At 42.1% G+C, this 144179-nt stretch overlaps 1 protein-coding gene across 1 annotated transcript; it reads right to left on the bottom strand.

Moving 5' to 3' along the window:
* Positions 1 to 40114: 40114 nt before the first annotated feature.
* CORO1C (coronin 1C) lies at positions 40115 to 115201 on the bottom strand. The gene is made up of 11 exons (XM_037816655.1): positions 115103 to 115201; positions 89503 to 89702; positions 62023 to 62145; positions 50663 to 50792; positions 47846 to 48027; positions 46681 to 46800; positions 45680 to 45784; positions 43694 to 43839; positions 41358 to 41415; positions 41008 to 41253; positions 40115 to 40234 (listed from the first exon to the last, which is right to left on the bottom strand). The coding sequence occupies exons 2-11, from the start codon at positions 89695 to 89697 to the stop codon at positions 40115 to 40117; spliced, it is 1425 nt and encodes a 474-aa protein (XP_037672583.1). The 5' UTR covers positions 89698 to 89702; positions 115103 to 115201.
* Between the last annotated feature and the right edge of the window lie 28978 nt (positions 115202 to 144179).

Below are 144179 nucleotides of genomic sequence, written 5' to 3'. Positions count from 1 at the left end.
GAAGCTACAGCTGGAACAGGCCCAACATCCCACTCCTATAAAAGCAGAGCAAAAGTCTGTTAGAGAGAGAAGCCATGGGAGCAGCAGAAGCTGGAAGTCAAAGGAACTTGGAAGAGAAAGGGGGAGCAGCTGCTGTGTGCATTGCCATGTGACAGAAAAGCCAAGGAGTGCCACAGATTGCCGGCCAGCCAGAAGATCCTGGTCCCGGAGGAAGCAAGCCGTCCAGCCTCTGAAACTTTGATCCAATAAATAACTGTTGTTAAGTCAATCCATCTATGGTCTTTGTCTTAGCAGCCGGGAAACTAAAAGTTTTTGTTATCACAAGTAAGGTGCTGCTATGACAAATATCTAAAAATGTGGAGACAACTTTGGATAATGGGTAGAGACTGGAAGAATTGTGACGCTTGTGATAAAAAAAAAAGTCTAGATTGCTTCCGGGAGACTATTGATAGAAATATGGTTGTTAAGGTTACTTCTGATGAAGGCTTGGAAGGAAAGGATGAATGTGTTTCTGGGAATTGGAAGAAAGGCAATCCCTGTTAATAAACAGAGAACTTGGGAAAACTGTGTTCTGATGTAAGATTCAAAGTAGAACTTGTAAGCGATGAACTTAGATATCAAGCTGAGCTGATTTCTAAATTAAGTTTGGGAGGTGCAGCCTGGCTTCTCCTTGTCACCGACAGTAAAATCCGAGAGGAAAAGGATAAGTTGAGAACTGTAGCCTTAAGCACAAAGAAATCAGAAATTGATGGTTTGGAAAATTCTGAACCAATCCAGATAGTGAGTTCTGTGAGTAGAGCCAGAAGCAGCTCTATGAAAATGTCAGAAAATGACTCCCCAGAGGACAGGGCTCCTTGTGAGTGTTTAGCTGAACAATGCTTTGCTAAAGAGGGTATGGCTGAACATAGATTCAATCAGCCATTTCAGTGGAAGTCAGGCTTGGAAATGCAGCTGTCCAGGAAGGGCCTGGGGAAAGTTCTATTGTCTGATGATTTGGACCTGCCTGAATTGCATGCAAAGCCAACACAGTTTTTGCAAAATTTGTATGAGCAGAACCACTGCCTGTCTGGACTGAAAGGAACAGAGAAGGGACACACTGAAGGAAGAATGACTTCAAGGGCAGAACTATGGAAGCAGAGGTCTGGGCTGAAAAGATCTCCTTGGACCCAGAGAGTGAGCCCACCCTCATGTATAGAAAGGGCAGGTCTGCTCCTGAGCTTGGAGGAGGCAGGCCTTGCACCCCGTTGTTCAGAAAGAGTGCTGCCAACCCCGATGCTCACAGATGGTGAGGCCTGGGTCCGGGCATTCATGGAGATATTCGGAAAGAGTGGGGCTCTGCTGGTTTGGGTGTATTATGTCCCCCCAAATACCATGTTCTTTAATGTAATCTTGTGAGGGCAGGTGTATTAGTGTTGATTAGGTTGGAACCTTTTGATTGTTTCCATGGAGATATGACCCACCCAATTGTGAGTGACACTTTTGATTAGGGTGTGACCTCTTGATTGAATATTTCCATAGAAATGTGGCCCCACACATTCAGCATTGGCCTTCGATTTAATCACTGGAGTCTTACATAAGAGCTCAGACAGACGGAGCTCGCTGTTACAGCCTAGAGAGACATTTTGAAGATGGCCATTGAAAGTAGACTTTTGCTACTCCAGAATTTGCCTGGGAGAAACTAAGAGAACACCCCCAGATGCCTAGAGAGAAATGTCCTGGGAGAAAGCCATTTTGAAACACAACTTGGGAGCAAGCAGATGCCAGCCATGTGCCTTCCCAGCTAACAGATGTTCCAGATGCCATTGGCCATTCTTCAGTGAAGGTACCCTATTGCTGATGCCTTAGTGTGGACACTTCTGTGGCTTTAGGACTGTAACTTTGTAACCAAATAAAACCCCCCTTTATAAAAGGCAATCCATTTCTGGTATCTTGCATAACGGCAGCATTAGCAAACCAGATCAGGGGGTCTTTGTCCGAATGTTCAGGGAGAGCAGGGCCACATCACAAGCACTTGGAGGGGGTGGGGCTGCCTCTCCATCAGGCCACAGGACCAAGCATTGATCCATGGATGACTCTCAGACCTTGAAATCTAATGGAGTTTGCCCTGCTTGGTTTTGGACTTGTTTGGGACCAGTGACCCCTGTTTCCCTTCCAATATCTCCCTTCTGGAATGGGAATGTTTATCCTTTGCCTGTCCCTCGACTGAATATTGGAAGCAGGTAACTTATTTTCTAAGTTTCACAGGTCCATTAGACAGATGAATTTTGCCCTAGGACAGACCAAACCCATAACTGATTTTAATGAGACTTTTGATGTTGTGATAGAATGAATGTACTTTGCATGTGGGAAGAATGTATCTTTTTGGGGTCCAGGGGGTGGACTGTGGTGGATTGAATTGGGTACTCCAGTATGGCCATGTTCTTGGTCTAAGTCTCCATTCTGGAGGGCGTAGACCTCATTTTAAATAAGATCTCTTCGAGATGTTACTTCAGTTAAGGTGTGGCCCACCTGAATCAGGTTGAGCTTTAATCCTATTACTGGAGTCCTTTATAAGCAGAGGGAAAGTCAGAGAGAGAAACCGCCCAGAGCAGCCAGAAGCTGGAAGTCAGCAGAACCCAGAAGAGAAAGAAAATGCCACCATATGCATTGCCATGTGACGCAAAAGCCAAGGAACTCGGCTATTGCTGCCCAGTCAGAAGATACTGACTCCGGGAGGAAGCAAGCCTTCTAGCCGGGGAAACCAGGAGCCAATACATTACTGTTGTTAAGCCAACCCACTGTATGGTAATGACAGGAAACTAAAAGACAGGTTTTCCAGATAGTTCTTTTTATAGCCTGAGCTCACAAGCTCAGTGGAGGCAGGATGGTCTGTCCTCTGCACCAGCCTGTCGGGAGAGTGGGGCAGCAAGCAGCACAGCTTCCCCTTTCATCCCTGAGTTACTCACCCTGAAACCATCCCATCCTGACCAAGAGTCCAACACCAGACCTATAGGTCTCAGCTCTGAAGCTACTCCAGGGGCAGAAGGTCCTCCCCCCAGGAGGATCACAGAGATGCAGCAGGGCAAGGGCAAGGCGGGGGCAGGAGTCAGGGGGCCTGTGCGACCCTAGGCTGCCCTTCCTTCCCCAGGCCTCAGTTCTCTGTCTGTAAAATGGGAAACATCCTCGGATGGAATGTTCTCCAAGAACTGCAGAGGATGGTGACAGTCAAGTTGGAAGGAAAGGATGGAGGCTTGGAGAGGAACTTCCACCACAGCAAATGGCTCGCCTTCCAGGCTGGGAAGGTGGACCAGGCCCAACTTTGCAACAGCTGGTATGATCTGGCTCTGTGCTCACAAGGGATTCTCTGCACCCCAGTGTGCACGAAGGGTAACCAACCATCCCGGGCTGCCTGGGACGGACACAGGCCTCTCAATGCCAACGCCAGGTAAGTCCCAGGTAAACTGGGATGCATTGGTCACCCCAGAGGGGTGAAGGGCCCCTCACAGCCCAGGGCCCAGGGGAGCTGGTCATCGGTTAAATTCCAAATCGCATGTTGCAGGCCTTTGGGGCAGGCGCCGCTTAGGGGGGTCTGGAGTGAGCGGATGCAGAGCCCCCACATCCTCCAGATGCTTCCTCCCACCCCCAACGCAGCCACAAGCAAAACTTGGAGGCAGGTTCCTCCTCCAAACCGCACCTCCCCTGTGCCCACAGGAGGGTGGGCAGACGGGGGAAAGGAAACTCTGCCCCAGACCCACCACTGGTCCCCTACACCCATGTAAGCTTTGCAAACCACCCAGGGGCAGTGCTCCAGAGGGGACAACTCGCCAGACCTGGGGCCCAATAACTGTCCTCTGACGAGCTGTGGGACCTTGGGCAAGTCACTGCACCATTTTTAGAGCCTCAGCCCTGCAAAACCTTAGTCATGCAAACGCTTCACACTTCTCCCCTTCTAGGACGTGCCCGACACTGGGCTAAGTGCTTTGCATTTCTTAGCTCATATAATGAGGAAACAGAGTCAGAGGGAGACAGTGTCACAGCCGAGGTCACATAGAGTAAGTGGCAGACGGACTCTGAGCCCTTGGTCTTGACCCTAATCCTGTGATGGTGCAGCTGAATGATGAGCGCTGGTGGGTATCTATGAACACCAGTAAGCACTCCGTGGAAGGTGATGGTAATACCTTAGCTATTGGTAAGCTATTTCAACGTAAAAGTTGAGCAGCAACTTTTTTAGAGAAGCAAATATCGCTAAGAGGATTCTGGTCCACATCGTCTACGTGAAGACCATAAAACCACACCTCATAGCCCCTACTTCTTGGGAGGTCAAAGGGAGCAGCTTTCCACTTCTACGAGCGGAGAGCAGGAAGACTCCAAAATGCCTTTGAAGACTGAAGCAATGATCTATAATCTTTAATTTATTGTGGTAACGTATGTGCAACCTAAAATTTCCCGTTGAACTCAACGTCAAGTCAACAATTCAGTGCCATTGATCACATTCACGGTGTCGTGCCACCATCCCCACCATTCACTACTGAAGCTTTTCTATCACCCCAAATAGAAATTCTGTCCCCACTAAGCAGGCACCAATGCCCCATTCCCCCTACCCAGCTCCTGGTAACTCGAATCCACTTTCTGTCGCTATGAATTAGCATATTCTATTTATTTCATATCAGTGAAATCATACAATATCTGACCTTTTGTATCTGGCTCATTTTACCCCACATGATGTCTTCAAGGTTCGTCCATGTTGTCGCATGTATCAGAACGTCATTCCTTTTCACAGCCAAATTCTATTCACTTGCTTTTTCTTATCCATTCATCTGTTGACGGACACGCAGGTGGTTTCTACCTTTTGGCGATTGTGCATAACGCTGCTGTGAACATCAGTGTACAAAGCAATGATATGAACATAAGAGAAATATTGGGAAAAATCAAAGTCCCACATTAGGGGAACTTGTCCCTTGGCAGAATGTGATGCAGGCGTTAAAGTTACGTTTCTATGTTGATGCTTATAGTTAGAGCACTCACGCCCTATTAGGTGGACAAGTATGTAACATATGTAAATGAGGGGGGTGACTGTGTGTTCCAATAAAACTTTATTAACATAAACAGGTGGAGGGCTGGATTTGGTTTGTGGCTGTAGTTTGACCTGGAAAAATAGAGGCCACTTGTTCTTAGGGGAATCAGATTGTAGTGAAAGTGGGCTTGACCTGACCCTCCCGCTGGGCAGAGAGGAACATGCCATTTGAGACCTACCTGGCCAGCCCTGGACAAGTGCCAGGAGCCAGGATGAACCACAAGCAAAACGGAGACCGTCCCTGCACTCGTGCTGCCTACAGATCAGTGGTCAGGTCAAAAGCCACTGGCTGGGGACCTGGAACACGGCCAGGTGGAAAACACAGGCCTGAAAATAAGAATTGGGTTCTTGCTTCGAATGAGCTGGGCAGCCTTAGGAATTGACTGGACCTCTGAGGTTGTCTCATCTGGAAAATGGAGCTTTGAATTTCATGCAAGACAACACAAGGACTCAATGACAGAAGGGCGTCAGGCCTGACGGTAGACCTCACCTCTGGTTCCTGGAGTCCATCTACCTTAAAATTTAAGAGCAAACTTGCTACAGCCTTCGGGGTGCCAGCCCTCAATATATAAGGAGCCAAGGCCACTTCCCTGCACCAAGCGCAGGAACTCCCTCCCTATGCAGCATTCAATGGCTCCTCATTGCTCTTAAGATAAAGCCCAAATCTCTAAAATGGCTGGGAATGGACTAACCCCTCACTTCCCCTCCAGTCTCATCTCATCCTCATCTCTTATTCTCTGTGTTGGCTCCTTCTTTTAGCAGCTCTTATGTTTCCTCCCAATACAAGACCTTTACATGCACTGTTCCTTCTGCCTGGAGCACTCTTTACTGCATACTGCCTGGGAAACCCCTACTCACTCTTCAGACCCCAATTCATGTCTCTCCAACTCGGGAAAAGCCTTCCCTGACCTGCCCACCCTCACTCTCTCTAACATGCGTGTGTAAACTTGATAAACATTTACTTCTCACACAAGCCAGGAGGCTCCAGGGAAACTACATCTGTTTTGCTCACTGTGCATGTCCTGGGCCAAGCCCAGTGCCTGGTACATATAGGAACAACAGCTGCTAACTTTCATTGCATGCCAGGCACTGTCCTCGGCTCTTGAGATATACTAATTTGTTTCATCATCACAGGTGCTATTTTAGTGCCCCCCCATTTTACAGATGAGAAAACCAAGGTCCGGAGAGGTTACAGAACTTGCCTAAGGTCACATAGGAAGTGGCAGAGCCAGGGTTGGAACTCAGGATGATTGCAAAGCCTGCATTCAATCACAGTACTTGTTGAAGAAATTTATTAATTACCCCAGCTTCTGCTTGTTGATTTCGCCTGCTGTTTTGGATCCAAGAGTGTGCAACTTCCAAACCTCCACCTCTACCAGCACCCTGTGAGCTCCTGGAGAGCAGAACAGGAATTGAAACAAGCAGAGCCAGTGAGTATGAGGACCCTGTCTACACTGGAGCCCAGTAGTGGGCTAGCCTGGGAACCAAGGACCATTTATGGGCATCCTGGGGAAAAAAATGTGTCCCTGGGTATTAACTAACAGCCTCTTACTGTGGGAACACCCCACCTTAAAGTGGAAGTTGTGGCTCATTGGGCACCCACTTGGAGCTCAATTACAGGTGGATGCTGGACGATTGAAGATTTGATTTTCCAACGGCCTAAAACTGCCTTATACTTGGACACTTCCAAATGAGTCATCTCTGCACTGAATGCAGTCTTCCTTCCATTAGTGGATGGACCAATGTTTGCAGCTGCTGGGATGGTCACTCCAGCTTCACAGGGGGCACTGAGGGTCAGAGGGCACCGTGGGTCAGAGGGCATCCCTGTTGCCTGCAGGGCTGTTTGTGCAGTGGCCTATTTGGTTGCATTTTGCACTTTTGTTATTTCTGGGAGGGGTGTGAGGGTAGGTGGGGAACTGTGAGCACAACTGATAAGCATGGCACTGATAAAACCTAATGCCAGAGAAACAAAGAGAGGAAGCATTAGGTGCCAAAGCAAGGGCAGCTTAGCTTCTATCTGATGTTTACTGGGCTTAGGTTGATCAACAGTGCATTCAGTTATTAAGGAAAATGGGAAAAAAAATTGTGGAATCCTGGAACTGTGTGGATGGACAAGGACCAAGGAATGGTCTGAGAGTTTGTAATCCATTTGTAATTTTCTGGGAACTGACTGTGGTCCACCCCACAATACATGGCCACTTCCTGTTTGACTCTGCCCGTTTCCCTGAAAATGGGGCAACTTGCATGAAAGCAGGGGGTGACCTGCCTCCTGAAGTGGTCATTATACCCTAGAGGAAGCCAAGGCTTGGGCCCCTGCCCAGGGGATCATTCTAGAAAGGCCCAGGTGGATTTGAGCCCCAATCAGCCAGGCTGCAAAGCCCATGGCTTCCCCCGGCTGGCAGTGCCTGCTTCTCCAGAGCAGCGGTTTTTTGAATTCACGTCATGGAACACTTTGTTCAAATGAAAGCAAGAGTCTCATAAAATAGATTAAGAACAGAGATGCTCTGATGAAAGGCGAGCCTGGGAGGGGAGGGGAGGGGAGGTCACTCCCACACCTTCCCTTCCCTTCATCCCCTTTTGATTCGAGGCGAGACTATGGTTTGCCAATTTGAATCATCTAAAGGGGAAACGGCTGCTTTGGGGTCACTATGGCTGGGACTCAATTCCCCTTCTCAAATGGGAACAGAACTTTGGGGATGTTCACCTTCAGCCCTGGTTTCTGGCTGTTACGCTGGGCAGCACCAGGAGGTTGTTAGGTGAAGCCATTCCTCCAGTCGAAGAGAAGCGGGGCCCCCAGAGCTCACTGGGTCAGTGCAGGTGCCAGACGGCGGCCAGTCCAGGGGCTGAGCCTAGATCTGGAAGGCTGCAGGGCCATCAAACCTAGAACCGGGTTCCGGATTCAGTGGTTTTCTGCAGAGGCTAGGAGCTGAGTGAATCAATGCTTCTAGCAGCCGTCCCCGAGCTCCTGGCCTGTGCCTGCCACTGACCTGGGAACTAGGGCCCCAGAGATGAAGAACTTGAAATCTCAGACCTCAAGGAGCTTGCAGGTCTGGTGACGGAGACAGAGGAAGGAGTCTCGGTTGCACACAAACTCAACTCAAACCAACTTAAGCAGAAATAGGATTCCTGGGGTATCTTGTGGAATTTAAGGTCAGAAAGGCAGCTGGGCCTCAGGTGTGGACTTAGGGAGCTAAAGGGAGCCATAATCCCTCCCCCCATCACTTCATTGGACACCTGCTCTGCTGGCTGACGTCCCCAGGGCCCAGGCCCATGGAAAGCCAGTCAGATCGATGCTGGAAGTGTTCCAAGGCAACTAGTCCAGGCTGGGTCTGGTGATCATCCTTGAACCAAATGAGGTCAGGGGAGGGCCGTACTCGAGAAGCAAGGTACTTTCGAGCAGATGATTCAATAGGTGACCTCATCCCAGATGCTGTTTGCATTTTCCAATTATTCATTCATTCATTCAACAAACACTTATGGACACTGAATGCTGGATTCTGGGACTACGACAGTGAAGAAAACAAGCTTCTGTCCTCAATGGAATTTACATTTGAGTGGGGGGAGATGGACAAAAACTCAGTCCCGTTGACAGATCAGGTAGTGGTAAGTGTTATGAAGAGAAGGCAGGTAAGGTAAGGCATCTGGGGAGCGGTGAGGGGGGCTGCTACTTACAGACGGGGTCAGATGAAGGGGTGGGACGTACAGACACAGGAGTTGGGGGCAGGATGACTAAGGCCACACAGAACAGCAAATGCAAAGCTCAGAAGCCTCAGAAGAGGTCAGAGAAGTGTCAGGTCAGGTCACGCAGGGCCCAGCAGGCCTAAGTGTTAGGATTTTGGCTTTTATTCTGAGTGGGATGAGATGCCTCAGAGGGTTTTAAGCCTAATCAGAGGTCAGCAAGTCTTTTCTTAAAAGGCCTGATATTACCACATATTATATCATATATATATATTATATATACTAAATATATTACATTTTATTTTTTACAGGCCATTAGGTCTCTAGCGCAACTTCTTGATTCTGCCACGGGTAGCGAAGGAAGCTATAAACATGTCAACACGTGGATGTGGCTATGTTTCCCGTCAAACTATACGGATAAGGAAATCTGAATTTCATATAATACTCACCTGTCGGGAAATACTCTTTTGTCCCCCACCACTACCACCACCACCACCAGAAGCCTTATGTGAAAATGTAAAAAACCATTAGCTTGTGGGCTGTGCTCAAACACCCAGTGGGCTGGGTTTGGCCTGTGGCCTGGAGTTCTCCCCCATCCCCACCTTAGTGCCTTAAAAGGTCACTGGCTGCTGCAGTGAGAATGGAGGGCAGTTGGGTGGGTGGAGGCAGGGGTAGAGCGAGAGGCTTGGTTAGGAGACATTTGGTCTGCATCGGAGCTGGTGGGAGTGTGGAGAACGAGAGGAAGGCGGGAGTCAAGGTGGGCTGGAAGGCAGGGATCGGTCAAGGAGGCTGAAGAGTGCAGACTGCATCCTGTAGACAACGGGGAGAACCAGATGGATCTCTCTCAGAGACCTGGAGGCAAGAATGGGGAAACCAGTGACAAGCCTAGTCTTGGCATCTGTCAGTCTGGATACCCACAAGCGAGTCTTCACATTGTTGTCTTCTGTCACATTTTGGGCCACTGCCTTTGGTTAAAATATATATATATATAAATATGGCCAGGTGACAACTTCGTTGTCTTTTGGGGAACTGTAGTTAAGGATGGCAGCAAGCAGCCCAAGAGTTTGCTAACCATGAGATACTTTGTCTACCTTTAAAAGCTCAAACAATTTCAGCACAAACTTGCAACAACTTCCTACATTTACAGGGTAACTTCTCCGTTTTCAGACCTCCTCCACCCCAGCCAGAACGCTTAGATTTCATTACTGAGATCCTGATGATTGACTTCTTGAACTCACCACTTCCCTGAAAGTACTAAGTTTCAGCCTGAAAATCTGCTCTGCTACCATTTTCTCCAAGACCTTTACACTCTTGCTGTTAAAATCAATCTTGACCCAGATGGGTGAGTGTGCCTGGTGGGGAAGATGAGACTAGGAAATGAGCAATGCGGGGCCACCAAGGCTATGATAAAGGTGGGTGTTCTGGTGTGCTAATGCTGCTGGGATGCAAAACACCAGAAATGGATTGGCTTTTATAAAGGGGGTTTATTTGGTTATACAGTTACAGTCTTAAGGCCATAAAGTGTCCAAGGTAACACATCAGCAATCGGGTACCTTCAGAACTGGAGGATGGCCAATGGTGTCCAGAAAACCTCTGTTAGCTCAGAAAGCACGTGGCTGGAGTCTGTTCCAGAGTTCTGGTTTCAAAATGGCTTTCTCCCAGAACGTTCCTCTCTCAGCTCCTGTGCATTCTTCAAAGTGTCCCTCTTGGCTGTAGCAAGCTTGCTCCTTCTGTCTGAGCTTATATAGTGCTCCAGTAAACTAATCAAGGCCCATGCTGAATGGGCGGGGCCACATCTCCATGGAAATTATCCAATGAAAGACCTTGCCCACAGTTGAGTGATCACATCTCCATGGAAACATCCAATCAAAAGTCTCCAACCCAATCAACAACAATATGTTTCCTGCCCACACAAGACTGCATCAAAGACAATGGCGTTTTGGGGGACCTAATACATCCAAACCAGCACAGTGGGACAACCATCTCTTTGTGTCCACCTGTGCCTCCCTGGACTGGATGGCTGGGAAGGTAGGGAAGGAGCTGTAGCTGTACCTGAAGCCCCTGCACACACAGCACCTGGGCCCAGCTGAGCTCCTGCCTCTTCCCCTTTGGAAACACTGACGCCTGCTGTCTCTCGAAACCCAAAGCTTTCTCCACACCTGCAGCTGAATTATATCTCCCCAGCACTGCTCCAAACCCTCTGTGTCATCCTCTCCTTTATAGCAGTGTGAGAAAGCCCCCATTAAAAACAAGAAACACACACACACACACACACAAAACAAAGCTGCAAGTGCTCAGTGCCCAAACTGAAGTGCACGTGGAATTCTTTTAGTTACAAAAGAGAACTGTTTACTTGCTTTTCGATGACTGGCTTACTTTCTAAGTTGAATACGGAAGTGGAAGAACTTATTCTTTCATCTGTTGACACCAGGCTCTGGTCAACGGGGTCAACGTTGCTTTCTAAAGTCCTTTACCATGAAGCCTATTGCCGGAGCTGTGTTCCTCATCCAAACACTCCTGCCACATTCACTAACTCAGAATCTTCAAGCCAGTTTTCTCACCCAGTTTCAAAGTCATGTCCTCAAAATCTTGTTTCCATGCAATGAAGTCAAATGACACTGAATTTCAAGGCTCTCACCAGCTTATCCAAACTCACTTTCCTCCACATTTCAACCAATCCACGAACTTCAGAGAAGTGAATCCCTTTTAACTCCCCATCTCTCCATTCTGTCTCTCCAGAAACTTGCAGTTGGGTAGCTTTCACAAAACATATCATTACTAGTGTCTCCTAGCAAACTCCTTCTATCTCCAGATTATGATGGGTGAAAGTCAACCAGGATGGGGGTGTAAGACACTCCACGGTGCCATTCTCCTGCAGAAGCTTTGAATAACTAGCAAAAACTGACAAAGCCATCGTCCTCAAAACTCTGGAAAACAGTTAAAGGGTTGCAGTAACTGAACAAGGACTGAATCAAGAAAATCCACCTTTAAAAACAGTAGAAATGAGGGATTTCTGGGAAGATGGCAGATTAGGAGAGACAGCAAAATTCTCCTCCGTGAAAAACACTAGATAGAGGACAGAATGTGCTCCAGAACAGCAGTTCTGGGGTTCCACCGGCTGGGCAGGGACTTCTACACCCATAGTGAGTGTGTACTTGGAGAAGCCAAGAGACCGTTTGGCCCAGAATGCCACCAGGGACTGGGTGGTTGGATTTGGCTGACAAGTGTGGAGGGGAGCAGCCTCCCATCCCCCGGGCACCCTCCTCAGCACTTGGCTCAGGTGATAACCTTTTGCAAACCCATAGCCAAGAGCCCCTGTGCCAGGGACTGGCAGTTGGAGCAGGCAGACGAGTGCATAAGGGGGCAGCTTTCCACGCCCCATGCAGCCATCTTTGCAGTTGGCTGGGGAGATGATCGTTCCCAGCCCTGCGGCTGAGAGCTTCCTTGAGGGAATTTAGAATACTGCAGACTTGTGGCAGGTGTCTACTCTTCCTCCATGGAAGCCCTTGGTTTACAAAGCCTAGAGGCAAGGGAAGTCCCAGGAGCTCTCCCCCAATCCCAGGGACTTGCAGGTATACAGCAGACGGACTGTGGGGCATTTGAGCTGAAAGGTGAGACACACAGCTCTGTGACCCTAGAGCACTGCACCCACAGCCCTGAGAATGACCAGGACCACTGTGTCGTAGAGCAGACTCCTTGCCAAACTACACAGGGCATGACCCCACCCACAGGGCTGGAGTCACCAGTGCACACAGAAAATTGGTGCACTGATTGGACTCCCACATGGTATGGATCCTGCTAAGTGCATAGACAAATTTGGGGGAGAACTGGCTTGAGGGTAAGAGGTGGCTCAAGAGCGCCGTCTTCTGGTAAGTTAGTGAAAGTGCACTCCACCAAACTGTGGCTCTGCCAAATTATAGATAAATGTTCAAATATTCCTGCATATCCTAAAAGAACCCTATAAAGATAAGCAAATAAGCAAATGCCAAGAGGCCAAAAGCAACAGAAAATTATAAAGCATAAGAAGAAACCAGAAGAAATGGATGACCCAAATGTCCAAATTAAAAAGCCAGAGGAGACACAGACTTGGAGCAATTAATCAAAGAAGTACATAAAAAATCAATGTCATGGCTCAGGGTATAAAGGACAGGGAGAAGACCCTAGAAGAGCATAAAGAAGAATTTGCAAGAGTAAATTAAAAAATAGTGGATCTTATGGCAATAAAAGATACTGTTGATCAAATTAAAAATATTCTTGAGACATATAACAGCATATTTGAAGAGGTAAAGGAACAAATTCATGAACTTGAGGACAGAGCAATGGATTGCAAAAGCATAAAAGAATAAATGGTGAAAAAAATTGCAAAATTTGAAATGGATCTCAGGGAAATGATGGACAACATGAAGCACACAAATGTAAAAATCATTGGTGTTTCAGAAGGCAAGGAGAATAGTAAAGGGCTAGGAAGAATATTCGAACATATGGTTTGGGAAAACATCCCAACCCTTCTAAACAACATAAATATGCAAATTAAAAATGCACAATGAACTCCAAGTAGAATAAACCCACTCTGAGACATATTCTGATCAGATTGTCAAACGCTGAAGAGAAGGAGAAGGTTGTGAAAGCAGCAAGAGAGAAGCAATTCACCACATACAAGGGAAACAACATAAAACTAAGTACTGACTATTCAGCAGGCGCCATAGAGGTGAGAAGGCAGTGGTATGACATATTTAAAATTCTGAGAGAGAAAAATTGCCAGCCAAGAATTCTTTATCCAGCAAAGCTCTCCTTCAAAACTGAGAGAGACGTTAACATTTTCATAAACAACTGCTGACAGAATTTTTTTTAATTCAATTTTATTGAAATATATTCACATACTATGCAGTCATACCAGAATTTTTTAACAGGAGATCTGCCCTACAAGAAATACTAAAGGGAGCCCCACTGGCTGAGAGAAAAGGAACAGAGAGAGGTCTGGAGAAGGGCACAGAACTGACAAGTATTAGTAAGGGTAACTTAAAGGAAATAAAGAGAGGGAAAAAATAGATCTGACAAATAAAAACCAAAGGACAAGATGGCTGATTCAAGAACTGCCTTCACAGTAATAAACTGAAGGTGAATGGATTAAACTCAACAATTAAAAGATATAGATATACAGAATGGATTAAAAAATATGAATTATCAATATGCTATTTATAAGAGACTCATCTTAGACCCAATGGCAAAGAGATTGAAAGTGAAACGATGGAAAAAAATATTCCACACTAGCTACAGCCAAAAGAAATCAGGAATAGCAATACTAATTTCACATAAAACAGACTTGAAATGCAATGATGTCATAAGGGACAAAAAAAAAAAGGACACTATATACTAATAAAAGGGACAAAACATAAAGAAGAAATAACAATCATAAATGTTTATGCACCCAGTCAAGGTGCTCCAAAGTACATGAGACAAATATTGGCAAAATTGAAGGGAAAAACAGATGTATCCACAACAATCATGGGAGACTTCACTACACACCACTCTCCCCTACAGATAGATCACCCAGACAGAGGACCAATAAGGAAATTGAGAACCTAAACAACATGATAAATGAATTAGACTTAATAGACATATACAGAGCATTACATCCCAAATTACCAGGATATACATTCTTCTCTACTGCTCATGGAACTTTCTCCAGGATAGATCATATGCTGGGGCACAAAACAAGCCTCAATAAATTTAAAAAGACTGAAATTATTCAAAGCAAATTCTCTGACCACAGTGGAATGCAACTAGAAGTCAATAACCATCAAAGATCTAGAACACTCACAAATATCTGGAGGTTAAAAAACACACTCCTAAACAATCACTGGTCAAAGAAGAAATTGCAAGAGAAATTTCTAAATATCTAGAGATAAATGGAAATGAGAGAACAACATATCAAAACTTGTGGGATGCAGCGAAGACAGTACTGAGGGGGAAATTTTTAGCTCTAAATGCATATCAAAAGGGAAGAAAGAGCTAAAATCAAAGAAATAATGGAACAATTGAAGAAGCTAGAAAATGATCAGCAAACTAATCTTAAAGCAACTAGAAGAAAAGAAACAAGGATTAAGGCAGAAATACATAATATGGAGAACAAAAAAAACAATAGAATAAATAAAACCAAAAGTCGGTTCTTTGAGAAGATCAACAATATTGTAAATCCCTTAACAAGACTGACAAAGAAAAAAAAAAGAGAAGACCCAAATAAACAAAATAAATAAGGGGGGACATTGCTGTGGATCCCAAAGAAATTTTAAAAATCATAAGAGGATACTATGAACAACTGTACAGCAACAAACTAGACAATTTAAAGGAAATGGATAATTTCCTGGAAACATATTAACAACCTAGACTGACCAGAGAAGAAATAGAAGACTCAACAAACCAAACACAAGTAAAGAGATCCAATCAGTCATCAAAAAGCTTTCTACAAATAAAAGCCCAGGGCCATATGCCTTCACAGGGGAATTTTACAGAACGTTTCAAAAATACCTGACACCATTCCTACTGAAACTTTTTTAAAAAACTGAAGAAAATGGAACACTACCTAACCCATTTTTTGAAGCTAACATCATTCTTAATTCCAAAACCAGCTAAAGATGCTATAAGAAAGGAAACCTACACGCCAATCTCTCTAATGAACATAGATGCAAAAATTCTCAACAAAATACTTGCAAATTGAATCCAAAGACACATTTAAAAACTCATACACTATGACCAAGTGAAGTTCATCCCAGGCATGCAAGGGTGGTTCAACATAAGAAAATCAATCAATGTAATACAACACATTAACAAATCAAAATGGAAAAATCAAAAGATTATCTCAATAGATGCTGAAAAAGCATTTAACAAAGTTTGGCATCCTTTTTTGATAAAAACACTTCAAAATGTAGGAATTGAAGGAAACTTCCTCAACATGATAAAGAGCATATATGAAAAACCCACAGCCAGCATAGTACTCAATGGTGAGAGACTGAAAGCCTTCCCTCTAAGATCAGGAACAAGACAAGGATGCCCGCTATTACCACTGTTATTCAACATTGTGCTGGAAGTGCTAGCCAGGGCAATCCGGCAAGACAAAGAAATAAAAGGCATCCAAATTGGAAAAGAAGAAGTAAAACTGTCATTGTTTGCAGATTATATGCTCTTATATCTGGAAAACCCTGAGAAATCGACGATACAGCTACTAGAGCTAATAAACAAATTTAGCAAAGTAGCAGGGATACAAGATTAATGCACATAAGTCAGTAATGTTTCTATATGCTAGAAATGAACAAACTGAAGAGACACTCAAGAAAAAGATACCATTTTCAATAGCAACTAAAAAAATCAAGTACCAAGGAATAAACTTAACCGAACATGTAAAAGACCTATACAAAGAAAAGTACATAACTCTACTAAAAGAAATAGAAGGGGACCTTAAAAGATGGAAAAATATTCCATGTTCACAGATAGGAAGGCTAAATGTCATTAAGACGACAGTTCTACCCAAACTCATCTACAGATTCAATGCAATCCCAATCAAAATTCCAACAACCTACTTTGCAGACTTGGAAAAGCTAGTTATCAAATTTATTTGGAAAGGGAAGATGCCTCGAATTGCTAAAGACACTCTAAAAAAGAAAAACGAAGTGGGAGGACTTACACTCCTTGATTTTGAAGCTTATTATAAAGCCACAGTTGTCAAAACAGCATGGTACTGGCACAAAGGTAGACATACAGATCAATGGAATCGAATTAAGAATTTGGAGATAGACCCCCAGATCTATGGCCGACTGATCTTTGATAAGGCCCCCAAAGTCACTGAACTGAGTCATAATGATCTTTTCAACAAATGGGGCTGGGAGAGTTGGATATCCATATCCAAAAGAATGAAAGAGGACCCCTACCTCACCCCCTACACAAAAATTAACTCAAAATGGACGAAAGATCTCAATATAAAAGAAAGTACCATAAAACTCCTAGAAGATAATGTAGGAAAACATCTTAAAGACCTGGTATTAGGCGGACACTTCCTAGACTTTACACCCAAAGCACAAGCAACAAAAGAAAAAATAGATAAATGGGAACTCCTCAAGCTCAGAAGTTTCTGCACCTCAAAGGTATTTCTCAAAAAGGTAAAGAGACAGCCAACTCAATGGGAAAAAAATTTTGGAAACCATGTATCTGACAAAAGACTGATATCTTGTATATATAAAGAAATCCTGCAACTCAATGACAATAGTACAAACAGCCCAATTATAAAATGGGCAAAAGATATGAAAAGACAGTTCTCTGAAGAGGAAATACAAATGGCCAAGAAACACATGAAAAAATGTTCAGCTTCACTAGCTATTAGAGAGATGCAAATTAAGACCACAATGAGATACCATCTAACACCGATTAGAGTGGCTGCCATTAAACAAACAGGAAACTACAAATGCTGGAGGGGATGTGGAGAAATTGGAACTCTTATTCATTGTTGGTGGGACTGTATAATGGTTCAGCCACTCTGGAAGTCAGTCTGGCATTTCCTCAGAAAACTAGAAATAGAGTTACCATTCGATCCAGCGATTGCACTTCTTGGTATATACCCAGAAGATCGGAAAGCAGTGACATGAACAGATATCTGCACGCCAATGTTCATAGCAGCATTATTCACAATTGCCAAGAGATGGAAACAACCCAAATGTCCTTCAACAGATGAGTGGATAAATAAAATGTGGTATATACACACGATGGAATACTACGCGGCAGTAAGAAGAACGATCTCGTGAAACATATGACAACATGGATGAACCTTGAAGACATAATGCTGAGTGAAATAAGCCAGACACAAAAAGAGAGATATTGTATGTTACCACTAATGTGAACTTGGTGAAAAATGTAAAATAACTGTCTTATAATGTAGACTGTAGAGGATCTAGAATAGCCAGAAGCTATTGAAGGGGGAATGATAATCTAATATGTACAGATCTGATACTGAGGGTGAATTTAATTCTATGGGAATGGTCATGCATGACTATGGTTCGTTAATGGGATTGTAAGTATCAGTGATGCACTGAAGGCAAACATGTTTGTAAATGGTTGTTTAAATGCATGTAACCCACAGAGTAGCACCACAAACCTAAATAAGTGTTAGCACAATATACTTATAAGGTATGACACTGTTGCAGAGGGTTAACAACAGAGCAGTATACGGAATAACTATCCATTACATAGTAAAGACTATATTCAATAGGAATATCTTACCAACACTATACTAATAGTAGGGATGAATAATTAGCAGCTGATAAGAGCTCTGGGATGTATTATGTTATGACTGTTTAAAGTTGAAGGTGATTATCATTGTATAACTAAGTGAAGAAGTGTAAGAAACTGTTTACCTTGGGATAGAATATATATTAAGTGAAATTAGGAACTCACTACTTAATAATATCAAGCCCTCTACTTGAGGTGTGCTCTTGTGAAACTTAGGATTGTAAATGGGAGGCTGAGCTTTCCTATAATTATGCCTAAGAGGCACCTCCAGGGAACTTCTTTTGTTGCTCAGATGTGGTCTTTCTCTGTCTAAGCCCAACTCGGCAAACAACTTCATTACCCCTCCCCCCCATAATTCTTATGCACTATGTAGATGACACTTTTTAGGTTTTAATATATTGGAATAGCTAGAAGTAAATATGTGAAACTAACAAACTCCAACCTAGTAGCCTTGACTCTTGAAGATGATTGTATAACTATGTAGCTTACAAGGGGTGACAGTGTGATTGTGAAAACCCTGTGGATCGTACTCTCTTTATCCAGTGTATGGATGGATGAGTAGAAAAATGGGGACAAAACCTAAATGAAAAATAGGGTGGGATGTGGGGGTGATTTGGGTGTTCTTTTTTTATTTTTATTTTTTATTCTGATTCTGATTCTTTCTGGTGTAAGGACAATGTTCAAAAAATGGATTGGGGTGATGAATGCACAATTATATGATGGTACTGTGAACAGCTGATTGTACACCATGAATGACGGTATGGTATGTGAATGTATCTCAATAAAACTGAATTTAGGTGAAGAACCTAAGATGGCGGCTAGATAAGACAGGCAAAAAAACACCTCCATGAAAAATACTAGATAAAAACCAGAAAGTGACCCACAACACCAGTTCCAGCGATGCACCAGCCAGACAAGGTCTGCTAAATCCACAGGGACCGTGCATTTGGCGAAACGGGAGTCTGCATTCTGAAATGAGTGAGTAAGCTGGCTGAAAGTCCAGAGGCCATGCTGCAGTGTGGGGAAACGGTGGGTTGCCGTTTGGAGATGGACTAGTTCTTTAAAAAAAAAAAACCAGGAGCAGCTGCAGATACGACAGAGAGAACCGCACAGTGAAGCATGACACTAGTAGGCTGGGCCAACATCTTGGTGTCTGGCGTGGAGGATAGCCCACTGCTGATTGTCTCGGGGCCAGGAGGGCAGAGGGGAGCCAAAAGGAGAAAGAAACCGTGCCCCTTGCAGCCATCTTCCCGGCAGGCTGGGGACACTCCTGCCCGGGGCCGGACCCACAGCCCAGAGCCACGCCAAGAAACCCAGTGTGATGGGGAGTCTTTCTCGCAGCACCATGCACATGCCACAATATCGGCTGTGGACAGTGGCCTTTAGTGCACCCACAGCTAATTGTCCCAGAGCTGGGAAGGCAGAGCTGTGCGAAAAGGGGGAAGTTAACACATCCCATTCAGCCATCTTTATAGCAGGCTGGGAACACCCCTGCATGGCCCAGTGGCCCAGGGCTTCCCCTGGAGGGTTGGCACGCACTTGTGACATGGCACAACCTTCCCTCAGCAGAGGTCCTGGAAGAGCATGGCTGAGAAGGGGGACCCACTTGGAAATCCCAGGGACCCAATGCCAATACCAAGGACTTGTGGGTCAGTGGCAGAGACAATCTGTGGCAAGACTGAAATAAAGGCTTAGGCTCTTGCAACAGCCTTAAATCTCTGGGAACACTTGGGAGGTCTGATTATTAAAGCTGCCCTGCATCCCTAACCACCCAGATACATGACCCACATTCAGGGTGGATAGCACCAACAACACACCCAAACTTAGTGCACCAATTGAACCCCACAAGAATAAGATCCCCACACACCACAAAGACAAAGTTGGGGAGAACTGACTTAGGGGAATGGGTGACTCGTGGATGCCATCTGCTGGTGAGTTAGATAAAGTGTACACCACCAAGCTGTAGTTCTGACAAATTAGAGATCAAGTAAAGCAAATGCCAAGAGGCCAAAAACAACAGAAAATCTTAAAGCATATGATAAAACCAGACAATATGGAGAACCCAAACTCAAACACCCAAATCAAAAGTTCAGAAGAGACACAGTACCAGGTGCAATTAATGAAATAACTAAAGACAGACAATGAGAGCATGGCACAGGATATAACAGACATGAACAAGAGCATGGCACAGGATATAAAGGACATAAAGAAGACCCTAGAAGAGCATAAAGAAGAAATTGCAAGAGTAAATAAAAAAATAGAAGATCTTATGGAAATAAAAGAAACTGTTGGCGAAATTAAAAAGACTCTGAATACTCATAATACAAGGTTAGAGGAAGCTGAACAATGATTCAGCCTTCTCGAGGACCAGAGAATGGAAAATGAACAAACAAAAGAAAGAACGGGGAAAAGAATCGAAAAAATCGAAATGGATCTCAGGGATATGATAGATAAAATAAAATGTCCAAACTTAAGAAACATTGGTGTCCCAGAAGGGGAAGAGAAGGGTAAAGGTCTAGGAAGAGTATTCAAAGAAATTGTAGGGAAAACTTCCCAAACCTTCCACACAATATAAATACACAAAGCATAAATGCCCAGCAAACTCCAAATAGAATAAATCCAAATAAACCCACCCCAAGACATATTCTGATCAGACTCTCAAATACTGAAGAGAAGGAGCAAGTTCTGAAAGCAGCAAGAGAAAAGCAATTCACCACATACAAAGGAAACAAAATAAGACTAAGTAGTGACTACTCAGCAGCCACCATGGAGGCGAGAAGGCAGTGGCATGACATATTTAAAATTCTGAGAAAGAAAAATTTCCAACCAAGAATACTTTATCCAGCAAAACTCTCCTTCAAATTTGAGGGAGAGCTTAAAATTTTTCACAAACAAATGCTGAGATTTTGCTAATAAAAGACCTGCCCTACTTCAGATACTAAGGGGAGCCCTACCAACAGAGAAACAAAGAAAGGAGAGAGAGATATAGAGAAATTTAACAGACATATATAGAACATTACATCCCAGGTCACTGGGACACACATTCTTCTCTAGTGATCATGGATCTTTCTCCATAATGGACCATATGCTGGAACATAAAACAAGCCTCAATAAATTAAAAAAAAAATTGAATTTGTTCAAAGCACATTCTCTGACCACAATGGAATACAAATAGAAGTCAATAACCATCAGAGACTTGGAGAATTCACAAACACCTGGAGGGTAAAAATGAGGGGGAGATGAAAAATTCCTGGATAATCAAAAGCTGAGGGACTTTATCACCAGTAGATCAGTCCTATAAGAAATGCTAAAGGGAATTGTGCAGGCTGAAAGGAAGGGACACTAAACAATTGACAGAAACTATATGAAGAAATAAAGATTTCCAGGAAAGATCACATGGTAAATATAAATACCAATACTACTGTATTTTTAATTTGTAACTCCACTATTTACTTCCTACAGGATCTAAAATACATAAACTGTAATGACAAATCAGTGGTTTTGGATTCAATGTAAAATATGTAATTTTTGACAAGAACTACATAAAGGTGGGGGAATGGAGGAGTATAGGAACATAGTTTATGTGCCCTATTGAAGTTAAGTTGGTATCAAAGAAAAACAAGATTGTTACAGATTTAAGAGGTTAAATTTAAGCCCCACGGTAAACACAAAGAAAGTATCAGAGAATATGACCATAGAGATGAAAATAGTAAAGTAGGGATTACGAGAAGTGGGGGAAGGGGCAATGGGGAGTTAAGAAATGAGAGTAGGGTTTCTGTTTGGGGTGAAGGGAAACTTCTAGAAATGGGTGGTGGGAAGGTGATAGCATTGCAATATTCTAAATGTAATTAATCCCCCTAATGGAATGCTAGGGAGGGGGTGGAATAGGAAGATTTTGGCTGTATATATGTTTCCACAATTGAAAAAAAAAAAAAGACAGTCTAAATAGATGACAATTGAACGCCAAAGATGATCCTAGATGGGATCTGAGGATGGAAGAGAAGAGGCTCAAAGGGACACAGATGGGACATAAGAAAAAAAAAAAGGAAATATAGAATGTAAGCTTTGTATCAATGTTGAATTTCTTGAACTTTTTAGCTGCGCTTAATGGGATTGCATAAAAGAACGTTCTTGTTCATGGGAAATGTATATGTGAATTATATTGTTTGTTCAAAGATGTGTGCAGCTTGCTCTCATATGTTCAGAGGACAGAGCAATAGATGATGTATGATAGATAGAGAGGGAGGGAGGGAGGGAAAGAAAATGGTGGTGTGACAGGATGTTAAAGTTGGTGGATCTGGGGTATCAGGGGAGGGGGGTCGGGGTGAGCTGGAGTTCTGTGTATGGGGTTTGTATTGTTTTTGCAGCTGTTCCTGTAAGTTTGAATTTATTTCAAAATAAAATTTAAAAAAAACTGAATTTAATAAAAACTGTTATGAGGGGCAAAGAAGGTCATTATATACTGATAAAGGGGTGAACTCACAAGAAGACATAACAATTATATGCATGCACCTAACATCAGAACCCCAAGATATATGAAGCAGATATTGACATATTTGAAGGGAGAAACTGATGGTTTTACATTAATAGTAGGAGATTTCAATAGACCTGAAGAAAACATCTAGGCAAAAGATCAATAAGGAGGGAGAATCTAAGATGGTGGCATAGAGAGGCATGGAAGCTAAGTAGTCCCCCTGGAACAACTAAAAAAAAAAACCAGAAACAACTAGTAAATAATCCGGAATAACTGAAGGGGGACAAATGTGACCGTCCACTCATCATACACTAACCTGAATTGGGAGGAATGCCTGAGATCTCAGCATAAAATCTGTAAGTAAAAACTGCGGATCCAAATTGGGAGACCCCTCCCCGACAGCCCGAGCTACAAAGCCTTGTGGTGTGAGAGAGAAGCTTTCTCCCAGCAAGCGAATGTAGCTCAGCTGAGCTCCAACTGGGGTTTTAATTAGCGAGTGTGAACTGCTCACTATGAGGTGCGAATCCCCAACAAGTAGACAGAGACTTTGGGTGACTACTGACCTTCGAGAGCCTGAGGGTCGCCTCGGACTAGCTCTGTTCCTTTTTTGACTCAGTGGAGAAAGCCTCAGCCATTTTCAGTTCCCAGTTCTGTGACCCAGACAAGGGTATAGCACAGGCAGAGAGACACCATTGAAATGCTAATGAGCTCCCCCTAAGGCATCTATCTTTTCCAAGAGGAAAGGGGTGGGGCCCAGCTCTGCTACCTGCCTTTCATTCAGAACTTACACCAGTCAAGAGTTATTGCATCAGGCAGAGAGCGCCCCTGCACGGCACGGTGGCCCGGGGCTTCCCTTGAGGGATGATGTGCACTAGTGATGTAGAACAGCCTTCCCTCAGCAGAGGTCCTGGAATATCACAGCTGAGAAGAGGGGCCCACTCGGAAAACCCAGGGATGCTACATCAATGCCAGTGGTTTGTGGGTCAGCGACAGAGAAAATCTGGGGCAAAACTGAAATGAAGGCTTAGACTCTTGCAGCAGCCTTGAATCTCCAGGAACACCTGGGAGGTTTGAATATTAAAGCTGCCCTGCCTCCCTAGCCACCAAGACACATGCCCCACATTCAGGGCGGACAGCTCCAGCAACACACCCAAACTGAGTTCACCAACAGAATCCCACAAAAATCATTTCCCCACACACCACAGAGACAGAGTTGGGGAGAACTGACTTGAGGGGTATAGGTGACTCACAGATGCCATCTGCTGGTTAGTTGGAGAAAGTGTACGCTACCAACTTGTATTTCTGAAAAATTAGATTGGTATTTTTTTTACAACTTGAAAGAACCCTATCAAGCAAAGCAAATACCAAGAGGCCAAAAACAACAGAAAATCTTAATGCATATGATAAAGCCAGATGATATGGACAACCCAATCACAAACACCCAAATCAAAATATCAGAAGAGACACAGTACTTGGCACAATTAATCAAACAATTACAATCGAGGAATGAAAACATGGCATAGGATATAAAAGACATGAAGAAGACCATGGAACAGAATAAAAGGGACATAAAGAAGACCTTAGAAGAGCATAAAGAAGAAATTGCAAGAGTAATTAAAAAAAATAGAAGATCTTATGGAAATAAAAGAAATTGTTGGCCAAATTAAAAAGACTCTGGATACTCATAAGACAAGATTAGAGGTCCACGGAACAGAAAATGAAAGAAAAACAGAAGGAATGGAGAAAAAAATCGAAAAAATCAAAAAGGATCTCAGGGATACGATAGATAAAATAAAACACCCAAATGTAAGACTCATTGGTGTCCCAGAAAGGGAAGAGAAGGGTAAAGGTCTAGGAAGAGTATTCAAAGAAATTGTTGGGAAAACTTCCCAAACCTTCTACACAATATAAATACACAAAGCACAAATGCCCAGCGAACTCCAAATAGAATAAATCCAAATAAACCCACCCCAAGACATATTCTGATCAGACTCTCAAATACTGAAGAAAAGGAGCAAGTTCTGAAAGCAGCAAGAGAAAAGCAATTCACCACATACAAAGCAAACAACATAAGACTAAGTTGTGACTATTCAGCGGCCACCATGGAGGTGAGGAGGCAGTGGCAATGACATATTTAAAATTCTGAGAGAGAAAAATTTCCAACCAAGAATACTTTATCCAGCAAAGCTCTCCTTCAAATTTGAGGGAGAGCTTAAATTTTTCACAAACAAATGCTGAGAGCGTTTGCCAATAAAAGACCTGCCCTACTTCAGATACTAAAGGGAGCCCTCCTGACAGAGAAACAAAGAAAGGAGAAAGAGATATAGAGAATTTTAACAGACATGTATAGAACCGTACATCCCAAATCACCAGGACACTCATTTTTCTCTAGTGATCACGGATCTTTCTCCAGAATGGACCATATGCTGGGACATAAAACAAGCCTCAATAAATTGAAACAAAACAAAACAAAACAAACAAACAAAAAAAAACAAACAAACAAAAAAACAATTGAACATATTCAAAGCACAATCTCTGACCACAATGGAATACAAATAGAAGTCAATAATTTTTGAATTGTGGCTCCACTGTTTACTTCCTACATGATATAAAATACACAAACTCTAATGACAAATCAGTGGTTTTGAACTCAATGTAAAATATGTAATTTTTGACAAGAACTATATAAAGGTAGGGGAATGGAGGAGTATAGGTACATAGTTTATGTGTCCTATTGAAATTAAGTTGGTATCAAAGAGAAACAAGATTGTTATGGATTTAAAAGTTTAATTTTAAGCCCCACAGTAAACACAAAGAATGTATCAGAGAATATGACCATAGAGATGAAAAGTAGAGTATGGTTAAGAGAAATGGGGGAAGGGGCAATGGGGAGTTGAGAAATGAGTGTAGGGTTGCTGTTTGAGGTGAAGAGAAATTTCTAGTAATGGAGATGGGAAGATGATAGCATTACAACATTATAAATGTGATTAATACCACTAATGGAAGGCTAGGGAGGGGGTGGAATGGGAAGATTTAGGCTGTATATATGTTTCCACAATTGAGGAAAAAAAAATTGTCTAAATAGATGACAACTGAATGCCAAGGATGACCCTGGATGGGATCTGAGGATGGAGAACAGGAGGTTCAAAGGGACATAAGGAAAAGGAAATATAGAATGTAAGCTTTGTATCACTGTTGAATCTCCCGTACTTCTTAGTTGTGCTTAATGGGATTGCATAAAAGAATGTTCTTGTTCATGGGAATTGTATATGTGAATTATAGTGTTTGTTCAAGGATGTGTGCAGCTAGCTCTCATATGTTCAGAAGACAGAGCAATAGATGATGGATGACAGATAGGGAGAGAGGGAGGTAGGGAAAGAAATAGCGGTGTGACATGTTAAAATTAGTGGATAGGGGTATCTGGGAGGGGGGTCAGGGAATGCTGGAGTTCTGTGTATGGGGTTTGTATTGTTTTTGCAACTGTTACTATAACTTTGAATTTATTTCAAAATAAAATTTTAAAAAAAAGATCAATAAGGAAATAGAAGACTTGAATGATACTATAAACCAACTGGACCTAACAAACACATATAGAAGAGTTCACCCAACAGCAGTAGAATACACATTCTTCTCTAAGTACACAAGGATCATTCTCCAGGATGGACCATGTTAGGTCAGAAAACAAGCTAAAAAACATACAAAATTATTGAAACCATATGATGCATCTTCTCCCACCACAATGGAATAAAACTGGAAATCAATAATAGAGGGAAAACTGAAAAATTCACAAATATGTAGAAATTAACAATGCACTCAAACAACTAGTGGGTCAAAGAAGAAATCATAAGACAAATTAGGAAATATGTTGAGGTGAATGAAAATGAAAACACAGTATACCAAAATGTATGGGATGCAGCAAAGCAGTGCTGAGAGTGAAATTAATAGCTCTGATTGCATACATTACAAAAGAAGAAATATCTGAAATCAGAGACATAACCTAACATCTGGAGGATCTAGAAAAAGAAGAGCAAACTAAACACAAAGTGAGCAGAAGGAAGGAAATAACAAAGATTAAAGCAAAGATAAATGAAATAGAAAATTTTAAAAAATAATAGGGAGCAGCAACAAAACTAGAAGTTGGCTCTTTGAAAACATCAATAAAATCAACAAACCCCTAGCAAGACAAAAAAAGAGAGAGAGGATGCAAATAACTAAAATCAGAAATGAAAGGGAGGACATTACTACCAGCTTCACAGAAATAAAAAGTGTTATTAGAGGATACTAAGAACAACTATAACATATCAAATTATGTAACTAGATGAAATGGCAAAATTCCTTAGAAACACAAATTATATACACGGACTCAAGAAGACATAGAGTATCTCAATAAACCAATAACTAGTAAAGAGACTGAATCAGTAACCAAAATCCTCCAAACAAAGAAAAGCCACAGATGAGATGGTTTCACAGGGGAATTTATAAAAATTTCCAAGAAAAATTCATACCAATCCTGATCAAATTCTTCCAAAATATTGAACAGGAGGGAACACTCCCTAACTCATTCTATGAGGCCAACATCACCCCAATACTAAAGCCAGATAAAGACCCCACAAGAATATCTTATAAATATAGATACAAAAATCCTCAACAAAATAAGAGCAAGCCAAATCCAACAGCACATTAAAAAAATTATATGCCATGATCAAGTGGATTTATCCCAGGCATGCAAAGAGTGGTTCAACATAAGAAAATCAATTAAAGTAATATATAACATTTACATAATTACTGTGTATATCAATTCACGCAGAAAAGGCATTTGACAAAATCCAACACCCTTTCTTGGTAAAAACTCTCAAAAACTAGGAATAGATGGAAACTTCCTCAACTTGATAAAGGGTATATATGAAAATGCCACAGCTAAATTCTAGTTAATGGTGAAAGACTGAAAGCCTTCCCTCTAAGATCAGGAATAAGACAAGGATGCCCACTGTAACCACTATTATTCAACATTGTACTGAAATTTCTAGCCAGGGCACTTAGGCAAGAAAAAGAAATAGAAGGCATCCAAATTGGAAAAGCAGCAGTAAAACCATTTACAGATGACATGATCTTACGTACAGAAAATCCTGAAAAATCCACAACAAAGCTACTAGAGTAATAAAGGAATTCAGCAAAGTGGTAGGATACAAGATCAACCAATGAAAACTGGCAGTGTTCCCATACACTAGCAATGAACAACCTGAGGAGGAAATCAAGGAAAAGAATTCATTTGCAATAGCAACTTAAAGAATCAATATCTGGGAATTAATTTAATCAAAGATGTAAAGGACATTCCAGAAAACTATAAAACACTGCTAAAAGAAATCAAGGAAGACCTAAATAAATGGAAGAACATTCAGTGTTCATGGATTGAATGACTAAGTATTGTCAGTTCTACCCAAAGCAACTTACAGATTCAACACAATCCCAATAAAAATTCCAACAGCCTTCTTTGCAGCAATGGTAAAGTAAACAGCATATTTATATGGAAGGAATCCCAAATAGCCAAAGCCATCTCAAAAAAGAACAAAGTTGGAGAACTCATACGTTTTGATTTTAAAATGTCTTGCAAAGGTACAGTAATCAAAACAGCATGGTATTGGCACAGCACATACATATACACCAATGGAATCAAATTGAGAGTTCAGAAATAAACCCTCATGTCTACTATCAACTTTTTGACAAGGGTGCCGAATCTACTCAAAAAAGAAAGAATAATTTCTTCAACAAATAGTGCTGGAGAAACTGGATCCCTATATCCAAAAGAATGAAGATGGACCCTTACTTCACACCATATACAGAAACTAACTCAAGATGGATAGAAGACCTATATATAAGAAACAAAACTCTTAGAAGAAAACAAGGAAGCATCTTTAGGATCTCATGTTAGGCAATGGCTTCTTAAAACCTTACACAAAAGCACAAGCAACAAATGAAAAAAATGGGTAAACAAGATTTCATCAAAATTAGAAACTTTTGTGCATCAAAGGGCACCATCATGAAAAGAAAAAGACAACCTACAGAATGGGAGAAAATATTTGGAAACAACATATCCAATAATGGTTTAATATCCAGAATACATAAAGAACCCCTACAACTCAACAACAAAAAAACAAACAACTCAATTATAAAATGGGCAAAAGACTAGAATAAACATTTCTCCAAAGAAGTTATACAATTGGCAAAAAAAAAGCATATGAAAAGATGTGCAACATTATTAGCTATTGAGGAAATGCAAATCAAAACCACAAAATACTATTTCACATCCCTTATAAAGCCTACTATTAAAAATATGAGAGACAGGACAAGATGGCAGCATAGAGAAGAGTGAAATTTAGTTAGTCCTCTAGAGCAATTAGTAAGTAGCCAGGAACAACTAGTAAATAGTCTGGAACAACGGTTGGGGGACAACCGTGACTGAACACACATCATACATCAGCCTGGAATGGGTGGAATGGCTGAGATCAAAACATGGAACTTTAAGTAAAGTTCCCCAAACACAGAGCTGGTGCACCTCCCCCACCAGCATGGCAGGCTGAGCGAAACAGTCCCTGTGGAAAAAAGAAGCAGGTTACCTGAAGAGAGGGAAAGTAATTCAACCAAGCTCCAATTGCAGTTTTAATTAACAAATTTGGACTATTTAATACAAACTACAAGCACAGATAAACTTGGAGCAAGCAGAAAGGGAACCTAAGGTTCCCCCCAGCAGAGAGGAGGCAGGGCTGAGGGAAAAAAAATAAAACAGAAGCTTCTGGAGATGGCTGAGCTCAGAATGCTGGAAAATGGTTGTGTCCCAAGAAAAAGGGCACAGAGAACTGGATACCAACACGAGCTGACTGGTAAAACTGGGGGCTGGGGAGTGGCTCTGAACAGGGGCTTTCTTTTTCCTTTTTTTTTCCTCCCTCTCATCCTAAATATCATTAGAGAAAGCCTCAGGCATTTTCAACTTCAGGGTTGACCCAGGCAATGGTGGAGTTAACAGTCAGAGAGACAAAGGAGGAATTCAAGTGTAGAAGACAACTCCCTAAAGGATGTATCTTTCCTAAGAAAACGGGGTGGGGCCCAGCTGAAGTAGCTGCCCTCCCTAAGAATTCAGACCCCAGAAACAACTTAAGCTTGTCTTCTGACACCTTTGGCCCCTCGCCAGGACAGGGTCTGCTGAGAATTAAAAGGACCACAACTCTTAAACCAGTGGGGAGCTGTGGGCTGACAAGCATCACATGCTGGGCAGGATAGGAAAAGCAGAGTCTAGATGCCTCACAGGAAAGTCTGACAATCTGCTAGGACTCACTGTCAGGGAAACCTGATAATGAATACAGCCTCCTCCTGAGACCTGGGCCCATCTAGTCTGGGAAAATCTGATTGGGGTAATCAAGGAAACCAGATGCTTAGACAACAAAAAAATTATGAATCACATTAGGAAAAATAAAGATATGGCCCAAAGGAACAAACTTACACTTCAACAGAGATACAGGAATTGAAAAAATTAATTATTAATCAAACAAATCTCCTAAATCAATTCAAAAATCAAACCAGTGAGTTGAGGGAAGATATGGCAAAAGAGAAGAAGGATATAAAGATATTGGACAAACATAAGGAAGAACTCGTAAGTCTGAAAAAACAATTTGCAGAACTTATGGAAAGGAAAGGCACAAGACAAGAGATGAAAAACACAATGGAGACATACAACAGCAGTTTTTGAAGAGGCAAAAGAAAAGATTCATGAACTGGAGGACAGGACATCTGAAATCCTACACACGAAAGAATAGATAGGGAAAAGAATGGAAAAATATGAGCACCATCTCAGGGAATTGAATGACAACATGAAGCTCCAGAATGTACATGTCATGAGTGTCCCAGGAGGAGAAGAGAAGGGAAAAGGGGCAGAAGAATAATAGAGGAAATAAACACTGAAAATTTCCCATTTCTTATGAAAGACATAAAATTACAGATCCAAGAAGTGCAGTGTACCCCAAACAGAATAGATCTGAATAGACCTATGCCAAGACACTTAATAATCAATTATCAAATGCCAAAGATAGAGAATCCTGAAAGCAGGAAGAGAAAAGTGATCCATCACATACAAGGGAAGCTCAGTAAGACTATGCATGGATTTCTCAGTAGAAACCATGGGGGTGAGAAGGCAGTGGTATGATATATTTAAGATACTGAAAGAGGAAAACTGACAACCAAGAAACCTATATGTGCAAAACTGTCCTTCAAAAATGAGGGAAAGCTTAAAATATTCTCTCACAAATAGACACTGAGAGAGTTTGTGAACAAGGTACCTGCTCTACAGGAAATACTAAAGGGAGCACTACAGATAGGAAAAGACAAGAGTGAGAGGTTTGGAGCACAATATGGGGTGATGGTAGCACAATAATGTAAGTACACTGAACGAAGATGACTGTGAGTACAGTTGAAAGAGGAAGGTTAGGGGCACATAGGACACCAGAAGGAAAAAATAGACTATAAAGACTGGGACTGTATAACTTAATGAAACCTATGGTTGTCAATGATTGTAATTAAATGTAGAAATAATGTTTTTACATGAGGGAAACCAAATGAATGTCAGCTTTGCAAGGTGTTAAAAATGCGGTGGTATTGGGGAAAAATACAATCAATGCAAACTAGGGTCTATAGTTAGCAGTAACATTGTAATAAGCTTCCATTAATTGTAACAAAGGCAATATACCAAAGCTAAATGTCTATAAGAGAGGTATATAAGGGAGGGTATGGCATTCTTGGCATTGGTGATGGTGTCTGACTTTTTTATTGTTTTTTTTTTTTTTTTGGCTGGGTGTACTTTATTGATCATACATGACATGACAAAGTAGGGCTCTTGGCCCCTCCCCTTCCTTAGGGGGTCTGGGATGGATGCTGTGGAGGATGGGTGATGCTCAGTGTTGGGGGATCAATTTGGGGCCAGGACTCCCCAGCAACTGTTGGCCTCTCTTCCTCTCATGCTTCACTGGGGCTGGTGGTCCAGGGACTCTTACTCCTTGTAGGCCATGTAGACCATAAGGTCCACCACCCTGTTGCTGTAGCCAAATTCATTGTCGTCCAGGAAATGAGCTTGACGAAGTGGTCACTGAGGGCAATGCCAGACCCAGCATCAAAAGTGGAAGAGTGAGTGTCACTGTTAAAGTCACAGGAGACAACCTGGTCCTCAGTGTAGCCCAGGATGCCCTTCAGGGGGCCCTCTGATGCCTGCATCACACCTTGATGTCATCATAATTGGCCACTTTCTCCAGTCAGCAGGTCAGATCCATGTGGACACACTGGGAGTGGGAACATGGAAGGCCATGCTAGTGAGCTTCCTATTCACCTCCAGGATGACCTTGCCCACCACCGTGGCAGTGCCAGTAGATGCAGGGATGATGTTCTCGGCCGCCCCATGACTGTCACACCACGTTTTCCCAGAGGGGCCATCCAGTCTTCTGGGTGGCAGTGATGGCATGTACAGTGGTCATAAGTCCCTCCACAATGCCAAAGTTGTCATAGATGACCTTGGCAGGGGGGCCAGGCAGTTGGTGGTGCAGAAAGCACTGCTGATGATCTTGAGGGAGTTGTCATACTTCTCATGGTTCACGCCCATCAAACATAAGGGCATCGGCCAAAGGTGCAGAGATGACTCTTTTGGTGCCACCCTTCAAGGGAGCCCCAGCCTTCTCCATAGTTGTGAAGATACCAGTGGACTCCACAACATATTTGGCACCAGCATCACTCCATTTGATGTTGGCGGGATCTTGCTCCTGGAAGATAGTAGATAGATCCCCATTGATGACACGCTTCCTGTTCTCAACCTTGATAGTGCCTTTGAATTTGCCATGGGTGGAATCATACTGGAACATGTAGAACATGTAGTTGAGGTTAATGAAGGGGTCACTGATGGCCACTCCTGCACTTTGCCAGAGTTTACAGCAGCCCTGGTGACCAGGTGCCCAAAACAGCCAAATCCATTTATTCTGACCTTCACCATCATGTCTTAGAGATGCAGCTGGCACTGCACAAAAAGGTGCGGTTGTCTGGCAAGCAGGCAGGAGCAGAGCTGTACTGTATCTTAATTTTATATTTTCTTTTATTCTTTTATAATTGTCATTTTTTTTTCTTTTTACTTTTTTTGCCTCCTCTTTATTTGTGGAAGAAACAGAAATGTCTTTATACAGTGGTGGTGAATCCATAACTATGTGATTATACAGGGAACCACTGATTGTTTACTTAGGATGGAATTATGGTGTCTGAATAAAATCATCTTAAAAAAAAAAGGGATACAAGTGCTGGAGAACATGTGGAGAAAGGGATGTACCTAATCACCATTGGGGGGGAAGCAGAATGACGCAGCCCATCTGGAGGGCAGTGTGGTGGTTCCACAGGAAGCTAGGCATGGGGTTGCCATATGGTCCTGCAACTCAGTTACTGGGTATATACTTGGATGAACTGAAGAAAGGGACACAAATGGACATTTGCATGGTGGGGCTTGTGGTGTCAGTATTCGTGACTTGCAGTGGATGGAGGTGGCCTGAGGGTACATCGACTGATGAACAGAATGAACTGTGGTATATACATACAATGGTATACTGAGCTGCTACAAGGAGTGAAGTTGTGAGATGAATGGACATTGAAGACACTGTTGAGTGAAATAATCCAGAAATGGAAAGAAAAACAATATAATGCCTAACTAATATGGACTAACTATAATGTGTAAACTCTGAGAATTAAGTCTGAGGGCACAGGTTATCAGGGGAAAGCTTATTGTAAAGGTTCCTACATTGTAAGCTCTTACAGCAATTACATCTATTCCTCAGTTGTAATAGGTATTTCTAAATTCTGAGATGCTGAGCTCTTTGTGTATAACCTGATCGGTCCCTGGAACTTTGGTTATCTGTATGACACCTGAGACTCAGAGCTAGAGTCTGGCAGCTATGAATGGCAGCATTACCCCATACAGCACACATTTAGGAGTCTGAAAAGTGATCAGACTTCAATTAGAGCTATGAACAAAATGGACTTGGTTAGGACTAAGGTAAATCAGACTAAAGGGTAAGGGACAATAGTGACAGTGTTTTTAAAACTTCAACTTTTGGATGTGGTTAAAAGGGGAAATTTTAGGTTGTATACATGTCACTAGAATAAAAATTTTTTAAATACAACTGTACAACACAGTGAACCCTAATGTAAACTATGGACTAAAGGAAGAGATGTTTATTAAGTGCAAACTCTATATATTTTGGTAACACACTATATAATTTAACTTGTATGATCAGTTTATTCAAACATAATTACATGGAACATTGAATAAGGAGTGAAATCTGGATGGTTTGTACAGGTTAGTGTGAAGCCCCAATTCATCCCTGAGTAATTTGGGCAGAGAATAAAAATGTATTTGCAAAGCCCTCTTGTGGGACTGGGGGAAAATGTGGAAATATTAAATTTCCCCACCTGGGGAATTAATGATAGTCTCACAAGCATTGGGGACTACCAATTCAGAAGGCAGAGCCCTTGACCTTGGGGCTTGCCTTATTAAGTTTGTTACTACAAAGGAGAGGCTAAGCCTACTTAAAATTGTGCCTAAGAGTCACCCCCAGAAAACCTCTTTTGTTGCTCAATGTGGCTGTTCCCTCTAAGCCAACTCTGCAGGTAAACTCACTGCCTTCCCCCCTACGTGGGACATGACTCCCAGGGGTGTCTCTCTGGCAACATGGGACATGACTCATGGGGATGAGGTTGGCCCTAGCATTATGGGTTGAGATAGCCTTCTTGACCAAAAGGGGAAAGAGAAATGAAGCAAAATAAAGTTTAGTGGCTGAGAGATCTCAAATAGAGTCAAGAGGTCATTCTAGAGGTTATTCGTACGCATTACATAGATATCCCTTTTTAGTTCTTATTGGAATAGGTAAAAGGAAATACCTGAAACTGTGAACTGCAAACCAGTAACCTTTATTCTTAAAGATGATCGTGTAACTATATGGCTCATACTGTGTGACCATGTGATTGTGAAAACTTTGTTGCTCCCACTCAGAATATAGTGTATGGACAGATGAAGAGAAAAACGAGGACAAAAAGCAAATGAATAATGGGGGCGTGGGGTATGGGATGTTTTGGTGTTTTTACTTTAACTTTTATTCTTATTTTGTGTGGTAATGAAAATGTTCAAAAATTGGTGATGAATGCACAACTATATAATGGTACTGTGAAAACCTAATTGTACACCATGGATGATTGCATGGTATGTGAATACATCTCAATAAAATTGAATTTTTAAAAAAATGTGGAAAATTACAAATGTTGGATAAGTAGGATCACTTGTTCATTGTTGGTGAGAATGTAAAATGGTATAGCCACTGTGGAAAACAGTTTGGCAGGCAGGTCCTCAGAAAATTATAGAATTATCATATGATCCAGCAATCCACTTCTAATAACATACCAAAAGAACTGAAAGCAGGGACTCAGATATTTGCATACTGATGATTATTCACAATTACCAAAGGATGGAAGCAACCCAACTGTACATGAACCATGAACAGATAAAAATGTGGCATATACATACAATGGACTATTAATTAGCCATAAAAAGGAGTGAAGTTCTGATACATGTGACAACATGGACGAAGCTTGAAGACACTGAGTCAGATCAGCCAGACACAAAAGGATATTGTATGATTATCACTGATACAAACTGTGAATGTGATTGACATCACTGAGTTTTATATTTGGATGTGGCTAAAAGGGGAAATTTTAGGTTGTATACATGTTGCTAGAATAAAAATTTTAAAAATATGACTGTACAACACAGTGAACCCTACTGTAAACTATGGATTATTGTTAATAGCATAATTATGATACTGTATTTTCATCAATTGTAAGGAAGACAAGGTACATTAGGGGAGGTATATTGCAACACTGTCAACCTAGCACTTCTCTAATTAAGAAAGAAAAAACTAAAAACAAAGATTTTGATAAATTATTTACTAGTGGACTAAATTCCTAGGGGACAGGGCACATTAGCCCTCTTGGACTTAAAATTTTTCACAAACCTGCCAGGTAGGTGATACGGAGGAGGTGACCAAGACTGAGAGCAAACATCTGAAAACACATTTATCCTTTAACTTACTGGTTGAAAATACATTTCCTAGTCTCTTTGGCCTTTAGTTTATATATATATATATAAAATTTATAAATTAACTTATAAATTAATTTATAAATAAATCTGATAGCCAATCTATCTTTTCCTTTGTGATTTGTTCCATTACTTTGGGTTTAAAAATCCACCCTCCCCATCTACCCCGTTTGAAGTCTAGATAAAAAGACCTATTTTCTTCTAAGTAAAAATTTTTAAAGGGTTCATTTTCATGTAACTATTGAAGCCATGCAGAGTTTATATGTGTCCATTCTAAGAATTTAGAAATGCTACCTCTACACAGCAATAATGACATTTCAATATTTATCCTGCACATGAATATACACTGTACAAACACATACGCATATAATTCTTAAAAAGCAGAATCAACTGGAGCCTGTTTCTGAGGTGGTTATTTTGTTTCATTTAGATTTATTCGTGGTTATGAAGCTAAGAAGCCTGGACTCTTGACTAGAACTTCCTTACGAGGTCCACTGTACGTCATATCCCCACTCCATCGTAATTTTAAATGTATCAACCAGCTGATGTCATTTACCTGAAAGTGACTTCATGGGAAGTAACCAGCTGGTGAGCACTACTTTCCTTTTTTTTTTTTTTTTAACAGTTTTTACTTCTTCTGATTACATGGTTCATTGTGGAATACTGGGAAAATCCAGAAGAGCAGGACATTCTCCCAACCAGAAATCATATACTTTCATGCTTTAACCTTGGTATATGTATTTAAAATAAACTTTGGAATCCACTGTATTTTACAACCTATTTTTAAATGTCTTTTCTTCAACATTCTTATTAAATGACTTTAAATTACTACATAGTATCATAACACATGAATGAACGTTACAAGTTAATCAGCTCCTGTCTGCTGGGCTGAATGTTCCTAATTTTTAGTCTTCAAATTATACTAGCTCCTTGGGAAAAAATTCCCAGAGGGTGAAAATCATGACCATTGGAAGGTAAGAACATTTAAGACTTGTGATATACTTTTGCCAAACTGCCCTTGGGAAGGTTTTACCAACTTGTATATAGTCCCTCTAGCAGAGGAACAAAGAATCCACCAGTGCCTGCCTTCCTTGGCAGGGAGGGACTTCTTTGTAATGAAATAAAGGAACAAGGGCACTTCTTGAAGATGTGTGTCCTTGAAGATGAGAGTCACACTCGTGACCTGCTGGTGGGCTCAGGATGTTTTAATGTGACAGCAGAAAGAGAACGGGGCTGCTTAGTTAACAGATCCTTAAGCGCCAACAAAAGTTTTTTTTCTGGACACAAAATTAAGTACAGCAAGGGAAGTAACCTTTTAAAAAAAAATGGAAGTTCTCTCCAGACATGGTCTGGCTAGCTGTCTGGAGCTAGCATGATGACCTTTATATCTTCTGGCAAAAAATCAAGGCAGCCAAAGCCAGAAAACAAGTCAGTTATAAACACCCCACACCACGCGTCTAGCCCCTGATGAGGGGAATTCAGGGCTGCGGCGGGCATCTGCCAACTTCCATGTCCTGCAACTGTGGGCTGCACCAAGACCTGGCTGCCCTTATTCTCTGAGACTAAAGCAATTTCAGGATAATTCGGGGATGGGGAGCTTTGTGCCAAGTATTCACCATATTTATAAACATTTCCAAGAGCCAAACAGTGGGGAATTCTTTGCTACAATCACGGACTTGTCACGTGGCGACGTCTTAGTGCAAGAAGGGAGTTGAAAAGGGGCCATGCCATTCTACGGACCCTGAAAACCTTCTGCTGGAATACAATCACAGCCAAACCAGCTGAAGAAAATAATGATTTCAGAGGCACTGCCAGGGAATCCGCTTACCATGGTAACGATGACGCGTGCAGAGAGGGAGCTGGCTGCGTGGCCAGGCACAGGCGTTCCTCTCAGCCGGTCTACGTGGAATTATCACCCAAGGCTGGAGGAGGACGTGACCACCCAGGCGGCTAGAGCCTGGAACACTAGCACAAGGTTCTGCGAGAGCCAGCTTGACTGCTCCAGCCGAGGCGTCTGTGCACGATTCCCTTGTACTTACCCCCAGAAAGGAAAAAGCATCACCCGCTAGTTCTGCTGCACCAGGCAGGGAAGCGTGGGCTGCCACAGAAGAGAGCTGAAGCGTGAAATAAACACGGACACCATTTTGTAATCAATGATTTTTATCTCTGAAAATGGAAGCAACTGTTTTGACAGAACACTATGGCTGCTCTATAAGAGCCGAACTAGGGGTAATTCACTGGTTCTCCTCTGGGATATCACGGATTTAGAAAAAAAAAAAAAAAAAAAAGACAAAACAGGAGGAAAAAAAATCCACAATACTTCAGGCACCAGCTCAGTTTGAGCCTGGCTGGGCATCTGTTCATTAAATAAGTCATAACCTACAAACTAAGATCGGGGTGACTTTTCCGTGTCTTCCCTCTTCTGTTTGAACCACATTCCCTATGGTGTTTCACCATCAACAATTTTGTTTACTTAATTTCATATCAGAACCTTAGAACATTTCTGAATCTTAAAAGTGAAGGTTCTCAGCAGATTATGTTAATAAACACATACAGGCTTGAATATAAGCCACTGTAATTACTGTTTTCATTACATGTCATTATCCACCTCAAAATTAAACACACACACATACAAGACACACACAAAACCACATCAGACATTCAGATGCCCTGAAATTGCGGAGACGGCCATCCCAATATTGGTTCAGAACACGGTACCTTTTCTGTGTGGGCGTTAACCCCAGCTCAGCTGCCCTCCGCTCTAACCACTGCTGCACACTCAGCCTCCACCCAGGCTCCCAGTTTGCACACACTGGCAGCCAAGCCCTCCCCACGCCAGGCACAAGCACATGCAAGAGCTCCTTGCATGGTCCCAATGGCACTACAGGTCTCGTGTTCAAGCACAACCACTCAGCCCTTCCAAAACAGAGGGTCCTTACATCTCGTTTCTCGAGCATACACTACGAGAAGCGGGAACCAGGAGAAGCCCTAGCTAACGTGGGAATGGAACAGGCGACCAGTGCCCACCGCTGGCCCACCTTGAGTCTGGAGACCCGTGCACGGGGTAGGGCACAAAAGGGCATGGCTTTATGTGTTAAAAGCTAAAACAAACTACTGCACTCTTGGTCTTGCTTCATGCTAGACCAAATCATCCTCCGTCTCAATGTTCAGCAGCACCCTCTGGTTCCGGCTGGATGTGAATTAGGGCTGGAAGGCAGGGAGGAGAGAAGGAATGAAGGGGGTTGGGTGTGGGGAGCCCTGAGAAAGGTCACTGTATCCGCCAGGAGGAGGTGAGGCCGAGAGCTTTGCTTCTTCCCCCAGGACCTCACTGGGACCGATAGCAAAGGACATGCGGGAAACCAGAGGCTCGCCCTGGGCAAAAGCTCCCCCTCCCAGGAAAGTTCCCTAGTACTGGGTCCCCGCCACTGTACTCAAGAGCTGGGCAAGCCACTAGAACAGGCAAGAATGAACATTCAATAATGGGCATGTCTTCTTGTCCCGGGAACCCTTGTCAAGTATTGACCAAAACCTGAAACATGATGTTTAAAGCAATGAATGCCAAAGATTCTATGGGTGTAACAAAACTGCAGAAACACATGCTAGTTTGGGTTAGAGTATAATCATGTGAAACACAGGATAACAAGAAGCAAAATTCCATTCTGATACAACCACCCAATTTCTAGAAAGAGAAAGGGAAGAAAGGAAGAGCTACAGACGTGAGTTTTGTTTTGTTTTGTTTTGTTTTTTTTTGATCAGAAGACTCATTGGAATGAAAGGGTCAGTAATATGAATCCACGTGATTTTTTTCAAGTCTTCCTTTTGTGGGGTTGTCAGGATGACCGGGCATGAGCTGTGAGCGAGCCAGCTCCGTGTGGCTGTTGTTCTGATTGTTCTAAGATGAATGTGTATACAAAATAAGATCTTATCTCCATTCAGTTTATAAACATACACAGTGCTGTCCCTTTTGAATTAAGGAAAAAAAAAACAAAACAGAAAAAACCACACATACAAATACTGCAAAGTAGCAAAACACAAAGAAAAAGCTACTTTTGGTTTTGGCAACATTAAAAAAAGAAAGAGAAATATAAAAAGCAATGTGGCGTTGGTCCCTATTCGTTTAAAAAAAAAAAAACGGTACTTGGGCATGACACTAAACCAGAATTGGTTTGTTTTCTAAAATTCAGAATATCTGGGGTTTTAAAAGTAGCACTTTTGTCTTTTAAAAGTTCAACGAGTCACATAACACTTAAAACATCAAAAAAAGCTCTTTGAAAAAAGCTCTTAAATCCGTTTTGTTTCTGTAAATTTGGGAGACGAGTGGTGTTCTTACTGAACGTGGCCTATCGCTCGTTGACAGACCTGAAATGGAAAGTCTCCACCAGCACTGCCTCCCTTTTCGCCCTCCCGAGGACCACAACCAGCTACCAAGCACAAGTTCTTGCTCCCATTTTTTGGAGGGGTGGGGGTGGGACCTTCAGGCTGTTATCTTCTCCATCTGCTGCTCTAACTTCGAAATACGCTCATCTTGATTGCAGATTGTGTCTTTTATGGATTTGATCTCTTTTAAAATCTCATCCAACTTGGCTTCATTTTGCTAAGAAAACAAACATAGAAAAAGGGTGGTGGTGGTTAAGGGTGACTTAAAAGCAGTAAACAAGTTCAACACATTTGTAAGTTGATAACACATCAAACGTGATTTTCTATTTTGGAAATGGCAAGCCAGAGCCACTGACTTGAAAACGACCCCACCCTGGGTCCCAGGAGAACTCAGCGAATGCTGACCGATTTGCCTGAAAGCTCAGGGCAAAATGACGGATTATCACAGTGCCACTTGCGGTCCCCCTGCCCGAGCACTTACCAAAGACTCCCTCAGACACAATTAAACGGCAGGAGGAGACCAGTTTCTTCGAGGCTGTCCTCTATCCCTGTCCACTTGACTCCACCAGGAGCACCTTCTATTTGAGCAGGGTGAGGGGGACAACCCCCAGAGGCCAGAGAGCTCCTACCATCCCCTTGGGAGCGTCCTTCTGGGGGGCTGAACCCCTTGCCCTGCCTGCCCCAACCCACAGCTAACTCTCCCACCGTGGAGCTAATTTTTTTGGAAATTTGGCAGTAATCAAAGTCCACGGCGCCTCACGTGTCCTCGGTTGTGGCTCCACCAGGCACTTTGCCTCTTCCCTCCTCTTACCTTCTGATGATCCCCCACCGCTCAGAGTTCCGCTCCACAGCCCTCGGCCTCCCTTCCCTTCCTCCCGCCCTTGGAGACCCGTTTCCCAGCAGCCACACTCCCCAATGGCCACGGGGGTCTTCAACGGTGGGGGACGCTCAGCCACACCCCCAACCCCACCCAACTCCCGATGCCCGTACCACACTGGCTGTATCTGCGGATTTCTTGGGAACGTTGATCAGGTCGCACTTCTTGTTTGCGGTGGGCTTGCTATCCAGAATGTTCTTCCTGACCACCTTGAGATCCCGGTTTTTGCCCGGAATGTACCCGTGCTTCAGGGAGATGAGGATCGGATCTGCGTTCTTCCCCTCAAACCACTCTTCCGCTTCCAGCGCTGCTTCGGGCCCCGCTGTGTCAGGGTACAGGTCGTCCTGGAAAAGGTCAGACTGGAAGAGACATTGTAGGGAAGCCCCTAAGTAAGGAAGGAGAGAGGTCTGGAATTTTTTTTTTTTTTCTGAAAACATGAACCACCTAGAAACTGGGCACTCACCTTCCTGGGAACCGTCATGATAATAGGTTCACACTTTCTTTCATGAAGTTTGAAGAATCTTCAAAGAGGAAATAAAGGCAAAGTTGCATTAAGTGAGTTAGGAGGCTACTAACTACTTTTCTACATTGCTACATGGGATAAGAAATGCTTCTTTCTCCATCAACCCATCAGATCTTCACAACCACCCAGGGGAGTAGGCAGAGCTTCAGATCAGAGACCATCTGTGACTCGGATGCTAGGTCTCCTGCCAACCTCAGGTGGCTCAACATTTGAAAACATAACTGTGATCTTTTAAAAGAAAAACAAAACAATCCTAGGAATTAAAATTTTGGCATCCAAGCAAACCACACTGCGCATAACACTTGAGAACTATTTGAAATAGGACAAGATGTGGAAAGAATGGTAATGTAAAACAAATAGGCATTATAAAATGGAGAACCGAGAGGAACAAACAGCTTCTGATTTGGAAAAAAAAAAGGATAACATTTCCTTTGCATCCTATAAGGCGAAACAAACAAACAAGTCTACTTTTTCAACAATGACCCTGGTAAGGCCAAGCTGATTGTTTTTGTTTTTGTTTCTAGTCAGAATGGAGAATAATCAAGAGCTCTCTCTAGATTTCCTGGCCAGAGAGGTAGTCTTAATAAGCATTCTGACCAGACCACAGTCCAAATGGCCAGCATTCAGGGTGGCGTGGGGAGGAAGCAGAGATGTCAGCACTGCTGGTGGAACATGCTGTAAATTCCAAGAATTTAAGTCAGAGTAGAGTCACCACCATCTCAAATATCCGAAGCCAGTGAAATTTGCTCCTACTGGAAATGGGCAGCCTTTGGCATCTGAAAACGGACAAGACGATCTGGGCACGAGCCTAGTCGAGATGACCTGTCGGGTGTGTGTTGCTCCAATGTATCAGGGAAACAGAAGGTGAATTCAGTTCTGGTTGGAGCAAAGGTGCCGAAAAACCACAGTCATGTTTTAAAGAACTGATGTCTCAGGCCTGCCTAGTCACTACTTCAACCTGAAAGAGCCACCAATAAACCAAAACATTTTTTGACTTGGTATAATGAAAACTCTGTGGTCAGAACAGTGGTGAAAAAAACTGACCTGGGTTGATTTCTACTACTAGAAGCCCTTGAGCTTGTGGCTACTTCACCAAGCTCCGAATTTCTCATCTATAAAATGGGGATAAAAACAACACCTACCTCACGGGGTTGTCATGAGGTGTAAAAAGAGGTAACCACACAGCACATTTAGTATGGTGCCCAGCATATAAAAAGGGCTCGATAACACAATAAATGGGAGCTGCTAGTCTTTTAAACTTTTAGACAAAATGCAAAATAAATGTGTCTCCAAATATTGGATCTAACCTTAATTAATTAAGTTCAGATTCAATCTACTTTGAACTACATTTGGATTAGTTCGGTTTAAACCACAATTTTGGATTATCTGTTGCAGTTTTCCTTCATTACTCCAGCTGAGAGTTGAATGTATTTTCAAAATAACCATAGTGGTTCATATCTTACAAGGGGGTTTATAAAAACTCTTTCACTTTTATTTTTTTAAGTATCAATTATTTACTCACGTGACCAGAACAGCAAACCCGAAAAAACAACCATAAGAATGTACTGTCACACAAATGTGTGGTGTGATCTCGTGTCTGATAATGCGATGTTAGTTGTTCTGTTGCTTTAAGAAAGCCAGTGGTCACTGAGTCTCATTCTGCTGACTAGTATGAGGAAAAACACCTGACCCTTATGAAACATACATTTTTTTTTTTTAATCAAGAGAGGCAGAAATTACAGACCATAACTGAACTTCCTCAATCAAACTGAACTAACCCTGCTGTAGCTCTCTTGCTTGTTTAGCTCAGGATTGATGGGGCTGTAGTTCAGTTTGGATCCTGGCTCTCTCCCCCTTAATGTAGGAAAACCACTCCTTATTTCCACAGGGACAGTCTGTCCCCTGCTTGCACTTCATTGCAAGGGATGAAGGCCTCACTATTTAAGTAAGTGTGCAGCATGCCTGGGCTAGGCCACGTAACGGCCATACTTCAGTTGTATAATCTGAATAAAGGAGAGAGGTATAGTCGGATTAAATGACTTTGAAAGATTCTTTCCTGCTCTTAGACTTTATGTTTCTAAGTGTCGGCAAGAGACGTGATATAAATACCATACCACACAAATGGGTAGAAAGACAAGATTAAAAATACTACACCACACAATGGGTACAAAGACTTGGACACTATAGAATCACCTGTGCGTGTGTTCCCCCTGTATTATTCTTGTATTACATGGAGGCGGAAACAATTTGAGTTCTTTGATATACTCATTCTTTACCTGGCAATCTCACATTTGTTAACATCAAGGCCCCTCTTGGGCATGTAGCCCATCCCCCTCTGAGGCTCTTTGCTGCTGAAGGTGTTGAGGTAGTGGACATACGGGGATTCATCTGTGATCTCGAAATAGCGGATACTGCTGTCGCCCTATAAGAAATCAGAGACAAGTCTGTGCTTCATGTTCACAGAAACATCTGGTGTAGCTGAGTGTCTCTCTCCTCTACAAACCTAGCATTATTTGGGACCCTGCTACAGTGGCTGAGCTTTTCTTCCTTACAAAGTATACTGCAGTTACTTTTCCTTGCAGCATAAACCCTCACTTAATGGATGACAGCACGCCCTTTAAACCATCTCCCCTGGCCTCCTGCTGAAGGCGCCAAGTTTACTCCACTAAGCCAAGATACCAGGTCATAGTTAAAGCAAAAATTTTACCACCTCTGCCAAACAACTGCATTACAATTCAACTTCAAAGGGACAAAGGTAAGAAATGAAAAGATAAAAGAACTATGATCACTGAGAGAGCAAGTATGGAAACGAACAGTCACTGGCACAGTGCAAGGCTATACAATGACCCGAGGGGCACTGGCACCAAATGATTCGGTGAAAATAAAAGGGAAATCTTTCCAATTAAAAAATATATATATATTTTTAGTGAGCATCCCATAACTTCAAAAATCAGCACCATGTCACTGTGGTGTGTAAAATCCTAGGATTACTTGCTCAGAGACGTCAGATGCTTTTTAAATCTGAAGCATATGCCAGTCTGTTTAAACATAAGGAACTGTTACACAGCCACACCTACCTGGACAATACAGGTACTGCTGCCAGGTAGAGGGGATGCATGTGTAAGAAAGAAGACCTCTGGCAAGGCAGCAGTACACTCTAACAATCCCCTCAGTTCTGAACATCCAAAGCCACATTAAAGCAGCTAAGTGTATCATTCATTTTCTGCAAACCAAAAATAATTTTCCACCTAATGTTAATAACATCTGGATTAGAGGCTCATTTTGTTTGTTTGGATGCAGTTATGGTAGAAATATTCGGCATGCACTCAACAGCTGTTAATGCCAACAGGAAGACGACTTTCAAGGAAACAGACAAAATCTCAGTTTCCAGGTACTGACCTATAAAATGTAAAGCAGGTCTACAGCATACTTGTTCAACTATGAAAAGAAGTTTAAAAAAAAAAAAAAAAAAATCACACAAGCTGCCATTTCACATTAATATCCAAGTTTGTTCCAGCAAGGGACTATCTAACAGATTTAGTGAAATACATCAACAGCTCCATTTTTATTAATTCCTTGCAACTACAACAAATTCTAAGGAAAACTGAACCTACAAAGTAACATGAATTTTGAAATTACACCTACTATAATGAAATAAAAACAACTAGGCTACCACCAGTTTAGCTATGCTGAAAGCATAAGGTGGTGAGGAAGGTTTTTTTGAATTCGGTGCAGAATCTCCCTGGGACAGCTGACATCCCCTAAAATTCTAGTTAGGTCCCACATTTTCAAGCCCAGGGCCCTAATTCTGAACTCCAAGAACGAGAAGCTCCTAGAGAGTCACTGAGGCCTTCAGAAGCTCACACCCACAAAGCACTATTCTTTTTATGAGTCCTTACAGGGAAATCTGAAATCACCAATCATGCAGCACCGGTAGGTGAAGACAAATAAATCATCAGCATCTCTCTTTGCCCCACCCAAGCGCACCGAGTGGCGAGGCCCCTGTCGGCACTTGCCCAGCCCCATAGCACGTCATTACCACACAACTGGGAAATCACAAAGGTTAGGGTCTTAAGACCTAAACATGCCAAAAGTATCTGTCCTTATCTTAGCTTAAATCACACACACACATACATGTACAAGTAAGACAAATGACAACATTTACAAGACATATTATATTGCCTGTCTTTCCAGATCTCTGAAGGATGACGTTTTCCTCTTACAGGATTAAGTTAAATATCAAACATCAAGAAAGTGCTTACCTTTCCACACAAGTAGATGATACTGGTGTCCGGGTCATAGAAAGGCAGCAACACCCCATTGCTAGTGTCCATTTCATGAAGAGCAATTGGCTCCTCCATATTTTTCTGAAGAAAAAAAAAAAAAGATATGTATATATACAATTTTAAATATGAATTTTAAACCTTATTACACAATATTTCCCCCTAATGAGATTAGCCATTTCCCTAGAACTCCCATTTAAACAATGCACAGTTTGAACAATGCACATCATAGTATTCACACATGTAAATACTAATAGGGACTCTAAAAGGAATCCAACCCACTGAAGTTTTGTTGACCTGACAACATAATTAACAGACACATCGATGTGACTCTGTTGAAAAGATGAGACAGCCCTTCTCCTTTGTGACTATTTTCTTTTTTAAAGTACCTTTTTTCTTATTATAAAACAAATATATGCTCATGGTAGAGATATAAGAGATCTATAGAGACAGAAATGTTAAAGATGTAAAGAAGAAAATAAAGAATCATCCCATATCCCATAATCCCACAATCCAGCTAGAAAAACCATTGCCATTTTGGTCTACTTCCTTTCAACACATATACACATACAGATTTGAACCACACCAAATATACAGTTCAGTATTTGTTTCCATTTATGCTATTATGAATATTTCCCAAAGCATGACCATTTTGATTTAGACATTCGATCTTAATCTTTATAAAACATTACTAAGTTTAGAACTGATTTCCCAAGTCTAAACCATTGGATTCTCTGTGCATTCTTTTTTGGAAAATATGGTTGATACAGACTCCTTGAGAGCACCAAGAGTGCACTTTTGAAATACATTTACCAATAAAACTCCCGTGAGGATGAAAACTTCACATCCAATTTAAAATAAGCAACAGTTCAGAAAACTATATTCAGAATCTTATAACCCACTCACCAACCCAAAGAACCATTCAGAAAAGAAAGAAAGCTCAGTGGGAAGCAAGCAGGAAAGACTGGGAAGGGGCATACCGGATTCCAGAGAGCCAGTTGCCGCTCACTCATGCGGCTGAAGCCAGTGGTGAAGACGTTCCCATCAGCCAGAAAGATGGCTCTCATGGGCCTTGCCCCTTCATGTGCTTTCTCCTTCTCCTAGGAGAGACGAGGTGGGGGGAAAGGTGCATTACATTCACACTGCAAGAAGGAAAGGCAAGGGGGAGAGAACTCATACACTGAGCCCCACCACATCCCAGGCACTGTTCACGTGAACCTGGGGGCCAGTGCCAGCCCCTCCCCGCCTCAGGAGACACTAAGCGATCTGCTCAAGGTCCCTGAGCTAGTCAGCAAGCACGAGCACCAGGACTCGACTCAAAAGCCTCACTCCTTCCACCACATCCTGCTGCCGACCCAAGTCCATGCACAGCAACAACAAAATACAGGAAAAGACTCTGCCAGATATTTGTTTCTCAAGCAAATGATAACCTGAAGGCTGAATATACCTTACAATTTCTAGCAATTTCATAGGTCAGAAAGAAGCCCAGCTTCGGCAACCCCTTCCTTAACCTCGTTTGTTCAATGAGAATGCCCCGGTGGCTGGTGGAGCAAATGAGGCAGTGCGTGGAAAGCACTGTGCACGGGGCTGGCAAGTCCTAGGTGCTAGACAAGCATGAACCACTACTGTTCCCCGGCCATTTAGAGGTAAATGCTCAAGAACAACCACTTTTCAGAGAACAGTATCACAGGTACTCAGAGCACAGCCGAAGTGAGACATCCGAGACTTGCAGTTTGACAACAGACCCAAATGTCCATCTTTTGTCACAGTATATGATTTTGTTGAGGCCCGGTTTGGTTGGCAGAAACTAAGACATCAAGCTGATGAGTGAACCTGTTGCATTTTTATAAAGTGTTAAAACCACTGTTTTTGGAACAGGGTGGTGAATCAATTCATCAATATTCAGAACTAAGTCAAGAGCCCAGGATTGCAGCCACCCGGTTCAGCTGATTCAGACTCTTGAGTGAAAGCTGGAAATGCGTGCAGCCCTGAATGGAAGTGTGACTGAGGAGAAGGCTTTCCTTATTCACAGTTGGGTGCTTACACACAGCCCCAGCAGCTCCTGCAGTCTGCCCTAAAAAGTGGAAGGTTCACACTCACTGAAGTGCCATCAACTCCGGGGGATTTTGTCCTAAGAATACTCACAGCAACGATCTCCTGTTTCCTAGGATCAATCACTCTCACTTTCTTGTCTTTGGAAGCCGTGCAGATCAGACTGCCATTCCGGTTCCAGCTTACGTTGTAGATCATGTCTGAGTGCATATCATCCAAGTTTATAAGGGCTTCCCCTGTCCCCACATTCCAGATGATGACTGCATTATCACAGCCTAAAAACAAGCAAAACCACACCTCTGAAAGATTGGAAACACCTGTAAAACAACACATTCGAGAAAACTACAAATACAGTGAGGAGATATGTATAAGAATCATGCCAAGAGAGAATCCTAAAGAGTTAACCGGGCTGGTTAAGTGATTGCAAGTTTCATTTTCTGGTAAAACAGGCATCAGAATTGAGTACTACTTATTTCTTTTTCAGAGGAACTAAAAATAAAGGGTTTAAATAACTGTTCAGGACACTCAACAAAAAGCAGGTTATTCACATCAGTGATACTTTAAAACATGACTCTGGATTAAAATGTGGTAAATTACACTAAGGACTGGCCTAACCAGTCACTCACAACAGGGGAAGGGAACTAGGCTGGGAACTAGGGAAGGGAACTAAGCTGGGACTGGGCAGACAGTGGTGAGAAGCCCCCGCTGTAATCAAGTAAGATCAGGGTCCCCAGGAGGCCCCAACGTAGACTCAGCTACCACCACTCGGGCCATCAACTCCATCCTCTCCCTCCTTCGAGGGTCTGCCCAGAGTCCCCAGGATCCCTTTAAAAAGGAGACATCTTTTGCTGCTTCCAGGGCATTAGTTTAAGGATGAAGCAAAATAAGGGAAAGACATTCTAAAGGTGAATTACTGCCAATAAACCAATCTTGTAAGCTCTTGAGAAAAATTAGCCACCAATAACCAGAACACCTAACTTACTCAATGGTTGGGAGTAGGAAACTGGGGAAGAAAATGCCCAACAGGCAGGATAAGTTGGATCTAAGCTCTAGGACGGAGAATTGACTTTTCCTCTGCCTTGGTCATCATGAGCAAACACGTAACTTCAGCCATGGTGGCTGGATCATGTAGTCTTAAAATATGCAGAATGCTGCACTCAACCATTCTCCTTTGCATCTAAGGACGGGAATCAGTCTGCTGATGATTCCCTACGTTTGACCTACATGAAATGAATAGCAGGAAATCTTCCATGATGGAATTTCACCTTTTTTTCCTCCCCTGATCAGAATGAAGTTCTGGGTAGAAAGTCGGAAGAATTCCTAGGTATAGCTGATGGTGATTTAAAAATCAGAATCATGTGTAGTGTCTTTTTTGAAAAGTAGTTCTGGCTTTCAATAGGTATCTGGCATTCATTTCTTTATTTAATTCACTATAAATTATAAACGTCTTCTATTCCCAATTAAAAATTACAGAGCTGACCCCCCCCACCCTTTTATTAGAGAAAGGACAGAACTTTAAAATTCCACCACTAACATTAACATTGCATTTTTTTATACAACTTTGAGGTATAATTTGCATACAACACAGTGTACCCACTTTAAATATATGTTCGATAAAGTTTGATAAATGTATATATATTCATGTAACCACCACCACAATCAAGATGTAGAACACTTCCATCACCACACATAGCTCCATTGTGTCCTTTGTATTGCTATTATAGAAGAAAATAAAATCTCAAATTTTAGACAAAGGAAAGCAAGGAAAAGATTGCTATGGGACAAAAGTAGGAAACTACTCAAATGGGAAACCAATAGGAATAGTAGGACTTAGCCACAAGAGTTCACTGCAGTACTGTATATAACAGCAAAAAGTAAGAAACAACCTCAATGTCCAAACACAGGTGACTGATTAAATAAATTACAGTATATCCAGACAATTGATATAAATTACAGTCATTAAAAATATCTTAGGAAGACTATTTAATTGCACATGAAATGAATCACAGTGCACGCTAGGTGCAGAAAGCAGGTCATGTGTGAACTATATGAATCCATCTCTATGTATGAAATGATTTAAGTATTTGCATGGAAATCAAGTTTAGAAAGAACTCCAATGCTAATAGTGATGATGTTCCTTCCGGGTGGGGGGATTACACGTGATTTTCATTTTTTTTTTTCTTTTGTTTATTATCTTTTCTATAATATGCATGAAGTACTTGAAGAAAGAGGAAAATGAAACTATTTTTTTAAAAGGAAAGAAGATATTTGCCTAACAGGGATCACCCCAAAGTTAGCAACATCACCAGGGCTGGAACACAGGGCTCCTGGCTCCCAACCAAGTGTCCTTCTACTACATCAGGGTCTATCAAAACTGTGGTTCACAGAGGGCTTCAACAGCACCACAAACCTGCTGAAAGTACAGGCCAAAAGCACTCAGCTGTGCATTTTTCTATGCAGTAAGACCACAGCTTTTATCAGATTGACAAAATGGCCTGTGAAACACACATGTGAGGGCACGCTCGTGTGCAAGTCGGGAACCACTGCACCTCACTAATGATCTGTTTCAAGCATTGTATAGCAGACAAAGCTAAAAAAGATCGCAATCAAAATTCATCTGCTCATAAAGACTGAACCCTAATATAACCCATGGACTATAGTTAACAGTATATTATAATAACACTGTTTTATCAATTGTAACAAAGACACATTATGAAAAATGTTAATAAAAGGAAAAACTGCGGGGGGGGTGCGCGATATATGGGAACTCTGTACTTTCTACATGATTTTTCTGTAACACTACAACAGCTCTATTTTTAAAAATGGGGGTGGGGGGAAGTATTTGTCACTCCCCGCCACACAAAGCAGGGCGAGCAGCGATGGCAGGAGAAGGGAGGCCTTAGCTCCTACCTGCGCTGAGGAGCACGTTGCGGGCCGTCGGATGCCAGGCCACGATGCCAACTCTCTTTGAGTGGCCTTCTAGAATCACCACCGGTTCCGTCAGGGAGAGGGTGAGTCCGTTTTCTGGAATCTGCCATACCTGTTGGAGGAGGAAGACAGAGACCCATATGAAAGCTACCACCTTTCGTTATCACTCTTAAAGCGACCATCCAATTTGAAGATCTGCTCTGCATTAAAAGAACCTACAATGATCTCTGGATGACAAGCAAACTGTGAAGCGACTGTGTAAGTTTTTTTTTTTTTTCTCCCTCCTTTAAATTTACTATAATATTGAAGATCAGAACATCAGTAAGACCTATACAACGTTACTTCTCAGGTTTTATTTAAAATTGGTTGGGATTTTATTTTAAATTCCCTTTTAAGTTCAGAACTTTCCAATTAGAAGCACACAGAGAATCAAAAAGAACAATACAAAGATTAAAGCACCTATGAATAGAAGCGTTGGGGTGAGAGGCAATGTGTTCTGGAGGGGGGAACACACACTCTACCCCACTAGGGGTTCTTGGGAGCTGGTACAGTTTTCAAAGCATCATATTTCCAATATTATAACTTTAGACTTGGAAAATGAAAATATACCTAATATTTTTGTAACATGTCATGTCCTATAGAAAACAAATCTTAGAAAGAAAAAAATAGATAAAACTTTTCTGCTTCAAAGATACCATCAGGAAAGTGAAGAGGCCACATAATGGGAGAAAATATTTCCATCTTACAAGGTACTTGTACTTAGAATATATGAAGAACTCCTATAACTCAACAACAAAAGGACAAATAATCCAATAAAAGGAGCAAAGGAATACACAGATTTCTTCAAGGAAGACACGCAAATGGCCAATAAGCACATAAAGAAATGCTTCATATCGTTAGTCGTCAGAGAAATGCAAATCAACACCACAATGAGATGCCACTTTGTATCTACGATGGCTCTAATTAAAAAGATAATAACAGGAGTTGGAAAAGATATGTAGACACTGAAATCCTCATACATGGCTAGCGAGAATGTAAAATGGTACAGCTGCTTTGGATGAAAAGTCTGGCAGTTCTTCAAATGATTAAACATAGAGTTAACCAGTGATCCAGCAATTCAGCTCCTGTGTATATACCTGAGAAATGAAAAAAATGTATGTCCCTACAAAAACCCATACCCGAGTATTTATGGCAGAATTATTCATGAGGGAAAAGGTGGAAACAACCCAAATGTCCATCAGCTGATGAAGGGAAAACAAATGTGGCACACCCATGCAGTAGAATGCTATCCGGCCATAAAGAGAAAAGAAATACTGATACATGCTACAACGCAGACGAACCTTGAGAACATTATGCCAAGTGAAAGAAGCCACCACATACCGTATGATTCCATGTATATGATATGTTCAAAGTAGGCAAATCTATAGAGACAGAGAGCCCATTAGTGGTTGTCTAGGACAGGAGGGCACGGGGGAAGGCATCGGAAGTGACAGCAGAAGGGTATGGGGTTTCTTTTTGAGATGATAAAAATGTTCTAAAAATATCTGTGTTGATGGTTACGCAGATTAAACTGTATATTTTAAATAGGTGAAGTGTATCTCAGTAAAGCTGTAAAACAAACAAACGTCTTCCAGACTGGTGAGGAAACAAAGAATATTCACCAACTGTTAACTGGGGACGTGCCTGGGAAGTAGGGGAGAAAGGGATAGGAAAAGCATCAGGATGGGAGGACTAAGAGGCTTCATTTTGTTTGGCAATGGATGACTTCAATTTTAAAAGGTCAAGAAACACCCTCTCAGAAGAAAGGGACTGCGTCACAGGTAAGCTATGCAGCACCCAGAACCCTGTGGAACACCAGATAGTAAATAATACTTTAAGTCTGTAAAAAACTGAACTTTAGAATAATTATCTTCTTGCAGATGAAGATTAAAATAAGTACACTCAGCATCAAAACATATTTTTAAGGAACTAGTCCATGAAAAAATTAAGTCAGTGCAAAGTCAAGTTCGACAGAGGAACAAGTGAAAAAGAATTTTCCTTGTGGGGATTTTTTAGAAGGAGATAAACAGCTGTCTGTTTTCAAATGCTGAATAGAAGTTAGAGATCTGGATTAAATGGATGTTAAGGTTCAGCTCAGTTCTGCTGAGCTGCAAAAAACTGGATTCAAAAGTTTGCCATCTTCGGTAGATACCTGGAACTATCAAACTACAACTCAGAACCCATGAATCTTGAAGACGATTGTATAAAAATGGAGCTTTGAGAGGTGGCAATGGGATTGGGAAAGCCATAAGGACCACACTCCCCTTTGTCTAGTTTATGGATGGATGAGTAGAAAAATGGGGGAAGGAAACAAAAAGCAAACAGACAAAGGCACCCAGTGTTCTTTTTACTTTAATTGTTCTTTTTCACTTTGATTATTATTCTTGTTATTTTTGTGTGTGTGGTAATGAAGGTGTCAGGGATTGATTTTGGTGATGAATGTACAACTATGTAATGGTACTGTGAACAATCGAGTGTACGATTTGTTTTGTATGACTGTGCGGTATGTGAATATATCTCAATAAAATGAATATATAAAAAAATCAATTGGCCACATATATATGTAGGTTCAGTTCTGAAATGTCTCTCCTGGATTCCATTGATCTATGTCTATCTTTAAGGTAATACGAAATTGTTTGATTATTTTATCTAGGTAGAGAGTCTCAAAATTAGGTAGCATTAAGTCCTGACTTTGTGCCTCATTTTCTAAATTGCTTTAATTATTCTAGGTCCTTTGAATTTCCATATAAATTTTAGAATCAACTTGTCAACATTTACAAAAATCCTGCTGGCGTTGTGATTGAGATTTATAAATAAATCTGTGGTAGAATTGAAAAAAAAAAAAAAAAGTTTGCCATTCTGAAGAGTGGGAAACTCATGAGTTAGAGTGATCATTAATTTTTACACCTAAATTCTGCCTTGGCTAAATTTAGCTCCTTATGCAAATCATGGCAAAATAAACCTGCCTTTTGAGGGCCCAAGCTTAGGATGCCACCTAATTTCCCCTGAACTCCCTATGACTCAGCAAATTTTAAATGAGGCCGATATGAGCAAGCATGGAAGGCGAAAGGCAAACCGATGCTGCCCCTCCCGGGCCCTCTGCAGACCTCTGCCCACTGAACAGACTTTGAACCGGCCTCCCTTTCCCCTGGGAGAGCATGGGCATCTGCTTCCCACACAGCACTCTATGTCTGCTTGTGTCCCAGCGGGTGCTATTTTTATTCAAGAGTTTTTGATTAGTAAAACAACTCACAGTTGAACCTGGCTATGTGAATATAAAGAAGGATTGAGATTTTGAACAGAACGAACAGAAAACAGCGCCTACTGGTTTGAACAAAGCATGAAGTTGGTAAAGAAACAATTATGAGATTTTCATGACTCACCAGGAAGGAAATGGGTTTTGCAAGATGCATTCTGATCTGCCCTTAGTTGCAATATCACCTAACGTCTCCAGGTGGCACCATAACCATGGACTACTGATTTCGATTTTCTCAGCCACTGACTGACAAGGACCCAAAACCTTTTATGCCAACTCTGACCACGATTAAACGGCTCATTTTCTAAATCCTAATGAGGCGTGGAGTGATAGCCAGGGTGGCTTTCGTATAATCAACATTTCCAACTTTAAACAGGAGGGTGGAGTCAGGGTTCATAACAGGGACTTCACTTTTTCCTTCCTCTACATCTTTTCCTTGGATTGCAAGGAAACTGTAAATGAGGGAGAATATTTATCATATACTTACTTTTTAAATCGAGGAGACTGTTCCTTCTTCACCTCACTTTTGGCAGATTCAAGGCTGCCTCCACTAGACTCACACATTTAAACGCAGGCACCCAACACGTCACCACCTCGGTCACGCACGCAGGTAACAAACACAGGCCCCGCACGAAGCAACGGATGAACAGAACACAGGCTCTGCTCTCCAGCAGCATAGGGTCTAACACGGGGAAGGGACTTCTACTGCAATTACAAGTGGCGTCACGTGGACGGTAGATAGAGCATGGGCTCTGGAGCCAGGTGAACCTTGGTTCAAATCCTTCCTGGGCCACTTACTGTGATCCTGCACAAGTAACTCAACAACACTGGGTGCAGAGGAAAGCCTCAGCACCTACACTTCACAGGGTTGTTCTGAGGATTCAACGTGTTTAATAAAGCCCTTAGGACAGTGCCTGGCACCAAAAGAGTGACAAAAAACAGAGGGACAGCACAGTGCAGTGAGGCTGAACATGGGCTCTAGCCAGGCCACGGAACAGCTGTGTGACCCTGAGGACTTTACATAACCTTTCTGGGCTGTAAGTTTCCTCATCTATAAAATGGGGATAACAATGAACCTGTCCTCGGTGGGGTTGTTTCGAGGATCAGTGTGCTAACAGGCCTCCTAATGTATTTAGGGTATTTCCTAGCACGCGGCAGGCACTTAGTCATGTTAGCTCGTCATTGGTCTTATTACTCACTAGGAAGCCACACCGTGTCACCATCACCAAACCGATGCCAGCCAAGTGCCGGATGAAAACCAGCCTTGGTAGGTCCAGAAAGGCTCCCTGAGGGGATGACCTTTAAGGATGGATGGGAGTTGGGTGGCAGGGGTGGAAGAAGGAGGGGAGGGAGGAAACGAAGTATTCACTTTCAAAACAAAAAAACACAGAAGCGTATCGCAATTTTTTTAAAAGTTCATGTGGCATCCAAACAATGCCCCTAAGAGACTGGCTGAGGGGCCAAGGAGGTTGACAAAGAATAAGCATCAATGTCAGAATAAAAGGAATAAACAGGCACAATGATCTGCAGGGGGAGGAGAAAGTGACTGGAAAAATCTGTGGAACTGAGATGAAAAGCCGACGGAACTTTTGCCTCTGCTGGTAACTGAGGCGGGGTTGTTCTCCACCGTGGACTGTGGAAAAGGGCCGTGAGGTCCGTCAGTCTTTCCGCACTGAGTGTACACGTCCTCTGGCTGTGGCCCAGGCCTGCCGTCATGTGGCTCTGTGCCCTTTTTTGGGTTGTCTGTTGCTTCTGGGTGACGGCCTCATGGTTTGGACTGGGGAAGTCTTGTGTCCTGCAGAACAGAGGCAACAAAGAGCAGAAGTGCCCTCTGGCGCATGTTCAAGCTTCCAGGCTGAGATGCAGCCTGGTGGGGCCGAAAGGACGCCGGCCAGGATGGCAACAGACCTGGGATCCCGTCAGAGCTGGGACGCCAACCGGATGTGCGAGCACTGAAAGGGGATTTCACTTCTGGGAGCCTTATCTCCTCATTTGAAACTGAGAGCAGCAACAGCTTGGCCGACTTCAAGGGTTATTTTACCCAGACTGATCTGTTGAATATTTGCTAAAGACTAACTCTTTAAGCAATGACATCCAGTAACTTCAAATGGCCATACCTTATTGTTTTCTTAGCTTTTGTACTTTTATTTTTTAGAGGAAAAAATACCGTAAATTGTAAACAGCTAATACAAAACTGTATTGTAGGCAAACCTGCGACTGTTAGCATTGTCATCTTAGAAGAAAAGATAAATAAAGTTTATTTACTATATGAAAAAAGATAGGGGGTGTCAAATGAGCGCAAACATTTTGCAAACCCCAGACCATGACGGTAATGTGAAATGTTGCTAACAGGGAGGTGAGCACGGGCTCTGGAGCTGGACAGATCTGGCCCTGGCCCTGCTGCTCACCAACCGGGTGACTTTTGACAAAGCTGCCTAACTTCTCTAGGTGGATCTTTGTTTCCCAGGTTGAAAAATGCGACCTACTCCTGCCTTACAGTACTGTTACAATGGTTAAATATGATCATGCACATAAAGGCTTAGAATGGCATCTGGCAAAAAAAAAAAAAAAAAAGTGCTATACATTCATGACTATTATTCTGCTGCTACCCTTTGACCGTTGTGACCCCACATAAATGTCCAGGTCTGAACATCAGGATTTCTCGGAACGCATCTTATCTTCAAATTAATTCAGCCATGAACCCAACTATTTTATATCCAAGATATATTTGTGTGAAATCCCTAGTTTATGCTTAGGTCAACTTGCATGGGTGAGAACAGTTCTCATCTCTACACAGGTTCGTCAGCTCGGCTCTGTCTCTTGGCTGCTCAATGGCACGCTGACCCCAATCAGCTTTTTCAAAAATACATGACGTAAGCAGAGAGGAAAAAAGGCACAAACATCCCCTGCCGTGCCCAGAGAGGGCATCTCAGCACAGGAGGGACTGACTACATGTTACCAGCACCATGTTTTTTTTTTTTAAATAATGCTGTGTGTTCCTGCAATTTTCTATTTGGACATTTTACTATAGCAATGTTTTGTTCTGTTTTGAAAGAAAGAAAAACAGAACATACAGGTCCCAAGGGCTCCCAGATGAAAAAGTGAATCAATCAGTGGAAATCCATTATGGTTCTGTAAAAAAACAACTTTCAGCATATGTTCAGAGCTATTGTTATCACTGGCATTCTGTGATATTCTGGATATGGAAAAAGGACAGCTCAAGAGAACAGTTCTAACAAGAAAAAGAGAGGAAAATTAAGAAATGTAGGTTTCTTTCAAGCAGTAATTTTTAAGTGCAATTAGTTTTGTGGTTTTATTCTTTCAAACACGGAACAAATTTAAAGCATGCAAAAAATGTTTCAGACACCACTTCCCTATTTTAATCATCATGAACTTGCTACAGGGCCGAGAACTTCAGTCATAGCCATAAAAAGGGCTGGTCCCCCAAAAGGCCACTTAAAAAATAAAAAAAAGCCAAGGAAACAATTCCAAAGGAAAAATGGAGAGAGACAATCTTAAGAGACAGAAAGAGGCTTCCAGGTTCTGTAGCAGCTGCAGGGCAGCCCAATCCCCTACAGAAACCGCTGACCTACTAACCCCAAAGGGTAGCATGCAGAGAGTCAGGACATTCCTAAATGAACCATGACACTGACAGCAACATTAGGCTTGGGAAAATCAAAGAGCCGAGAGCTGGATTCTGACTTGCCGAGGCTATAACATTCCACTGGCAAACGAACCGCCCAGCTGCAACCTGCATAAAATGGAAATAGCAAGAAGCCTGGATGACTGAGAGAAGCAGGGAAAGAATTGAGGAACACACTTTTATCACCAACTGCAATCTCACTTCCATTTTTATTTCAAGGCAAACACTGTATTAGGAAAATTTACAATGAAAGCAAAAATGTGTAAAATGGGGAGTTTATTTTTGTTAATTTCTTCAGACTGATTCAAGATAAGAGTGTCCATTTGAATGTAATATTTAGACAAATAAGATTACAATGCCTGCAAGATTTTCCAGTCTCCCAGACTCTGGAAGAAATGATTTAGCAAGCCTAGTGTCTGAATTAGTCTCTTTTTCCATTTGGTCTTGACTACCAACCTGCGGATAAGGGACAATGTAAAATCAACACGTTTCACCAAACTTAACTTGGCTGCTTTTTGCATTATTTAAAGCACTAGTATTCTCTTAGAATACTACTTTTACCCAAATAAAATACTTAGTAGCCACCATCTTAAAAGCTCTTTATGAGAATATACTGCCGGAGAAAAGAACAGTGCCAAAAATTTGGAAAACTTAGGAGGCAAAGTACAGTTTCTGGGCAAGAGGATTTACGTAGCTGCTATTTGCTGGTACAAAACAATGTAGTACCTCAGGGGTAAACTCTGCCAACATAATTTCCTTTTAGGCTGCTTAAAGAATCCTTCTCTGAAAGGTGAAGGGATGTACAAGGCTGGCATTCTTTCCCCTAAATCTGCAAAGCAGCATCAACGTCACTTAATCAATGCTCATAAAATGTCACTTAATCAATGCTCACACAATCAACAAATCAGTGCTTAAATGCATAAGACAACAGAATTATGCCATAAGTAAGACTAAAAAGCAGTTATAAAAATTATTTCATCCTTTTACATTTCATTTGATAAACTGGCTCTACTGTATTTTTCTAATTAATGTCTGCTAAAGGTATTCTTATTGCTATGAATTCAAAGCTCATTATAAAAAATAACTCATACATTGGTAGCTTCCTTTTGATCCTCTCAATAGATATCACAATCATTGTCATCATTTTACCTCCATTTTATATGTGAGGCAAGTGAGGCTGAAAGTCTAAACGGCCTGCGTGTGCTCAGAGCTCCTAGTTCTGGGTTTTTCCCACAGTCTTTTCTCTACTAGGACTAGGCCTTCTTACTACCTATTACCTGCAGCAATGGGCTACTACCATTAGCCTAGGCTTGGGAAACTATACGGAGCTTTTTCTATTAAAAAAAGAAAATATGCTGTTGTTTGAAGCCATTCAATCTATCCTATGGTTTTCTTTTCCCTTCAGGAGAGCAAAGTGGAAAATGAAGTTTTAAGTAACAGATGGGACAGGAGAAAATCAAACGTTTCTTTAAATTTTCATTTTACCGTTAAGCTATAAAAGCTTTGGGTAATTACCCCCAAAATAATAATATATGATTTGGGGGGCATTAAGTGATTAAAGAGTGATTTAAATATCAGTGCCATACAGAAAGGTTTAAAAAAACAAATCTCCCAAAGCATTAATTTGCAAAACGTTCACTCTGCCAATAAGGGGCAACACTAGGGGATTCTGGGAAGGTGATGGTGTCAGTGGCAGCATAGTTTTGGGATCTTCCCAAATCTCCCCATAAAATCAGTAGCCATGCGACCTGCATGTTACTGCCCCTGGCGGGTAACAGGATAATGAGACCAGCGGTGGAAACTAGGGGTGGGGTGGGGGTGGGGGGCACTGTCTCCAAGAGCAGGTGAAGGCAGGGGTCCTGAAATAAGGTCTGAAGGGGCTGCTACAATCCAGACCCCACCACTATGGAAAACAACCAAAGAGGACTCCCTTCTGGGGATTCCTGGCATCAGGTCTTAAAAAAACGTTCCTTTTCCTTAGCAAACTGTGTCTGCAGCCACTGAAATAATCAATTCAGCAAGGCACATTAAGCCGCACAGCGCCTTTTCACAGCAGCATATTTCTCTAACATGCTTTGGCTGCCAAAATTGTATCTCAGGAGTCATTCTTAGCCAAAAGTCCATGAAGAAAACTGGAGAAATGGATGCAGTTCAGGAATTAGTTTGTGTTTATGTAAAACGATTTTAATATTAATAAAGCCTTCCAAACTATGCTTTTAGGTCTGGCTCAGCACAAGGAAAGTTAGAAGAATTAAAAATATTGTGGCTCTCCAAGTTCTCCACCTGACTTACACTGAGACCATCTACAACTTAACGAGGGCCTCTCTCCACTTATTTTGGGGGCAGCAGTACTTCCCATCTGTGTGTATCCCTAACCTTTTCAACATATTTCGGGCTAGGATTAAAAATTGATACAAATCAAAAATTAAATTTTAGGGTTAAAGACAAGAAGCTTTACTGTAAAAAGCTGGGTTTCTCACATAACCTGGTTTTGGAATCTAAAAGGGGAAATGTAAAGAATTCATTTCATCTCTCAAGTTTTTTGTAGTGTATCCCCATATAAAAGGACTTTCTTTAAAAAAAGTTCCACTGGCCAGAACACACCTTCTGACATGAGTTTGGAAATAAGGATCTGCAAAAACCCTTACTATCTCTCAAGACCTGTTACATTTCCCATTTCACTTGTGTACTTTTTGGCACCTTACTTTACTGTACTGTATAGTTCGCGCTAGTTTTTCTCTCCTTGTGTTGGCAGGGAGGGGGAGTCATGTGGTCAAGCGGCATTCACAGAATAACTGGAAAGCTATTTTATTTCTCCTAAAATCTTCCCGCAGAGCAGAGGTCACCTGTCAATAAGCAGGTACATACACGCACACAAACACAAAAGAAAAATCAACCACCTCTTGATTTAAGGGCTTGGTAAAAGGCGTATCTGTTATGTCTGTATTTAAGACATAGCCAGATTTGAGTTTTTTATGGTTGCGCATTATAATGTGCCGGCCTGACTTGAAGCCTCAGAGCCTCCAAAGCTCCAGAGCCTCAAAGCCCTTCTTTGCCTCTTTGTGGGCAGAGGATCCGAGGGGCTCCAGGTCCTGGATAGAAATTCCCGTTTTTTCTGTTCTTGGATATCACTCTTAGAGCTGCAGTTACAGGCTGCAGTTACAGTTCAAGAAGGAGGCTTGAAGCCAGGGGCTCTCCAGGCCATGGGTCTCTGTGTTAACTTAAGGGTGAGGGGCAGACAAGCTCGGAACATGGGATCAGAGATCGAGAGCACTGCTCCAGAGCTCCCAAATCACCGAGCCGCTCACACCCAGCCGGGGGCTGTTTCTCAAGGACATGGCAGCGTTTGCCCGCTCCTGTGAAGTCCATGCCACAAGGTGTGCTTGAACTGGCTGCTCCAGCTAAGTTTTTTCAAATACAAAAAAAGTAACAGCCTCCTCAGAATGTATGCCTGTGTGAAGACACTAACAGCCCTTTTGGTTCCTGACTCGCAGCGTACAATGCTCAGTGACTCCTCATTCATGCAGAGGTTGGCGGCCTTCCCCCCTTCCCTCTAGGGCAGCAAGACCGTCTGTTGGCTATCCAGCCAGGCTTCTGCTCTGACTTCTTTTTTATTAATAACCAATATATGTCTCATATTGGACTAAGTGGATTCCTTATCCCCTTATTATATATATATTTGCAACCTGGATTTCCAGCTTGTTTACAGAATAGTTTTAGGTAGCAGCAAAAGAGCCAAAGAAGGGATTTGTATTGCTGGGCACAAAGCTGAGCAGCGGGAACTCCCCGGGCTTCCCGGCCCGTGAACACCCCAGGTGCCAGCCCATCCCTCTCCTTTCTCCCCAGTGCTCCCTCTTCCTACACACCACTGAGGGTACAGCTGGAGCAGATACCCTCATTTTTAAGCATCTAGTGATGCCTCTTGCCTCAAGGAAATGTTTCTTTGATGGAGAGTTTGAGATTTCTTTCTCTTGTTTATGTTTCATTTGTACTCACGAGAGAGTGAATGATTAAACACCCATGGCAAGGCAGGAACTATAGGCCGGGGCTGCAGCAGAGGGTGGGGTAGTAGCTGCAGGGGTGTCCTTGGTGCGGCAAAGCCTCCGAGCACTTACTGGGCATCTCCGTTTCTTAGGTGTGAAAGGGGCTGTGGCTTTTGTGCAGTGACTGTGTTGGTGTTGGGAGGTGGTGTGGAAGCTGGTAAGTCTTGTGCAAAGCAACACAGTAAATTGTTTTGAGGTTTCAAAAAAAAAAGTGGTTAGATTTTAATGTAGCTAAATCCTTCTATAAGCCAACAGTCAAAAATGCTACGATTTTCTGCTTTTCAGACCTACACGCATACACACCCTCCCTTCTTCTCCCTCTCTCCGAAAGCAGTATGCAGCAACACCTGGGGGAGCTCACCATAACCGTGCAGTCCTCAGACCCGCTGGCGATGACTTGATCGTTGTGCGGGCACCAGTCTATGTCGAGCACGGGTCCCGTGTGGCCGCATACCGTAGGGTAGGACTTGTCAATTCGACCGGTCTGAGAAAAGAGAAAGATAAACCCATTATATAACACTGCTGCTGTGCAGTTTACATGCTTTCTCCGGCCCATTTCTCCTCTATTACCTCCACCCAAAATGCTCGACTGTGTACATATGATGACACTCACACTAGTCAATATCAACTAGGAGGAACTGCCAGCTTGCATTTCCAGAAAATAGCTACTATCCAAGAGGCTCAACCAAATCCCAAGGATCCAAATTTCTAGAACCACAAAGATTTTAGTTAATAATTGCATCAATAGACACAGCAAAGAGAATACAAAAGGCTTTTTACCAAAATAACAATTTCAAAAAGACAAATTGTATGTCATATATGTTTTTACAGTAAAAACATAAAATATAACTTTTAGTATAATAAGCTAATACCCTTGAATATACAAATTAACAGTTCTGGAAATGAATGGCACTCCAAGCAAGCAAAGTTAAAGTAATAAAAAGAAGAGCTCTGGCTATTGCCCAAGGACCCAAGGGCACACTTGATTTTAATGTCTCTCTCTCTCCAGAAATGCCAACCAGGCGGTCTCAGCAATAGCAACTTAGACCTCACCCATTTTCCGGTTCCACATTTCAGTTAGAATAAAAGTTTCATCTTGGCCATAAGCAGGCACCAAAGTTTATTTATGCCACAGGTTTGAATCCAACAAAGCCAACCTTGCTCATTAGACCAATTTTCTTATTTAAAACCCAACTTCGAAATTAGGAATGGTGTTGACCAAGACAATTACTGTTGCAACAGCTGTACAAAAGCGATTTCCCTTTTTAAACAGGGTAGTGCTGGTCCCTGCTAAGGTCTGTTATATGTTCTAAAAGTGGCTGTGTAACCAGCATCACTGAGACATCTACCTGAACCCATTTTCTGTCGCTCTTGCTCTCTTCTACGGCAAATTGTCACAACCCTGGGGCAGGCTTCTTGGCAAGTTTTTCAAGTTCGGCAAATTCTATGATTTCTCCATTTTGACTCGACTATGGGAATCTCCAGAGAAGCAGTATGCTAAAGCACAAAACCCCAGGCTCTGGAGTCAGACAGACATGGGTTCAAATCCAGGCTCTGCTGCTTCAAGCGTGAGTGGTCATAGACAAGTCACTAATCTCTCCAAACTTCAGCTCCTCGCTTATAAAACCAGCAAGAGTCACACTTACCTCCCAGGATTACTGCTAGGGTGAAATGAGAGAACGTCTGCAGTTCTGAGGACAGGATCTATTTAGTACATGGTAAGTGCTGGATAGATCATAACCTCTATAATGATTATCTGTGTAAGGTGATGTAAAGAATCTAATTATAGTACCTGGAACATAACAAATCCTCAAGAACAAACAAACCATTGTCAAAAATTAGCTCTTCTAGCATTTTAATTTACCTCCTCATTAAGGATTAACAAATACGTGGCTATTTGTGAACTTTTATGGGTCAGGCACAGTGCTGAGTGCTGGGGTACAGAAGTGTCCTGGCCGAGTATGGAGTCCAGAGAGAGGAGAAAATCACTGAAACAGCCAATTTCATTGCATCACGAGACATGCTCCACCAGGATAGCCATGGGGGACTGCGGGGACAGGAGAAGGGATTCAACCAGCATGCGGGGGGCCTCTGTTTCTGCCAAGAAAGGTCAGCTCTTAGCTGAGACCTAAGTAGAAGGCAGCCCTGCCTAGAGACCTCAGGCCTGTTTTTTTCACACGTTTCCTCAATTCACTTGCAAAACCAATTAAACCCAGTTTGGATCTCCTGAAATGAATCATCAAAAAAGGAATAAAAAATAAAAAAAAAAAATGCCTGTTGTATGCTATGTAGGTTACCACAATAAAAATTTTTTTTTCTTTATTTTAAATGCCATAGAGTCTGGGAGTTATAAGAAGGAGCCACATGGATCATTACAAGCAGCGAAGCACTGGTGATTGAGAAACAAACTTCCTGGGCTGGAGTCGTGGCTCTGCAGTTTTCTAGCTGTGAGGTCCTGGCCAAACCGCTTCACCTCTCAACTGTTGTTCCTCAAATTTAAAATGAAAACGATAATAGTACCTCATTCTTCAGAGTTGTTATGAGCATTAAATGAGACCATCAAAGTAAAGTACTTGGTACTGTTACAGCACTTGAAGTGCCCAATAAATGTTACCCAAAATTAAAAAAAAAAAAAAAAAAAAAAAAGGCTGTAATCCTGTCTACCACATCCCTGATGGCTTCTCTGCTTTAAGAAGGAACAGACAGGAAGCACCTAAGCCAGGTGTTTTTACCCAATTCTCTTACTGCATCCTCACACAGGCCACGAGAGATGGTTACTTCACTTCCACCCCTGGGCTACCACCTCAGGCCATGTTCTACTGCTGCAGCTGGTGGTAGTGGGTGGGCTCAAAGGTCTTCATTTTATAATAATAATAACAATAACAATAATAAATTACCATTATTATTATTATTTACACTGTAGATATATTTACTTTTTTTTTTAAAGTTGTGATATTTCATAACTTAAAACATTCTGAGACATGGAGGCCGGAATGAGGTCTGATGTACATTTAAATCGGCATTCCTGAAGGAGAAAACAAAGAGAATGAAACAGAGGCAAAAATTGAAGAGATAAAGGCTGAGAATTTTTCAGTTCAATTAAAGGCATAAGACTTCAGATTCAAGAAGCCAAGTCCTAAGAAGTATAAGTAAAAATAAATCTACATCTATTCACATCCTAATGAAATTCAGGACACCTAAAGAAAAGAGAAAATCTTGCAAGCGACCACAGAAAAAAAGACAGATTACTTACAGAGTGAGTAATTTCTCTGTGGGCAGACTTCTCAAAAGCAATTACAGAAACAACTGGGAAAATATCTTGGAAATGTTAAGGAAAACAATCATCCTTCTATACCCAGATAAACTATCATTCAAGAGTGATGACCAAAAACAAAAACAAACAAAAGACATTTTAGACAAAAAAGAGACAAGAGAATTTACCATTCATAGACTCTCATTCAGAGTTAAATTCTCAGACTTATTTCAGGAAAAGAAAGTAGGCTAGAACAGTTAAAAACATTGGTAAACTCAGTAAATATAAACAGGCATTGAGTATATAAAAAAGTAGTAGTAATTGACTAACTTTAGGCTTTGTCATTTAAACATGTTAATATTAAGGGTAAACACTAAAAGGAGAGAGAATGTATACCTTCCAAAGTGTGTGGAGAGCAGGGGAGGTGGCTAGAATAAAAACAAACATACAAACAAAAAACTCATTCAATCCAACAGAAATAGGAAATAAAAAGAAAAAAAAAAAAAAAAGGCAAGAAAAAGCATGAACACTAGAAAGCACAAAGTAAGATGGTAGAAATAAAAACAAAGAAAGTCACGAGTTGTGATAAATGCAAATGGCTTAACCTCACCAGCTAAAAGACAGGTTCTTTCATACTCAATTAAATCCAGCTACAAAAGATAGATTTAAAGCATAACACCAAAAGGTAACTAAGGTAAAGGGGGGATATTAAAACATTGTATGAATATAGAAAAGTTTAACAAAATTAACAAGCATAATCTATTTTAAAACTTTTTTCAATCTTAAACTTTTTATTTTGAACTACTTCCAAATTTACAGGAGTTACAAAAATATAAACCCCATAAAGAGAACTCCAACATATCCTATTCCCCCAGATACCCAGATCCACCAATTTTAACATTTTGCCACATATGCCATTTCATTCTGTCTACCCATCAATCTATCTACCTGTCTATAAATCCATTTGGTGATCCCTTGTATACATCATGCTTCTTGAACACTTAATCCTGCCATGTACATTTCCTAAGAACAAGGATATTCACCTATATATCCACTTTAAGTGCAGTTATCAAGTTCAAGAAATTTAACATTGGATACAAAGCAAACAGCATATATTCTGATTTTTTCATATGTCCTAATAATGTCCTTTTGAGCTTTCTCTCCTCCTCCTGCCCAGGACCATGCACTTATAATTTGTCTCTTTAGTTGCTCTTCCTTTTTTTTTTTAATTGTGGGAACATAAATACAACACAAGCTTTCCCATCTCAACCACTCCCAAGTATACCATTCAGTGGGATGAATCACACTCACTATGTTGCAGATCCCTCGCAGCCTTCCATGACTAAAACTTTCCCACCTCCCCAAACAGAAACCCTGCACCCATTTTACATTAACTCCCCATTCCCCCTGCTCCTGCCCTGGCAACCTGTATTCTAGTTTTTGTCTTTATTAGCTTTCATATTCTCCAATATTTTCTTTGTTGTTACCATGGGGCTTAAATTCAACATCCTCAATCTGTAACAATCTCATTGTTTGTGCATACTATTAACTTCAATAGCATGCACAAACTATGTTCCCATTCCCCTTTGTCCCCCCACCCTTATGTAGTTCTTGTCACAAATTACAAATTGGGGTTGGCTCTCTTGATTACTTGTTGGATCATACTTTGAAAGCTGTCACTGTTCTGTGTATATGCTGTTTCACAATGGAAAATGTATTTTTAAAAAAAAACAAATTATATGTTTATATGAGTCCGAAACTACTGATTACTCATTACATTTTATGCATTTGTCTTTTAGATCCTTTAGGAAGTAAAAAGTGGAGTTACAAACCAAAAATACAATGGTACTGGCATTTACGTATGTTTTATGTGTTACTGGAGATCTTTTATTTCTTCATGCGGCTTCAAGCTATTCTCTACTGCCCTTTCCTTTCAACCTGAAGAACTCTCTTTGGCATCTCTTGTAGGGCTGGTTTAGGATGACCAACTCCCTCAGCTTTTGTTTATCTGGGAATGTCTTAATCTCTCCCTCACTTTTGAGACAGTTTGGCCAGATACAGAATCTTTGGTTGGCAGTTTTCTGCTTTCAGCACTTTATGTCATCCCACTGCCTTCCTTACACCATGGCTTCTGATAAGAAATCGGCAAATTATTTTATTGAGGCTCCCTTCTACATGACATATTGTTCCTTTCTCGAGGGTTTTGGAATTCTATCTTTGGCATTTGACAGTTTGACTGTAATGTGCACGGTGGGTATATTTGGGTTTATCCTGTTTGCAGTTCATTGAGCACATTCGAAGTATATGGTCACATCTTCTGCTAAATTTGGGAAGTTTTCAGACATTATTTCTTTGAATATTCTCTCTGCACCTTTCAAACTGTATGATTTCAACTGCCTTAACTTCAGGTTCACTGGTTTCTCTCTCCTGCCAGCTCCACTCTGCTGCTGCACTCCTCTAGGGAATTTTTAATTTGTTACTGTGGTCTTCAGTTCTGCTTGGTTTCTTTTCATAATTTCCATCTCTTTATTGATAGTCTATTTGTGTTCATCTATTGTTCTGAGTTCCTTTAATCCTTTGTCCATGTTTTCCTTTCGCTCTTTGAGCATATTTAGAACCATTTTTTAAAATCCTTGCCTGGTTATGTCCCATGTCTCCTCCTCCTCATTGATGGTTTCTCATGCTTTAACTTTCTCCTTTGCCTGGGCCATTGCTTCCTTTTTCTCTGTATGTTTTGTAATACTTTGTTGAAACCTGGACATTTTGATATTTTGATGTGTTATCAAGGGATTTAGTCTCTGAGGTGTCATTCCGTAAGCTTGTACCCAGCTAGAATTATGACAGGGCTTTCTTTGAGTGCCAAGAGCTAACAAAAAAAAGGGGGAGGGGAGTGGGGAGAAAAAGAAAACACCTTTCCCAGCCTCTGCAGATGGCCCTGTGTGAGTGTTCTCCTTCAGGACTCATCCATACAATGCGTTTAGAGAACTGCTCCAGGCCAAGGGGTGGGAGCCTCTCTGATCCTTTCTGTGCATGCCTCTTGTGTTAGGCATGCATGTGGGGCCCTGGGAATATCAATCGTTTACAAAGATATGACTGTCCCCTCTTCCCTAGGACACAATCTCTTCATGGTGCTGGGCACTGAACTCTACGTCCTACAGCCAGCAATCCCTTGCTCCAGGCAGCCACTTGACTAATCTCCCACAGCTTCTGTAGGGGAGCTCAGCAAGCCGCCTTTCACATGCAAGATATGGTCTGGGACAGCGAGTCCCTCAGGCCACCACCAGACAGACTGAGCCAGACATACACGCTCCCAGTATTTGCATAATGGTTTCTCTGCTCCCTCCAGATTTGGGACGAGGGGTCTACAGTGGGAGCACAGGCCAGCTCCACACCAAACGGATTAGGGAAGGCGGAGGGGCCAGCCAGGATGCCAGGGGTTCCTACTACTTTTAAGTGGCCTTTTTTCTTGATTCAGTGCTCATCCTCTTCCTACAGTCATTTAACTGTTTTCTCGAGTTTTGAGAAGTATATATATTGTCAAAAACGAGGGAACAGCAATAAGATTATGTGCCGAATTCTCAGCAGAAACCATGGAGGCAAGAAGGCAATGGTATGATATATTTAAGGTACTGAACCAGAAAAACTGCCAGCCAAGAATTCTTTATCTGGAAAAACTGCTTTTCAAAAATAAGGGAGAGCTTAAAATATTCACAGATAAACAGAAACTGAGAGTTTGTCAACCTGCCATACTAGAAATACTAAAAGAACTTCTGTAGGCTGAAAGGAAAAGGTAAGAGAAAGAGGATTGGAGGCAAGTGTCGAAATGAAGATAATGAGTAAAGGTAACTAAAAGGGTAAAAAGAGAGACAAAAATAAGATATATAAAAACCAAAGGATAAAATGTTCATTGAAGTTTTTCCTTTACAGTAGTAACACTGAATGTTAATGGACTAAACTTCCCAATCAAACGGCACAGACTGGCAGAATGGATTTTTAAAAAAAAGAAGAGCCATCTATATGCTGTCTACAAGAAACTCACCTTACACCCAAAGATACAAATAGGTTGAAAGTGAAAGGATGGAAAAAGATATTCCATGCAAACAGTAACCAAAAAAAGAGCTGGACTAGCTATATAATATTGGACAAAATAGGTTTTAAATGCAAAACAGTTATAAGAGACAAAGAAGGACACTACACGTTACTAAAAGAGGCAATCCACCAGGAAGAAATAACAATCACAAATATTTATGCACATAACTTGAGTGCCCCAAAGTAAACGAGTTAAACCCTTGCAAAACTGAAGGGAGAAATAGACACCTGTACAACAGTTCGAGACTTCAATACACCTCTCTCATCAACAGATCCTTATTGATGACAGAGGATGAAAAAGGAAACAGAAAACTTGAATAATATGACAAATGAACTAGACCTAATAGACATATACAGAATAATGCATCCCAAAAGAGCAGGATATACATTCTTCTCAAGTACTCACAGATCATTCTCCAGAAAGACCAAATGTTGGGTCACAAAACAAGTCTCAATAAATTTAAAAAGACTGAAATTATACAAAGCACTTTCTCTGATAATGCTGGAATGAAGCAGAAATCAATAACAGGCGGAGAACTGGAATATTCAGAAATATATGGAGGTTAAAAACACACTCTTAAACAATCAGTAGGTCAAAGAAGAAATTGCAAGAGAAATCAGTAAATACTTCAAGACACATGAAAACAAGAACACAACATTTCAAAACTTATGGGATGCAGTGAAGACAGTGCTGAGAGGGAAATTTATAGCCCTAAATGCCTACATTAAAAAAGAAGAGCTACTTTTTCACTTTAATTATTATTCTTGTTATTTTTGTGTGTGTGGTAATGAAGGTGTCAGGGATTGATTTTGGTGATGAATGTACAACTATGTAATGGTACTGTGAATAATCAAATGTATGATTTGTTTTGTATGACTGCGTAGTATGTGAATATATCTCAATAAAATGAATCAAAAAAAAAAAAAAGAAGAAGAAGAGCTAAAATCAATGACCTAGCTGAACACCTGGAGAAACTAGGGAGAGAACAGCAAACTAATCCCAAAGCAAGCAAAATGAAAGAAATAACAAAGATTAGAGCAGAAATAAATGAAACTGAAAATAAAAAACAATAGAGAATTAACGAAACCAAAAGTTGGTTCTTTGAGAAGATCAATAAAATTGACAAACCCTTGGCTAGGTTGCAAAGAAAAGAGAGAGAAGATGCAAATAAAATCAGAAATGAGGGGGGGACATTACTACTGACCTCACAGAAATAGAAAGGATCACAAGAGGATACGATGAACAACTGTATGCCAGCAAATTAGACAACTTAGATGAAATGAACAAATTCCTAGAAACACACAAACAACCTACAGGCCTCAACAGACCAATAAAAAGAGATCGTATCAGTCATCAAAAATTTCCCAACAAAGAAAAGCCCAGGACCAGATGGCTTCACAGGTAAATTCTCCCAATCATTCCAAGAAGAATTAATATCAGTCCTGCCCAAACTTGTCCAAAAAATTGAAGAGAACGGAACACTACTTAACTCATTGTATGAAGATAAAATCACCCCAATACCAAAGCCAGATAAAGATACTACAAGAAAAGAAAATTACAAACCAATCTCTCTAATGAATACAGGTTCAAAAATCCTCCACAAAATACTTGCAAAATGAATCCAACAGCACATTAAAAGAATTATACACCATGATCAAGTGGGTTTTATCTCAGGTATGTAAGGGAGGTTTCAACACAAGAAAAACAATTAATGTAATACACCACCCTTAACAAATCAAAGGGGAAAAACCACATGATCATCTCGAAGACACAGTAAAGGCATTTGACAAAATTCAGCATCCTTCCTTGATAAAGGCACATTGAAAGCTAGGAATAGAAGAATACTCCCTCAAGATGATAAAGGGCAAATATGAAAAACCAACAGCTAATCATACTCAATGGTGAAAGACTGAAAGCTTTCCCTTTAAGATCATGAACAAGACAAGGATGCCCACTGTTACTAGTGTAATTCAATATTGTGCTGCAAGTTCTAGCTAGAGCAGTTAGGCAAGAAAAAATATAAAAGGTATACAAATTTTAAAAGAAGTAAAACTTTCACTATTTTCAGATGACATAATTGTATATCTAAAGTCCTGAAAAATCTACAACAATGCTACTATAGCTCATAAACAAGTGCAGCAAAGCAGTGGGATACAAGATCAAAATGCAAAAATCAGTAGTGTTTCTATATACTAGTAATGAGCAATCTGAGGAGGAAATCAAGAAAAAAACTCCATTTACAATAGCAACTAAAAGAATCAAATATCTAAGAATAAATTTTAACAAGAATGTAAGGGACCTATACACAGAAAACTACAAAACACTGCTAAAGAAATCAAAGAAGACCTAAATAAATGGAAGGACATTCTGTGTTCATGGATTGGAAGACTAAATATTGTTAAGATGTCAATTCTACCCAAACTGATTTACAGAGTCAACACAATCCCAATAAAAATTCCAACAGCCTACTTTGCAGAAATGGAAAAGCCAATTATCAAATCTACATGGAAGGATAAGGGGCTCCGAATAGTCAAAAACATCTTGAAAAAGAAGAATGAAGTTGGAAGACTCCCACTTCCTGGCTTTAAAGCATATCACAAGCTGCTGTGGTCAAACACCATAGTACCAGCATAAAGACTGGTATATGGACCAATGGAATTAAATTGAGAGTTCAGAAATAGACCCTTACATCTATGGTCAATTGATTTTTGACAAGGCTGCCAAGTCCACTCAACTGGGACAGGACAGTATCTTCAACAAATGGTGCTCGGAGAACTGGATATCCATATCCAAAAGAATGAAAGAAGACCCCTATCTCATACCGTATACAAAAATTAACTCAAACTGGATCAAAGACCTAACTATAAGAGACAGGACCATAAAATTCTTAGAAGAAAATGTAGGGAAATCTTCAAGATCATGTGGTAAGGAATGGTTTCTTCGGGTTTACACTCAAAGCAAAAGCAACAAAAGAAAAAGTAGATAAATGGGACCTCCTCAAAACTGAAAATTTTTGTGCTTCAAAAGACTTTGTCAAGAACATTAAAAGCCAGCTTATTGTATGGGAGAAAATATATGGAAACCACATATCCAATAAGGGTTTAATATCCAGAATATATAAAGAAATCCTACAACTCAACAATAAAAAGACAAACAACCCAACTAAAAAAATGGGCAAAAGACTTGAATAGAAATTTTTCTAAAGAGGAAATACAAACGGCTGAAAAGCACATGAAAAGATGCTCAACATCTTTTAAGGAAATGCAAATCAAAACCACAATGAGATATTGTTTCACACTACTAGAATGGCCACTATTCAAAAAACAGAAAACTACAAGTGTTGGGAGAGGACATGGAGAAACAGGAACACTCATTAAACTCCTGGTGGGAATGTAAAATGGTGCAGCTGCTATGTTAGAGAGTTTGGCGGTTCCTCAGGAAGCTAAGTATAGAATTGCCATATGATCCAGCAATCCCACCACTAGGTATATACCCAGAAGAACTGAAAGCAGGGACATGAACAGACATTTGCACACCGATGTTCACAGCGATGTTATTCAAAATTGCCAAAAGACGGAAGCAACCCAAGTGTCAATCAAATGATAAATGGATAAACAAAGTGTGATATGTACACCCAATGGAATACTATTCAGCTGTAAAAAGGAATGAAGTCCTGATGCATACAAGAACATGGATGAACCTTGAGGGCATTATGTTGACTGAAATAAGCCAGACACAAAAGGACAAATCTTGCCAATATGAACTAATTATAATAAACAAACTCATAGAGTTAGAATCCAGAATATAGGTTACCAGGAGATAGAATTGAGGGTAGAGAATGGGAAGCTGACAGTTAATTTGTACAGAATTTTTAATAAGGTTGACTGTAAATATTTGGAAATGGATAGAAGTGAGAGTAGCACGTTACTGGGAATATAATTAGCAGTGCTGAATTGTGTGTGAATGTGGTTGACAGCAGTCTAGGGTCGTGTATGTCACTAGAAGGAAGGCTAAAGGATAAAACATGGGACTGTATAACACAGTGAACCTGTTGTGGACAATGACTATGGTTAATAGTACAAATAAAAGAATGTTCTTTAATGCACTATAACAAATGTACATCGATCACTGTTAAAAGGTGTTAATAAAGGGTGGTATATGGGAAAAAATAACACCTACACTTAACAGCAATGTTTTAATATTCTTTTCATCAATTGTAACAAGGGTACCATGACAATGCTAAGTGTCAACACCAGGGGAGTATAAGGGGAGGGTTCTTTTTGAAGCAATGGAAATGTTCTTAAGTTGATGATGGTGATGATTTATGATTACACTGGGAGCCACCATACACTTTGGATGGATTGTATGGAGCATGAATATATCTCAATAAAACTGCTTTAAAAAAAAAGAATACTAGAAATAACATCTGACAATCAGATAAAATAATATTCTAGAAAAATATAACTTAGCAAAACCGATTAAAGAAGAAATAAACTCGAATATATCCATAATCAAGAATCAGTAATATAATCCACCCATCATCCACCCTCCACCTCCCTCCCCATCAATCAACGGATCATTAAATAACAGAAAATGCTAGGTCCAAATGGTTTTACAGGTGAGTATTACCAAACATTCAAGAACAGATTACCTCAAGCCAACTTGCCAGATAACAGTAAAAACAGGGACACTACTCAATTCATGGCTTAAGGAGCGCATCACCTTGATACAGAGGACATTATAAAAAAGAAAAATTTGAGCCTATAAATACTGATGCAACCTCCCCTCTTTAAAAAAATAAAATATAACAAACTGAGCAGCGTGCATTGTTTTCAAAAAAGCATAAAAGGAAAAGCTAAGTTACAGACGGGGAGAAGATATGCACAGAATACATAACTGACACAGTCAAACACAACCCAGAAGAAGAATGGGCAAATGATATGGGCAGGGGAAGAGGCCTGAATAGCCAACAAACATATGAAAAGATACTCATTCTCATCGGTAATTAGAGAACTATATTAAAAGCGATAAGGGAATATTTTTACACACAGAAAAGTGGCAAAAATTAACAAGTGCTAGCACAGAAACGGTGTGCAGGAGAATATCCTGTTGGGATTTGCCTGCAGATGAGGTTGACGATGTACACTCTCTACTCTACTTCTAGGTGGTTTGTCAAGGAAAAGTTCCCACATTTTGCAGAAAGAGGTTTAACGCAGTACTGTTGGGAATAGTGAAAAAAAGGAGAAATGATTCAACCGTCCGTCAGTATGGGAGTATCATTTATGTAAAAGTTTAACACCCACAAAATAATAGTGTATGTTATAGATACATACACATGTAATAAAAGAACAAAAATATGATACATACCAACTTTAAGGTAATGATTACCTCTAGGGAAGGAGAAAAGATGAAGGAAAGGGGGTTGGTGTTTTATTTACATCTGTGATGCTTTATTTTTTTTCAAAAAAGAGATATGAAACAAACATGGCAAAACATTACCATCTGTTTAATCTTGTGGGAGAGTACAAAAGTGTCCTATTATTTTATTTGTTTGATACCTTTCCTGTTTCAAAAAAAAAAAATTAAAATATAATAAAGTTGAGAAACACTCCAATGTAGTGGTTAGTAACTTTACAAAAAAATTGAATTCCAAAGAATAAAAGCAATCCTGGGGAAAAAAAGTTTTTCTACCTGAATTGTTTCATTTTATCTTAAGGTCTTTTCATCTTAGGCTGTCCCTAGCAAACCACATCTGGAATCCTTGATGGCAAAGTATGGCCACTGAGCTCTGAACTTCCAAGGATACCGAGGGATTTTTTTCATTCTGCAGTAAGAAGAGCTTTTTCCACATACGAGGCAACTGTGGGGCATCTGGGAGTATTGACAGTAGTTGTGCTTAGTTACATACTGAGAAGCTTACCAAACGACTTTTTTTAAAATTAAAATTAAGCAACCCAGGCTAAAAGTTAATAGATAGTCACCAAATATTCTTCAGCAAAGTAAGATATTTAATAAAATTATTAAGCATTTCTGCCATTCCCCTCTCAGCCTTGGCAAGTACAGCATAAAAAAATACTAAACGTCCAACATTTCGTACGTAACTGCCACTGATGTCCCTCCCTCCTTTCTATCACAAACTAGTAGTAACAATAATCATAGGTAACACTTTTAGAGCGCTTATACGATATGTTAGCAACTGTATGAAGACCTTTATATCTTCATTCTCACAACAACCTCTATGACAGAGGGACTTTATTATGCCGACTTTCTAAATAAAGAAACCAAGGCAAAGAGAAGCCAAGAAGCAGGGATCTAAAACATCACTGACTATCCATTCTAGATTTGGATAGGAAGAAAATTTCCACTACTCCATGTGGTTGTGAGAAAGGCACTGAAGTAATTTAAAAATTTTTGGCAGCTGGCCACAAGAAACACAGGGTTAATAAAAAATGATATTCTGCAAACAGCTGCTTCCTCTCATTGTGATGTCAACATAAATCCTTATAACAAATAAAACTGGGAAAGTAGCATCATATTGCAGCACAAAAGAAAGGGAACTGATTAAAGGCCTGACAGCATTAAAGGAACTAAAAAGAGAATAAAGTGTGAGGAAAATTGGCATTTTAAATATACATTGAGAGCCTTACCTTTAGGATGTTTACAAACACAGGCAAATACTACCACCTTGCTTTCAAGGGCTTTTACCTCCAAGTATCTTCTCATCCATAACAACATCAAATCAAAACAAAACCACAACAATGTATTTTTCACCACAACAAACATATGTTATTAAAAATGCGGAGCTGGGCAATTATTAACTGCTGAGTAGGGAAACTGAAGGAAACCATGCTTATACCAGTAAGAGCTTTATATGGTAAATTGGGAAGACACCATTTATGACGGCACTTTGTACCAGGATCTAATGAGAATGCATTTCTTGGTCATACCCAAGGCACAGACTCATTTATCATCCAGTGACATAGCCAAGGAATCCACATATCATTCTTTAGATTATGAGGGGCCCTTCCGAAAGACATCTACCGCACGTCACAGTGACAACACAACTTACTTGCACCTCTAGGTGGCAAATTAAACAAATGTTGAAGCCAGAAGGAAGATTTACAAGAATCTACTGCCGGCTTTTAGATATCCTTTAATGAATTTTTTTTATTGTGGTAACCTACGTATCGCATAAAATTGGCCATTGTAACCATTTTTAAGTGTACAATTCAGTGGCATTTATTACATTTACAATGTTGTGCCACCATCGTCTGTCACCAAAACTTTTTCACCACCCAAAAACAAAAACATTGTACCCATTAAGCAACAACTCCGCACTCTACCTTTCCCCAGCCCCTCGTAACTTCTAATCTACTTTCTGTCTCTATGAATTTGCTTAGTCTGGACATTTCACATAACTGGAATCATGCAATATTTGACCTGCCTCATTTCCCTGAGCATAATGTTTTCAAAGTTCATCCATGTTGTACCAAGTCTCAGAACGTCATTCCTTCTTATGGCTAAGCAATACTCCATTGTATGGATATGCCACATTTTGTTTATCTGTTCATCTGTCAATAGACATGGGGGTTGCTTCCACCTTTTATCTATTGTGAATAAGGCTGCTGTGAGCATTGGTGTACAAGTATATGAGTCCCTGCTTTCAATTCTTGGGGTATACTCCTAGAAGGAAGATTGCCAAGTCATATGAGAATTCTATGTTTAACTTTTTGAGAAACCACCAAACTGTTTTCCACAGGGGCTGCAGCATTTTACACTCCCACATGCAATGCGTGATAATTCCCACTTCTCTGCCAGCACTTGTTATTTTCCGTTTTAAATCCTAGTGGGTGTGAAGTTGTATCTCCTTGTAGTTTTGATTTGCATCTTCCTCGTGGCTAGTGCTTATTGTTCATCTGTATATCCTCTTTGGAGAAATATCTATTCAAGTTCTTTGCCTATTTTTTAACCGGGTTGTCTGTCTTTTTGTTGTTGAGTTGTAGGAGTTCTTTATACAGTCTCATATTAAACCCTTATTAGATGCATGATTTGCAATTATTTGCTTCCATTCTGTAGGCTGTCTTTTCACTTCCTTCATAATGTCCTTTGATACACTTAGATATCTTTTTAAACTAAAAGGTGACTTATTTTCAGACCTTCCCATCAATTTTCCAAGGCTTATATACAGAATAAATTCATTTTACTAATAAATCATCCACTGTTTCATTAAGGATGACTCACTTTACTTTTATCAACCAGAATACTACTACCTTTGTAGCATGGAATTGAAAGTTTAGCTGAGAATGTAATGAGTCACTCAGTCATTTAGACTCCCCACTTTAAGTATATTGTTTGATTTGTTAGTCACTTACTAGTCCCAAGTGCAAGCCATAAGACAGCTTCCACCGTGTCTCTCTAGCTAAAAAGACAAGTGATGGGGATTACCTGCAAGTAGACTCAGTCAGTGGCAAAAAAAAAAAACCAACACCAAGGCCCCCAAAGGCTCCAACCCGGGGAGCAGTTCATGAACTTGTGGGACATGAGTGAAACAGGTTAGGGCACTGGCTTAGACATTATTGTCTGAAAGATCCAGTGGCCTGCCCAAGGCCAAGCAACATGAGCCCAAGGGAAAAATATTCAGCCTCTGAAGTGTGTGTACAGCTGGCACAAGGGCGAGGTATAAGGGCAAAATTTCCACGTGGCTGGCCCGAGCTGAGCCTGGTGGCTTTGAGCACGTTCCAGCTAGCAGCCCTCACATGGTGGCAGAAAACCTCCTAGACACCAGCACCATCATTTGCTTTGGGTTTCGGGAAAGTTCTTAAAAATTCCAAAGCAGCTGAAAGATGCAGCGGAGGCCCTGGATGGAGACTAATGCTTCAATTAAACCCACAGAGTTAGGCAACATTTTCCTGTAGTGGGCACGGGGGGGCGGGGAAGGATGAAAATCAAAACTTAAGCATCGGTAAATACATAACTTTATCTACTTGCTCTGAAAAAAAAATGCTTGTGATTTTAAATAACTTTGCAAAAACAGTCTTCTTCTTTTGGTATACAAAATTCAACATAACTCTTAAAAAGAGATACTCCTACTTATAAGGATATACCCCATCAATTTTAATGGAAAACCACAACTGCTTCCAGTTACATCAAAAGCACATCTTGTTTATTTGTATCACACCTCATTCCAAAGAGGAATCTGTATTTAAGAAAATGCACTCACCTCACACGTTGAGGGCAGTACTGTGCAATAAAAAATTTCTAAATATATACAAACTAACATGTAAAAAAAATTTCTCATGGACATTTTTCTAGAGAGAAGCTCCACTTTGGGATATGTTTTTAAAGGAGCTAATGGGTATATTATAGAGGAACCCACAGACATTTTCACCTTCCTAAGCCAACCCTCAAAATTCAACATTGGGATGCTTCAAGTATGTCCTATTACTACACAACAGATCATTCCGAGTGACTTAATGTTAGAGCGGCCCCTCACATGGTAACGGTTGTCAGTCCACACGTTAGCTTGCTCAATATTGGTCAAAGATGCTACCAAACTGGTGCTACGGACTATCAATCTAATAACAGTTCCTCCGAGAAAGAAGACATGTAACATTTTGTTAAAGCCACAAATCCCTTTACCCAGCAGGCTTATTCGTTCTCATAACTAACATATGCTTTTACAAAGGTAATAAATTCTTATGGTGATTAAAAGTGACAAATATTTATTTTATCCATCAAATGAAATACTCCTTTAAGATGCTCAAGGAATTGTACATACAATTTCTTTTCAGTTTACATTCTGGAGTTCATCACAGAAAACAGAACCACTCCAGGGTAATGGATTTTGACTACTTTCTCTGCTCAGTCTCCCTTAATCTAGTCCTGCACAGGCAGCTGCCTCACTTCCCAGTACTTTTCCAACTTCTAATCTGCAGCCATCTGTGCCTGTTATCCAGACTGGTTATACTCCCCTCTGATGTAAGGGCCTAACCGGTCCCCACCCCCATCCCGTAAGACAATCAAGACATTTCATATCACCTGACTCAAGGAACGAGGTATAGCTGAAGATTTTCCTTTTTACCCCTATTCTATATTCACATAAATTTTCCTTTTAGGAAAAAATGCTCATCAAAATCACTCTGTGAGCCAAAATTTGAAGGACTTTATCATACATTCATAAATTGAAAGATCTTTTCAAAAGCTCTGATAACAACCCATTACTGGATTGGGAGCAATACACCGTGAGAATTCCTGAACTCTCAGCAAGGAGAAGGGTAACGTGCTCGGAAGCAAAGGAAAAGTTTTCAGCCCCAGCATAAGGGTTCCATTCACATTGTGCAGAGTTCAAAAGAGTCAAAAAAGGATGTCTATTGAAGTGGGGTTTCCTTTTTTTTTCCAACTTCCTTTTTCTTATAACGGTATTATTTATGTGGATGCATGTTCCGTTGGAACCTCTGAAGTCCTGCTCCTCCCCAGGGAGGAGCTCTAGTGACCCTAGTTGTGGAGCAGGAGGAGAACGGACAGCAAACAAGACGGGGACTTCTGCAGTAGACCAAAAAGTGACATGCATAATTTATGGCTGGCTGACAAGCTGTCACTCAGAATGACAGCTCACGTCCAGGAATAAAACCTTCTGAGTAGGTTTTACTTTAAGGGAACCAGAAACACCTACCTTAAGGTAAGGAGAGGTGCACTGCAATAAAACATACAGATTAGGTTACCCAGGCCTGTAAGGTAAGCTAGCAACCAAAACTTCCAGAGAGAGGCAGTGTGGTTCTGTAGAGAGCTCGCCTGCTTGTGTGTGAAAAAAGTCTTCATGAGCATAAATGAAAATGCAAGCAAAAAACTATGGCATCATGGCTGCGCTCCAAAAACTGAGTTTCATATTGAATAGACCATATTTAAAGTCCTTTAAGAACCTGAAGGAAGTTACCATAAAACTACGAATATTTTATTATCAGAAAGCAAAAAAGGGGAAGAGTTAAAATGTCCTCACTCAACCATGTCTAAATATGCAATAACAACCAGAGAAGCTGTGTTTCCTAGCCTAACAAAAATTTATAAAGTGAAAATCTAACACTTCCTCCTCACCACTGCAGACATGTAATTCCATATGATGTTTCTGGTCTGAAAACAAACAAAACCCAAGAACCCATGAGGAGGAAGAACCTGGTCAAAATAAAATTCAGCCTGAAAGCAAATGCTTGGCCACAGAACTGTAGATCTAAGTGCAAACGCAGGAAATTTAAACAAAGTATTAAATATCAAATCCGGAAAGGACAGCTGATATTGGTTCAAATCAAATATCAAACTGGTTGCCTGATCCCTCGCATTGAGCAAACAACGCAGGCTATTTCTCCGTGGGGACCTCGGAGAGTGCTGAAGGGCTCCCTCTTCTGATCCCAGGTCTGCACTGGCTTATTCACAAGCCTCGGAATAAAAAGCCACCCGCCTTAAAATGGGGATAAAAACAGAAAACTACTACAACTTTTTAAGTAGATGCCTTGGGCTCCGTGGCAGAGCTGGCTGCATCTCACAGCAGTGCTAACGCGCACATGAGGACCGGAGCACAGCCCCAGCTCAGGAGCCAGTATCACGTAACCATGACTTGAAGCTCGGCCAGAAAGGAAACCCAAGTCACCAAGCCTCTGAAAAAGCAGACAGGTGCTCCATCGCCCGCCCAGTTCAGTCTCCCCTGGCCACAACTCAGTTCCCACCCCTAACTAGCACAGATACTCTCCTTGGCAGGGGCAGAAAATTTGCTACCTGGGGTTACAAGGTGATCTCTGGACAAGTCATGACTGCAGACATTTGTTCATTAAATCCTGAATCCATCTCAAAAGCAATGTGCATTCAGAAACCCTTTCCTGGCCCTAGATAGAGTGGTCTGTTTATTACCCTGAGCACTTGTCTACGTGCTCAGTAGGACTCCCGCGCCAGAAACCCGGGAAAGAGTTAAACGTTCCTTGCACTTGACTCGGTGGCATCTCTTTACCACACACTCCCAGATCCCATCGTTCTCGGAGCCTGGCCGGGCAGCCAATCAAAGCAAAGGAAGGAAATTATCCTGGCCGCCTGACAGCCCCAGAGCACTCATGGCCATATATGGTAAAAACCACTGTCAGAGCCCGTCAGGCCTGCGGGGCTGGCTGCTGTGGACATATCAGTGAACTGCAGCCGGAGGAGAAGGCAGCCAAGGAAAGGCACAAAGGACAGGCTGCCTGCTCATCTCCAGGGGAGGGGGGCACGCGGGGAGGGAGGAAGCCGTCATCTACCGGCACACTCTGAGTCACAGCCACTCACTGTAATCAGAAATGGCCCCAGGGTACGTGGTGGGGTTCCTGAGGCCGGGACTTTGTGCGCCATTGTTAACTGGGGAGGAGGAGGGTGTTTCCCCCCACCCCCTGCAAGACTATGGAAAACCCAGTCATGGGGAGAAAATGAAAAGGCCCTTCTGTGGCACTTCATGTGGTAATGAGGCTGTGCTCGTGTGGCTGGCAGCTCGTGACATGATTTGGAAGCCATTGTTCTGCACCTGGTGCCCTGTGCCCTCCCCTGCATCTCCCGCCCCTCCCCAGCCCCCAGCCCCCAGCCCTTCCTGGCACAGCTCAGGGTGCTCCCAGCATCCGGCAGCACCTCTTTCAGGAGGTCGGGAAGGGGCATCGCACAGCACATCAGGATGCAGGCACTGAAGAAAATTCCTGGCCCACAGCTCCAAAGTGACTGTGTGCCAAACGTCCCCATCGGGACAAAGAGCTCCCGGCACCACACCCTTGTCCAAGCGGGAGCACTGTTGTTTGTGAAAATGAAAATGCCTGTCAGCAGGGTACAGTAAGAGGAAGATGCAGCCAGTGCAAATCCAGCAGGTGCTGGCAGTGACTGCAAACCATGCAGAAAAGTGCCAGTGGGAGCCCGCCGTTGCTTGTGAACAGGGCATGAAAAAGGCACTTACAGGAAGCCCTCCATAAATGGGAACTGTTATTATTTCACCATTGTCGGTAATTTTTCCCGAGGTATGGTTTAGACCAAATCGTTTCCAAACCTTAAGGCAATGCTCAAGCTGGCAGCATCAAAGCCCCTAGGAGCTGGTGCTATTGTATTTGTCTTTAAGCTTTCCAATCACAGAAAACGCAAACAAAGGACTGTCAATTAGACTATACTTCATACCAAAAAAAAAAAAAAAAATCTTCACTTCCAGTGGGGAAAAGAATGTTAATAAAAAATGAACATAGTAACACCAATACATTTACAAGTACAATTCAAACAAAGACTCGAAAGCCCAGAGTCCAATCCATGAGACCTCAGCTTTGGGCAATCACTCAATATGAGTTTCAATTCCCACAACTGTAGAACAAAGGTATGACAGCCCTCCTAACTGCAAAAACTGGTATTTTAAACAGCACATTCTGATGTCACGTTGGAGTCTCACTTTTAATGAAGATAATGTGCAGCCGCTACCTTTCACTGAGGATGATACAGAGGAAAGATGTCATGTTGGTCCAGTTAGAACAACAATCCTAAAATGTAAAATACTGCTTATTCTGGTTCTTCCCCACATAATGATCAAGGAAAATACCAATTCTGTACTATTTACACTGGAAGTGAAGGAAAAAAGAACCAAGAAATTTATAATTTTCTACCAAAAAGCCATCCTTTGGCAACTCGAACTCACCACTCCAAGCAAACATCCCATTCTCCTTTACCAGAAAAGTCAACCTAAGCTTCAGAGAGCTAGGAATTTGAAGGAAGAATGCAGCTACTAACTGGTTCTTTGCCCTCACGGGACCAGATCTACTCTTCTTACTTGCCAGTGAGCTGGCAGAGCTCCTCTTCTGTTTCATCTCTAGCTCCCACACACAGGAGAAACTTGAATTCAACAGAACCTTCTCTGTGACGTCTTCTTTGCCTTCTAAGCCTCAGATGGAATTCACTTTCCTCACCACTGTGTCAGAGCCCTTTAAGCATTCACAAAGCTCCCGCTGAAGAGATCCAGGTCAGTTGTCAGAGAAGCTCTATAAGAGCAGGAATCCAACACAGGTCCTGGCACAGAGCACACTCAAATGTCTGAAGAACGAAGACGTGAATGAATGAATGTGGGTTTTTTTAAGTAGGGTTTTAAATTTCACTAAAGCTTAAACATGAATTAGATCTTTATAATGAAAATATATAAACATATATACGCTCTGGTAATATTACTGCTAATATTTCTGGAAAATAATTTTATGTGTAATAAATTCATTGTGGACCATTTTGAAAAAAGTGCAGATTAAGTATAAAGAAGAAAATAAAAATCATCTTTTATCCAACCACCAATGTTAGCATGCCAGGCTTTTTCCAAAAACCCAATAACATAATGGGAAGTTAGGCATAAGATAATACCCATAATCTTACAACACATTTTTCAGTTTAATGACAGTGTCATGGAACATAGTAACAAAATCTTGTCAGATAAAATAAGCTTCATTTGCTACTGCGTAAAATCCTGCAATTAATCATTTAAGCTTTAAGAATGCATATGCCTATGTAGTTTTTTTTTTTTTTTAAGGAGGGCTAGAAATATAGTGCTTAAAACTACCCGAAGGCCTTTTAGGTCCCTTATTTGTGTGAACTAACTTATTAAGAGTCAAGTACTATATTCTGGGAATACGTGTTATTAGCTATCAATTGCTGCTTAACACGTTGCCTTAAAACTTAGCTGCTTAAAACAATAAACATATATTATCTTGCACAGTTTCTGAGGGTGAGGAATGCAAAAGCAGCTTATCTGCGTGGTTCCCAGTCAGGATCTCTCCTGAGTCCAGCTGTCAGCAGTGGCTGACCAGGGCTGGAGGATTTGCCTTGCGGCTCCCTCGTGCTCGGGAAGTTGGTGTTGGCTGTTGGTGGGCAGCCCCGTGGACCTCACCATCAAGATTCCTGAGCAGCCTCATGACATGGCGACTGGCTTCGGCCAGCAAGTAATCCAAAAGAGAACACATGGGAGTCCCAATGCTTTCTTATGATGTGGTCTCAAAAGCCACCCTCCATCAATTCCCCTATATCCTATGGGTTACACAGGACAGCCCTATTTAACGTGGGAGGGAACCACACGACAGCATGGCTCCCAGGAAGTGAGAAACTTTGGCAGCCAGCTGTCACAACACAAGAGGAAATTCTGAAGAACGACTCTGTGACATACGTAAGAAAATAATTATAATACAACATGATGATGTGGCCTGTGATACCACTGGCATGGATAATAAGCTGCTCGGGGAACCCAAAGCATGATTTGCCTTTTCTCCAGGATTCAGAAGAGAGAACATCTGGGCTGGGTCTTGAACAGAAGGAGCAACCACCAAGTACCACTGTTAGACACTCGGAACACCAACTGAAAGGAATTAAGATTTCTTCTCAATAAATATTACAGAAAAACACTCTGAGACAGCCCTTCTCAACCCGGGTTTTGTGAGAGAATTAGGTCCTAATGCCCTATGCTAAGGCAGCCAGTAATAAATGAACTTCTCTCTATGCATCTAAGGGCACTAGCTATGTCCCACCCTTGGAAGAACTAAGAAAATACCATTCCAGTGCTTTTCTGTAGGGCGTAACTCTTCTGCGAAACCCCAGTTGAGAAAGACTGCAGGGAGAGTTGGAGAGAGAGTTTATAGGCCTATAGGAAACAAGAATCCAAATATTCCCACAGACAGTTCCTAAAATAAAAGGGAGAAAGATGACTGTGTGTTGGAACACACTGCACAGCTGCACCAGAGGAGCTGGAAGGAGATGGAAGAGGTAGTGAGGTAGTGGGTTAGGAGAGGCCTGGCCATGCAGCTCCCATCAGGGTCGAGTGAAATGCAGTTATGGTGAGAATGGAATGAGCCATCACTCTGACATACCATGGTTCCTTCCCAGCAAGAACAGCCCAGGGCGGAAGGAAGACAGCGATTAGGGAAGATCGTGGTCGTGCGCTTTGCATCCTCCTTCTAGGTGAACCGCAAGAGATCAAGAATTCGTCATTCAAACCGCCCCCCCCCCCTTATTTGTTTACGGCAGGAGCTGCAGGCTCACTGTGATCTGGAGGTTTGATGTGTGCATGTGTCCCTAACCAGAAATGTCGGTGTGTGTTCGCAGGAGCTTCCGTGGCTCACAGCGTGGGATGGGGGTGGTTTTGTTGCTCCATCCACACAGGAAGAGGCATGTCCGTGCCAAACTGGTAGAGTCCATACGGGGCTGAAAACCTGTTTGCTCTTTAGGCAAGGCAGGTTGTGCAGTTGCAGCAAGGAAAAAAAAAAAAGAAGAAAAAAAAAATTCCCTATAGCCAAAACCACAAAGCCAACTTCTGTTCAGCAGGATTGCTATTAGTCATCCTCTGAAAGACTAAAGAATAAGAAAATGTACCAAGCCACCCCTTGACGAGCTATGACACAGTGGCATGCCACAGCTTGACAGAAGCATTACAAAAAGATCCAGAATCTCGTGTGCTAATCTAAACCGCCCCACCTCAGGACTGAGTACTTTCCTTATGCCTCCAACAGTGGCCTCATAAAACTCCACTTTCTCTAATGAAACTTTCCGAACAAAAAACTCATAAACCATACACTTAAAATAAACATGGATTTTATTCCTAAGCTTGCCTCTTGCTCTGTGGGTGTGTTTTAATGTACTTGTCCCTATTACTCTTTCCGCTTTACAGTTTAAGTTCATGTCTAACTTATTTTACATTTTCTCAGAATGTAACCACAAGCCTCATGAGGCTGCAAGAGTAAGCCCTATTTACTGTTAACCCTCATTCGCTTGGGAAAGAAATTCATGGAAAGCCATGTTTTTAAAGGGTGGCCTTTCTGAAAGGGTCACAATTCACCTTACAATTTATACATGAATATTCATTATTAATATGTACAGAGAGCCCCAAAAGCAATCTGCTTGCCTGCCTATAACCAGAAACCAATTAAAAAGAAAAAGGAAACTTTACCAGAAGTTCCTGAGATAGTTTTTAAAACCACACCCATCTTTTAAGGGTCATATTTAAAATAATCCTGGTGATCAGCATGGACTAGCACCCAACACACACAGGCGAGCATCATTTTCAACCACCCTGATTTCAAGCTTTATATAACTTCACATTATTTTACTTGGAATTTGGATTCCTTTCCTTTTAAATAAAAGCAGCACCTCATTATAAAATTATTTCACAGACACTGAGACAGTGAAGTCCTAGGAATCTGTTTTCCAGGCCACGGAGCCCTGCGTCAGGATTACCGGGTTCACCCTGCCATCGGGGTCCCCGTCGTAATTCCCCTTCAACACTGCACTTGGGAAGAGGACGGACACCTCGAGGCCAGCGACCTGCTGGACGCCGTCTAGGGGAGAGGAGAACAACGATCACAACGAGAACTGGAAGCAAGTGCTCCTGGAGGGCAGAGACGATGGCACGCAACAGGCACCTGGTCTATAGAATGACCAAAACAACTGATCATGCGCGAGCATCCAGGCAACAAGAGATTTGTGTGCTTTTTCGTATAATGGGGAGAAGAGCACCTGTCAAGATACAATTTACAATCCTTATTCAAATATAACTATACCAAAACCATAAGATACACATCAAGAGGGCAGGCAGTCCCGTAGAGCAGGTACTCGGGTTCTCTGACAAGGTGGAAGGTGGTTCTATCTTTTAGCAGCTGCCGATGCCCAGGTTAGGCAGTAACTAGTTAACTGACAGCTTCTTAGGAAGAAAAGACCGAGGAGTCACCTGCCGCCACGGCAGGCCCTGAGTGTTCCCAGGACATGCGAGGGTCTAATGGGGCCACGAGACCCCTTATCCTTGCTGGACTCAGCACTGGCCTGGGTGGAAAAGCAGCCACATGTAAAATGACTTGTACTTTCCAAAGTTGTGCTCTGGCACCAAGGAGGAGGGAATTGAACAATAGTGCATTTCTTTGTTGAATTTTGAATACCAAACCAGTCGCATCAGAAATCCCTTCATAAATGAGAATCATAGGATGCATTTCTAAGGTCTTCTAGAATTATCAAGGCAGAAAGTCAATTTTATATACAGCCCCTTTTTTTTCACAGATAGAGTGACACTTTCCCAAGTCCCAAGTCAGTGACGGTGCCAGGACCAAATCCCCCAACTCCCCCAATTCTCAGACCAGTTTTCTTTCCTCTGCACCTGCTGACCCCAAGGGCTAACTGCTTCAGCTTATGTGAATAATAGTTTATTACATACATTTTAAATGTGACTCACAGACACATCATACAGCACATGAGAACCTATCAATCATAAAAGTCAATAATCCCAAATATTGACCTTAATTCCAATGGCTGTTGCTGGACTTGGTTGACACCAATGTCACCTCCTACAAAACAAATTAGCATTTAAGGGACAAAGCCACACAGGTTGTACTACAGCCTGGAAAAGACCCTGGAGGCTCCTGCAAAAAGCAACACCCTGTCCAAACATGGTAATTTCTAAGGCAACTTATTCTATCCTAATTCCTGTAAACGTAGCTAAACGGCAAAACAACAGCTTAGGAACCGCAAACCGTGTCCTTTAAATGGTATAAACGAAACACAAAAAGATTCCTATGGTTTGTAAAAGCAAAGACGGACTCACAGAGAGCCAGTTGTGTTTGTGGTAGTTGAAGGGGACCTGTCTGAACTCAGCGAGATAAACCCTTCCAAAATCTATTTTGGGCTACTTAACGGGCTCACTCCATTTCTTTGAAGAAAAATAAAAATGTCTTTAAATGTATCCCTCAGTCTGTAAAAGGAATAAAAACTCAACTCCAAAGAGATCATCGGGCTCCAGTGCCCAATCAGGGTTGACAGGCTGTGGCAGTCTTCTCTGCTGCCTACCATAAAACCCACCAGGAAAACGTCAAGTTTCTAATCGTTCCTTGCTCTTGATGAAAATATAAACTAAAAAATAGTGGAGACAAATGTTACTGTTATTAAGTTCAAGCTCCCACTCTAAAATCATCAAGTACAGTTAAGAGTTGTCTAGAGCACTTATTTGCACTCAACAGCAAGTCTCAAAAGAAGTAAAAGTATCCAAGTAGAAAATAAAATCTCAATTTAATGAAAAGATTCTCTTTTAATCTGATCAACAATTTTGCCAATAAGACAGTGCATTTGAAAACACTTATTAAATGTACTCTCCCAAAGACATCCATCTCCCTATTTCTGTAGGGAGATGGTTCTATTGTGTAACAGCACATCAATCTGGCCACTACAGTGAAAATCAGACATTAAAAACAAACAAATTAGTCATGAGCATCTCTGATAGATAAGTACAAGAGAGCTGGAAATCTTCCCAAGGAAAAGACACCAAAATATAATGGGGAAAAGTACTTTGGCAAAAATTCACTTTATTACAACCACTCTCAGAACTGCACAATCCATTATGACGTGATGTGCCTCTCTGATATGCTCGGCTCCGACACCGCAGGGATCCACATCCCCCACTGCTTTTAGCAGAGTGGAAATATCTGTCGTGTAACTCAACATCTACATCCTCACCTTGCATGGAGCTCTTGTCGTCAGAGCCCAGGACTTGGCAAACTTATTTTCTTCCTAAAACCTAACTAGAAAATGACTGTTTCTAGGCTCTCTTCACGGCTTTTCCCCCCAATATTCACAATTCTGGGATTTACCAATAAAGTAATGATAGATTGTGACCTCAAGAACAGGCAGCAAACACACAGAACTCCGATCTTATCTCCCACCATGGAGGGGGCTCTCTTGGAGGATAAAGTAGGGAGAAGGGAAGAGCTGGGAGCCAATGAAACTGAAGCACGTACGGATCCACTTCAATGAAGATCCTTTATTTTTACCACCTGTTAACTGTTTAAATATTATGCTGAAATTTATTATTGTCCAGAATTGAAACAAGTATGGTTTGGGAACATTTTCTTGAGCTCTTATCTCATCTACCATTCAAAAAACCACTAAGTCTCAGTTCTCATGACTTTGCAGAGAGACAAAGACAGAGAGAGAGAGAGAGAACATCATCTTACAAATCCCTACCCATTTCCAAAATATAATTGTTCTAAAAACCGTTAAGTCTCAGTTCTCATGACTTTGCAGAGAGAGAGAGAGAGAGAGAGAGAGAGAGAGAGAAAGAGAGAGAGAGAGAGAGAAAGAGAACATCCCGTTTCCAAAACATAATTGTTCTAAAAACTGCACTCCAAAAGGAACACGTTTGTGAAAAGTGGAAGACAGCTCACCAAATCGTAAAATCCCTGAGCCTACCCAGGCCCAGAGCATCATCAGAATAAGCTTTCTCATCCACAAAGGGCACGCCCAGAACAGAGTCCACCAGTCTGTTTAATGATTCTCCATTAGAGAAAAACGTATGTGGCTGGTGAGGCACGTGGAATGTGCCCTCAATTACATTAGAGAGTCTGATGGTTGTGGCCATCACGCAGTGCTTACTCAATGATCCATCTCCAGAGTCTATCACTGATGGAAAAACATGGAGAGTACCGGGGGGCACTGGCAGAAGAGAGGGTCATATTACTCACCTTGTGCAAAGGCAGCACCAGGAATGCTCCGCCCCCACTGGCTTCTATGATTATGGCAACAAATCTGGGATTGACAGCGCAGAAGGAACTGTCCCAGGTCACGCGAGAAACCCGAATGTCATCGTAACACTGGTCGTTTTTCACAGCTTGCCCAAATACATGCCGAAATTTGCTCTGTCGTACCACTCGCCTCATGGTGTCTGCAGAAGAAGAGCAAGAATTGTGTTAGAACTCTACCAGACGGAGGGCTTTACTTTCACGAGTGAATAGCTACAAAAGTAGGGAAAACAATAGTGTGGAATTCTGTCTGCTCTCCTAAAAAGTAGCCAAATTGCAAATCCAAATTTCCTTTAGCAGCACATACCCAGAGAAAAACAGCAAAACACGTCAGGGAAAGAATTACAGAGAAACGAAAAATTCCTAATTCGGAATCCAGGAACAGCTCATTAGTTTTAATTTCAGGAGAGATCAAGGGAAAGAATGAAGGGAAAATTAGCCTTTTAGGGCCGGGTGGGAACCGAAAGATAATTTACTCCAACCACCTCTTCTTATAGATAAGGAAACTCCAAAGTTACTTTATCTGGTAGATCTGAAGCCAAAGAAAGCCCAAAAACCTCAGCTTGCCAAGGTTAATTTTTCAGTTTTTAAACATTTTTTCCCAGACATCAGCCCCAAGCTGTGTAAGTCCTGTGCTTGCTCACGAGAATTTCCACGAGATCAACTATGCGTGCTGGGGAATTCAAGAGAGACACAAGCAACCACCCCGTCTTCAAGACCTTTAAAGTTTCCTTCCAATGCAGACATAATAATTGAAGCCATGCAGAGCCAAACCGCCTGGTACTGAAAGCTTACAAGCTCACAAACAGAAAAAATTATTCTGGGCCAAGGCAGCAGACAGGTCAAGAGTCAGGTCTTGGAAAACAGTAGCAAGTATTTAAACAGAAAGCAATGTGATGAAAGTGAAGTCTGGGATGATAGGAACTCTGACAGTGGCAGTGGCATGTCGGAAGGAAGGGTTAGCCAGGAAGAAGACAAAAGCAAGGTGCTGGACTAAGAAACTGTGACGGTAAAGCAGGCCCGAGAAAGGCTGGGTGTGATTACAGCAGTAGCAGCTGGAGAGAGGAAAACCCAGGATCCGTTTTCATGTTAGAGGTGAATATTCACCACAGCCCCTTCCCTGGGAAAGGAGGGGATCTGGGAGAGGGGAGCTGACCCAAAACTGGTGCTCCTGGACCTCCTCCCGGGTCACATCAGGCTCCAAATCCTACCGGGTTATCCAGAAAGCATGGGCACTGAAAGCTTTGTGCTTTGGAATCCCAGTCCCACCAGAAGGTTTCCTCGGCCCCACCCAATGTGATTTTTCTATCTGCTAAATGCAGGGCACTCCTTTCCTACTAGCTAGGATGGAAAGAGCCTGGAGAAAACCTAGGTGGAGATGGAACCGGAACACAGTCAAAGCTTCACAACTCAGCTGAACACTAGTCCTCCTGATGCCCCATGCACAGAGCAGGGCTAGCATGTGTCCGCCGAGTGCCAGGTGGGACACGTGGAGGGCTGCTGCTAGCTCCTTCCCTCCAATTCCCTTTCTCACAGGCCAGGGCCCACCACTAAACACAGAGCCACCTTCTCCCCTTCCAAGGCGCGTGCAGGAGTGGCCTCGCTCCAGTCCTAGGGCATGTATATTGCTGGGCTGAGGCAAGAGGCCCTCAGCAGGCAGCTGGGCACGGTCTTCCTCGGCCCAGTGGCTGCAGACCTTCCCAGCTGCCCACCAGGACTACACATTCTCAGCAACTGGTAGAGGAGATGGCCCAGTGTCCTTCATTTGTGAACCAGCATGAATGCTTCTCAAGCACGTGAGGGATGAGACCGCTTCTGAGAAGTGAGGAAAACACAAGGAAGGCACATCCATACAGCTGCCCCCCTACACACAGCTGGTCTCACGATCCATTTCCCTGCACAACCATCTGCACAAGTTACAACAGGCGGGGACCCCGTTGGCATCTTCCAACAAGCAAGTCAGGGGTAAGTTAACACAGAAGAAAAAAAGAATTATGTCATTTGCCAAAAGTTAGTATCCTTCATTTATAGAAACGGTTCTGACACGTTCATATGATGAAAACCGCAATAGAAAATATGCAAAAGACATGAGATGTAATTTACAAAAGAAATACAAATTTACCCCCACTTGGCCCTGAAATCCCAATAAAGTGACAGTAAAGAAATAAAAGAAGGTAAAAACTCAGAAGAAGAGAAATGGAGCTGACAAGAGAGCAAATGTAATAACGCATTTTAGAAGGTGAAAAGCTGTCTGACCGAAGTGTGAGCATTCTCCGCTCGGCTGGGGGTCTCGGGAGAAGCTCACAAGAAGGAAGCCAATATTCACTGAAAACCCCCAAAAGGCTCTGAAGAGAAATAGGAGGCGTCCTGCATCTCTAAAGACAGGGATGTGGGTGGGAGGCTGAAAAGAGAACGGACTGAAAGGCTGAAGAGAGAACAGCTGCACACCCAGGTCCCCTTTCTCCAGGGCTGCACAGTCAGGGCTCTGCCCGCCCCCAGCCCAGGGGAACAGAGGAGATGCCAGACTGCAGGCCTCAGACTGACGGACACCCAACACAGCTGAACACGGGGTGAGCGGATGCCCCACTGACCGGATTCCACACAGTTGGGGCCTCCAGCCCCTTGTCTCTCGTGGCTCCCAGGACACAGGCTGCCCCCTGCCCCACACTGCACGAGATTAGACCTCCTCACCGCCCTCTGTGAGGTCCACAACCCCAGGAGCCTTGCTCATCCACACAGGCATTGGGTCAGTTTTTATGCCTCACTGTTAAACAGGAAGGGATGTTTGAGAAAGGGCTCTACCTCCTAAAATAGGGATGATTTTCTTCTGTATTCAAATGGGTTAGATACCATCTAACTTCATCAACAAGGCTAAGATTTAACATAAATATGCAAAGTGCTTGAATGTCTTCAATGAAAGACACTCTACAAACTTGCTGGCTAACTTACATACTAAAATACAATAAAAAGTCATTTCTAAAGCACACAAAGTGACAACTTATTTTCAGACTAACTGCAGCAAGTCAGAATGATATCTAGATCCTTTTGCTACTACAACCATGGGTAGAACAGTAGCCAAAGAGCAGAGAGAAGGAGAGAAGCAGGTGTTTCCATAGCTCTGTGCTGACTGAGCCAGGCATGTCGAAGTGGAGCTCAAAGGGCGGTGTGAGCTCATTCAGAACCAAGGTCAAACCTGATGTGGACTCAGCTGTCCACACCTGGCAGGGCTGCTTTTGCAGCACAGAACTCTCTCAAGCCCTGCAGGTACCCGTGGAGAACAGCAATGCAGAGGACAGACTCCAGTGTCAGATGGCCCAGTGAGTGTGCATCAGAGCTGTACCACTTACTCACTGGCCGTGGCTAAGTAGGGCAAGTCACTGAATCTCCCTAAGTGTCAGTTTCTCTATCTGAAAATGAGTACTATGCATATAAAGAGGAAGTGATCATTAAATGAGTACTTGCTGACAGGATGACGCCTGGAGATTACTATGTAAAGCACCTCATGTGGTTAGAGACACATAATTTGTCACTCAATAAATGTCAGCTAATGTTACCCTAGTAGTAACTGACACAAGGAAATCTGGATTCTAATCCCAGCTCTGCATTTATTAGCCAATTACTTAACCTCTCTGAGCCTCGGTTTCCTCTATAAAAGGAATGGAATGACACCGGTAAGAACTCTTTCAAAACACAGAAGAGGGAACACTTCCCAATTCATTTTATGAGGCTAGTATTTGCCATAATTTGCCAAAACCAGACAAACGCACTACAAATCCTCAACAGAATACTAGCCAACATCCAGCAACATATCAAAAGAATTATACACCATGGCCAAGTGTGATTTATCCCAAAAGGTAAGGTTGGTTGGTTCAACTTTTGCAAGTCAATTAATGTAACACATGACACCAAAGGAATTAAAAACAATCACAATGTTCTCACAAACACTGGGAACTGATGGTTTGAAGTGCTGAGCCCTCTGTCTTGGGGCTGGCCCCTATGAAGCCTGTTGCTCCAAGGAGAGGCTAAACCTGCTTATCATTGTGCCTAAGAGTCTCCCCTGAGTGCCTCTTTGTTGCTCAGATGTGGCCCTCTCTCTCTCTAGCTAAGCCACCTTGGCAGGTGATCTCACTGCCCTCCCCACTACATGGGACATGACTCCCAGGGATGTAAATCTCCCTGGCAACGCAGGATATGACTCCCAGGGATGAATCTGGACCCGGCATCATGGGATTGAGAACACCTTCTTGACCAAAAGGGGGATGCAAAATGAAACGAAATAAAGCTTCAGTGGCTGAGAGATACCAAATGGAGTCAAGAGGTCACTCTAGTGGACAGTCGTACACACTACATAGACATCCCTTTTTAGGTTTTAATATATTGGAATAGCTAGAAGTAAATACCTGAAACTACCAAACTCCAACGCAGTAGCCTTGACTCTTGAAGACAATTGTATAACAATGTAGCTTACAAGGGGTGATAGTGGGATTGTGAAAACCCTGTGGATCACATTCCCTTTATCCAGTGTATGGATGGATGAGTAGAAAAATGGGGACAAAACCTAAATGAAAAATAGGGTGGGATGGAGGGGGGGGATGATTTGGGTGTTCTTTTTTATTTTTTATTTTTTTCTTACTCTGATTCTTTCTGGTGTAAGGAAAATGTTCAAAAATAGATTAGGGCGATAAATGCACAACTATATGACAGTACTGTGAACAGCTGATTGTACACCATGGATGAGTGTATGGTATGTGAATATATCTCAATAAAACTGAGTTAAAAAAATCATAAGATCTTCTTAATAGACACAGAAAAAGCATTTAACAAAATCCACACCCTTCTATGATAAAAACACTCAACAAACTAGGAATGAAGGGAACTTCCTCAATCAGATATAGGGAATCTACAAAAAATCCATGGCTAATATCTTATTTAATGGTGATAAACTGGATGTTCTCCCCAAGATCCAGAAGAAGACAAGGATGTCTACTCGCGCCACTTCTATTCAATAATGTACTGTAGGTTCTAGCCAGGGCAAGTAGGCAAAATAAAGAAATAAAAGGTATCCAGATTGGAAAGGAAGAAGTAAAACTATTTCTATGCACAGATGACATGATCTTTTATGTAGGAAATTCTAAGGAATCCATTGAAAAAACCTATTGGAACCAATAAATGAGGTCAGCAAGATTGGAAGATACAAGATAAAGATACAAAAATCAATTATATTTTTATATACTTGCAAGGAACAATTCAAGAAATGAAATTTAAAAAACACAATTCAATTCACAGTAGCAAGAAAAAAGAATAATATAGGCATAAATTTAACAAAAGAAGTATAAAACATACTCTGAAAACTACAAAACATTTTTGAAAGAAATTAAAGATCTAAATAAATGGAAAAACATTCCATGTTCATGGATCAAAAGATTTAACATTGTTAAGATGGTAATACAACACTTGCCAAAGTGACCCACAGATTCAACACAACCCCTATCAGGATCCCAGCTGACTTAATCACGTAGAATTGCAAGGGACCCAGAATAGGGAAAACAAACCTGAAAAAGAAGAACAAAGTAGGAAGACTCACACGTCCCGATTTGAACCCTTACCACAAAACAACAGTAATCAGGACAGTGTGGTGTATCTATGGTCAACTGATTTTCAGCAAGAGTCCCAATTCCATTCGATGGAGAAAGAACAGTCTTTTCAACAAGTGGTGCCGGGACAACTGGATAGCCACGTGCAAAAGAATGAAATTAGATTCTGAACTCACACCATATACAAAAATTAACTCAAAATGGATCAAAGACCTAAATATAAGAATTAAAACTTTAAAATTCTTAAAAGAAAATCCAGGGGTAAGTCTTCATGACCTTGGATCCTACAATGGATTCTTCGATATGACACCAAAATCATAAGCAACAAAAGAAAAACAGATAAATTTGTCTTCATCAAAATTAAAAACTTCTGTGTTTCAAAGGACACCATCAAGAAAATAAAAAGACAACCCACAGAATGGAAGAAAATATTTGCAAATCACATCAGATTAAGGAGCTTGTATCTAGAACACATAAAGAACTCCTAAAACTCAGTAATAAAAAGACAAACAACCCAATTAAAAAATGGGCAAAGGATCTGAACAGGCATTTCTCCAAGGAAGGTCTATAAATTGTCAATAAGCAATGAAAAGAAGCTCAGCATCATCAGTCATCAGAGAAATGCCAATCAAAGCCGCAATGTCATACCACTTCACACCCCTAGGATGGCTAGAATCACAAAGTCAGGTAATAGTGAAATATATATCTGAACGTGATTAAAGGGGGAAATGTTAGAATGTATAGATGGTAACAGAAAAAAAAAAAGTCCATGGATCTACACTACACAGTGAACCGTAGGTTAAACCAGGACTTTAATTTATAGCACAACCATAAGGTGCTGGTGGTGGGGTGATACTTTATGCATGATTGTTCCATAAACCCACAACTTGTCTAATAAAAAAATAAAACACACACAAAAGAGGTTGACAGTGAGAGGTCATTAATAATATCTTGTCTTACTAGTTCTGTATTATTTTCATTATTATTGTGGTGCTTCGTAAAATAATTCCACATCAAAAGGTCAGGTTATAACGACAGTACTGATGACGATGTGGAGAGATCAGCACCCTCACGTACTGCAGTAAGAGTGGAAAACAGTCCAGCGGTTCCTCAAACAATTCAACACAGTTACCGTTATGACCCAGCAATTCCACTACAGGTATATGTGCAAGAGAAATGAAAACTTACGTTCACCCAGAAACTTTGCACCAAGTTTATAGCAGCATTATTCCTAATGGCCAAAAGGTAGAAACAATCCAAATGTCCATCAACCGAGGAATGGATAAATAAATGCAGTATATCCATATAATGAGATACTATTCAGCCATAAAAAGGAATGCGGTACTGATATGCACTACAATATGAATGAACCTTGAAAGCATTATATTATATGAAAGAAGCCAGTCACAAAGGAACACTGCTATATGATTATACTCATATGAAAGTCCAGAATAGGGTAATCTATAGAGACGGAAAGTAGATTAGTGGTTGTTTGGAAGGCGGGGAGGGGAAGTGGAAAGACATATGACAGCTAAAAGATAAAGAGTCTCTTCTTGAGGTGAGGAAAATGTTCTAAAATTGACTGTGGTGATGGTTGCACATATTTTCGAATATACTAGAAATCATTGAATTGTACACTTTAAATGGGCAAATTGTATGGTATATGAATATTTAAAAAGCTATTTAAATTATTTTTAAAAGTTGTATGTGTTCCTACTCTGTGTAATATTTACTCTACTTTAATTTCCCCTCAAAAGAAAAAATGAGAAATATCCAGAACTGAAAACCCCATTTCTTAAAAGAGCTGCCTGCACTATCACATCATATTAGTGTTTCACCAAATTCAAAAATGTTCAGCTCGAAATTTCCAAATTAAGATGTCCTAACATCAAACCAGTATTTCTCTTGTTAAAACATCTTGTCCCAAGCCAACCAAATCACAAATTAGACAACTAAGGTATCCTCAAAAACTAAGGCATTTTGTAAAGGAATCTAATGCTCAATTATATTAAAAAGAATAAATGAAAAATCCTGAACTAATATAATAAATTTTCAAGAGTGGGGCCTTAAATACTTGCTAATGTAAAAGACACAAAGTAATACTAGGCACAATTGTAAATGTCTTGTTGGAAAACAGTTCAAACTTGGAGGAGCTGCCTGCTTATTATGTCTTTCAAGTACAAATTCTTAAAACTGCAATTGTAGGATCATGTCAGTGATAAAGAGGGGGATGATGTAGCAATAAGTCATTTATCACACAAATCAAAGAAATGTTCTCCAATTTTAATATAAATTGACTTTAGATACAAAAAAAGAAAAAAAAGAATGTGCTTTTAATTTCCACCAAATGTGGGAAATACAAACCTTATCTAAGACCCTATAAAATGCAATTCATCATTCTACCTGTATTTCCAGTAAGACCAGCACTTGCTAGAATGCTTTTCATTACATAAGCATACACCTTTGAAAGGCAACACGAAAATAGCTGCTCTCTCCTGGGTTTGCTGGAAACCTCTACCCTGGAAACACAGAGTGCTGTCCACCCCACCCCAGTGTCCTCCTAGGCTGCAGGGGTCCCCCAACAATTAGATCCAACCCAGCACATGGATGATCCATTACACACCAACCACACTCCTGTAATTGGCCCCGGACTTCCGAAAAACATTCCAAATTTTAGCTTCTCTCTTTTACCCATTGCTGTATCTTTTGAGGCAACTTCTGTTCTCTATTTTTAGAACTAGAATTGTAAAATCACTCTCATTTTAATAATTAACAAAAGCAGTGGCACAAGTCAAATTCCGTTTGAATTTCAGAACAGGGTCCCCTACACTACTTAATTCTGCACATGAATCTTGACTTTACAAATGTATTGAGACTCATTTCCATAGCCCAGGTACAGGTATTTGGCTTTGGTTCTCCTCACTTGGCTTTTATTCAAAAAGGCATTTAAAAAATAAAAAAAAAGTTCAAGTTAGAATACAAAGTGAAAAGTCATTAACATGGCTAAAGCAATCATAACAAAAAATGACTGGGCTTTTTTTTTTCTTGTGCTTGTTTTAATTCCAGGGAAACTGAATTAAAGGGGATTAAGGATTATATCTTGATTGTCCAACTATCCTAATAAACTTCTAATCACCAGATAATATACTCCTGCTTTTAGCTTCAAATAAATAAAACTCCAAAAGCTGACTAGTGATACCCATAATATGTAACAGCTTAACTAAGGACATCAAAATAGATTAGATTTTTCTTTACATGTTGGGTGAACAGCTTAACCAAGAGCAACCAACAAAATTAGGTCTGCCTCTATGGTTTAAGGACTGGTTTTGTAAGTCAGGAAAGTTTGCTAAACTCCATCTTAGAATGAAACGTCAATCTCACAGTCAGCTGACAGTCCTCGACCTTTCTAAGGTGAGTTTAAAGGCATGCTTTTTATCGTACTTTGAAAATAAGACATATATAAAAAATATACAAGGAAAGTATTAGATGTAAGGAAAAATTGGAGACAAGACGGGATGTTCTCATTGTAATGGCACCAGGTAAAATACTCTTAGAACACAAGAGTAAATGTTACTATGTTTTCTCTATTCCTTCTGTCTACTGTCAATCCCATAAAACAAAAACGACACCACAATTTTGCCATTTTCCTGTTTACTGAGAAGTTCTCTGTTTAAAGAGTCCAGCAGATGTACTTCTACGGTTCAGAGAACTTCCAATAGGTTCATAAGAAAGGAAACACATCCTGCTAGGAACACGTGCAGGAAAACCCCTACTAGTAGCAAAATCCTGCTTGGCACATTTGCGGAGGCCATTCCGGAACATCAGCGACTGAAGCGCTTGGCGGGCTGGGCACATTCCCTGAGCCAGCAGCCACGGCAGGAGGGCTCCAACGTGTCCCAACAGGGAAAGCACGTTCCTTCTAAGCTGCTGCTTCTGTGGCAAGGACATTTTAATGTGGAAGAGATCGGGTGCCTTATTTAACGGGAAAAGGAAGTAAGATAGCAGATGATAAGACAGATGTTCTAAAATCGGCTGTTTAAATGGCAATGCCAACAGTTAAAAATTCCTTTTAAGAAGCTGGAACTGCAACTTGGAAGCCTACAGAAAATACACATTCACAACAGAGCAGCTTCCCAAAGCAAATGGAAGGTCATCTGGTTAAACAGAAAAATTAAGTAGTCATCCTTTCTGGGTGTGAGATGGCTGAACTTTTTCAATTTTTTTTAAACAAAAAACCACCAGTGACACCAGTGAGTTCACCTAACAGATCACCCAGTTTTACTGCACCCATCTCCTTAATGAACAGACTAATACAGGTGTCATTCCAACAACAGCAACAACAACAAAAAGCCTAATTTACCTACTTCCATATAAGCCGCTTTTAAAACGAAGGAAAAAAAGACATGCAACATTTGAAATACACCACAGCAGAAAGTCAGATACAGAACAGACCTAGCTGTGGCTGAAAGAGATTTGTACTCCAGTGATTACGTGAACTTGTTTTAAAAATTCTTTTTTCCTAGAAAAATCGCTGACCACTTGAGGCAACTGACTGCAAATACAGAAGAGCCTGATGTTGGTTAAATTTATCATGATATCAAGAATGGTAAGAATAAGGAAAAAAAAACCCCACCCTCATTATAGGCTTACAATGAGTTTCATCCCATTTTTTCATCCTAACAGGTAAAATACCAAGAATGAGGCCTACTAATCATAAATGCATTTGGTTTTGACACAATCATCCAATACCATTTAGTTTTACTTTTTTTTCTAGGAACAAAAAGACAAGGAAACGAAAGAAATATGTGCCAGTAACACCCAGGCCCAGTCCCCACAGAAGCCTGGGAGAGCAAAGGGTTCCAGGGCTTAGCCCTTCCAGGCCTCTCATCTTCCTCCCAGGGAACTATTAGGTGGCTTGCCCAATGATAAGGAACTTCTGAGAGAGACAAAAAGACCTCGAATCACAATGGTTCAACTTTCCACCACCTGGACTTCCATGCTTTTTCCATGACAGATCTCTTGCACATCCATTCCGGCTTTCCCATGGCAGCTGACAAAGCCATTCAGAACTCTTTCACAAAGTTGCTGCCTCAAAAGCCCACAGTTCCACTTGGCCTGGTTGTGCAAATTTTGAATATTTAAGTGCATTCTGTCCACAATTTATAAAAGTGAGTAAAAAAAAAAAAGGAAAAATCACGATGCAGAAGCAAGCCGTAAGCATTCAAATATACTGAGACAAACAACCGACAACATTAGTTATGCCAAAGGAATTAAATATTTATTTCTGATAAAACACTCTTAGGCATAAGCCAAAGGACTGTGTGTTCAATTACCCAAGAATAGAACAACATGAAAGAACATGTGTGGAACACTAGCGATATGTGTATCAAAGACAATTTCTAAAAGCTTTTTAAAGCTTTCTAAGAGGAGAACTCTTCCTTTTCATTTTACACAATTTTGTACTAAATTTTAGAGACCTGTTACAAAGAGAAATCGGGGACTACCTCAATTAAAACATAAGCACTCACTGACGATTAAAAAATTAGATTGCCAAGCTATGAAAATGAGTATTAAAAATCAAGTTTGACAAGAAATGAGTATAAAACAGCAACATATAAAGATCCTAAAGGTCAAGGACAAAAATCTTAAAATTGCTAACTCTTTCACACCTGTATGAAAAAGAGACCCTTTATAAAGTAAAAGGTGCCGTAATGGGGCATGTAACCCTTTTAGAATATAATCAATAAGCATGGCATTACAGAACATTTTCAGTCACTTAAGCATGAGAGTATAAAGTCTCAGGAGTCATCTCTAGTTCTTTAAGGACAAAAATCTATTTTTTTTTTTACACTAACAAAATATGAACAGACTTTTCCAGAGATAATATGAAGAGATGACATGCTCATGACCCCTCACCTCATCACTTTCTGTCTATCACCACCATCCTTATAAGCACAACCACCTCTCCCCATCCCAGGAGCTTTGCAAAGGACTGAGGAAGAAACCTCCATCAGACACAGAAGCAGCCTACCAGCCCCAGAGAACCCTGTGGAATTATGAAAGGTCATCCAAGGCCGCAGCCGTCTCCCTAAAGTGCAGCACAGGAAGCAAGGCTCAAAAGTCCAGTTCTGCCTCTTCAAAGAACAGACGCTGCTCAAAGAGCCAAACTGATCCGAAGAGTTCTCATACTAAGTACACAACCTGTACAAATGGGAGTGACCCAGCAATCTCACTTCAAAATTAATTCATGAATATGTTTCAAAATATTCTTTCTATACTAATGACCTACTTTTCTTATCAACATCTGGTAAAAAGCACACTCTGTATGACTGTTCCAACTTGCTAAGCCTGTATTCCACTACTTAGTCAGATGCAGTTTCTCTCAGAATAAAACTTTAATTATTCTTTGGCAATATTTTTACACCAGGAAATGAAGTTATTAGAACCCCAGATTTTTTTTTTTAAGGCAGTCTTATTAAGAACCTCAGAAGGCCAGTCATACGCAAAACCAGCAGCGTTAAAGAATAAACACCTTCAACCGAAGCATTTCAATCTTCCCTTTTTAATACCATACACCCTGGGCAAGCAGAAATGAAATGAGTATGTGCTCCTGACAACATTTCAAGGGAAAGGTAAGATGGAGTAGGAAAAAACTGGCTGGGGGTCAGGAGACCTGAGTTTATTCTGACATGGCCACCTCCCCATCTAAGTCAGGTTGGTCCTCTGGTTGGTGTGGCTTTGTCCTCTATTAAACAGGAGAACTAAAATAAATGCCTTTTCGATCCCTTCATAATCTCAGGAATACAAGTCTATAGGGAATGCTTCTTTCACTGGGAGCCAGCCCTCATCCCCCACCACTACCACCACCACCACCAAATAAAACGCGTAATTCACTGAGAACTGAATTAGTCACTAGCATCCACAGGGCTGTACATGTAACACAAACTCACACTCAACTGTGAGTGCTGAAAAGATCCTAAATTCCATTCACTCATTCATTTATTCATTCAGTGACTAGCTACTGAGCTTTCCCATGTGCCTGGCACCACGGATACAATGGTGGGCAAGCTCTCGTGGAGCTTAGTCTCCTTGAAGAGACCCACAGTAATTAACGTGTGACAAGTGCTGGGCTCGGGGTGGTTCACAGGGCTGGGGGAGTCAGGAATCAGGGGAACAGAACCAGTCAGAGGGCTCAAGAGCAGTGAAATTCAGTGAATTTAGGCTGAAATTCAAAGAATGAGTAGAAGTTAACTGGACAAAGGGAAGAAAGAGAGTTCCAGGGGGGAGGAGGAAGACTCGCCAAGGGTGTGTGGAAAGAGCAAACACCAGTAGGAACCTCCCCTAGCGCCTAGCAAAAGAAGCCTGGAGAGGCTAGAGCCCAGGCAGCAAGGCTGGGGGATGGGGTATTTCGGCAAAGGCCCCCTCACTCGGCCCTGCAGGCCATAGTAGGGAGTTTTTTCTTTATCTGCAAAGCTGGGGAAGCCATCAGAAAATTTTAAGTGTGAGTGACATAATCAGATTTGCATTTTAGAAAGATCACTCTGAATGCAGCTGAAGAATGAATCTGGAGGAGGGAACATCCGAGAGGATACAGGAAAACAAGAATTCCTTGCAGTTGTCCAGGACCGAGGTAACAGTTCCAGTGCAGAGAGAAATGGATGGATCCACAAGACTAACAATCAACTGGATTGTGATTTTTTTAATAGGGTGTAAAGAAGGAGTCCAAATAAATTCTTTTGCATGTGGCTAAAGAAGAAAAATTTTTTTAAGTAAAAGTCAACTAGATTTTGCTCTCTAACTACCTGTGAAATCGTACTTTGAAAATTATCACTGTTATGCATATAGGGTAAAGTTCACAATTTAAAAAAATTTTTAATGAAAAAAAAGTCAACTAGACTGAAGACTGGGCTGTTCAGGAGACACCAACAGCGACGCCTAATTTTGGCTTGTGTGGCCAGATGGCTGTTCACCAGACTTTTTAGGTGCTGAGGAAGGCAAGGCCACCTCTCAGCAGACACTCCCAAGAAACTTCTATTTACAACACATGATACATAGAGTACATATTTAAATTACTTATTGTATCTTTCCAGATTAGTCACTGAATCATGGCTTCAAATTTGAGTACTTTGCTCCCAAAGGTGCCTGGAGCACGGAGGACAACATATTGAGCATGCTATTTAAAAGTGGAACATTCTTTAAAATTAAAATCTCCATATGTTTCCAAAATTTGTGGACACCCTAGAGTAACAATTTGTATCTCCTAAAATCTTACTGCACCTTAGGACAAATCATTTTATTTCGTCTGTCTGATCCTTTTTGGAAAAATTGCAAACTGTTTATCAACACACCTCTTCTAAGGGGGGAGAAATCACATAATGGTAGCATCTACAACAGAGCACAAGAAATGTAAGAATGTAACTCACTGAAGAAAATGTAGTTACTACCAAATCAGGACTTCCTTACCACCTTCAGAAGGCCTCAGCTCTTAGGAAGAAAGCACTATACATCCAATTTCAACAATAAAATGAAAACATCTCTAGGGAGGAGTAGAGACAGATGAACAGCGCCCATTTCCAGGTGGAAATATTTGGGCTAAGAATTCTGGGGTGAATATCCTACTCCAAGTTGGCAAAAATGTAACCCCTAACTATCCCAAATCCATTTTCCTTTCAAATCCTATCAGACTTGAAAAGAAAATTATAGTCCTTGGTTCTGCATGTTAAATTAACTGGACTGCATAATAGTAACCAAGAAGGAAATTCTCTATGCCTCAAGTGAAAACAGGAAAAATCATTTTTATAGGATTTTAAGTAGAAAGTCAGCAGAAAGATTGTGGACTTCCCATCCCTAATACTCTTTTAAACAACTACATTTATGGTTTGTAGTGATACCTAAAAGCCGCCAGAGATAACACATACATACACAAATGCAATTACAACACAATTTGTGTGCATGTGTGATCACTTATTACGACATCAATCAGTAGTACAATAATAGATAATAAGCCAAAATCTGCAGTTTTTCCAGTTTTAATATGTACAAAGTAACTTCTAAAGCAAGAGACCATTTAACAGGTGAAATGGTGCACAATTTGCCCTATTTCAACATCCTCAGTTTTTGCCAAATTCTCAAGTCAAACGAATTCCAAGCACATTAAATCAAATGTCCTCAAGACTTGCCCTTAAGATTCCTCTGGGCCTGGACCCTGGGAACCCCCTCAGGGTTTAATGCCACAGACCCCCCACCTCCCACTCCAGGGGATATCCAGACCCAGACCCGGGAGGTAACACCTCCTGGTCAGTCAGCGTATTAAAGGGTAAGAAACTGGGGTCGAAGAGAAAGACAATCAAGAGAAACTCGGCTCTTTGAATGGCTACCTTAACTTCAAATCTTCATCTTGATAAAATTATGGTTCTTCACAAAAAGAGCTCTCAAGATGAAAGCATGTAATGGTGCAGATGTTACTTCTTCGATTCCTTATAAAGTCAAAGTTGCTAACCTAACTCCATGCTACCAATATTCTCAGTTTACTCAAGAAATCAGTTAAGCAAATTTGCAATAAAGGACCAAAATGTGATGTCACCCTGCTTTCCATCAGAATTCATGCTTTAAAGACACAGAACTCCAAAATTTGCTTAACAAATGAAATGTTTCAACAAATACATATCTACTCTGCTACATGTTTACTTTTAACGAAAATTATCAGGTTAGTTTATCATAGGATAATTTAATAAGCAAATGTTTACAATTAGCAGTCCTTTACACCACAGAAAACATCCTCTTTATTCCTCTCATCTTTTGGAAAACTGGGGAGCCTGACAAATCAAAAATGTATCATGTAAAACTGAAATTCAATTACTCAACTAACATGTATTGAGCACTTACTGTGTGCCAGGAACTGGAGGCACAAAAAAATATTCTCTGCCTTCAAGGTTCATGAACTATAGTGGCACCAAAGTCCTGCCTCTTGTAGTTCCCAGTAAACGGGAAAATAATAATTTCCTACTTATTCTTTTTTAATTGCTACTTGTTTTAACCCAAAATATGATTAGTACGATCATACAAATCACTAGCACTAAGGATAACCCACAAATTATATTTTCATCTGCTCCTATAACTCAACATTCAAACACACCATATAAATGCATTCCCTATCATCATGGCTTTGCACAATCATCTCCCACCCCACTTAGCTATCCTGCACTACTACCCCCGTTCCTAATCAAGCCCAGGAATTTTATACACACTGACAGGAAGGGCTTCACCCCAGTATTCCACGGACACTGACCTCCCAGCACCCTGTTCTTTGAACTCCCGCAGAGCTCAAGTCCACGCTAGAGAATCATACACCTGAGGGCTAAATGGAAACTTCTGTAATGTATTTTTAAACATACACATTTTTTAAGTAAATCAAAACATTAGGCATGCCATAGCAGACTTGGTAAAGAAGAATCTTTTTGTTTAACTGAACCAAAAACCAAGTCCCTAATCTTTTTTACACATTACATCATAAAATGCTTCAGTGAGATGAGTTCTCGGAAGCCAGGCAGGCAGTCCAAGCCCGTCACTGTACGGAGGACACTGAGGTGCTGGTTTGTCTCTCGAGAGTAGAGATCGCAGTAAAATCAGATTCTGGATGGAGAGACCCCAATACCCTTGTCAGATCTGGTCACTGGCATGATTAGGAGGTACATGTAAAAAATTAATTTTCTGAAGAACAGAGGCAAAAACAAAAAAGCGAAGTCAATTATTTCCCCTTGTTTGAGGAAGACTGCACTTTGTGGTAAGAGTTTATTAAGGACTGGAAATACAGCTGGAGAACCAACCAACGAACGCCTAGCTCTGGCCAGGACGAGCTGCCCCAGCTTACAGACATTATACTGCCCACACCCCAGTAGTCATACCAACACGCCACTCTGCAAAAACCTAAGCCCTTCTTAAGCTGTAATTTCCAGATGAAAAGGGAAAAAAGGCATCATGAGTATTTGAAGAAAAGGAAAAAAAGGCACCATGAGTATTTGGGGGGGTGGGGGGGGACAAACTTCAGTTGATTTTGATCTCCTTCCAATTTCCTGGTCTGAGAGCCACTGCTTTAGAGGTAAAAGAAGAAACTTTCAAAAGCACTCAGGGCTTCTTCCTGATTCCAGATAGCAGGGCTCCCTCAACTTTTCCCTTGACTTTGTTACACTGACTGAATGGAAAAATTTTGAGACAATCTGTTTACAAATAAGAAACCCCCTTTTTAAAAATGTTAATTGCACCGCCAACAAACTTAAGGGCAGTGAGTCAAAAAGGTAGTATAAATTTAGCTTACAGTAGTCCTACACTCAGTGACAGAAGTAGCTAGCAGTGATTGTGATCATCCAGTAACACGAGTGCAAATGGGTCTGAACCACTTGCTTTGCTATTGCTATTTAAAGGGAATCAGCTTGACCCCAGAGGTGGAGGTTCAAATTGAGAGAGTTGTGAAGTAGGGAGAAGAACTTTCAGGGCCATGGCACGAGGCCTCTGGATGCCACACAGCCTGGAGAGAGGAGTTTGTGGGGTGGAGGGTGATTCCTTGCTTCTGTTATGTGTAACTCCCAGCTCCCAAGATCCAGAATTCAGCTATCACCATCACCAATTTAACAGACTGAGCTGGGAATTAAACATGTTTTCGTAGGCTAGGCTGGGAAGTTATCCACACTTAAAATGCTAAGTCTATATGAAAAATGTCATCTGAGTTCCAAATATCCGAGTTAAAACTTGGAACACAAACCAGTCCTAAGACAGGGATGCATGCATACCGCCTCCAAAGCGCAAACAGTGGCTGGGCGCTCAACCATTTCCTTCTCCTAGAGAAACGTTTGGTTCACAACTCTCCTGAGCAGGTAAGATGTATCACTTTGTTCCACTTGACAATGTAATTCAGCCCAGTGCACTTGAGACATCTTTATACAGCATGAGAAGAGGGAAAAAAAAGACTGCGAACTTACCTTTCCCTATAATAGCTGTAAAGCAACCCTGGCCCATGTAAGACAGGACCTACAAAACAATCATCCTATTTCTAAAACAGACAAATGCATCTTATTAAACATCACCCCAAATAGCTGTGGCCAGTACTGGTTGGCTCCAGCCTCTCTCTTGCTTGCCAAGAAAAACTAGGATGACAGTGTTAAGCTAAAGATACTACTAACCACAAAATTAATTCACCATCTAGCTTGTAAAGTGACTAGTCTAATAAATCCCTCTGCTTAATGGAGATGGTAAGTGAAATTCTCGTGTGTTTCTCAGGCAGCATTTGATTTTTTATGTTAATAAATAAGTCTCAATTCTTTAAGTTCCTAAGAATGAAAGGAATTAGAATCTTTAACTAGAAAAGAATTCTTGACCTTCATGCAAAAGAATTTAAGTATCTTTCACGTGGAGTAAGCAAATAATGGTGATTAAACATTTGTCCTAAGGAGGTGGTGCCTGTGAATTTTGCTAAGAGCCCCTAGAAGGCCAAGAGTGGAAAACACCCCAAAGGCTCCACTCTACAGACACTTCCTTTCCCATGTATGTTTTTATGGCTTTCCATGAAACTGAAAAACCACGGCTTTGTTGATCCAGGACGAAGGCCTCAGCAGGTGTTGGGTGTTGGCAAATGGGGACACACATCCAGTTTCACAAATGGGAAAGAGCAGCTCATACCCCAAACCACCATGTGCCAGACTCCCAGACTGCCTTGGTTCCCCAGAGAATGCCCAAACCATGAAGCAATTATCCTTCTGCAACTCCTAAGGGATTTTAACTATGCCTGTTACAGTCTATGCAGTTTCAGTTTTTGACTCGTGTTGTTTCTACCCAAAATGAGAATTTTCATATATAGACTGGCAAGACACAAATACAATGGCACCTTTGAAATATTAGTTGGTCTTTGAAACATTTGAGATAAACCCTTACAACCTCTGCTTACTAGTGGTCAGATTATAAAACTGAGGAAGTAAAAAGGGGAACATGAAATGCTATAAAGGAACTTTACATTCAAACTAGTAAATCAAGTCTATGAAAGAGTTCACTTAAAACCTATTTTCAAGACTGATTTGAGTTTCAGCATCTGAAAACCTGGACCAAGCTCCTTAATCTAATACATGCAAAATCTGAATTTGTGAAAAAGAACATAGATACTAGTGACCAGTTGTGATGAACCAAAGAAAAAAACTGTGTTGAGTCGGCTCTGTTGTCAACTGTGTTGGATGTTAAGACAACTGCTGCACTTAGGGCAAGGACTAAAAGGGACAAGCCATGTCACTTTCCAACTGTTAAAAAAAAAAAAATCCACACCATGCTCTATAGTCACACCACCCAACTAGAAAAATGAATTCACACTATACATGGAAGGAAGGGTGCCAGGGGGCAGTGCAGTTTTTTATTTCAGGCAAGTCACACAAGCTCCATGTGACTGACCCTCCCTAGCTCCTTCTTCTGTAAAATGAGGCAGTATCCAGCCCGGGGCTTCCTGCTTTGGCTGTGACTCAGAGTCACCAGGACGCTGGAGCCCCAGGCAGCTGTATTTGTAAAAGGTCTACAGCTGATCCTCACATGCAGGACCTCAGAAAGAATCTTCCAAATCCCTCTAAAATGATACATTCTTTAAAAGGCAGTGAGATATTGGGTGCTACTTATGATCCATTAATCATACATTTTAAATAAGAAAAGTAGACAACTGTATGACCAAAGCAAAAAAAATTTAAAACAGGTACCGTGAAACAACTGCGGTCAGTCATACAAACTAGGCCTTACAACTCCCATTTATACACCAGTTTCTCACTCTGAACTTTGCATTATTTTGATTTAATATTTCCTTATTGGGAAGCAAATTGGAAGAACCGCTTTTGTTAACCTAAGAGTCAAATGACAGGCCCAATTTAACATCCCTTGAAATGGCTGCAGTTCTTTTCCCGCACAGAATGTTACACTTGGTCCCGAGGCTTCCACTCACACGAGAACCAGATGAGCATCTCAAGAACTGCAGTGCAATCTCCTTCCAAGCCCTGACAAGATCAGTCTTCCACCGGGAACTTAACCCTTTTCCTTAAAAGAGATAGACAGACAGGCAGACAGACTACAAGAAAAAGGTCTCCATAAGGGAAGCCTGTCTGGGTGTACATTTCCAATTCAAACAGATGCAAAAAGCTGCCTCATTTTTAATACCACCTTCCCATGCTAAAATTAGAGAGACAAAATTTTTTTTCCCTCTTCATTGATTCAATTTTGATTCAAAGTCTAAAATGCTGAGGTGGGAGTGGGAATTCATACCTTGATAGCTTAACAGCAGAAACAAAATGTATTAAATTTACTCTATTGATTACACACAGTTCCATTCATTAATAGACATTTGAGAGTGAAGAGGGAGGCAACAGGGGTTTATTCAATAACTCCTCTGTATTACTTTTCCTCCTTTGGCCTTGACAGTAACCCCACAAGGCAACCATTAGAATCCCCACGCTACAGAAGAGGAAACTGAGGCTCAGGGAAGTGAGATACTTTGGCCAAGTCACATTAGTAAGAAGTGAAGAGTGAAACCTAGCTCAATCTGGCTGTAAAGGCCAGCACTTCACTGCCTCAGTTTCTCTAAGTACAAAACTTCCTCAGAGAAAGAGACATGTAAGACACGGTACTGATAGCTCACTGCACTGACAAAGCAAAAATATGAAACTTATTTTTCTTCTTCTTCTTTACTACCTTGCCACAATACAACCACTTTAATGAATACAAAAGAAGAAGAGCTAACTGGTTTCTCCTAATTCTCAGGAAAATGTTGACAAATACTCAATTATTAAAAATGAACATAAGAACACAAAATATACCTCAGGAATACTCATATGCTCCAAAAAAAAGCAAGAGAGCATGAAGAAAAGAATTAAAAGAAAGCACAGGCCCTTAAAATCTGATTTACGCCCGTCATCGAGGGCACAGGTGTAATTCCAGTACTGTCATCAGGGCTGCCTGTAGTGTTTTATGCGGCTAACACATAACCAGACTAAATGTGCTCCTGGCCATGTGCCCTACCGAGAAGGCTGCACGCCAGTCATTACTGTTCATTAGGAGAAAAGATCCTGGTCAGGGATGTTCTGCCCTAGGGAAGATGTCTAAAAAGAGCTGGGCTTGGGATGTCAGAAAAGCAGAAGGGAATGACTCCTGCGCTTCAGGTTATTTTAACAGAGAAACAAAGATGGAAACAGTAATCAGAGAAACCCACCAACATCATGGTGTTTCCAGTTAACTTCAGCAAAAAATCATCCATTCAGCAAATGTTCACTAGGCACTGGGGTCGGAGCCGAGAGCAAGAGAAGCCTGTCCACCTTCCATGTGAATCTGTCTCATACTCTGCCTCCTAGGTGAAGGCACATTTCAGACTGTAAGCTCAGGTCCAGTTCCTTGTAGCAGATACTGACAACTGTACTGTGTGTGAGGGCAGGAGCAGTGTCTGCCTTGGCAGACCAGGAAGACTATATGGAGGAAATGCCTCTTGACCCACAATCCCAAAGGACAAGTGGAAAGGGGGTGGAGTAATAAGACATAGGGAAGGGAGTAGTAAGAGACAGGGCTGGTAGAAACCAGAGACTGCCTTGATCCACAACCACGGCAGGAGGTCTGAACTTTATTCCATAGGCCATGGTTTAGGGGGACCAGCAAAGGAATTTTTTTTTTTTTTAATGTGAAGGTAATTTATTAACAGAAGATTTGTGGGGTCCTGTTCACAGACACCACAGTGATCCCCATCCCTCCAGCAAAGGATTTGAACCAGGAACGACAAGTTTCCCAATGAACCCTTTTCGATCAATAGCACATCTTTTTTTTTTTTTTAATAAATTCAAAGTTATAGGAACAGTTACAAAAACAATACTAATCGCATACACAGAACTCCATCATACCCTGACCCCCCTCCCCCAATAGCTCAATCCATCAACTTTAACATGCTGTCACATTGAATAGCACATCTTAAAAAGAACTAATTCAAATCTTTCCCCAATCCTTCCACATTTGGCTTTTAATTTATATAATCAAAATATTGACGAAGATGTGATTTAAGGTCTAAATGATTTCTAACTAGTGAAACTCCATTCTTGGACATAAATTGGACATCATCAAAGTTAAAAATTTTTGCTTCAAAAGACACCATCAAATAAATGAAAAGACAAGGGATAGAAGAGAAAAATTTTGCAATTTGTACATCTGACAAGGGATTTCTATCTAGAATATATAAAGAACTCTTACAGCTCATAAATAAAAGGAAAAATAACCTTTTAAATGGCCAATAAGCACAGAAATGGACAATAAATAGAAATGGATAGTAAGCATAGAAAAGATGCTCAGCATCATTTCCATCAGGGAAATAAAAGCCAAACACTTCATGCCCACAGGATGGCTACAATAAAAAAAAAAAAAAAGACAGATAATAACAAGTAATGGAGAGAATGTGGAGAAACTGTAACCCTCAGTGCTGGTAGGAATTTAAATCGGTATGGCCACTTTGCAAAGTCTGACAGTTTCTCAAGTGGTTAAACATAGTTACCATATGACCCAGCAATTCCATTCCTAGGTATATACCCAAGAAAAATGAAAACACGTGCCCATGCAAGAACTTAAAAACGAATGTTCATAACAGCACTATTCATAATAGCCAAAAGGTGGAAACAACCCAAACGTCCATCAACTGAGGAGCGGACAAACAAAATGTGGTATATTATGATTACACCACACTGAAATATTATTTGGCCATAAAAAGGAATGACGTTCTGACATATGCTATGAAATAGATGAACCTTGAAAACATGATGCAAGTGAAGATAATCAGTCACAAAAGACCATATTATATGATTCCATTTATTTGAAACGTCCAGAATAGGCAAATCCCTAAAGACAGAAGGTAGATTAGTGGTTGACAGGGGCTGGGAGGATTGGAGGGAATTGGGGAGGAGGGGTGACTGCTAATGGGTTTGAAGTTTCTTTTTGGAGAGATGAAAATGTTCTAAAATTGATTGCGATGATAGTGTACAACTATGTGAATACACTAAGAACCATAGAGTTGTATACTTCAAGTGGGTAAATTGCATGGTATAGGTTTATATCTCAATATAGCAACTTAAAAAAAAAGGTTCCATTATGCATCACTGAAATACAAAGTGAGCTCAGAAAGAAGTATAGAATCTTGCTCACTCACTTTAAAGGATCTGAACTAGGGCAATGAAAACCCGGAGAGATTCTATTACTTAACATTCTACTTAACATTCTAGGTCATACTGAAATATTCATGAGGATTTTCATGTTTTAATACAGAAAAGGTATCTTAACTTAAAAAGGCCATACACGTGTCAGAAAAGTTTTCATGGCTTAGAGTGAGGGTAATACAGGGAGTTCATCAAAACGAAAACAATATTAAGAGTTATTAATCACATGGCTTTTTAACCTGAGCATACAGGGTAAATGAGTTACACCCAAATCAATTATCGCTCCACCTACAAAAAAGAGGTCAAAGGTAAAATGGCCCAATTATCAGTATCTGTTTTTAAAGCACCGGTATGTGGCAAAACGGAATATTAAGAAACAAATATTCTGCAATCATTAAGAACTGAATTTTCCACATTCCCAGTTATAAAACTGATAATTCATCCTTCTGAACACTCCATTTCATAGGCATTAGTGACTATTCCCCTCATGGTTGGAGTGGATCCCAGAAGTGACAGATGCACTAAGCTTGAAATTTAAATCAATACAATCCAACAGTGTTTAAAAAAAATGCTATTTGCCAACCCTGAATCTAAATCCTAAACTATATATAAGGTAATAGACACAAATACCAATTAGTGCAATCTGCAGGTAAAGTAACAAATGATCATGAAAAATCCAATACTGTATTCAGTGATATTTCACTGGCATGTGTCTATTAAAATTCATCAGGCTTTAGTGTACCTTCCACAAGTAATAGGAAACAAATATGAACAAAGCACATTACGGATTTGTCATAAAGGAGGCCTGACCTTTAGACCAATCTTTGCTCAATCTTCAGCACACATGACTCTTACCACAAAATACTGTATTTCAGGGCCTAACGTACAATACAATTCTCAGTTTTATTTCACTTCTTTTTTTTTCTTTCCATTTATGCAATCTCTCAGATCCAACGTTTACTATTAGGCTTCCCAACCAAGCGTTATGGCTGTGAAATGCATCTCCAAGTCAAAGAAAATAAAAATAGTTTCCTTAAATCAATCTTCTGAGAGGTACAGAATCAAGTCTAAAATAGATTTTCCTTATTTCTTCAGTCTTATAGGGAACACAGAAACTGAATTAATATTAATAAATAGCTATTAACTTCCACAACTGAACAGATGTACAAAGCAACTGCTTATACTTAATCATGTTTTCCTCTATTTCAGCAGGCCCTGGTGTCAGGAGAGTTCTGCCAGATAAGGACAATGTGATGCATTATTATACAGAGTGACTAAGTTCCCTACAAATACTGTTTTAGAATGTAATCCCATCCCTGCGGTCACAGGGCCTAATATTTTGTGATAACTATTTCCAAAAGTTCATCTATTTGCCACCCAGTACAGTTCAAACACACAGACGAAATTCAGTTCTTTTAAAAATGTCTTACAGGAAAGAAAGGCCTTTGCATCTTCTCTTGCTATCCTAGAGATGAACAACTTGCAATTTGCTTCTCACTCCGAACCCCACGTTTGCAAGATGTAGAGCAAGCACTTCAGACACCACAAAAACAAGCGGAGCCTACATTAAGGCCAAATATAGGATGTGATTCTAAACCACCACTCAGTAAAGCGCACATTTCCTTTTCCAGCGCTCAAAACCCTTTGAATACTCCCAAAAAAGGATGGCAGGGCCAGCGCCTCCCTCCGGGAGGAAGCCCCTTTCTTCTCGGCTCGCTCCCCGCCGCCTGCCGCTTCCCCCGACACGTTCAGATCTCGAGAGACGGAGAGCCGATGTGCGTGCGCCAGTGTGGACGCGCGGGAGAGCTCGGTTCTTGCATTTCTTCCCACATCTGACCTCATCCTCAGTCATTTCGGCGCTGCCGGAGCCCCACCTGCACCTCGCTCATTTTTATCGCGCCCCCCGCCAGCTGCCCCACTATTAGGGCAGCACGACTCGGAATCACCCAGTTCACTCCACCCCCGCCCCTACCGCCAGTCCCAGTCCTCCGCTCCGTCAGGGGGAATCAGCCTCTCCCCAAGCCGCCCCCACCCACATTACTCCAGCTCTAGCCCTGCCCCGCCCTTCCGGGGACCCCAACCCAGACCTTCAGGGCCCAGACCCGGCCACGCTTCCAAAGCTCACGCGACCCCCAGCCCAGGCGACCGCCGTCGCCCCACCCATGCGGGCCCAGCTCGCCCCCACGCCACGTGAGCCCGGCCCCTATTCACCCCCCACCCACTCGCTCCCTAGGGCGGCTCCACCCCCAGGCCTGGCGCCTCCAGCTCTGCGCTCCAGACCCCAGCAGCCCCTCCTCGCCCAGCACCTCACCCGCCCAGGCGGGTCCCAGATCCCTAAAAGCCTTCCTCAGGCAGTCCCCACCGCACTCGGCCCCCCAGCCCTTCACCCAGCCAGGAGAGTCCCGGACCCCGAAAAACCTCCCGAGGTCAGCCCCCTCCCCACCCAGCCCCTCACCAGGGGAGGTAAGTTCTGCCTCCTAAAAACCTCTCCTGGACAGCCCCAGCCCACGCTTCCCAGGCCAAGCGCCTCTGATCCCAGCCCTTCCGTCCTCCCCCAAATCCCGAGCGCTCTGGCAGCAGCCCCCGGCCCGAAGCCCTGCACCCTGGCCGTCGACCCCAGTCCACTCCCCTCCACCCGGCCCTGCCCTGCCCCACGCCCCGCCGGCTCCTGACAGCCGGCGCCAGCACATGCCGGGAGGACTGGTCCCTGCCCGGCTCGCTCCCGAGCGGCCCCACCGGTCGCGCGCCGCTCACCAGGGCCGAGGTGCCAGAGGCGCCGCCGCCGCCACCGCCGCCGAAGTCCCCACTGCAAAGCCCGCGACACCTCCAACCGCTGCTGCCTCCCGCCTGGCACTGAGCGCCGCGCGGGGGAGGGGCGCGGGCAGCCGCCGCCGCGTGCAGGCCCCGCCCCCGCGCCGCACCGCGCCCAACCAGGGCCGCCCAACTAGGAGGGCCACGCCCACTTCCGGGAGGGGAAGCCCGCTTCCCAGCCCACGTTCCACGCCCCAACCCCCTCCCCGCCCGCTTAGCGCCCTCTCTGGTCGCGCCGAGGAATGCAGAGGAAGGTGGGGCTGAAGCGCACGTCCACCCCACCAGTCATTTAAGGGGAAAAGGGCCACGCCCATTGCTCCTTGCAACCGTGCTCAAGATTCTTACAGCTCTACCCATTGATCCATTAGGCTCTACAGGGCCACACCCCTCGGCTCCGCAAAGATCCGCCCATTGCCCAAGCAAAGCCTATAAGCCAGCTCCCGGGATCCCTAAACCTGGCTCCCTGCCCACTGCCCTTTGGCGAGGCACAACCCCAGGCCCAACTTCCAGAAGCTCCGCCCACTGCCCGTCTAATCGTCTCAAACTCCAAGCTCCGCCCCTAATTCTTTGCTGCCGAAGCTCCGCCCCCTTTTTAACCATACTCTCTCGCCACCCCTCTGCGAACTCCGGAAGCTCTGGCACCCCCTCCACGACCTCCCATTCTCACTTTCCCGGTACCAGATGGCAGCGTTTCGTCTGGGCCATACCCACGTAACCCCCAGAGCTATACAAAGAGGGTCTATTATTGCCCCATTTCGCAGACTAGAAAATGGAGGCTCCAGAGTCCCTCCCTTCATTTCCCTGGCCAAAATCCTTCACCCATTTGGTTCAGAAACTGGACTTCCCAGGGGGGATTGAGTCCCAGCTCTGCTGCTCTCAAACTGATCTGAGGCAGTTCCCTTCACCTCTCTGGGCCTGAATTTCCTAATCTTTAGCCTGAGGAAGTTGCCCCGTGAGTAGTTCCTGTCAGTTCTGAAATGCCAAGATTTGGGGAAGTGGGGAATGAGGAACTGAATTGCCAAAGGAGGGCTGCTGAAAGCTTTTTGCTTTCCAAAGCAAGGCATCTTTGCAATGCACCAGGGGATTTTTCATTTTAAACATCCGCCTTGGAAATGGGTTGAGAAAATCAAGGTCCACCTGAACCAAAACAGCTACCACTTCAACAGCAAATTATTTTTCCACTCTAAACCTCAGTTTCTTAGTCTGTAAAATGGGAGTTGTAGCAGCCCCTCCCTCACAGTGTCATGGAAAGGATTCTATAAGATCACATATCCGTAATACACTTAGCACAGGGCCTGGCTTGTGATAAAGCCTCAAAAAATGGTAATTTTTGCTACTGCTGCTGGGGTGACTCAACAGTATGGAGAGGTGGATTTCATTTAGCCTTCAAATGGCCACTTCAGAAAGCAGGCACCCAGCACCCTTTCTGCAGCAAGACTTTGCTACTCACTTCCTTTAAATGAGATAAAGGGGTAGAAGACCCCAGCACAGTGCCTGGCATATAGTGATGCACAAGAACAATTTGCTATTATTATGGTGCTTATCCTTTATAAAACAAAGGACATTGATGGCAGTGGGTTCTGAGTGGCGGGGAAAATGAGGGTTCATAAAGTGCTTTGGGATTGAACAGGAAATCAAGCTGGCTTACTCTTTGAAAGACAAATTATCCACTGCTTATACATGCCAGACTATATGCTGAGTGCTTAGCATATGAAATCTCCTGAAATCTCTCAATGATCTTATGGCCATAAAAACAATTCATAATTCCCATTTTATAGGAAAGTAATTGAGACTTAGAGAGTTTACATGACTTGCCCAAGGTCACACAGCAGTTGCAGCTAATACTGGATCCCACAGCTGTCTAATTGCAGAGCTTATGTTCTTTCCATGCAGTTGTTACACTAATCTGCTTTTATAGCATCATGATGAAATAGAAAAAACATGGACTTTAGATTCTGACAGATTAGAGTTTAATTTCAGGCTCCACCCCTTACCAGTTGTGTGACCTTGAGCAAGTCACTTCCCTCTGAGACTACTCTCCTCATTTATAGAGTGGGGGTCATCCAAATGCTTATTCACCCAACACAGGGCCCAGCACAGAGCAGGTACTTAAAACATGTTGATTCCCTTCTCCAAGTTCTTCAGATGATGAAATTCGAGGTCAAATATCCCAGGACACCAATTCCTCCCAGATAATCCCATCACAGAACAGCCATTTAATACGCTGAGAAAGAAAGATCTCAAGTCCTTTGCCTTCTGCTGCCTGTTTCAGATCCTGGTTTTATCCCTGGGCAAACGATCCTTGCACAGGCAGCATCTGCAGACAGAAACCACCCCAGTCAAGTGTGGTCAGCTGAGAGCTGCTACTCCAAGAAGCCAAGGAAAATTACTTAACCCTTCACTGGGAGAAAAACCCATAGTCACACGGTTCCAGAATCCACCCTCAGTCCCTTTGTGGGCCTGAAGGAAACAGTGGCTCTGTTCAAGCTGGCCCTGAATGGTGGGACTCAGGGCCAGATAAAATACTGGATTTGAGAATCTGTTCCTGCTTTCAAAAGCTAGCAGTTTCTGAGGCAGCACAAGACAGATTCTGGATGGAGAGGAATTTAATGATCTGGAAACACACGAGTGATTCAAAAACTCACCTGATACAGGTGGCACCTCTTGTGTGAAAGAAGAAAGAATTGGGGGACCTGCATCTGGAGAAAATCATTTTTCTGGATTCTCTGAGTAATGAATGGGACATTAGTCTTGAGTTGCCAGGACACTCTGGAATCAGAGTGATTTAGCTGCGTGGAAGCATTAAAAATAATAATAATGATATTTCACAAATGAGAAACTAGAAGGCCCTAGAGTAATCTGAGTAAGCAAAATCCCTCAATGAGTGCTAAAAGAGGACAAAACTTGGAGAATATTAAAATTCATCCTACTTTGATAAATCTTGATTCTCCATGCTTAAGGGTGCTTCTTTTTGGAAAACAGGAGGCTGAAAACAGGAGGCTGAATAATTGATACTGCTACAGAGAGGATATCTTTTTTTATTATTAAATTTTATTTTGATATAATTGTAGACTCACGAGCAGTTGTAAGAAAAACCACAGAGAGATCCCATGTACTCGTTACCAGTTTCCCCAGATAGTAACATCTTGCAAAAGTGTAGTACAGTATTACAACCTCAGTACAGATATTGATACAGTCAGGATATAGAACATTTTCATCACCACAAGGATCTTTCATGCTGCCCTTTTAAAACCATACTGACTTCCCACCCCAACCCGTCTGGGATGGTTTGAAAGCTGTGTGTACCCCAGAAAAGATCATGTTCTTTTAATCCATTCCTGTGGGTGTAAAACTACTGTATGTAGGTGGGATCTTTTGAATAGGTTATTTCGATTGAGATGTGGCCCACCTCATTCAAGGTGGTTCTTAATCCGTGTACTCTAAACTTTTATAAGAGGATAAAACATGGAAAAATGCCCCCAGAGAAGCTAAGAGAGGACCCACAGAAAACAGGGAGGATGCCACTGAAACCAGAAGCTGAAGGTAACCAAACTTGGGAGAGAAGGACTAGCAGTCGTCAGCCATGTGCCTTCCCATGTGACAGAGATATTCCAAATGCCAGCAGCCTGTCTTCAGAGACCAGGTAGTGTCCTGTTGATACTTTGAGTTAGACATTTTCACAGCTTAAAAACTGTAAATTCTATGTTAATGAATCCCTATTGTAAAAGCCGAGCCATTTCTGGTATATTGCATTCTGGCAGCTTTCACAAACCAAAATATCCTCCTTAAACCCTGACAACCACTCATCTGTTCTCCATTCCTATAATTTTGTCATTTCAAGAATCATACAGTATATAACCTTTTGGACTTTTTTCACTTGGCATAACTCTGGAGATTCATTCAGGTTGTTGCATGTATAAATAGTTTGTTCCTTTTTATTGCTGAGTAATATTCCATGGTATGTATGTACCAATTTGTTTAAATATTCCCTCTTTGAAGAACCTCTGAATTGTTTCCAGTTTTGGGCTATTACACAACTGTAATAATTGCTATATGCAATAGTGTACAAGTTTTTGTGTGAGTGTAAGACTTCATTTATCTGGAAAAAAATGCCAAGGAGTACAATTGCTGGGTCTTATGATATTGTATGTTTAGTTTTTAAAGAAACTGCCAAAGTGTTTCCAGAGTGTCTGTAACAGTTTACATTCCTACCGGTAATCTATGAAGAATTACACTGTGTGACCGTGTGATTGTGAAAACCTTGTGGCTCACACTCTCTTGATCCAGTGTATCGACAGATAAGTAGAAAAACAGGGACAAAAATTAAATGAATAATAGGGGGGATGGGACAGATGGGATGTTGTGGGTGTTCTTTTTTACTTTAATTTTTATTCTTATTTTAAAATAAAAATAAGAATAAAAATTATTCTTATTTTAATAAGACCCAGTTTCTCTGCATCATTACCAGCATTTGGTGTTGTAATTATTTTTTATTTTAACCATTCTAACAGATATATAGTGATACTTATTGAGGTTTTAATTTGCATTTCTCTAATGGCAATGATATTGAACATCTTTTCATGTGCTAATTTACCATCTGTATGTTTTTTCACTGTTGACTTTTGAGAGTTCTTTATATATTCTAGATACTAGTTCTTTGTCAGATATGTGGTTTGCAGATATTTTCTGTAATTTATCTTTTCATTCTCTTAACAGGGTCTTTCACAGAGTGGAAGTTTTTTTTTAAATTTTTTTTATTTTGATGAGGTTCAGTTTACCAATTTTTGTTTTTAAGGATTGTGCTTTTGGTGTTAGGTCTAAAAACTCTTTGCCTAGCCTTAGATTCCCAAGATTTTCTCCTGTGCCTTTTTCTAAAAGATTTATAGTTTTACATTTCACATATAATCCACGTTGAGTTAATTTTTGTATAAGGTGTGAGACTTCAGTCAAGTTTCTTTTTTTTTTTTTTTTTTTTTTTTGTCTATGGCTGTCAAATTGCTCCAGCATTATTTGTTGGAAAGGCTATCTTTCCGCCATTGAGTTATTTTGCACTTTTCTCAAAAATCAGTTGGGCATATTTGTGTGGGTCTATTTCAGGTTTCATATTCTATGCCATTTGTTTATATAGCTCTATCCTCTGCCAATAACACACAGTCTTGATTATTGCAGCTATATGATAAGTCTTGAAGTATCCTCCCACTTTATTCTTCCTTTTCAAAATTGTTTTATCTATTCTAATTCCTTAACATATAAATTTTAAAGTCTTGTCTATATCTACAAAAAAAAAAAAATCTTTCTGGTATTTGATAGGAATTGCAGTAAAACTGTGTATCAGTTTGGGGAGAACCGACGTCTTTACTATGTTGAGTCTTCCAATCCATGGACATGATATTTATTTAGATCTTTTTTTTCCTTTCATTTTTTTATTGAGAGATATTCACATACCATAAATCATCCAAAGTGTACAGTCATATAGTTGTGACATATATGACAATACCATCATATAGTGTGCATTCATCACCACAATGTTTGAACATTTTCATTACTCCAAAAAAAAGAATAAGAATAAAAATTAATATAAAAAAGAATACCCAAAACATCCCATCCCTCCCATCCCCCCTATTATTGTTCATTTAATTTTTCTCCCCATTTTTCTTCTCATCTGTCCATACACTGGATAAAGGGAGCGTGAGCCACAAGGTTTTCATAATCACACAGTCACACCATGTAAGCTATACAGTTATACAATCCTCTTCAAGAATCAAGGCTCCTGGGTGGCAGCTCCACAGTTTCAGGTATTTCTTTCTAGCTATTCCAATACAGTCAAAACTGCAAAGGGATATCTATAAAACACATAGGAATACCCTCCAGAATGACTTCTTGACTCCATTTGAAATCTCTCAGCCACTGAAACTTTTTTGTTTCATTTCTCTTCCCCCTTTTGGTCAAGAAAGCTTTCTCAATCCCATGATGCCAGGGCCATGCTCTTACCCAGGAATCCTGTCCCGCATTGCCAGGGAGATTTACACCCCTGGGAGTCATGTCCTACATAGCGGGGAAGGCAGTGAGTTTATCTGCCTAAGTGGCTTAGAGAATAAGGCCACATCTGAGCAACAAAAGAGGTTCACTGGGGGTGACTCTTAGGCACAATTATAAGTAGGTTTAGCTTCCCCTTTGCAGCAACAAGCTTCATAAGGGCTTCATAAGATTGAGGGCTCAGCCTTCTAAATTGGTAGATCCCAATGCTTGTGAGAATATCAGTTAATTCCCCACATGGGGAATTTTAATATTTCCACATTTTCTCCCAGGCCTTCAAGAGGCCTTTGCAAATACATTTTTATTCTCTGCCCAAATTACTCTAGGATGTATCAAGACTTCACACTAACCTGTACAAACCAACAGATCTCACTCCCTATTCAAAGTTCCATGTAATTATAGTGTTTGAACAAACTGACCATACAAGTTAAATTATACAGTGTGCTACAGAAACTATAGATTTTGCACTGAATAAACATCTCTTCCTTTGGTCTCACACAGAAGTTGAAGTTTAAAAGCACTGTCAATAACGTCCTTTAGCCTTTATTCTGGTTTACCTCAGTCCTAACCAAGTCCATTTCATTCATATATTTAGTTTTGTTTCTTTCATCAGAATTGTGTAGTTTCTAGCATACAAGTCTTGGACATGTTTTCTTAGATGTATAACTAAGCATATAATTTTTTGAGCAACTGTAAATGGCATTGTGTTTTTATATTGGGAGTCCCTGTGGTTGTTCACTTCCAGTATATTGAAATACAATTGATTTTTCTATGCTAATCTTCTATCCTGCAACCTTGCTGAAATCACTTACTAGTTCTGGAAGATGTTTCGTAGATTCATTTGGAATTTTCTACATAGACCACCATGTGATCTGCAAATAGGGGTAGTTTTATTTTTCCTTTTTGATCTGTGTACCTTTTATTACCCTTTCTTACCTTCGTGTACTAGCTAACACCTCTAGCACTATGTTGAATAACAGTAGGGAGAGCAGACATCCTTGGTTCTTCCTGATCTTAGGGAAAAAGCATTCAGTCTTTCATCATTAAGCATAATGTTAGCTATAGATTTTTTTTCTTGTAGTTGCTCTTTATCAAGTTCAGGAAGATCTCTGCTAATCCTGTTTTCCTAAGAGGTTTTTTAAAATTATGAATGGGTGTTGAATTTTCTCAAATGATTTTTGCATCAAATGATAGGATCTTTTTTAACTGTTAATATGGATTATATTGATTGATTTTCAAATATTGAACCACCCTTGCACCCTTGGAACAAATCCCACTTGGTCATGATGTGATTTTTTTTTTTTTGTCTTACTGAGTTCTGTTTTCTAATACAGTGTTAAGCACTTTTGCTTCTGCGTTCATGAGAGAAAATGGTCTATAGTTTCCCCTTTTCTGTACTCTTTTTGGATTTGGTCTCAGGGTAACACCAGCTAGATAAAATGAGTTCAGAGATGTTCTCTCCTCTTCTATTTTCTGGAAGAGATTGTGTGGAATTGGTGGTAATTCTTTAAATGCTTGGCTTCTGCAGCAAAACCTTCTGGACCTGGAGATTTCTTTTTTGGGAGCTGTTGAATTACAAATTCAATTTCCTTAAAAGTTACAGGGCTATTCAAATTGTCTATGTCTTATTGAGTGAGTTATGCTGGTTTGTGTTTTTTGGGGAATTGGTCCATTTCATCTAAGTTGTAAAATTTATCTGTGTAGAGTTGTTTGTAGAATTCCCTCGTTACCTTTGATGTCTGCACAGGGTCTGTAGTGATGTTCCTTGTTTCATTCCTGATATTGGTAATTTGTGTGCCTTGTCTTTTTTTTTTCTTTTTTTTTTTTTTTTTTGCTTTGTCATTACAGATTCGTCTATTTTACTTATCTTTTCAAGAACCAGCTTTTTGTTTCATTGATTTTTCTATTGTTTTCAATTTCATGGATTTCTGCTCTCAACTTTATTATTTCCTACCTTCTGTTTGTTTTGGGTTTATTTTGCTCTTCTTTCTCTAGGTTCTTGAATTGGGAGCTTAGATTAGGTACTTCTCCTCTTTTTAAGTACTATAAAGTTCCTTCTCAGCACTGGTTTAGCTATGGACCATGGATTTGGATGTGTTGTTTTCTCATTTTTATTCAGCTCAACATATTTTTTAACTTTCCTTGAGACTTCCTTTTTGACCCATAAATTACTTAGAGTATGTTCTTTGGTTTCCAAGTATTTGGAGATTATGCTGTTATCTTTCTGTTATTTATTTCTAATTTGATTCCATTGTGTACGGAGAATACACTCTGGATGATTTTAATTCTTTTAAATTTGTTGAAATTTTTTAACAGCCCAGGATGTGGCCTATCTTGGTGCACTGCAGGCCCTTAAAAAGAATATCTTCTGATGTTTTCAGTGGCATGTTCTATGTTATATTGTTCAGATCCCATTGGTTGTTGGTGTTATTGAGTTCTTCTATATACTTCCCAATTTTCAGTCTAGTTATTCTATCAATTGTTGAAAGGAAGTTATTGTCATCTTAAACTGTAATGGTGGATTTGTCTATTTCTCCTCTTAGTTCTATCAGTTTTTGCTCCACCCATTTTACGGCTATGTTGTTTGATACATACACATTAGGGTCGTTAGGTCATCTTGGTGGATTTCCCTGTTATCATTATATAATGTCCCTCCGTCTGGTAATTTTCTTTGCTCTGAAGTATATTTTATCTGATATTAACATAGGCACTTCTGCTTTCTTTGGTTAATGTTTGCATGATACAGCTTGTTCCATTCTTTTCCTTTCAACTTGCCTTTATCATTATCTCTGATATGAGTTTCCTGTAGACAGCATATAGTTGGCTCTTGTTTTTAAATCAACTCTGCCAAGCTCTGTCTTTTAATTGGTATATGTTCTAGTTTGCTAATGCTGCCAGAATCCAAAACACCAGAGATGGATTGGCTTTTATAAAAGGGGGTTTATTTGGTTACACAATTACAGTCTTAAGGCCATAAAGTGTCCAAGGTAAGTCATCAACAATTGGGTACGTTCACTGGAGGATGGCCAATGGTGTCTGGAAAACCTCTATTAGCTGGGAAGGCACGTGGCTGGCGTCTGCTCCAAAGTTCTGGTATCAAAATGGCTTTCTCCCAGGACGTTCCTCTCTAGGCTGCTGTTCCTCAAAAATGTCACTCTCAGTTGCTCTTGGGGTGTTTGTCCTCTCTTAGCTTCCCCGGAGAAAGAGTCTGCTTTCAACAGCCATTTTCAAACTCTCTCTCATCTGCAGCTACTCTCTCAGCTTCTGTGCATTCTTCAAAGTGTCCCTTTTGGCTGTAGCTCCTCTTCAAAATGTCACTCTCAGCTGCACTGAGTTCCTTCTGTTTGTCAGCTCATTTATATAGCTCCAGTGATTTAATTTAGACCCACCCTGAATGCTGGGGTAACACCTCCATGGAAATTATCTAAAGTCAACACCCCACAGTTGGGTGGGGTGCATCTCCATGGAAACACTCAAAGCATTACAAACTAATCAACACTGATACGCCTGCCCACACAAGTTTACATCAAAGATAATGGTGTTTTGGGGGGTATAACACATTCAAACCGGCACAGTGCTTTTCCTCCTCAAACTCATAACCCCAGTCTAACATCAGATGAATCCTAAATCAGGGTGTTTTACAAAAAACCTCATTAGTACTGCTGGCCAAAAACATCCTCAAAACTTCTCAAAACTGTCAAGGTCATCAAAAACAAGGAACGTCTAAGAAACTGTCACAGGCAAGAGGAGCATAACGAGATATGACAATAATATAAATATGCTTTATGGATGGGATCCTGTAAAAGAAAAAGAACATAAAGCAGAAAACTAAGGAAATCTGAATCAAGTATGGACTTTAGTTAATAATAATGAATCAATACTGGTTCATGAATTGTAACAAATGTACCACACTAATGTAAGATGCTAATAATAGGGGAAACTGGGCATGGGGTATATGGGACACTCTGTACTATTTTGTAACTTTTCTGGAAATCTAAATCTATTATAAAGTAAATGTTTCTTTAAAAAAACACAATTCCTGGTACATAGTAAGTCCTCCATAAAGGGTTATTGATTATTATTAATTCTTACTTTGGCATCAAGTCTATGAGGGTTCAAATAGATTTTTACCACTTCCTGCAGGAGTGAACAAAAAATGGTTTATAATGTGAATTCTGTGGTGGTAGACTGATTGCAAACATGTTCCCAGTTCTTCAACCCCTCCTGCAGCCACACCTCTCTGCAACGGGTCTTTGCAGCTTCTCTCTTCAAGGGGTAGAATCTATTTCCCAACACTTACATCGGCACTGGGCATGTGATTTGCTTTTGCCAACAGAATGTGGCAGAAGTGACATTGTGCCACTCCTAGGCCTCAAGAGGCCTTGCACATTTCCGCTCATTCTCCTGAAACCCTGCTGCTGCCGTGAAAACAGGCCCAGGCCAGCCTGCCAGCAGATGAGAAACACATGGGCCATTCAACCCTGACAGGTGAACAAGGCCATCCTAGACCAGCCTCTGCACCCCCAACCCACCACCAGACCACAAACATGAGTGAGCTCAGCCGAGATCTGCCAAGCCTGATCCAGATCAGCAAAACCACCCAGCTGACCTGAGACTTGTAAAAAATACATGCTTATTATTTCAAGCTACTGAGTTTGGGGGAGGTTTGTTATGCAGCAAGAGCTAACTGATACAAACTCAAAAGTCCCCAGAAGAGCTAGTCTACTTGGGCCCAGTCATTCCACTCCTAAAAATTTATCCTAATAATCATGGTCACATGCAACAATAGATACAGAAGGATGTTTATCACACCACTGCACACTATGGAAACAACCCTTGATGTCCAAAAAGAGGAGAAGGGTAGGTACATTCGAGTGAAGTCAATGGAAAGTAAGGCTACCACGAGGGATATGCTCAAGAAGGACAGAATGAGGCTAGGCATTGGATAGAACGAACAGCAGCCAAAAATGTCTGTACCTTATGCTCGAGGCCAAAATGATTCCCAGTACCCAACCTCTGTCCTCTCCCTGCATGAGGCCTGGGTTCTCCAGCCTCCACATGTCCAGGTAACACCCATAAAGGACTGTGGTTTTACAAGAACCAGGGAGTCGGGCCTCAACCTGTTCCTTTGTGAATCCTGACTAATGCAAGGCCACTGGGAGCCCCTGAAATTTTTAAGCAGGAAAAAGAAAAAAAAAAATTGTGGAGGAACATTTAATCCTCAATGATATGCAGAGATGTTCTGGATGTACCATCAGATGAAAAAAGCAGGTCAGAAAACAATTACGTCTCATTTTTATAAAATATACACACATACACATCTACATCTACATATACACACATATACAAATATTGTAATAGAATTTATCTCTGGGTAAAAGAATTACATTTATGGGTAAGTTTCCTTTTTATATTTCCTGTTTTGTATCTTCTAATTTTTCTGCAAAGTGAATTGAATGGTTTGAAATCAGAAAGTTTTGTTTTTTTTTTTGTAAGGAGGGAAGGAATTCCAAAAATTCAAGGCATTATATGAAGACCTCAAGCCCAGTGTTGCCCTTTGATAGCTTCAGCAGAACCCCAGCTGGGAGAATTTCCAGATGATGCTCCTGGGCATATCTTTTTTTATTTAAATATGAATCTTGGCACAAAAAAAGTGGTAACTCAGCCATGTAAATCTCAGTATGGAGGTAATAAACCTTGCACTCACCTGGAAGGGCTACAGGTACTCAGTGGCAGCATCCAAGACCCAGTCTGGCTAGTGAATTATTGTTAATTAATAATAAAAACAGCTTAAACCAGTGATCCTCAGCCTGGGGCAATATTGCACACATCCCCCTCCCCCTAGAGACACCTGACAATGTCTGGAGACATTTTTGGTTGTCAAGACTGGGAGGAAGCTACTGGCATCCAGTGGGTAAAGCCCAGAGATGCTGCTATACAGCCTGCAAAGCAAGGGACTGTCACACACAACAAAGAATTCTCCGGTCCCAAATATCAATAGTGCTGAGACTGGAGAAACCCCTTACCAGGCTAAAGGCATTCCAGGCAGGATCTCATTTAATCCTCACAACAGTCCTAGGATTAAGTTCCGTCAACACACCCATTTTACAGATAAGGAAACTGAGGCTTTGGGAGTGGAAAGGACCTGAGATGATATACTTAGTAAATTGCAGAATCAAAAATCTCACCATATTTCTGACTTCAGACCCTACACCCCCACCCCACCCCCGCCATTACTGAGTTATTGCTGGTTTGTTAAAAAGTATGGAAACTTCCAGACACAAACAAAAGCAGAAGCACCAGTGGAGTAAGTCCCCACGGTGCCAATACCCAGCTTCAGGGCCTGCACGCGGGGCCTCGAGGCCATTGCAGCTTCCCTGAAGAGTTTAGAATCCCTGGTGAGGCCAAGATGAGTCACACCAGGCGTGTCCCTTTGGGACACATGAGTTCCTCCAGGTGGTTTGGAATCTGTTCCCTTTTTCTTTACAGGTTTTGATCACAGCCCCCATCAGCTTTTGCCTTCTCCAGCAGAAGATGTGGGTGTAAGAACATATATTTTCTCCCCAAGCAAAGTGTCACCTCCTTTTCCGAGAGACGAGAAAATGGCTTTTCCCAGAGAAAAGCTGAGATGGGAGAATATAAGCTCTGGATTAGACACTCTTGCCTCTGAGATCATTAGTGGCAGAAAGGAACTGTTTAGTGTGGGCACCACGGCAGCTCTCCCTCTGTGTCTCAAATTTTTAGGGGAATAGGTGGCAATATCTTTCATTTAAACAAATGCTCTCCGGTTTCTACTTTGTGCCAGACTCAGCTGCACTCGATCCTGGAATACAAATGTGACACAAAACAGCAGGCTTCTTTTAAAGGAGACCAAACCTTCATGGTGGGAAGGGAGAAACTGGGCTTCTTACCCAGACAGAGGCTTCTATCAATCTCAACAAACGTTAGAACTGAATCACACATGCTGGGAACGCAGCAGAAGGCAGCAGCTATGAGCATGGGCTTTGGAATAAGGCAGCCCTGCGTTTGAATTCCAGCTCTTCCACTAATTAGCTGTGTGATCCTGGGTAAGTTAAGCAACCTCTCTGAATCACAGTTTCTGCAACGATAAAGAAGTCAGCATTGTTCATCCAACATAGTTTGAGCTCCTACTCTGTGCCAATGAATATTTGCTATTATTTTTATTATTACTCAAAAGCGTGTCACTTGTCATTTGTTCTTCACAATAACTCTGCCAGGGAATCCGGTAGATTGCAAAAGTGGCCACAAATTATTCTCCACCCTCTAGCTTCACCCCAGGGTGTTGCCCTCCCATGCTGATGCTGGGCTTGACCATGGGACTTGAATTGGCCAATGATAAATTAGCAAACACGATGTATGCAGAGGCTTAAAAAATGCTGGCACATGGAGTTGGCTGTCTCTTGTTGCACTTGGATCCCAGCTGCCATGTGAAGAAGTCCAGGCTAGCCTGCTGGATGATGAGCATTCCAAGGCCCCCTAGTACCTTGTTGTCATAGTCAGTGGCCGCCAACCACCAGACAGGTGAGTGAGGGCTTGTAACCCAGATAGAGGCTCTCAGCTGCCAGCAGAACTTCCAGGTGACCACAGATGTGAGAGCAAGCCCATGGTTGAGCCAACCCCCAAAACGGTGAGCTAAATAAACATTGTTTTAAGTGACGACACTTTGGGTTGGTTTGTTACGCAGCAATAGCTAACGGATCCATAGACCTTATACACCCACTTTACAGTTGAGCAAACTGAGGCTCAGAGAGGTTTACCCGAGGCCACAGGGTAAATGCTCAGCCTCCTTTCCCTACACTGTACGTTGAGACTCCCTCTGCCTTCTCCAGTCCCATGAAGCAGGACTGAGCATTGGTGGACAGCTGGTAGGGTGACAGCTGTGCCTGCTGTCTCTGCTCAGTGGCCCACTGGAGACCCTCATTAGCCTGGCAGGTCTGTCATCAGCTGCTCAGAAGGTCTGTGGAGAAAGGCCCAGCCCAGTGCATGGGGTGGACACTGCACACAGTGACCAGAGGACACAGCCTCTTCTGGAACTCACCTTTCACTGGGAGACCCTCAAAGGCTCAATGTGCTCCTCCGTGTCCTCGCCAATGGCTCTGTCAGCCAGCAAAGGGGTGCCATGGATGTATGACCTTAATAGAAGATGTATGAATGAAAAAACAGTCTCCTTGGCAAGATGGTCTAAGAATAGCTGAAACATCCAGCAGTTCCCTTTACAGAGCATGCCTATATCTCAGACTCTGGGTTAGACACTTGAACCCATTGTCTGATGGTATCCTCCCCTAAACCCCGTCACTTGGCTATAGAGCCGCAGAGTTAAAAGTTAAGGACACTGGCTGGGGGCTCAGATGGCCTAAGTTTAAATCTTGGTTTGCCATTTATTAGCTAGCATCTAACTTCTCTTTCACAATTTCTCAACTCATCCGTAAAATGGAGATATAACAGTAACTATTTCATGAGGCTGTTATGAAGACTAAATGAGATATTGAGTGTGAAGTACTTAAAACAATGCCTGGCACACAGAGGGAACTCAGTACCTGCTAACTATCATCATCGTTACCATTTTCCAGATGAGAACACTGAGGCTTAAAGAGGAGGCGTGCTCTGATTAAGAGCTGAATTGATTGGAGTTGAATTTTGGATCCTGGTCTGACAGATTTTTAATAACACCACCGTCGCTCCTGGAACTTCCAGAACTATCTGTCCATCCACCAGGGTCCAGACTCTGCAGGCCAGACTTCCTACCTTAAAGTCAAATGTGGGCTTGTTCTTTAGGATCCCAGCTGCACAAATAGATTGCAGCTGATTTCTCAGAAATTGCACCCAGGCCTCAAAATTCACAGTAAAGATTTCTGCTATAGTGTTTATCACACTGTATGGCAATTATTTGCTTTTTTGATCATCTTCCCCACTGATAGGAACAGTGACCAAGTACAGCGGGTCCTCTTTGTGTAGGGACATTTGACTAGACCTCAGACAAGAGACTGAGCCTGACAATGGATGATAGTGATGAAGGCATAACCTTGCGAATGTAATTAATGCCACTGAATTGTTTATTTGAAAGTGGATAAAACAGGGAAATTTAGGTTGTACATAAGTTAGCAGGGAAAAAAAGCTCACAGAACTGTACAAATCAAAGAGTAAACCTTAGTGTAAACTATGGGCTATAGTTAATAGTATAATTTTAATAATGTTGTTACATCAATTGTAACAAAGATATCATACAAATGCAAATGTTAATAGGGAAAATTATGTGTGAGAGGGGAGTATATGGGAACTCTATACTTTCTGCATGACTTTTCTGTAAACCTACAACTGCTCTAACTTAAAAAATAAAAAGCAGCCTCAGAGTGGTGAAGCCATTGGAACTAGGGCACATATCTGGGATTCAAGTGGGAATCTGATTGGTTCTGTGACTTGGGCCCATTCCAAGGTAGCTCACTGTTAATAATAATAAACCCAGCAGTTGTTAAGCACGTGCAATGCCCTAGGCTCTGTACTAACTGTTTCATATGATACCACACTTAATTCTCAAAACATCCCTATGAGACCAATACAGTTACTAGTCTCTCTTTTGTACAAGAAGAAATTAAGGCTCAGAGAGGTCCAGAAACTTATCCAAGGTCACACAGCTTGTAGGTGGTAGAGTTGGGATTTGAACCTAATACAAACTTCAACAACTGTGGTCTTTTTTACTACATTTGCTATAATTCATTGCCTTTGTGAACAACCTCAAACAAAAAAACAACATGATTTATGCATTGTGTTTTCCCAAAGCTCAACAGTATCTGGGATGCTAAGTAACTATTTAATGAATATATTAATGATTGAATGAATGGAGCCTTAGATATTTCCCCAAGTGCACGTGCAGGTTCCCTGGGCCTGCGAGATCTTTCGAGTTCATGAGCCAGAGAGTTACAAATCGACTCCCTCACCATTATCCTTATTCCAGTTATATGGTCTCAGATGAAGTATTTCTTTGTGAGCCAGATGTTCTGGCTTATACTCCTTATTGAGGTTTTAAAAATCAAGTGAAAGAAAGGAGCAATTAACTTAAAACAGGCTGGGTTTTTGTTCTGCCCAGTTTGGGTCTATTAGATGGCTTAGCTGGGTACAATAACAAGCTGTGAACATCCCACCCTGGCAGTGCTCACAGCCACAAATAAAAAACTATCTTCACGTGGACACAGCATGAAAAGGGATGGTGATCACGTATGGGGCTTTCCAAACACACTCACAACCTCAGAGCTGATAGGAACCCCTCTCAGGAAGTCATCCGAGATCATGCAGGCCAGTTCCATGTCAAAACAAGAACTGACAATCTGGCAATATGAAAGAGGAAAAAAAATTGCATTATTCAGCATGAGCCTCTTTTAAAGGCTCTCTGGTTTTTGACCCCCTACATTAGGTATAGATTGCTGTGAAACAAATCATCCAAAACAGTATTGGCTTAAAAAAGCAAAATCATTTGTATTACTCAGCGTTCTCTAAGGAAACGTAACTGACAGGAGACATCTGTAAATATTATGAGATTTTATAAAATTATCTCATGCAACTGTGGGGATGCATGAGTCCAAATTCCACAGGGCGGGCTGCAAACTGGGAACTCCTATGAAGGTTTTTGGTGAATTCCCCAGGAGAGGCTGGCCGGCTGAAGTAGAGACAAAAGTTCTCTCTTGTGACTTTTGAAATCCTCACATCTACTTTTAAAGACTTCAACTGGTTGGATGAAACATCTCTCATTGCTGAAGGCAATCTCCTCAGTTGACTGTAGATGTAATCAGTCGTAGATGCAATCAACTCACTGATAATTTAAGTCCACGAAATGTCCTCACAGTAACAGGCCAGTGCTTGCTTGACCAAGTTGACACATGAGCCCAACCATCACATCATTTACCATCTCTAATGGTTCCTATGGGCCAGGAATTTGGGGGGCAGCCTAGCTGGGTGGTTCTGGCATAGGGTCTCTCATGAGGTTACAGTCATATGAGAGCTGGGGCTGCACCATCTAAAGGCTTGACCAAGACTTTCAATTCCACACCAATGTGGCTCACTCACAAGGTGGACGAGTTGGTGCTGGCTGCTGGTGGGGGGCTTCGTTCCTCTCCAGGTGGGCCTTTCTACAGGCTGTTCAAGTGTCCTCCTGATGTGGGGGCTGGCTTCCGCTGATTGAAACATTCCAGAGATGAAGGCAGAAGCTGCAATGCTCTTTATGGCCTAGCCTTGAAAGCCACATGCTGTCATGGCCGCCATATTCTATTGACAACTCAGGCCAGCCCTGATTCAGTATGGAAGGGGACTACGCAAGGGCGTGGATACAAGGAGGTGGGGAGTGTTGGAACCATCATGGAGAAAGGATGGCATTTTTGAGAATCTGGCCTAAGGGAAGATGAAGATGCTCCAAAAGCTTTAGGCAGAAAGATGTTTATTACAGCATTATTTCTATCAGGAAAAAAAAAAAAAAAAAAAAGGACGCAGCCTATATATCCAACTATACAAGACTGACTAAGTCATCTCCAGCATAGGTACATAGTGAAATATTGAAGCTACATAGACAGATGTCCAGAGAAAGGTCTGGAAAGACACACACACCACACTTTTAGCAATGGTTGTATCTGTGGAAGAGCATAGGAGCATAGGAAGATGTGCTAGTTTGGATATAGTACATCCCCCAGAGAAGCTTGGAGCTGCAGGCAGAAGGATGTTTGGAGTTGCTAAGCTAAGAGTTTGCCCTGGAGAAGCTAAGAGAGGACTCCCAGATGCTTAGAGAGAAATGCCCCAGGAGAACCAAGCAGGGAGCTGAGAGAAGCCAAGAGACACAGAAGCTCAGAGACATTTTGGAGAAAACCATTTTGAAATGCAATCGGGGGGGGGGGGGGGGCAAAGGACCAGCAGATACCAGCCACATGCCTTCCCAGATGACAGAAGTGTTCCGGATGCCATCTGCCTTTTCCCAGTGAAGATATCCTCTTGTTGATGCCTTAGTTTGGACACTTTTATGGCCTCAGGACTGTAAATTTGTAACCACATAAACCCCCTTTATAAAAGCCAATCCAATTCTAGTATTTTGCTTAATGGCAGCTTTAGCAAACCGGAACAGAAAAGCATAGGGAGCCCAATCACGGGATCAAGACAAGGAAGGGAAGCTGTAGGCTGTTCATTTATAAATCCACCCTCCTGGGCTGCTTTCTCCTCAACCCCCCAGAAAACAGAAGCTAAGCATTTTGGTTTCTGAGTACATGGCTATGGGTGAAATACCTCTTTAATCAGGCTGTGTCTTTTTAAGAGGATTAGCAGGCAGCTACCTGGTTAGATTCCAAGTTGCAGCCCCCCACCCCCTGCTACATTTCAGAGATCTGCTCTCATCTACCCCTCTAATCCTGCCCAACACTGATTAGGAAGGACACTGAGGTTCCTCTGCAGTGCCCAGGGCAAGGAAAGGCCATGGGGATAGGGTATCTTTCTTCCCCTGATGGATTAGAAACAGACGTTCGCTCCTGCCCTGCTTCCCCTCCACTAGATCAGTGCGAAATGACCAGCCACTCTCTTGACCCCCAACACATTAATTATCCAAGAATTGCAAAGAAAATGAGACCCTTTCTGGAAGAAATCTATGGCCCCATCTGTCCCTATTTCCCTAAGGCTCCTGGGTCTCAAAAAGCTTTCTGAGGTTGCAAATGCAGAGTTTCTTCCAGCCAGATTGCAGCAATACCCCCGCAGATTAAGCCAGGTGGTTTCCCAGGGCCTGCAACAACTGCATCCCTAAGGGGGAAGAGGCTGATGAGGTGTAAGGATGGGATGCTAACTCCTCCCCCACCTCCATGAGCAAGCCAGACGTGGCAGAAACAGCAGGCCGTTCTGCTATGATTTTAGCACTGATGAAGCAGTTTGGCAAATGAGCACAGGCTGTGGAGACAAACAGACCCTGTCTTGACTTCCTTCTCTGCCAAAGATTTGCTGTGTGCTCGCAAGCAAGTCACTCCACCTCTCTCTGCCTTCATTTCCTTGCCTTAAAAAGGGGAGAGGAACAGGGCTGACATCTCACAATTGCTGTGAGGTTTAATGAGATAGCATTTAAAGAGCTTAGCAGAGGGTCTGGCACATAATAAGATGATAATAATTGGCTACCAGAATTATATAACTGCAAATACACAAAACACCATATCAACAGAATGTGCTGGTTGTACATTTGGAAATAGCCACAGTAATGTGAGCAGTGTCTTTTGCTGTTTTTTTTTTTTTTTTCCTGTCTAAGTTATTACCACTTGGGAATTATGGTGCTTTTCATCACATTGTGGTTTACTTATCCAGAAAGAAGAGATGGGTTTGGGGGATCACCCTGAAGTCAGAGTGTGAGGAGCTGAATTCAAGACAAACCCGGCTGGCCTAGATGGAGATTTGTGCAAATTAGCAAAAAGATGCCCATGGCTGTGGGTAAATTGCTGAACCACTCTGAGCCTCAGTTTCTTCATCCCTGAAATGGAGACAAATAAGACAAATCAACCTTGCTCTGGTGTTCAGAATATCAGCTGAAAGAACCAGTGTAGACTGTCATGATGTAGACCATTTATTGGACATCACTTAATTACACCACCTCCCCTTGCTATTTCCCGTCAACCTGTAACCTGTGAACAGGCTCAAGGTGTTTCCCATTTCAAGGAAAAAATTCCTTTCCCCTTCCCTGCGTCTCCTTTCTTTAACCCTCTCAATCCTCTTCCCAAGCAAAATTCTCAAGAGCCATTGCCGCTGACTGCCTTCTCGTCTTCACTTGGCCAGCTCTGGTCTGGCTTCTTTCTCCTCCAGGTTCTGAAGCTTCTCTTTCTGAAGTTGCCAACAACCTCCCAAGGGCCGGATCCAGGGCCCTCTTCTCCTGATGGTCCTATACCCTCCGCCTTGCTCTCTCTGGCCTGCTTCCTCTCCTCTGGCCCCCTTCTTCTAAAACAACCTCTCCTGGGTGAACCTGTCCATTCCCAAGTCTCTGGCTGGCCTGCGTCTCTCTGCTGGTCTTTAGGCCCCAGCATCCAGTGGCGTCCTGGAAATCTCTATGTGGCTGGTTCTTGGGCACCCAGGGCACGAGCTCAGCCTCTTCCCCTACACCCAAACTGCCTCGCTCCTGGTTCCCATCCCAGGCAAGGTCCCCACCTTCTCCTCAGCTGCAGTCATCCTCTTATCTCCATCCCTACCATCTCCACTCTAATGCTGGCCATTCATCCATTCAGTGGACATTTATTGAGCACCACCTTCTTCCAGATACCATGCCAGGCACCGGCCAGTAGCATCTCTCACTGGATCCCTGGAACCCCATCTTTACTGGTCTCCTCCTCCACACATTTTCCACCGAGCACCCTGAGTACTTGCTCTGGCCCGGCAATGTCCAAAGCACTTTCTGCAATGATGGAAATGTTCTATGTCTGTACAGCCCCATACAGTAGCCCCCTATGGCTATTGAGCTCTTGAAATGTGGTAAGTGCAACTGAGGCACTGAATTTTTCAATTAATTTTATTTTAATTCATTTAACTTAATTTAAATTAACCTCATAGCTACAGGCTACCATATTGGACAGTGCAGATCTGTATGGAAAAGCAGACCATGTCCTTCTACAGTTTGCAATCTCTCCATGGCTCCCTAGTGTCCTTGGGATAAAATGCACACTCCTGACAATGGCGTCCAAGGCCCTGCATGGTCTGCGCCCTGCCCACCACACTGGCCTCACACGCTATCTGCTACCCTGGCTGCTTCGAGTTTCTGGAAGCCAAAGCACTGGCCTTCACTCGTGGGCCTCTGTACCAACTGTGCTGACTCCATTACTCTTTCCCACTTCCAACTCCTCATCCAACCCCCACCTCTCCACCTCATTGGGTAACACCCAAATCGGAGGTCCTTGTTCGACTTCTGCGACAGGAGCCCCCTCCACTTTGTTTGGAAAGCTTCAGATCATGGCCTTAGGCTGCCCCAATGATGATGCAATGTCCACATGGGCTGCCAGGCACCCCAGGGATGCTCCCCAGTTCTCAAGGATAATACAAGACGATGGTCTCAGAGCTGGGGTCTGGTGACTGGCAAGAAGAATGAGGATCCCCTGGCCATTCCCTCTTAGAATCCAGCCTTTTTAAAGTTATAGGAAATAATTTGGGGAGGCAGCATTTTTTTTAAATTAACTTCAGTTTTATTGAAATAATTACATACCATACAATCATCCACGGTGTACAATCAACTGTTCACAGTACCATCATATAGTTATGCACTCATCACTACAATATATTTCTGAACATTTTCTTTACATCAGAATCAGAATAAGAATAAAAAATAAAAATAAAAAAGAACACCCAAATCATCCCCCCCATCCCACCCTATTTTTCATTTAGTTTTTGTCCCTATTTTTCTACTCATCCATCCTTACACTAAAGGGAGTGCGATCCACAAGGTTTTCACAATCACACCGTCACCCCTTGTAATCTACATTATTATACAATCGTCTTCAGGAGTCCAGACTACTGGGTTGGAGTTTGATAGTTTCAGGTATTTACTTCTAGCTATTCCAATACATTAAAACCTAAGAGGTGTTATCTATACAGCGCATAAGAATGCCCACCAGAGTGACCTCCTGACTCCATTTGGAATCTCTCAGCCGCTGCAGCTTTATTTCGTTTCATTTTGCATCCCCCTTTTGGTCAAGAAGATATTCTCAATCCCACGATGCCAGGTCCAGATTCATCCCTGGGAGTAATATCCTGCGTTGCCGGGGAGATTTACACCCCTGGGAGTCAGGTCCCATGTAGTGGGGAGGGCAGCGAGATCACCTGCCAAGGTGGCTCAGTTAGAGAGAGAGAGAGAGACAGAGGCCCACATCTGTGCAAAAAAGAGGCACTCAGGGGGAGACTTAGGAAGAGGCAGCATTTTTAGTGGAAAGAGCAGGGGACTATAACCACAGACAGGCTGGGTGGTTCCAAGCTCCATTTGTGCAACTCTAGTCCACTCACGTAGATTCCTCAGTGTTCACATCAAAAAAATGGGGATAGTAGCACCTCCCCAGGAGGGTTATTGTGAGAATTGGATATTATAAACACCAGAAGGAGCTAGGAGCTAGTTTCAGTGGGAGTGGGGAGGGTGGGGATTATGTATGGAGGACATACTCCAATTTTAATACTACAGATGGAGCTTTCCTTCCACAAAAATGAAGTCTTATCTTTGCATTTAGGGGTGGAAGCTCGATAAGGAAGATCCTGGTGGCAGAGATAAGGAAACCGGGGGTCAGAGGGGACCAGGAGTTTGCCGGAAGTCACTCAGCAAGTCAGTGGCATGACTAAGAATACAGGTCAACGGAAGTCGGGGATGATGATAACTGTGCCTGGAATCTGCGGGTCCCATAGAGGGGAGGGAGACCCTCCCACAAAAGGTGCTCACTTTTTTGGGTGGGGGTGAGTTCTGCCTTCTTCCTGCCAGACCTGGGAACGGTCTGAGGCCGAGACGCCTCCCCATGCCCCCCGGGGGGCGCGCGGGACACTTGCATCTGGGTGCCAGCATGTAAGCTGGAGGGCTTCCCGGAGGAGACTGCAGGAGACCCTGCTGCGCGGCGCGGGAGACAGGGCGGGCTGGGGCCACCGGGGGGCGGGGCCGCGGGAGGGGGCGGGGCCTCCCCGGGACTCCGCCCACCCCAACTCTCCCTTCCCCTGTGGCCGCGGAAGACACCGCGGAAGACACCAGGGAGGCTCCGGCGAGCCGGGGGTTGGGGTGAGGGTGACGGGGCTCCCCACTCCCGCGCTTGGGGAGCATCTAATGACCCCCAAGCCCAGACACTGCTGGCCTTGTGCAGGCGGCATCCCGGGGCGGGGAGAGGCAGAGAGAGCTCCCCGCAACCACAGAAGCTACTGTGGGACCCGGGGCTGGCGACCGCCTCTTCCTGCATTCCACGAGCAGATCTGGGGCTGGGACTTCCTCTCTGGGAGCCTGTTTCCTTATCTGTAAAATGGGGAGGATGATAATAACACTCTCATAGCTTTTTCAGAATTTAATGAGAAAACAAGTGAGGTCCTTATCACACGTGGGCCCTCAGCGAAGGGGGCTGTTACGACTGAGTTACTACTGATGCTCTCCTCCACCCCACCAGCCCCCTAAACTTGGTCTACCCAGAAGGGAGTCCCCCTGGCCCTGGTGTCCCCAGAAGCCCAGCCTTGCCCGTTCTTTTGGGGTTAAGCAAGAAGGGACTGGCAAGATATCGGCTCTCAGAACTTGGACAAATCACTGCATCTCTCTGGGCCTCAGTCTCCCCATCCGTAGAAAGCAAAAACTGATGGACATTTATAGAGCGCTTACTGTATGCTGCACTCTTGGCCTGCTTTCTGACAACCCTAGTGTTACGAAGGAAAGGGAGGCTCAGAGAGGTGGAGTCCTGGGCCCACAGTCACACAGCCAGAAGTAGTGGTGGTAGGTTTGAACCCCTGCAGGTGTGCTGTCCTGTCTGAGGAGCTTGTGCCCTTGGGATGTTGGGCTAACTCTGGAGGGGCTTCTGCTCCCCTGCTCTGACCCTCCCCATCTCTTTCCCAGTCTTCATGTAGAGGCCCTTCCCAAGTGGAGCAGCGGCCACTCTGCCTTCTCCAAGGCAGTAAAAGGGCGGCTGCTTTCTCTCCTCCTAGTTGGGAAATGAGATAGGGGGAAAAAACTTTCCCTGGCCAGTGAGAATCTGCCTGGGGTGAGGCAGGTGTTCTGGAAGCCTGTTCTGGCTTTCCCGCCTGCAGCCAAACAGCTGCAAAAATGGGGATTCAGATTTAGCAATCTGTACACCTACTGTGTGCCTGAAGTTGAGTGGAAGAAGCAGGAGACATATCTACCTTCAAACGGCTTACCCCAAAACCATGGAAGCCTATGTTCATGGAGGCCTTACTATGGGGCTGTCTCAACTAATCCTCACCACTACTGAGTGATTAGAGCTATCATTATCCCAAGAGATGTATCTGGAAAGTGGGGTCCAGGGAAGGAAATGATTTGTCTGGGGTCACACAGAGTGTGGGAGCTGAGACTTGCACACAAGCAGTCTGACTTTGGAACCCGAATTACAGACTTGAACACAAGCAGCCTAACTTTGGCAACTGAATTTCCTCTCTCTATATTTACTAATCACCTACTATGTGTCAGACATTGTAGGTCATCTCCAATCCCCCCCAACACAGACTGTACCCCTTTTTTAAAGAGAGGGAAACAGAGTCTCAGAGAGATTAGGTAACTGGCCCAAGGTCACACAGCCAGGAAGTGGCAGGGGAAAGATTTAAACTCAGGTCTTCCACCTCCTCCAAACCTCTAAAGGACTGGAAGTGGGAAAGTGACCAGCCCTATCACTCATTCATTTCTTCCTTTATTCATTCATTCATTCATTCAACAAATATTTATTGAGCACCTACTATGTCAGGCAGAGGACATACCATGATAAACCTGGCCCAGCCCCTACCCTTAGGGGGCTCACAGTCCTGGCCACACCCATGAGGTGCTCAGACTAAACAGCTATCTGTTCCAGATCAGGGGAAAGGAGTAAGTCAGGGAAGGCTTCCTGGAAGAGGAAGGTGGATCTGGAATTCTTTCTACCTTCTGGCTGGACCACCTAAGCAAGTTATGTACCTTATCTGGGACTCTATCTGAAAAATGGTGATAATAATACCCGCCTTGTTCAGTGTGGCTCAGGAAACATCAGCTCTTACTACTCATTTTATGATCTAAACCAGGCCCCCACTGCAGGGCAGAGAAAGTGGGTAGGGAGGGAAGAGGTGTGATGTCACAGAACTCTAGTCCCAAGAGAGGACAGGCAGGGCATGCTCAGCCCTTCAGAGCCCAGGAACAGGGACAAAGCAGTGAGAAGAATCCCCGAAGGCCTCACACAGGGTGTGGCCTCATGGGTATAGGGCCAGGTCTGTGACCTCAGCTCAGCCCCTTGGGGCCTCTGGCAGAAACGAGGTCAGGGCTGGGGTGGAGGGGGCCTGAAGAGAGGAAGGCACCAGAGGAAGTAGAGAAGAAATGAGACAAGCAGCAAAAGGGAGGAGGAGGATGCAGCGCTTAGAACTTTAACACTGGCCACACCTGGATTCAAATCTGTATCTGAGTGACTGTGTCATGGTGAAAACCTTGTGAATGACACTCTCTGGATCCAGTGTATGGACAGAGGAATAATAAAATAAAGACAATAAATAAATAAATAAATAACGGGGGGCGGGTAAGGGGTATGGGATGTTTTGGGTGTTCTTTTTTTATTTTTACTTATTTATTTATCTTGGAGTAACGAAAATGTTCTAAAATTGATTGCGGTGATGAATGCAAAACTATACGATGATACTGTGAGCCACTGATTGTGTACTTTGGATGGATTATATGGTGTGCAAAGATAATCTCAACAAAATTGCATTTTATTAAAAATAAATCTGTATCTGATACTGATTATGTGACTTGAGAAGGTGACATCACCTCTCTTAGCCCCAGTTTGTTCTTGCAGAACACTGGGTCACAAATACCTGCATTGCCAGCTTGTTGGATGAAATTAAAAAATTTTAACAATGATTTTATTTAAGAAATACATGTATAGCTCTCGCCAGGGACCAGTACTATTTAAGCACTTTACAAATGAGTGTTATATGGCACCCTTGGCACAGCACCTGGAGCATATCACATAAGCTATTGTCGCTCCTCCACCTCATGTGATTTTGTTACAATCGGTGCATTTTTCTACGTAATCAGGAGAAACGACTACCACCACCAGGAAAGCGAATGCCATTTCGGGAGCAGGGGTTGGGGGGCGGGTGCCATAGGGCAGCTCTGTGAGCGTGCCTGGGACGTTAGATCAGGATGAGAAGCAGAAGTGCTGGTCCTGCCAGGCTGTGCTCTGGGATCTTGTCTCCACGAAGAAAATCGAGAATGAGGAACTTCCCTATGGGAGATCTTCCTGTGTGGCAAGGCCATCTAGCCCCCAGATAACACGTATGTGTGTGTGCATGTGTGTGTGTGTGTGTGTGTTGTGTGTGCGCGCGCGAGCGCATTGGGGATGGGGCTTGGGGAGGTTTCCCAGCTTGCTCTCTGGGTGCAGGACCTGCTCGTCTCCAGCCCCGCCTCCTGGTGCCCGCCAGCCCAGGCCCCGCCCACTCAGGCTCCGCCCACTATGCCCCGCCCATCCGGGCCCTGTCGCCAGCCTTCCCGTGTTGTGGCAGATGTTTGGCTTTGCCATGGCAACGCCAGAACAAGCTGTACCTCTGGATCCGCAGCAGGAACAAGCCCACGCGCACAGGCTGCCCTTGCTGTTCCCCTCCCCAAAGGCTTGTCGCTAAGAGCTCTTCAGGCCCAGGTCGGGGACAAATGGTGTTTGTATGGCGGAGAGGCGGGCCCAGTGAGAAGATACACGTGCAAATCCCCAAACCAGCTTGCATTTGCTTCCCTTTGCTTGTTGAGAGGGATCCCAGGGAAGCAGGATGGGAGGAGGGGCTGCCTGTCAGCAGAGGAACTTTCTGTGGGTCACTGTCCGCTGTCTTCCCCGCTCTAATAGTAACCATGCATTGAGGGATTTCTGCCAGGACCTGTGCTAAATACCTTATAGAACAAATCATATCAAAATTGGGGGGTATTTACTTTGTGCCGATTACAAAGTGCTCAACTTCATAACACCACTGGGAGGTGATTCCTATTTTTCAAATGAGGAAACTGAGGCACAGAGGTATGAAGCACTTGCCCAACGTCACAGAGCACGTAAGTGAGGGAGCTGGGATCGGGAACCTGGGCTGTCTTGCCCCCAAAGCCCATGATCAGAACTGTGGCATTGCCTGGACTGGCTGCATGATTCGCAAAATGAAAAGGCAAGGTCCTCGTTAAAAAAAAACTATTAAGAATTTCAAGACAGTGACAGCAGAACAGTAAACCAAGCACGGGGCCCTTGTGAGCACAGGGCCCTGTGCAACTGTTTGTGGACACTGCACTGTCATCATCATGCCACACATTTCCACCGCCACCGCAAGAGGCTCAAGGGGTGGGCACCAGCAGACTGGAAAAGCTGACAACCCATGATACTAAGTTCCCGGCTGGCGTCCCTGAGCCACAGTGATCTAAGAGCAGTCTGCCTGATAAGGAGACCCATGCCACCCCAACAGAGGAGAGAAAAGACTCTCACTCCCAGAAAAATGCAGGGTTGGGTTCCAGTTCCCTAGAACCATGAGCTTTGGAGTTTAGAGTGCAAATTTAGCTCAGTATGAAAGCATCCTTTTATTAAATCTTTATATTTTCCTTTTTCATTATAAATGTAACATAACCCTATGGCAGAGATTTGGGGAAATGGAGAAAAAATAAACCTCCAATCCTAACCATCTAACCCAAGTGCTGTGAGCAGGTTGTGTATTTTCTTCTCTTCTCTTAAGGAAGGGCATTCTGTTATGACTGCCTGATACAGGGCAGGGACATCACAAATGGGGAGAAAATACTGGAATGGATGGATGTTGTGAAGAGGTTTGGCCTGGATGACCTTTCAGATTCTTCTGGACCCTGAAAACCTCAGGATTCTTTGATTCATAGCAAATGCCTGACGTTGACCAGGGGTTCCGTCCACCAAACAGCCAGGACCATGAGCCAGGTTCTTGCTGGGGTCCCGGAGGTGACGGAAACACAACTCCCACCCCAAGAAACGTGGTTTAGGCAGTCACAGATGTCTCAAACTTTCCAAGCCTTGGTCAATGAAGCTGGGACTTTTTCATGGTGTAGTTATTTTATTCACTCATTCATTCTCTCATGAAATATTTAATGAGCAACTACTATGTACAAAGCATTGCACTGTGTGCACTAAGGGCTATTTCTTTGGGGAGATGGTGGGGTAGAAAGTGTATGCTCCTGACTGGGCTGGCTGTGTGATCCTGACCTGTGTTACCCCCCTAAGCTCTCACTTCTTCATTTGTAAAGTGGGGCCATGACTCCTGTGATGGTTAACTTGGTAATATATGTGAGACACCCACAACTATTAGATGCTTAGTGGCAGTAACTTCCATCCTGCCTCCCTCCCCTCTCACCCCTTCCCTGCGTACCAAAATAACAGCCATTTATTTAATGCATACATATATATCTTGTGCACCTACCAGAAACAAAGGGTTTTGCATATATTATCAGTTAATTCTCAATGTACTGGCCCCAGGAGGTAGGTGACATTGTCTTCAACCTGTTTTGATATCCAATTTTGAGAACCAGGGGGAGTTCACCCCTCAGATATATCACTTTGGGGAGAAGTTGTCTTTTAGTGCAAGATCCAGGAGATCTCACTTGTGCTGGGAGGCTACTAATGTAAACATGTTAATGCCAACGTTATTTGCTGAAACAGTGAAAAAAATAAAAGTAACTTCAGGGTATGCTTTAAATGCAGAAATACGGTGAATATAATTTGGGGGGAGAAACACACCTTGTCTTGTCAAAATAACCTTTGGATTATCAAGTGGGTCAGATTTCCCAAGGGTTGCAGGTTCCATTTCTAGCTCATGTTCTTGCTGATGCCCTTTAGCTTGCTTCTTTCTACTTCTGGGGAGGGTTTTTGGGTGAGGAGAGAACAGTATCCATCTGGCTTCACTACTTTCTAGCTGTAACCTTGGCCAAATTATTTCTACTTTGCAGATCTGTTTCTTCGTTTGTAAAATGAGGATGTCAACAAACTCAGGGCTGTTTAGAGGATTTGATGAGATTTCTTATGTAAAGCACATGGCACATAGAAAGCACATGATAAATATAGTTCTGTCCCCTTGCTTCAGGGTGCAGGGATGGGTGCGCGGTGGTTGTACACGTGGCTTCACTACCATTCTGTTGGTGCACATCTGCTTTAGCAAGGACTTTCCTACAATGAAGTAAGTCCTTCTAAAATTCCACTTCATCCCCTGAGCTCTGCTTTCTGGAGCTTCGTCTATGCATCTCACCAAGACAGGCTTCCCCAAATGTAAACACAAGTAAAATGTGGATCCTACCCCTGCA

Source organism: Choloepus didactylus, chromosome 23 (genome assembly GCF_015220235.1).
Source record: "Choloepus didactylus isolate mChoDid1 chromosome 23, mChoDid1.pri, whole genome shotgun sequence".
NCBI classification, from domain to species: Eukaryota; Metazoa; Chordata; class Mammalia; order Pilosa; family Megalonychidae; genus Choloepus; species Choloepus didactylus.
The sequence above is the reverse complement of the archived record's forward strand: the minus strand, read 5'-3'. Positions and strand labels throughout refer to the sequence as shown.

Coding starts and splice junctions, on each gene's coding strand:
- CORO1C (XM_037816655.1), bottom strand. CDS start 89,697: ATGAGGCGAGTGGTACGACAGAGCAAATTTCGGCATGTATTTGGGCAA. Junction 62,146..89,502: donor TGGTGCTGCCTTTGCACAAG/GTGAGTAATATG, acceptor CTCTTTTCTCAG/ACCGGTCGAATTGACAAGTC. Junction 48,028..50,662: donor CAACGTGCTCCTCAGCGCAG/GTAGGAGCTAAG, acceptor GCTTGTTTTTAG/GCTGTGATAATGCAGTCATC.